Source organism: Sipha flava, unplaced genomic scaffold (assembly GCF_003268045.1).
Source record: "Sipha flava isolate LNK unplaced genomic scaffold, YSA_version1 167_pilon_pilon, whole genome shotgun sequence".
NCBI classification, from domain to species: Eukaryota; Metazoa; Arthropoda; class Insecta; order Hemiptera; family Aphididae; genus Sipha; species Sipha flava.
Genome location: NW_020271856.1, coordinates 578,374 through 722,552, shown reverse-complemented (window position 1 = coordinate 722,552; position 144,179 = coordinate 578,374). Strand labels below are relative to the sequence as shown.

The 144,179-nt window shown below is 27.9% G+C and overlaps 15 protein-coding genes and 2 pseudogenes across 23 annotated transcripts in view; 9 read left to right on the top strand and 8 right to left on the bottom strand.

Annotated features, from left to right (window-relative positions):
- Positions 1–15,498, top strand: part of LOC112679716 — a 69,493-nt gene extending 53,995 nt beyond the window's left edge. Inside the window, exons 2-3 of the mRNA XM_025549604.1 lie at positions 11,674–11,815; positions 14,756–15,498. Coding sequence (XP_025405389.1) covers positions 11,674–11,815; positions 14,756–15,479 — 866 coding nt within the window. The 3' untranslated portion in view covers positions 15,480–15,498. The remainder of the gene's footprint in view (positions 1–11,673; positions 11,816–14,755) is intronic.
- A 14,623-nt stretch (positions 15,499–30,121) lies between these two features.
- Positions 30,122–32,988, bottom strand: LOC112679741 (ras association domain-containing protein 4). The gene is made up of 10 exons (XM_025549648.1): positions 32,601–32,988; positions 32,446–32,540; positions 32,209–32,351; positions 32,069–32,144; positions 31,874–32,005; positions 31,675–31,809; positions 31,205–31,476; positions 30,911–31,143; positions 30,636–30,855; positions 30,122–30,250 (listed from the first exon to the last, which is right to left on the bottom strand). Exons 1-10 carry the CDS (start codon positions 32,638–32,640, stop codon positions 30,190–30,192), a joined length of 1,407 nt encoding a protein of 468 aa, XP_025405433.1. The 5' UTR covers positions 32,641–32,988; the 3' UTR covers positions 30,122–30,189.
- Positions 32,989–43,338: 10,350 nt separating this feature from the next.
- Positions 43,339–47,071, top strand: LOC112679752 (zinc finger MYM-type protein 1-like). Its single transcript, XM_025549663.1, has 3 exons — positions 43,339–43,356; positions 46,634–46,808; positions 46,887–47,071. The coding sequence occupies exons 1-3, from the start codon at positions 43,339–43,341 to the stop codon at positions 47,069–47,071; spliced, it is 378 nt and encodes a 125-aa protein (XP_025405448.1).
- Positions 47,072–49,090: 2,019 nt separating this feature from the next.
- Positions 49,091–50,302, bottom strand: LOC112679751 (craniofacial development protein 2-like). Its single transcript, XM_025549662.1, has 2 exons — positions 50,219–50,302; positions 49,091–50,149 (listed from the first exon to the last, which is right to left on the bottom strand). Exons 1-2 carry the CDS (start codon positions 50,300–50,302, stop codon positions 49,091–49,093), a joined length of 1,143 nt encoding a protein of 380 aa, XP_025405447.1.
- Positions 50,303–52,408: 2,106 nt separating this feature from the next.
- LOC112679765 (spindle and kinetochore-associated protein 1 homolog) lies at positions 52,409–56,826 on the bottom strand. 2 transcript variants are annotated; one of them, XM_025549679.1, is made up of 6 exons: positions 56,596–56,826; positions 55,167–55,269; positions 53,323–53,548; positions 52,915–53,270; positions 52,688–52,857; positions 52,409–52,625 (listed from the first exon to the last, which is right to left on the bottom strand). In XM_025549679.1, exons 3-6 carry the CDS (start codon positions 53,527–53,529, stop codon positions 52,477–52,479), a joined length of 882 nt encoding a protein of 293 aa, XP_025405464.1. In that variant the 5' UTR covers positions 53,530–53,548; positions 55,167–55,269; positions 56,596–56,826; the 3' UTR covers positions 52,409–52,476. The 2 variants fall into 2 exon arrangements, with proteins under 2 accessions (XP_025405464.1, XP_025405463.1); XM_025549678.1 differs by lacking the exon at positions 55,167–55,269.
- A 156-nt stretch (positions 56,827–56,982) lies between these two features.
- On the top strand, positions 56,983–57,767 carry LOC112679766 (cytochrome b-c1 complex subunit 7-like). Its single transcript, XM_025549680.1, has 4 exons — positions 56,983–57,116; positions 57,181–57,228; positions 57,300–57,466; positions 57,548–57,767. The coding sequence occupies exons 1-4, from the start codon at positions 57,086–57,088 to the stop codon at positions 57,629–57,631; spliced, it is 330 nt and encodes a 109-aa protein (XP_025405465.1). The 5' UTR covers positions 56,983–57,085; the 3' UTR covers positions 57,632–57,767.
- Positions 57,768–57,811: 44 nt separating this feature from the next.
- LOC112679763 lies at positions 57,812–59,193 on the top strand (annotated as a pseudogene).
- LOC112679764 lies at positions 59,171–59,689 on the top strand. Its single transcript, XM_025549677.1, has 2 exons — positions 59,171–59,320; positions 59,386–59,689. Exons 1-2 carry the CDS (start codon positions 59,197–59,199, stop codon positions 59,670–59,672), a joined length of 411 nt encoding a protein of 136 aa, XP_025405462.1. The 5' UTR covers positions 59,171–59,196; the 3' UTR covers positions 59,673–59,689.
- Positions 59,690–65,708: 6,019 nt separating this feature from the next.
- On the top strand, positions 65,709–66,816 carry LOC112679762 (ATP-dependent (S)-NAD(P)H-hydrate dehydratase). The gene is made up of 2 exons (XM_025549676.1): positions 65,709–65,741; positions 65,865–66,816. Exon 2 carries the CDS (start codon positions 65,877–65,879, stop codon positions 66,792–66,794), a length of 918 nt encoding a protein of 305 aa, XP_025405461.1. The 5' UTR covers positions 65,709–65,741; positions 65,865–65,876; the 3' UTR covers positions 66,795–66,816.
- Positions 66,817–70,462: 3,646 nt separating this feature from the next.
- Positions 70,463–100,051, bottom strand: LOC112679761 (WD repeat and FYVE domain-containing protein 3). Of its 3 annotated transcripts, XM_025549672.1 has the most exons (48): positions 99,252–99,464; positions 98,941–99,189; positions 98,542–98,887; positions 96,131–96,317; positions 95,874–96,040; positions 95,338–95,799; positions 94,586–94,753; positions 94,173–94,510; positions 93,968–94,116; positions 90,915–91,059; positions 90,692–90,850; positions 90,100–90,631; positions 89,805–90,023; positions 89,559–89,731; positions 89,275–89,503; positions 89,064–89,200; positions 88,698–88,881; positions 88,358–88,626; positions 87,866–88,107; positions 86,054–86,266; positions 85,768–85,985; positions 85,486–85,676; positions 85,264–85,412; positions 84,836–85,196; positions 84,357–84,763; positions 84,197–84,289; positions 83,955–84,111; positions 83,650–83,817; positions 83,264–83,574; positions 83,087–83,207; positions 82,839–83,019; positions 82,526–82,680; positions 78,184–78,428; positions 77,988–78,104; positions 77,721–77,859; positions 76,198–76,409; positions 73,653–73,785; positions 73,426–73,579; positions 73,129–73,363; positions 72,841–73,073; positions 72,509–72,762; positions 72,197–72,430; positions 71,941–72,132; positions 71,525–71,868; positions 71,236–71,453; positions 71,048–71,159; positions 70,776–70,973; positions 70,553–70,655 (listed from the first exon to the last, which is right to left on the bottom strand). In XM_025549672.1, the coding sequence occupies exons 1-48, from the start codon at positions 99,462–99,464 to the stop codon at positions 70,553–70,555; spliced, it is 10,416 nt and encodes a 3,471-aa protein (XP_025405457.1). The 3 variants fall into 3 exon arrangements, with proteins under 3 accessions (XP_025405460.1, XP_025405457.1, XP_025405459.1); XM_025549675.1 differs by lacking the exons at positions 98,542–98,887; positions 98,941–99,189; positions 99,252–99,464 and adding an exon at positions 96,617–96,706 and having other exon boundaries at positions 70,463–70,655; XM_025549674.1 differs by lacking the exons at positions 70,553–70,655; positions 70,776–70,973; positions 71,048–71,159 and adding an exon at positions 99,777–100,051 and having other exon boundaries at positions 71,342–71,455; positions 71,526–71,868; positions 99,252–99,483.
- Positions 100,052–103,411: 3,360 nt separating this feature from the next.
- Positions 103,412–107,495, top strand: LOC112679748 (heme oxygenase). The gene is made up of 2 exons (XM_025549659.1): positions 103,412–103,553; positions 106,843–107,495. The coding sequence occupies exons 1-2, from the start codon at positions 103,412–103,414 to the stop codon at positions 107,466–107,468; spliced, it is 768 nt and encodes a 255-aa protein (XP_025405444.1). The 3' UTR covers positions 107,469–107,495.
- Positions 107,496–108,299: 804 nt separating this feature from the next.
- On the bottom strand, positions 108,300–113,769 carry LOC112679746. Of its 3 annotated transcripts, none has more exons than XM_025549656.1 (6): positions 110,158–110,274; positions 109,692–110,075; positions 108,901–109,179; positions 108,768–108,839; positions 108,617–108,706; positions 108,300–108,550 (listed from the first exon to the last, which is right to left on the bottom strand). In XM_025549656.1, exons 1-6 carry the CDS (start codon positions 110,215–110,217, stop codon positions 108,488–108,490), a joined length of 948 nt encoding a protein of 315 aa, XP_025405441.1. In that variant the 5' UTR covers positions 110,218–110,274; the 3' UTR covers positions 108,300–108,487. The 3 variants fall into 3 exon arrangements, with proteins under 3 accessions (XP_025405441.1, XP_025405443.1, XP_025405442.1); XM_025549658.1 differs by lacking the exon at positions 110,158–110,274 and adding an exon at positions 113,749–113,769 and having other exon boundaries at positions 108,303–108,550; XM_025549657.1 differs by lacking the exon at positions 110,158–110,274 and adding an exon at positions 111,000–111,019 and having other exon boundaries at positions 108,303–108,550.
- Positions 113,518–117,728, bottom strand: LOC112679745 (myelin expression factor 2). 2 transcript variants are annotated; one of them, XM_025549655.1, is made up of 11 exons: positions 117,570–117,728; positions 117,254–117,397; positions 116,966–117,120; positions 116,619–116,897; positions 116,400–116,553; positions 116,161–116,310; positions 115,931–116,065; positions 115,738–115,872; positions 115,407–115,511; positions 114,797–114,988; positions 113,518–113,812 (listed from the first exon to the last, which is right to left on the bottom strand). In XM_025549655.1, exons 2-11 carry the CDS (start codon positions 117,390–117,392, stop codon positions 113,757–113,759), a joined length of 1,500 nt encoding a protein of 499 aa, XP_025405440.1. In that variant the 5' UTR covers positions 117,393–117,397; positions 117,570–117,728; the 3' UTR covers positions 113,518–113,756. The 2 variants fall into 2 exon arrangements, with proteins under 2 accessions (XP_025405440.1, XP_025405439.1); XM_025549654.1 differs by having other exon boundaries at positions 115,407–115,526; positions 117,570–117,727.
- Positions 117,729–121,960: 4,232 nt separating this feature from the next.
- On the top strand, positions 121,961–130,548 carry LOC112679744 (ankyrin-1-like). Of its 3 annotated transcripts, XM_025549653.1 has the most exons (3): positions 125,695–125,928; positions 128,715–128,976; positions 129,055–130,548. In XM_025549653.1, the coding sequence occupies exons 1-3, from the start codon at positions 125,905–125,907 to the stop codon at positions 130,527–130,529; spliced, it is 1,761 nt and encodes a 586-aa protein (XP_025405438.1). In that variant the 5' UTR covers positions 125,695–125,904; the 3' UTR covers positions 130,530–130,548. The 3 variants fall into 3 exon arrangements, with proteins under 3 accessions (XP_025405437.1, XP_025405438.1, XP_025405436.1); XM_025549652.1 differs by lacking the exon at positions 125,695–125,928 and adding an exon at positions 121,961–122,028 and having other exon boundaries at positions 128,715–130,548; XM_025549651.1 differs by having other exon boundaries at positions 128,715–130,548.
- A 5,168-nt stretch (positions 130,549–135,716) lies between these two features.
- LOC112679743 lies at positions 135,717–136,545 on the top strand. The gene has a single exon (XM_025549649.1). The coding sequence runs from the start codon at positions 135,757–135,759 to the stop codon at positions 136,543–136,545; it is 789 nt and encodes a 262-aa protein (XP_025405434.1). The 5' UTR covers positions 135,717–135,756.
- Positions 136,546–137,560: 1,015 nt separating this feature from the next.
- On the bottom strand, positions 137,561–140,153 carry LOC112679742 (annotated as a pseudogene).
- A 381-nt stretch (positions 140,154–140,534) lies between these two features.
- LOC112679750 lies at positions 140,535–141,910 on the bottom strand (the record flags this gene model as incomplete). Its single annotated transcript, XM_025549661.1, has 2 exons — positions 140,535–141,677; positions 141,793–141,910. Coding segments are annotated over 2 exons (1,170 nt in total), but the record flags the coding sequence as incomplete, so codon positions are not given.
- Positions 141,911–144,179: the final 2,269 nt, after the last annotated feature.

Below are 144,179 nucleotides of genomic sequence, written 5' to 3'. Positions count from 1 at the left end.
ATATTACATTATTACTTCAATATATTTTCGAAATAAATTAATTTATATTTACTAAATACATCAAAATATGTGTTTGTAATAGCTAAACAATACGTGTAGGTAGTCTTTATTTAACTTAATGTCACTTTTATAGAACAAATATTCTGGCACATATAAAAGTGATGTGTTATTCCAATTAATTCGCAAATTATTTGGTATCATAGTCGTAAAACGATTTCGCGAGCAACTTATTGAACCTATCATTGCAATAAAAATACCAGTGTTATACTGTTACAGTACGGTGGCGCCGATCATCCTGCGTTCTTAAGCCTTCTTCTATTAATTGTCCTCCAGTAGTTTAGAAACAAAACTAATGTCCTTTTATTATACAATATATACAATATGACATTTCGAGCTACGTTCAAAGTAGGTGGAAAGTTTAGAATTTCAATGCATGTAGTAATGCGTAGATAGGAAGCCCCACATTGTTTTACGAAACATAATTTATAATCGGTTAACGGAATTTATCACCCAACTAAACTCATTGGATGATCGTTATCTTACCTCGATTTTATATACACTATTATGTAGAATTAGTTTTTATGCGTGTATATTTCATTTTCATGTATGTTGATATGAATTTAAAATCAACTATGTTTTGTTCATTCCAGTTATATAATCATATGTTCAATGTCTTCTGATGGGAAGATAAGGGCAAATCTTCATCAAAAATATAAATATTTCAGTTAGATTATAGTTTTATAAGTTTAGTAGGTTATAATATAGGTGTATTAGTTACAGTTTTTACAAAATTACAAAATTAAATAAATTAAATTAAATAATAATTTCAATACCTTAGTATGCAACTATAATGTATGTGCCTCTTATTCAAAATCTTACCAAAAATCGAAAAAATTCTTTACAGTTACAATATTTGATACATCAAATCATTTTTAAACGTTATTAACAGGGCTAGGATTTGTATGCAATAAAAAATTGTAAAATATGCATTTTATTTACCAAAATATGCATTTAAATTTTTATAAGATAAACATAAAAATATAGTTAAAAAAAAAAATTTGTTTATTGAAATACATCAGTGGTTAGATTTTTTTTCTTAACCCTACAATGCATGATTTTTTTTATTTTTCATTATTTAATTTTTTTGGGTTGTTATATTAGTCCTAATGAAGGAGAAATTCCTAAAAAAAAATTGGTATTTTAAGTCTCTAAAAAACCAATTTTTTAGTTTGTTGCCTGTGAGCAACGCTATGTATTTACGTACAACATAATTATTTATTAAATTTATAAAAGTAATTTATTCATATACCTATCTTGAAAAGTTATATCGTTTATTCATTAACTATAAATATAAGAAAATAATTGATTAACTTACCAATAACAAAACAAAGTATACATTTTTAAAAATGTAACTTAATATAATATAATTGAAAAATAAAATAAAACAAAAATAATTTAAAATAAATTTTATGTTTGACAAAAATAACCAAGTCTTATACTTTAATCAGCAGGTCTAAAATTAAATAAGAAGTATTAATATTAAATTATAAATATTAATTACAAAATATACTAAAAACATCAATTTTTCGCATTCTTATAATCGAAATATGTAATAGTATTCATTTTATTCAATATATGCAATAATATGCATTATATCTAAAATATGCAAAAACATGCAAAATAAAAATACCACCATGTATCTCATCATGAGGTGATTCGTGAACATTACTGACAAAATCAATAATCAGAAGTCGCAAAAAAAACATGGTGTTGCATACAAATCCTAGCCCTGGTTATTAATATATTATATTTATAAAATTAATTAGGTGTAGCTTTTTGGGTTTCTACTAAGTATGCTTATAATTTAGTTACTATATTGTGTACAATTACTTATATGTGTATTCTAGACAAATCTGTATTTTCTTATTTACTATTATTATAAGTAAGTACAATAGAATCACAGTATGATTGTATATTCACATATACTCGTATTATGTAGGTAAACTAAGAGTAAACAAAATAAAGGAATATTCCAGGCGTACAGCCTCAAATATTTTAGTAACAGTAAAATTTTAGTCAAAAGTATGCTAGTTAATTACTGTAATATAAATGAAAAAATATTAATATTAATTAAATATTTAAAAACTATTCACTGTGCAAAAATATGCTTTGTGTTGGCAGGTGAACGAATAATAGCACTGGTAAAACATTGTCTCTTGACGCAAAATATCTTAATGTATTACTTTCAAAAGCGAATATGACATTTATATAATGAAAAACGTTAGTAAAATTAATTTGACATTTCCTTATTCCATTTAAAATATTAAATGATTTACATAATATTTTATAATTCCATAGATGATCACAGTAGACATTTTTTTCTAAATCTATAATCATTTTTGTTATTTTATATAAAAATTGTATTTTGCATCAACATTTATTTTCATTATTTTCGCATAAATGCTGATGATTTTTAGATTTTTAGTAAATATTTTTCTGAAGAGCAGTTAACTCGTGTTATTTTTTTGAAAGTAGGCCCTTAATAATCCCGATATTTTTTTGTGGAAAAATGGTTAAACGTTTACAATTGTTCAAAGAATTCAAAATGTTATTTAGTACATTTTCAGTATACTGAAATCCTCGGATAGTGTCGAGTACAACTTGTTGTTTCTGAAAATTAATTTAACCATATTTTAAAACATCTGAAGTACAATTATTAATATATAATTATTTGATTATGATTATTTGATAACTATTACAAACTCGATGAATGGAATGAATCTCATTAAAATAATATTTGGACTATATATTACACCGTACAGTGCATGCAAGTTATTTTGAGACGCGGTTCGATCCACGCAATGTGTAGAAATTGAGTGGTTTTTATTTATTCATATTTTCATTTTATTTCCCGTTTGTTTTGCTGGAACAAGTCAAATCCGACTTCATAATACAACCCAAGGAATGTTAACGTTCTGTAATGGTTTGAAAGTTGTTGGTCGACGCACGCATCTACGACGGACCGCGGAGAAAACGATAAGATCCGAGAAGGAGGATTGGAACGTCGACGAACGAACAGAACGGGATAGAAAAAGAAAAGAAAAAACCAAAAATAAAACAAAATACAAGGCAGTATTACAAACCCAGCTGACAATATCCCACGACCTTTACCGCGACTAATGGCTCCGTTTCGTCGTCGTACATCGGTTTGTTTGCGGTGATCGATAAGTTATCTGCCGGGGCGATAGAGTGGTGTACAGTGGTTGTTATTATTTGTCCACGAAGGACCACGTACAAGGGATTTGTGTGCGTGGTCGTATACAAGAGCAAATAGCGTCTCGTGAGGTGTAGGTATATAAAACGCGAATTAAATTGCTTTTACCAAAGAAAACAAAAATCACCGGAAGTACTGATGCTGGTTGGATGAGGAAAAATGAAGAAATGGTGGAGGAAAAAGTTTTGCTGTTTTTCGAAACGCGATTCAACGCCACCGCTGCCGTGAAATATCATTGTATATTAAATTGTGTTTCTATTTGGTGTACGTGTACACCGTAGTCCGTATTTTGTCGTGTACAGGATGACTATATAATAACATATACAACGTATATTTATACTTAATGTTCTAACTCTGTCGACGTTGCCTACGTTTTTCGTGTGTCGCATCAAATGTTTAAGACGACAACGCATTCGCTTTCTACAACAACAAAAACGATAATAATCAGAGCACTCGTGGAACACTGATGAAAATAGTAAACTAAAAATTTGTCTTACGTAATAAGTAGAGGCGTATTTACATATATCTCACGGGTAGGCCTCTGGAAATTTGTTGCTCTGTAAAACTTAAATAATATACCACACTAACTGAATTATTATTTAATTACCAACTATAAAATATTTATTAATTAGGTAAGTATGCAAAACAAATTTTATTTAAATACTGAAACACAATTAAAATAATTTTTATTAATGATTAATAACAAAATATATTCTTCAAACCTGTCACTGCGGGCACATGTGTATAATGCTTCATATAAATACGCCATTGAATAAAAAGCTTTCAAACCTACGATTTTTAACGGCCTATTTTCCGAATTTTAGATTTATAATATTATTTCTCCCGTTTTATCATTATTTTTTCCTAAAAATTTAAATATTAAGCATTAAATTTGTTTCTATTCATGAATTCGATGATTTCCATTAAAATGATAGAAAAATCCACGAACATGATTTTTCCTGTTTTTTATCTATTCGTTCATAAATAATAATTTAATATACTTATACATTTTTTTTGGATTTTTACATATGAAATAAATTAAAAATATTTAAATTTTTTTTTTTTTTAATTTTTCAAGTTTTAGAGCATTTTATGCTTTTACCGTCTTCACAAGTGTCAAAGAAGACTAATTAAAATATTATACAAATTCCCATTATTTCCAACCACCTAAAGCCATGTCCCCATAAATTTTTTTTTTCATAATCCAATATTGTTTTGACTGCGGTCGGTAAGAAGATTTCGTTAATTGTACATTTATTATTATTTGACACTATATAACTATGTTTTTAAGTTTCTAAGTAATCCACTTTTCTAATAAATTATAATTTAGAAAATATTAGCATAATTTATTTTTCGACTATTTTTTTTATTTCAGACTGAAGAAAATACTATTACTAACTTTACATGTTCACTGCATTATCAATTAATACATTTTGTACTAAAAATGTCAAATTTTTTTAATATTATACTATATTCTTCACATTAATGTTTTTTGTAAAATATATTAACTAAACCCCGTCAATACACGTTACGCTTTAAAATATATTTATTCATATAGTTGTATAACAGTTAGCAGTGGCGTATTTACAAACAATTTGGGGGAGGGGGGTGTCATCATACATTTTTTTATAAATTAATATAAAATGATCAAAATTAAATTTTTATCTGTTTTATTATCTTCTTATTGAAAAATGTAATTTCATTAATTATAACCTATATAATAAATCCTAGCCTCTCTCTTTTATTTTCCAATTCGTCAATAGTTCTATCAGTAGTAATATTTATATCTAGATGAATCGATAACATGGTAAGTTCATTAAGTCTTTTTTGAAACAAAATGCGATCTTCATCCAACATCTTCACAATTAGTAGACAATAATTATCGGCGAACTACAGGCTTCAATATAAGAATTATATTTTATCAATTAAAAATATATGTCAGCAAAGAGCTGCACTGTTAGTATATTGTAAAAAAAAAAAATTTTAAAATAAGATAAAATTTGTAAACTTTCCAATGCTTTCAAAAGTTTCCAGCTACTACTTATCAACAAATGTATTTGATATTTTAATTTAACTACTAATAGGTATGAAGTAATAGGTAATTCTGCGGACGCCGGCGGCCGCATGGCAGTTAAACGTGTTAAAATGATAATATTTTACCTAGCAGCTTACCAAAATTCTGTCTAGACATATAGTCATTATAAATTAAACACACAAATGATAGATAACTCGATTTTAATTAAATTTTAGTAAGAGTAAATATAATATTTAAATATTAAAAAATAAATTTTATATCATATATAATTACATCTAGTCAAATTATGATTTTTAAAATATAATATGTATTAATAAGAATTGTTTACTATTTTGTGTACAAACATGATAATAATATGATCTATCGTAATTTACAATTCACAATGAGTATTCAATCTACATAAAATTATTCAATTAACATTTATCCTACTCGTATTTTTTATCTTATTGCTGTAATTTAATTTTCCCGTTAATATATTGAACAGAAACTGCAGTGAATACATTTTTATTTTCAAAATTCTTACTATCACCACTGTCAAAAATAATAATATACGAGTCAATTGGATGTATGCATGTAACTGCTGGTGGTAGTAACAGGGTGTCGATAAAAATTTTCATAATATAAAAACAATATCAAAACTGACGTGAAAAATAGATTTATATACCTATATACGTATATATATATATATACATATGTGTGTGTGTGTGTGTGTGTGTGTGTGTATACGTACGTACGCACATACGTAAAACTCGAAATGCATGTCGATAGTGATATCTCACTTTATTTTTCGACACACTTTATTTTTTTCCGACAAACAAAAGAGATTGAAATCGGTTCGACCGATTGCCTGAAATAGTATCTTTATGGGACGTATACGCCAGAAACAGTTGTTACCCTGGCCACAAAACTCGAAGCGATTCTGAAAAATTTACATAATATTCTTAACAAATTTGCATATAGTCTGCATATTTTATGGAGGAAAATCAAAAACAGAAACATCTCTTTTCACGAGCTAATTGAAAGAAGAAAGAAGAAAAATAATTTCTCTTAAAGACCCACTGCAATGCGATATATTTCATTGTGTGACTTATTATAAGAAAATAGCCTTCACAGTGGTAACTAATAAACTATAAGCATATATACATTACCAATTCTATTTTATGTGCTTTCTTCGGTTTATGTTTTATCGTAGAGTAAAAGAAGTATTCATTTGTTAACAACTTTTCTTACCAAAAGCATATTTACACTATAAAAATGTAAAACCGGTACAGCACATTATGTTTAAAACTCAGTTTTTTTACATTAGCTGGGCAACTAAATTATTTTCATTTGAAATTAAGTGCAATTAATTATGGTACCTTACCAATTAAAATAGTTGTTTTTAACTATACCATTCATTGGTGGCGATTGTGAAAAACATTTTCAATTGTTCATCCAACAAGGCCACCGCTTTTACAGCGTTAATAAGTGGCTTAACTTTTCAATGTATACAAATTTAACAATCATACGAATAGATAATCAGCTGATATAGCACTAATAATGTATTTGGTTATAATCAAGGTTCGAATCTTTATTAAAAAAACTTTGAACTTTATACGCTAAAAAGTACTTAAATATGCGGTATAATATGCAGTAAAAATTTTAAAAATATACAAAAATTAGCAATTTAAAATAAAATACAATTTACATAAATCAAGCACAGGGAAAAAAATTAAAAGAAAATTAAAAAAAAATAAACACTTGTATTGTTGAGTTTTCCTGTTATACAAACTATACAATCTTAATCAAACTTCAATCTTCTTGAGTATAAATGTATAAATACAGACAACGACCATTTTATATTATGGTACAATAATAATGCCTTAGTAAATTTAGATAAAAAATAATTTAGGCCAGTTGGCGATCACTTTTACAATTTTTCAATACAATATAAATTATAACATAATTGTTAAGTACATTGAGGTCAATACTAAAATAGCTATTATTAATAGAAATTATTTTATTAATTTATTTTGTCAAACGTTATAAAATGTAGAATTTTGGTTGTCATATAATTATTAAAAATATTTTTTCTAAAAATTTTTGATGAACTATCAATTTGTAAAAAAAAAAAAATTATTTCATTAAATCTATGAATTATGCATATAAAATAACCTAAAATTTGCGTACTCCTACGCATAATTATGCAATAACAATTTTAGTATTTGAAATCTGTGTATATGGATCAACTTTATATCGAACTAAAATTTCAATATACGCTTTTTAAAGAAATATGCAAATACTAAAACTTTCAAGCCTTGATTATAATAATTACAACATAGTACTGTGTTCAAAATATCATTTTTTTATAAAATATCGGTAATTATTTATTTTTCTTTCTTTTGTTGAACCTTTTGATTTAGGGCACTTCAACAACTGTTCCCAGTGCCCATTATCAATTATATGCCATGTATTTTTATTTCCTGTATCACGGATAACATTTTTGATTAACATACGGTCCCTATAACCATATTTTATGTTAATTTTAATGAGTTGTTTCTACTAAATTAATTGATTGAAAAAATCAAACAATTAATTAATTAATGTTTCCATACGTAAACCAAACAAACTTATTAAAAGTTAACTTCGAGGTTTAATTTAAATCAAAAAGTCTTATTTGATAAATACAAATAATTTAAATCTAACTATAAAATAAAAAAAAACAATATAAATGTCAGTTTATGTACTTAAAGATATCCAAAAAAAATTTACGAAAATGTATTGATAAAAAGTTATTTTCGTTTTAAATTGATTTAATAAATATACGTCTAATTAATCAATTAAGCACATACATTTGCACCGTTATATAATGTGACGCTTAAAATAAAGTGAACATTTTCCATATAAAGGCTTTAAAAAAACTAATTTTCAAACAAGAGGTATAAAAATAAATTACACATGAAAATGAGACTACAATTTACGATACTTTTAGCAAATACAATCAACTGAAGTATTTTTTCACACATATTCTTAAACTTGCTGTATTATAAATTTTTGATTACACGTATTGGTATTAATAATTTGAAATAAACAAACACCAATGAAAACATTTTTAGAATGATACAATTTGTAATACAATCTGTGATACTTTAGCCGAATAAATAAGAAGAAATATATAAATAATTACTTAGCCTGGAGTATTATTATATTTGTAAAGTACGACTGGTTTCGAATTAAAAATTCATCATCAGGTTGTACAAAGTCAATACAATCGCAACTATATTATTAACTTTGTACATATGACGATGATTTTTTAATTTGAAATCGTTCTAATTTACAAATATGTTAATACTCCAGGCTAAACATTTATTTATTTATTTCTATAAATAAACTTTTTGTCTATTTATGAATATTAAACATTTACTAATTTTTATTTTTATTTTATTAAGTGTTTAATAAAATTTAAATTTAAATGAATTTAAATTAGAAGAATTGATAGTTGCAAAGTATCAACAAAAATAATAAAAAAATTATTTTACAAACCTTATGACGGTATGAAAGAATATTTTACACCGATATACGAGTATACAAGTATTTTTATATGTAACGTACCATATATAATGATCGTATTCAGTCAACAAATTTAGAACACACCTTACAATTATAAGTTATAATTTATAACAATATGTGGATAAATTAACAAATTATTATTTACGAAATTTTATCCCGCATGAAACAGAAAATTTCTGAAGACAGGCGTGTTTATCATAGTCTATAATAATAATTATTATAGACCAACAATTATTTTTGGTTTGTCAAATGAATTTGTATGTATTGACTGAATGGGCTATATGATAACTAATTCTGATACTAGTAATGAACTTTAATACGAACTATAGATGACTTCTATAACAACAAATTACGATAGGCGCGTATAAAAATGTTTAGAATATTTAATAGGAATTCTAAGACCTATACAGAATTGAAAATACATAATACTCTTGATTGCTAAATTCGATTAAATTACTCGAACAACTCGAAAAAAAATTAAATACATGTAGTTCAATAATGTACATGACGAATAAACAGTGTGTTTTCTTAAATACTATCTAAAAAATACAAATAATTTAATTGAATCATTAAAAATTGAAACAATTATTAAACAATAAAAAACAATCATTAAAAATTGTTTGTTGACTTGAATAAGAATCATGACACTCAAAGTCTTGAATTATCGAAAGATCTTAGAAGGTTGTAGAAAAAAACCTAAGATGTTAAACAAAGTTTAACATCTCTAATATTGTTGAGATTGTTTAAAAAATTTTTTTTTTTAGTAATATTAAAATTGTTTTCCTAGAATAAATACTTTTCTTGTGCATAACCTAAAATAATATTACCCTTTGTGAATGTAATATTTTGACAATCCTAAGTCAAATAATATTAAACTCTTGCCATATTTTAAAAATCCATCTGTCATTTATTTTACTTGAACGCCAACTGTTGCAAATAGAAGTTTGAAAAATACTTCTTGAAAATCATTATTATTTACATACAAATTCCAATGAATAACAATACTAATTGATGTACTTACCCATCATTTGGAAATCACAATATAAATATCCAACAGTTTTCTGTCGATAAAATATGATTAGATACCTTCACAGATTTGTGGAATTTTAATGAAAACATAATTCCACCTATTACAATTGGAGGACATCCATTGTATTGGTATAGCTTTAGAATTAAATGTTATGAGTAGAGCTCGGATATTGATGCATTTTGCATTTTTTTTTTTCAAACTTTTTAGAAGATGCTATCCTGGCCACAAATGTGTTTCATTAGCCTGTTAATCCAAAAAACTAATTTTAATTTTGCATTATTTTGCATTTTTTGGTGTTTGTTACTTTTTAAGTCATTTTTTGACATTTTTAGATCACTTTTCCACAGTTTTAGTCATTTTTACTGATTTCACAGTAGTTCATTTCTTATCAACTATTATGCCGATAATTAACTTCCGATTTTATATTGTTGATTACATTCGTCGTTGTCATGTTGTAGTGAATAGTATTATACCTAAATTTAATATTTTTTCCTAATATTCGATTAGCATCCGATATTATCTCGTCGATTACAGCCGTCGCTTCATTGTCATGTTACAGTGAATAATACCTATTAAATTTAAATTTTATTATTTTTTCGTAATATTTTCGAAATGGCAAAAATTAAAACGTCGATTAGGGCTCGTCTGCGTCTCCCAATCACTTCAGTAGACGTGGAGAGAAGTTTTTCCAAACATAAATATTTATTAACAAATAATCATTATTGATTTACTTTTGATAACATAAAATACGCTCTAATCGTACAATGCAATGATTTTGATTTTTGAGTAATTTGTAAGCTTTGATAAATGGCTGTAACACGATTGCGCAATTTTTCCTTTTTGACCCGACTACACCGCGATTGCACAAAAAATTTGCAACACGATTGCGCCCCGATCCCTTTTTACCTGATAAAATCACACCATTGCGCACTAAATTACATGTGTATATACTATGTATAATAATTTATATACAACATAAAATACACATGTAATTTGGTACGCAATCGTGGTGTAATTAGTCGGGTCAAAAAAGGAAAAATTGCGCAATCGTGTTGCACCGTGATAAATTTATAAAACAAATGCTTGTCATTTTTTTATTTCATATTTTAAGAACATTTGTTGTCATTTTTATGTCATATTTTGAGTAATTTGTAAATTTTGATAGATTTAAATAAAATGTTATAATAAAATAGAATAAAATATTTAAAAAAATGTATTTTATTAATTTAAAAAAAATGTTTGTAATTATTTAGGTCATTTTTATGTCATATTTGCATCTTTTTTTAGGTCATTTTTTAATGTTTTTAAAGTCATCGACTTCCGAGCCCTAGTTGTGAGATAACAAAATTTTTATCGTGCCAAATTGAACACCTAGCTGAATAAGTCTTAGTCTCTATTGCCTAACTTATAAAACTATTATAACATAAAATACGTGAAAAAAAAACAATTTCGATCGATGTAGTAACTAAACCAGCATCAAGAATAATTACTCTATGTTATCGGTACAATATAATTTTTAATCGAAAACTTGATACTAGTCGTTTATCCAGGCAGTGTAACCCTGTTTCTGTGTACCTTACTCGTTTGATCGATTATTAATTGCCCATGCATTACAACAGTGATGTATATGCACGTTTTTATTTTTGAACCCGATCAGTTTTTTCTAGTTCTGAATCGAATCGACATATTCGACGATCCGCAGAGACGTTTTTTCGTCTCTGTTTTATCCAGGCGGATGGCACATCAATAATGCATCTATAATACAATATATATTCTTGTTTTCAGGTTACGGAAACATCACTCCGAAAACGGCTATAGGTAAAATGGTAACAATGGTGTACGCATTGATTGGCATCCCATTGATGTTAGTGTACTTGTCGAGCATCGGTGGTTTGTTAGCGTGGTGCGCCCGAGGAATATTTACCAGGTAATTAATATGTCTGTTTATTCAATTTCTGTTGATGGAATTCTGTTCGGATGCAAACGCTAATGAATATACGCATCTAAAGATGGACGTGCAATCAAATTCAAATGTGTAGTCGAAAAAATATTACACATATAATATAAACATATTTCTTAGGTCATATTATTACGAGTGTGTGGAAATAAACTTCCTAGTATTCGAAATAAAATTTAAAAATCAGTTGGTTAACAATTTGTAAAACATCTAAAATGTATAACAAAATTCAATCAACTGTTACATCAGCGAACTAACACAAAATTATTAAAATTAAATATTAACTTTATTAACTTATCTTATCTTTATTGAAGTTACGTGCACTGCACCTCTGCACCAATTTGTTTTCAAAAATTCGATAGAGCAGAAAAAATTTATACTATACGTTTGACGATATTAGAAAGTAGAATTGACTAGAATTTTATTTTATTTCAGTTATCACTTTTTCTTTTTATCGTCTCATGTTTAACGATTTAGGGTCTTAATTTTATTCCTCTACCCTTTTTAGTACATCTGTTTATAGATCATTTGGGTCATTTTTTTTATCTTTATATTCTCCCTTCAATACTTTATGAAACACAAATACCTATACATTTTTTAATATTTTTGGATGACGCAAGTTATGAAAACCATTTGATTTGAACGCACTAAAAGAGGTTTGGTTTAATAAGTTCAAACAAACTATAGGTAGTTTTTATAAAGTATATAATATAATAGAAAAAAAATCAGAAGGTTTAACAATATTTTAATTTAAGTATATCGTGCACTTTCATACAAATAAAAACGAATCAATTTAAATATATATATATATATATATATATATATATATATATATATATATAGTTATATAATCATTGATTGCATACCGATGAGTAGTATTTTAAAATTACCATTTGAGTTTTATCAATGTATCATAATAATATTCACACAAACAATGAATATAATAAATTCAACTTAAGGGCAGCAATATAACTTGTTATAATTATTAGTGTTTCTACTTAAACAACTATTTCATACATTATTTACTTAAATAGATACTTAAAAATAACTTATCATATATTACGTTAATGTAATATAATTTATGATATATCTGATATATTTTTTTTTTAATTTATATAAATACGTCTCTGTTGTATAAAAGGCATTTACATAACTTTCTCAAAAAAGGCCTAAAAAGTTATTAATAGGTTTAGTTGGAACATTTTTTATATTTATCTAGTTATGTTTGACTTGTGCTTTTGAATCTCTGATTTATACTATAGTAATTTTTAATACCCTTACGCCCTGACTCGTGACCGTTCTATGTACGTTTTATATTGTACGCTGTTAAATATCTAAGAAATACAAATGATTTATAAAAATGTTTACGTCCTATTTCAATCGGTTCGTTTCAAAGTTGAAAGTTTATTTTCGAGCAAATCTTTAAAATAATCTAACGCTTTACTTTCATAAATATTATACAACCACTGAATTATTAATTTATTCGGTTTCACTCGAATTTCGTGCGACGTACTACGTGTTTAATAATAATTAACGCGTAAAAACTTATTTCCGAGAATTATGGTCGAACCAATTATGACGATAAAATGTAATTGTTATCGCGAATTAATTGCTGGCATTGTTGCAAATTTCACCAGTTTTGAAATAGCTGCAAACGGCAGCTACAACTGCCACCGCTCGTATCGAACAACGTTCAATTATTGTTATTGTTCTCGGCAAATTCGGCACTCGAGCTCGACACTGGTCGTTTTGCTTGACTATAATATGAAGACGTCTGAGAGGATAGGTCATAACAAAAAATGGTGTGGGTTGCACAGATTTATAATTATTATTTCCTGTTCGAAAATTTTAAAACTTATTAATATATGAGAGTAACTAAGCTTTCGAAACGTTACGTATTTAGTATTTTAGTATTAAATGGAAGGGTGGGATTGAATATATAGTATATTTTTTTTTTCAGGACTAGCTAACAGAGTGGTTAGAATCCTCTCTCTTTTATATACCCTCTACTGAATAATGATGATAACAAATTGCTATATACGCACTCATACCTATATGGAAATCATTAAGGGGTAGCGAAGAATATCACCGTTTTTTATTAGAGTAACAGAGCAATCGTTTTGAAATCCCACAAGAAATTTTTATCGTATTTACACAATAACGTTAACACATAACTGTGATTATAAAATTATGTGATAAATGACAGTTTTCGTATTTAAATTTAACAAATTACTAGTTTATTCGATAAAAAATTATATCTTATGTTACTTATGCAGTATTTGTAAAGTAAATGAATGAATGTAATACGTACGTATATATTTCTAAAATGTCATTTTTTCTGGTTTTTAATAATAATGGCTAGCGATGTGCTCAACCTGTACTCCACGCTATGTAAAATTTCTTGGATCCTTTTCTTAGGGTAAGGTATAATTCCAGATGTTTAACGTCGCTTTAAATGATTCCTATAAAAAATGATACAACTATGTTAATGACCAGTGACGTTATTTGAACAAAGGAGTTGAAAATTGCTCAAAAAAATATGAGGTTTTTTCCAGTGAAACTAGCACATAAATCGCACTATTTCAATTCTAATTTAAACAAAACTTGCTCATCCTCACTCTGCAAGTCCTCGAGCCTCGTCCCATTACAATTAGTTAAGACAACGATAAATTTTAGTAACACTATAGTGCTATTACCTATACTGTCTTCACAGCGTTATTCGAATTCGACCACATCGACCAGGAATTCGCACCATACCTCCGAGTCACGTCGTAGAGTCAATTTCTTTTTTGTTTTTTATTTTTTTTATTTCTCGGTCTCATTATAGTATAATAAAACGAAACCGTTAATGCATCCATAAACGCGTCAAAACGCGGTGCAGACTAATAACTTTTTGGTCGTACGTTGCAGATCGTTATGCTGTTGCCTGTGCTCCAAGTGCGGGTACTGCTGTTACGACGAGAAGCTGATGGAGGAGAAGGAACGGCGGATGAAGCTGAAACGTGAGCGCAAAGAATACGACATGCACATGAAAACGTTCTCGGGACACGCGCTCGAGCCGTACTACGTGCGCCCCGGAGACGCGGACGACGTGTTCCAGCGCGTGTCCGACCGCGCGGCGGCAATGACAGCGTCATCGGCGGCCGCGACGTCGACGGCGCCCGCGGCCACCAGCACATCGCCGTCGATCGCGGCGGCCGAGATGGCCGCGGACAGCGCGAGCTTCGTGCCATTACTGCTGGTCGGGTTTGCATTCATGTCCGCGTACATCGGGTGTGGCGCGGCCGTGCTGCACCGGCTGGACACCGGCGGTAAGACGTACCTGGACTGCGTTTTCTTCTGCTTCATGCTGCTCAGCACCATTGGCTATGGTGGCAGCTCGCGGCCACTGGAAATGACGCTCACCAGCACGGTGACCGTGTGGTTCTGTTCCGTGTACATACTGTCCGGCATGGCGCTGACGGCCATGTGCTTCAACATTGTGCACCACGGCGTGTCCACCAAGCTCAAGACGCTGTACCAGCCATCGTCAGCCAACGGTGTGCCGGGCGCGGGCGTTGGTGAATACCAGCGGCGCGACGGCAGCGGCAGCGTAAGCGATCTAACGTCAGCGCACGGCATCGCCGACTCCTGACACACGCGACGCCGCGGTGGCCGTCACGGTTCTACTGACTGCGACGACGATGGCTGCGGCCGCGGTGGTGACGATGATGACCACTGCAGTACCACCACCACCACCACCACCACCACCACCACTGCCGTAGCCGCCGCGGCCATCGCTAATGGTGGTGGCGGCGGCGTGGCCATGGCCAACTACATAGGCCGCAACGGGTATCCGCAGCCCGAGATCGTGGCCATCGCCACTGGTAAGCCCAACGCCACCACAGCTACCGTTGGCGTCGGGTCCGCCACTATAGCAGCCGACTGTTTCGACATTAAGTTCAGTAGCGTACTGCAGGAGCCACCGTCAATGTCGGTGGTTGACCTAACCAACTTGGATACCATCGCGGAGGCCGACGATTCTGTAGAAATGTAAACAATAAATTTGACAATTTTCTTTTTTGTTTTTCTTGTTTTTTTTTTTTTCGTCTATTGCGTCCGTGATATCATTACCGCACCAACATTGTAACAATATAACAACGCGAACTTTTAACAACAATTTTCCAGAAGAAATGAAACGCAAAAAAAAATACATACTCTAAACAATAACTCTTTGCGACACGATTACAATTTATTTTCGTAAATAATGATTTCGTTTTCATATTATTTTTTTCTTTGGTTATGTTTTTTAATCAAACTTGTAGTATTATACACAAATTCCAGACTATTCTTTGTTTTCAACTATTATATTATACAAAACACCCAATATTATTATACACATTAAAAACAATATTTCAACTAACTTAAATATTTCTTCTTCTTTTTCTTCTTTACCACTAAACCTTCTCTTCCAACTATATGGGATCGATTATTTTCTTTCATCATCTTCATACAGTTCGGTATTCCATTTCTTACTCTCGTATACCAAAACTACCTTCATATGACCCTCAATTCGGTTGGCTCTTCCTTATTCTTCTTCTTTTTCTATCTTTTTTATTCTACAATAATTTTCATGGTACCTCTCACCCTGCCGCATCTTCCACTTAAAATTCCTCTGACCATTTTAACTTATTCTTTAAAATTTTTTCCATGATTGGTAGCACTCCTTAATTGCTGATTAACTGAAATATTCAAATACGTTAAATATAAATGTATGAATAAAATTATCATTATTTTATATGTAAATTTCCACTACACACGATTTATCTTCTTAAAAAAAAATAATATGACTGAAATAATATCAATCATATTTAGTTAGTATTATTACTTAGAAATAACTTCCGTTCATAGATATTAGTTATATTTATTAATATTATTTTTTTGTATTTATTAAAATTGAATTAAAAAGTAAACCTTTATTCTGAGTGTGATGTTTTTTTTTTTATAGTATTAAATTTCAATACATAATTGAATATGTAAATAATAATAATATTGTGTTTAATAAATTAAATAATCAGTTTAATTTACAAAAACGTTAAATATTGTGTTTGGATATACATTCATATGGATTTACACAAAAATAATGTGCAATAATCACCACGTGATTTGTTATTTTGTTAAGATAATTATATTTGTTATATTAAAATTTTATAATACTTTATTATTGATGTATTTTTTTTAAAAAAAATGTAGGTAGCAATAATTAGTATAACACTGGCTTCCTATAAATAAAAAAATGGTCGTCTAATTTGTATGTTTTCATATCGCTCAACATTTTTCTTTACGTTAAATATGTAATTTTATTTAATTTATCAGTTTAAACTTCAAAACTTAAGTACTAATACACTTATGACCTTATTTATTATTAAGGTTTTAATTTGAATGTTGAAAATAGTATTCTATTGTTAGACTTGTAAAATAATATATCATTTGTACAGGTTAGGTTAGGCTAGTGCAACACAAAAAAATAACTACCATAAAACTCCATTTTCTAAAATAAAAAAATATAATAATTAATATAATAGTTAGTATAAAATAGTTTATTTATTGATGACTATAAATTGAACTTTTATTTTCTACTTCCCTGCATACTTCTAATCAGAAAAATTCAAATTACCACCTACGTCCTATTTTGCTCACATAGATGTATTTCTTTAGTTCCTTTAACCTTTTTTTTTTTTAATAAATTATACAATTTTTTTTTATTTTTTTTTTTTGGCATGCTGTTTAAGCACCGCGAAAGTCAATTAATGTTGCTTTTGTTTTAGTTGTACAATAGTTTTGTTATTTTAGTAACTATGTGATCATTATTACCTTTATATTGTATTAGATGTATATATATATCAATCTAATATATGTTACCACTAAATAGTTACATTTATTCTATATTTTAAATTTGTTTTCTGTGAGTTTCTGTATATCTAATGTACATAAATTACTAAAATACATAATATAATATGTAATATAATAATGTTAAAATATTATAATAAAATATTGGTATATTTTTTTTTTTATATGTAATATATATATATAATATGTACAAATATTGTAATAAACAATGTCCATATCTATATTATTAATATCAATCGGTCATAATTGTTTTCAAATATGCATGTAAATAAAGTTTTAAAGTTAAATTGATTAGATGCGTATCGTGTTACAGAATATTATACCATTTATACCGCGCAAACATTGTCAGCGATATTTCGTATGCAAGAGTGATAGTTATTTGTACAACAATTATATTACAATAATACATATCAGCAGTATACTATCGTAAATTTGCAAAGGGTTTTTGGTAGACATTAAGGTTTTTATAGCTCCTAAAGATTTCGTTCGGGACGCTCAGATTAAAGGAACACTACGAATATTCTTACAATGGAAAAAAGAAGACCCCAAAAGTGAATTATACTTACTGCCCATTATTGTGCATCGTTTCAAACCGCGTGAGAACTAACGTTACGACATAAATTTATATTAGATGAATTGTATCTAATTGCATAAATTGCACATTAGTTATAAGTAAAGGCCGGAATTTACATAAGATGCCTGTTGTTATTTTTTATATCATGTACATGCAATCAATGAGTGTCCATAAATCATTAGTTAATTGATTAAATAATAAAAGTCAAAATTCATAGCATATTTTTGTATATTCCAACTTTAGAGCATGTCTTGTATGTCTTTGCATATTTTGCATATTTTTTGCACATTTGGTCGCCAACAATTTCTAAATCTTTCACGTATCGTTTAATACTTCATAAAGTTTAAAATTTTTAATTTATCACTTGAAAACTCATTAAACGCTTTAAAACAGGAAAACCAGGGGAAAATTCTGTGAATGAATATGAATGCGCAAATAGTACAATTATTAAAACTCAATTTGCAAATATTATAAATAAAAGATTAATGGTTATAAAATAAATTTCAAAACTACTTCAAGGTATTATTTTCAATGATTTGTCTGTTAAAATTTGGTTATATTAGTCAATTTTAAACATGCACCAACAACCCATGTTTATTTTGAACATTTTTTATTATTCTACAAGTATATTTTTATAAATCACCATGATAATTGTACAAAATGGAATATTTCTTAAAAACGTATTGTTTTTTAAATTCACAAACTATATTCATTGTACTTTTTACTTTGTTTTTGCAAAGTATAATTCAAAATGTATTAATATTTAAAAATTAAATGCATTCTTATTTATTTTAGTTTACAAGTTTTAAAAACTATTTAGAATTTAAAATGCTCATACTAACTAAAAAAATTATTCAATGTTACATTTTTGTACTAAATATATATGCTATACATTTCAAAATTACGAAAAACAATTAAAAAAAATGTAATAAAAATAAAAATTTTATTTTACATTCTTTATAACATTTTCTTGTAAATGTTTAACAATTATAAATGCACATAAATAATTGATTGTATTGAACAATAATTGAAAATACCATCTAAATATATTTTTTCGTTAGAACAAAGAAATTTTAAATTTTCTATACAAGAAAATATAATAATATGACTATCTTGATAATTTAATAAAACAAATTGTTCAGAACGGTTTGTTTTTATATCCATTAAATTTAAAGTATCGTGAACTTTTTCAATACTTTTAGGCAAAGGTGGCAAAATAGATATATGTGCATTATACACAGTTCGTCTAATATAATTGAGATCAGTTTTATTTAAATTATTTTCGTTATTAAAATTTATGATTTCAGTTAAAATAAACTTGAAAGGCTTTTCTAAAATATATTGTTTTCACTTACTTTCCTTTTCAGTGAATTATTAACTTCTTGGCGATTTAATGTAGTATCTTCATAATGATTGTGCATTAGAACTACATTTTTTTCAATAATTTCATTCTCTGTATTATTTGTATACATTTTACTTTGACACTTATTATTAATACAACGCCAAGTTTTTGGTCACTTTTTGCATTATAGTGTAAAAAAAATTTATATTTATCAACTATTAATAACTTTTTACCATTCTAACTGTACATGAATTCCATTGCAATTTGTAATAATGTACAACTATAAGAGTGACTAACTTTACTGCACAAAACGGTGAAAGACGCAAAAGATTCACTATACTAAATTCAAACAAAACGCAGTTATACAGTTACAAGCGTTACGATATCGGACTGCGATAATAAACGCCAATTTGTTTTGATACAAACGAGATTATCATGTCTTATCATTATTCGACAATATTCAACACCATATCGCTGATCTATTTAAAATATTTTGTACTACAAATACCGATATGAATGTATAATATAGTATATAATATGGATATAACATAACCTTCGAGAATCATCATACAGCGTATAAACACGCTCGATTCAAGCGTTTGTTTGTTAAATATATATTTATTATTTTCAAGCTATGATATTTTTGAGCTTTTCAACTTCAAAATCGAAAATTTAAATACCCAATTTTGTAAAGGGAAAATTCTATGTAGGAGATTACAATATCTTTGATTTTCAGGTAAAAATTGTAAAAGGTTATTAGTGTAGGAGTTTACATTTGGCCCTATGTATGCATTACTAATACACTATTAGCATTAACAAATGTTTTGTTTTGTTTTTATACTCAATTAAAAACGAGAACAACGCATGGTAAAGTTTTCGATAATATGTAACTGGTTCAGTCCAAATGTCGTTATGTACACTAATAAAAATTATTAATGAAAAAAAAGGTTAACACTATTCGCAAGTCCAATATTGACACGTAAAATCATAAGTGCTGAAAATCCAAATTATAAGGTTGCTTATGTAGTAAAAAAATTACAATAAAATCGAAATTGTCAATATTGAATACAAATAACGTTTGAAGTTTTAACTTAAGTACAGCTACATTCGACTGTTCAGTAATAAAATATCATATTGAAAAGTTTCCCGTTTGAACTTTACACGTATGAGTAAATTTAATGTATATAAAATACATAACGTTTGGGTATGTATATCTATGTCAATTGATAACAACATATTTCACTAACAATATTCTTTGACTGTTCCTTCGTGAGAGTTAGCCACTCGTAAATATAGGTCCTGTAAAAATAAAACATACAAGATCCCTAAAACATGTGCGTCAATACAGATACCGGAATGATGTACCTAATCATGACCGAGATTTTTACTAACGCGTTCAATTCCACGCGGTCGCATAGAGTTCTCATGTCATCGCTTACCGTACATAAGTGTTGTGCATCTGTCAAGAGACTTTGAGCCCTAAAATACACTACCGGAGTAAATCGAGTCCCGGGGCGTGAGAAGCCATGGACAAACTTCCCAAGAACTCTACCAAAAGCTAGTTATACGTGTAATAATAATACATGTATTACGCTTAGAAACCGCGAGTTTACTAGTTCAGCACAAAAAACAGTCCGAAACATTTCGCGTTCAAGATGTTCTGCGACCGACCATGAATATACGTACAATAGTTTACACAGTCCTCTGTACTATACAGAATTATTAAGAGTACACAAACAAATCTTACTGCAGTAGTATTATTATGTTAGGTATTTTCGCCTTCTCAGATTCGATAGAATATTTTCCGCTGTTCGATTATTGATATTTTTTTTTATCGTTTCACCACCCTGCTGCCGCCGGTAAGATAGTCGAATTGAAATCGTTTCGAACAAATTATTTCGTATTATTACAATCTATATATTTTATCTTCCCATAAAAAGTCATGATAGTTAATTATTATTCTGTACCGACTTCGATATATATATATATATATATATATATATATATAATAATATACTGATTAGAAATAATTCGTTTGACGCACAACAGAAGTGTCGATTGCCCTCAATAATTGAATCCAAGAGAAGTGTGGATAATTGATTCATATGAATAATTAAACAATAATTAAAAATGCATCGTGTACAATCAATTTGCATATATTAATCGACGCGTATAATATTCACGCGTATATACGTTTATATTATATAGTCTAAGCAGGCGCGGATCCAGAATAGATTTACGGGGGGGGGGGGGGGGAAAAAAAAAAAAAATAAATATTTGGGGGGTTTTTGTGTTTTTTTATTTTGACACTAGCATAATAATGATTGAAATTAAATTTACCTTTAAGTAGACCATAAAATATAAATACAAACATTTTTTTTTTAAATATTTAGGTTTCTCAAGATTTTATTTTATTGCTTATCAAATGTTTAATTACATTACTTTTTCTAAATTTTACTGTAATTTATAATTTATGATAAATTCTAATCAAATATACAACTTAAAATTAGGTTAATTTCTTATTATTTATGGTTTTTAAATTGCAAATGGAATTTTTCTTTTGCTTTTGGAGAAACGTTGAATTAATTCTTCAACATCAATGGCAATGTCTCTGTGAACGTTTAATAATGCAAGTCCAGTCAAACATGTTTCACACATTGTTGATCTTAGCCATGTTTTAAGACGCCGTAGTGAAGAGAATGACCTTTCAGAGCTAGAATTACTAATGGGTAATGTAATTAATAATTTTAATATTTTATTTATTAAAGGAAAAACGTCTTCATCACAATTCTGTAATACTTCAATTGCATGGTTAGAAATAACTGATGAATCATTTTAAAATTCACGTATCCACTTCTCTTTCCAAATATAGTATTTACCAACTAATCGGGAGGATAACTCATTTTTATTAAGCAATTTTTGAAAATCTTTAGCAACTGATTTTATTTTGTCAGTTTCTTCTTTTTGGTCATTTGGTAATTTTAAAAAATTAGATGGAAGAAAAAAAGATAACTGAAATAATTCCAATGTATTTTGGGAAAAACGTGTTTTTAAGTCATCTATAACATTATCCAATAAAGGAATGAATATCTAGATTCTGTAATAGTCTTCTACGTTGTTAGTAAAATAGTTTGATCGATTTTTTTGTTGTCTACATAATCTAGGTATTCGTAATTCTACATCGATAATGTTTGCTAAATTTTCAGATGATTTAAAAATAATTGAAAATTCTGTATCAACATTTTCACAACATTTGGAAAGAATTTGTAATGTATCTTTTATAGTATTTGCTGGTGTATTCAAATCTAAATTTTTTTTGGAAAATTTTGCTTAAACAATAAGTGAAATTGAGCAAATGCGCAAAACTAAAAATAGCAATAATAAATTCACTGTCACATAATGTTGTTACAAGTATTTTTGCTTTTCCAGAAGTTTGGGAATCTTTCCATGTTGTAATTTCAGTTAATGTATTAATAATTTTAGGCATGTCTTGTAAAAACCTAGTAACTCCATCATGTCTCTCAACCCATCTCGTTTCGCATAGTCCTCTTAGCTGATGGCCAACATATTTCTTCAAAATAACTGTACGTTTTGCTGCCACAGAAAAAAACCCAATAACCTCTTTAATAATTCCAACTAAATTTCGTATACTATGAACTTTACTTGATTTTGAAATAAAAATATTAAGAGAATGGTTGTAACATGGACATCTACGGTCATTCGGTGAACTCTTTATAATTTCAGCTACAGCTCCATAAATTTCTGATGTCATAACACTGCAACCATCAGTACCAATACCTGCACATTTGTTAAGATTCAGACCCATTTTTCTCAGTTGATTTAAAATAATTTTCCCTAGCATTTTCCCAGTTATCGATATTTCTTCTAAATTTTTGCAACTTTCATAATTTTCAAAAGAACTGTCTATATTTACTTCTTCATCATCACATAATTTATTATTAGAACTCCTTAGTTGAATAAGTCGAGCTTCGTCAAATGCATCTATAAATGCCACAAAATCTTCTCTAATTGTTATTTCATCAATATATCTTATAACTAAACTAATTTGCGATCGTTTAGACACATCTAAGGTTTCATCAAAAATTATACTGTAAAAAATATCCTTGTCTGTAATTTTTTTTAAAAAACTGTCTAAAATTTCTTTACCACATAAATCGATTAACTCGTTCTGTATTGTCTTGCTAATATATGTTGCTTTTGAAGAAGAATTTTTCAGATGATTTTCAAGCATAGAATCTCCGGCTTTGACTCGAAATTTTAAAAGCTCTTTAAAATTACCTTCGTTTATTGAACTTCTTCCATCTTCAATGGTAGACGATAAATCTAGTTGGCCATCGTCTCTATGCCCTCGAAAAGGGATGTTTTGTCTTCCCAAAAATATAATACTTTCTATAATTGGAATAAGTCTTTCCTGATTTTCTTTTATTTCTTGCATTCGTTTTGTATCTAATAGGTTGTAATACCTATTACTACCTAAGTTTTGTATTTGAAGTTTGGGATTATTGTAATTTTGTAAAAAAAGTTTAACCATTTGGACAGACTCATTGTGATATCTAGTGATTTCATGTCTATGTAAATCCCCTGTATTTCCTTGTAATTTTGTGAACTTTGTCAGTGGTTGAGTAACTAATTTTTGTAATTCTACATTTCGTTGAAAATCACCTTGTTTTTGTACATTAAACAAAGGACAATATTTGCAATATAAACCTTGTTTTGATGGTGAAAATACTAACCATATAAAATTATTTAAATGTTGTTACCCAAGAAATCGACGTATTAATTTACCGCTTTTATTATGCTCAGAGAAAGGAAATATGTAATTTGTTGGTGGTACCCAATGATTCACTAGAAGTTCACGCTTCGTATAATTGTCAATATTTTTTCCAATATAATCTCCTATGTCATTCGAATGAAGATGGAAATCATGACTATAAGTAGCTAATACTGAATCAATGTTCGAATTAAGTTCTTTTACTGAATTATCTGAAATATGTTCTTCAGGTATGCTGCATTTAACTGTGGTTTTTTTTTGAAATTGGTTTGAAAAATGAACTTATTTTTGAAGAAGAACGCTTTTTATCAATACTTGTATCCTATGAAAGTAAAGAAAATGTAATAATTTAAAATCATTTTATGATGACAGTATAAAGTCATCATGGGAAAAAAATTTTCGGCCATAGGAATAAATAAAATATGTAAATAAATAAATTCAAATCTGTTTTCAGAACCCTCATCGCTTCACTGTATCAAATAAGATTATTTAAAATGCACAAAAGTTGGTTTTTAATTCAAATCAGTGTATTAAAATTCAAAATCAAATTACTTACAATTTTTTAAATACTCTTGTTTTCTCACTGCTCGTTGAACGTTGTGTCGTTGTTTGTATTCCGTAGGAAAATGATAATGTTTTATTATATTCAATATTGTAATAATAGAAATAGTCAATGTAGTATGTGTGATTACGACGATAACGTGAACGGTCTACGTCGTCGTTAGCCAACGCTGATGCGATTATAAAAAAATAGAAATTACAGAACTATAAATAGAATCAACCGAAACCAATATGAATTTTACAAATCATTATAATCTAATAAAGAAAATATGTTATAAGAATAATTTTAAATATTGTTTTAATATATTACATAGTATGTATACATATAATTTTTTCCCCGACCTTTTTTTTTAAAAAAATTTGAGGGGGCATTGCCCTCCCTTGTATCCACGCCTGAACACACGTAGACATGGGAATAATGGGTACAATTAAATGATTACATATAGCTTTACACATTTAATATTTTGATTTCAACATGGTATCAGGCACGGATCCAGGGGATTCGTGACTCTTCCCCCCAAGAAAAACATTAAGATTAGGTCCTTTGTGTTTATTTAAAAATTAAAATATGCATAAATTGCGTTTTTCATTTTTTTTCAATTAGATTTTTTCTTGCAATAAAAATGTTATACAACATATTATATTTATATACATTTAAACTACATCACCACTTGTTCATAAAATCATAATTTCTATCCAACTTCTAAGAATATTAATAGTGATTATAAGCTTACTGATACACTATAATATTATTGGCGAATAAATATAAATATAATAATAAATCTGTGGAAATATTTGAGAGTTCTACCTTCGACAGAAAGATAACTTCTCTTAGATAAGATGATTGTCAATCCGTTACCCGCATGTCTATATAATAATATACCATATACTTGCTATGACACCACTAATCGTTAATTTAGGTTCTAATAACTTGTTAAAAAATACTATCGATCCATTCTCTACTTTCAGGTGCCTTAAGACATAGCTTCGTTCAAACATGGGGGAGGAACGCTTCACCGGTCTTTACTTTCGCTTTGCTCAATATTCACAAGAATATACCCATAAATGTTGAAAATATTATTTCTAAATTTGGAAAAATAAAACAAAGAAGATTAAACTTTGTTATACAATTTTAAAAATTAACAATTTCATATATTAATAACTAGAACTCGGATATTTATGAAATTGTATATTTTTTTCTATTTATCCAATTTAATGCTAACCTGGATACAAATTTAATTTATATTTTACTGAATCAAATAATACTATTTTTTATTTACATATTTTTGCATATTTAATGGTTTTGTTTTTTATTTGCACATTTTGGGATTTTAAAAATAAAAATGTATATTTCAGTACATTTTTTTAAAAAAACAATTTAAATTAACGAACTATACAATTAATTCCACAATTTGTATATATGTTTTATAAAACATAGTAACTACAATTTACCACGCATTGACATAAAATATAAATGTTTAATTAAAAATAAATTATTATCGACTTATCGTGTTTGATAGGGACTATGGTGCCTAATATATAGAGTTCGGAAGTTAATGACCTTTATAACATTAAAATGATTTAAAAAAGATGCCAATATGACATAAAAATGTTCTTAAAAAATGACAAAAATTCGTTTTATAAATTTATCAAAGCATAAAAATTACTCACAAATAAAAATCATTGCATTATACAATTATAATTAATAATAAATAATTAATAAAATATAAATTGTAGGTTGACGATCTTACATTCATCAAATATTCTCCATCAGTCAATGAGTGAAGTTTATCATGGTACAATAATTTACTTAGTGATAATAGACGCAGTTACAAATTTGATCAAATTAAAAAAAGCCATAGTAGTACAGTGTAATGCTAATAATGTAAATTAAATTAAATAAAACGCTATGCAAATTTAAAAAAACGTATTTTAATTTTTTTGTTCATAATTTGGTGTTTTTATTGGCTAAAAATGCATATTTTGATTGCATATTTCGTAATTTTTTAGTGCATAAATGCATGCATATTATCATTGATTAATTAATGATATTACAGTAGTTTTAAGTACATAAAGATCCGATCCCTATTAATAACGTTGTAATTTTAAGTAATAATTTACTTCAATTATTTTGTAATTGTGTATTATCTTTTTGTCATTTCGAAAAAAATGACCCCCCTCAATTTGATTTCTAGATTCGCCCTTGCATGGTAATACACCGATCAAGATACACCTATCAATATCTTCGTAGGTTTATTGATAAATGTGGAACACCAGTGTATCATATATTTTATATCTTCATAGGTTTATAAATAAATGTAGAACTCCATTGTATCAGGTATTTCAAACATACGGACTTTTGGAGTTAAAAATATTTTTAGAATGTTGATCTACGGTGCAACGTCTAACGAGTCATCCGTTTCAGGATAACAACATATTTCGTTGTACGCAAATGAGTTAATTTTCAGGTAAAAAATGTTGAATGTGCGCAAACGAATTACTGTTCAGGTTCGGTTACAAGGGAGGTTACCTAACCTTTGGTGACTGAAGCCCCAACACCTTAAACTAAAGATTTTTATGGATACCACGATTTACTGGGGTTATTTATATTAGTGGAATCGCTTTTATGTACTTGAAATAAATGTTATCACTTAGTCCTCCCTCTTTTTTAATTTCTAAATGCACCTCTACACATTACTTATCTGTTGTGATTAAACATTAGTCAAAATCATTGGTGAACCGTAGATATCATAGGTATTCGGTTTGATATTTTTTAATAGGTAGGTAATTCAAAAACAGGTTAGTACACATAACTCATAACTGCGCTAGTCTCACAAATCATACATTCAAATAATGAATTAAGTCTATACTTTTCATACATTTATAATAATAATATTAAAGGTAAATAATTTTTTAAAGTATTTTCTTAAGAACTTTGTCAAAAAAATATTTTAGTAATAAACTAATACCTAATTATTATTTTTATCCTCCACAAAGACTATAATAAAACCCTTTAAAACTATGTTTCTTATACTAAGCTATTAAGAACATAGTTTTATAGATTATAATTTTAGTAGTTTATTTAGATCCCACTTTTGAAATACACAATAAAAAATGAATGTTTTTATCACATTATCTTAAGCCACTATTACATATTATACAAAAATACATATTTAATTTAAAAAAAACATTACGACATAATTTGATTAAAACAGAATATTATTAACAGGAGCGTCATTTCAGTTTTTTTAAGGGGGTGCAAGCAATTAAAGAGGCCAATTTTTTCTCACCACTAGGCCAACATTTATGATTAGCAGTGATTACTGATCAGCCATGGTGCATGCACAACATTAAAGATTAGAAAACTGAAGGCCAAAGTGGCAAGGCCATATATCAGTGACGCCTAGGCCAATAATTGAAGATGAAAAAAATTCAGGGTGGCGAGTGCATACCCTGCTCCCCCCAAATGGCATCCCTAATTATTAATACAGAAAACTAAGGAGTACAATCATTTTTATACTATAAAATTATAATTTGAAAACATTTTATCCTAATGAATTAGATACCCAATAATTTGTTTATCTTTTCATGAGGCTTTAGCTTGGGAATCAGATGTACTAGTTAAAAGTTCTAAATGTTTAATAGAAGAATAAGAAGACTATTTATAAAGTACTGTTGGAAATATTATACCTTCATTTGATCTATACTTTAATTATACTAATATAGTAATAAAATACATTATTAATATCTTATTTCTGGAATAACAAAGCTATGTGTAATGTCAGTGCAAACTCATTGTGTAAAATAAACTTATAAATACTTAAAATTAACACTATTATTTAAAAAACTATTAACTAGTGTCTTAATCGGTCTGTTTTATAGAGGAAATATAGATTTTTATCTAAGTTAACATTTTTTGTAAATTAAATTTCCCCAATTGTTATTTCAATATTAAATAAATTATAAATATAAATAAAAATATATTTAATTAATATTAGAACAATTTGTACTTCAAGTTTTAATTACATCAATAATAAATATATATCAGATAGTCATCATATGAAATATACACATTATGTATAACAGAAATGTGCAACTGGCAGCCTGTATACTTTTTTTATGTGGTTTGTGCTACATATTCAAATCATTTTATAACTTTTGAGCGTTAATCAGTATTTATTTTTATCACATTAATTGTAAAATATAGATATTACATTTTTCTATAGTATTCAAATCTAGCTAAATCATTAGATTTCTAAGTATAATATGCATCCATATTAGCATAGCTAACTTAGATATAGGTATTAGGTACATATTTTATTGTATTAGTTCAGTCATAAAATTAAATTGATTAAAATAAATGCAAATTATCAATTTTAATGACTTATTTTTCATATTTCCTTTCTTTATTATAGTCCAACCAATTTTAAAGTTCTAAAAATTGGCTCTCTAATTATCTTGAGTTGCCTATTCCTAATATATAATATGTATTTAAACAATAATTAACAGACAAAACATGTTTATTTTTTATATTTTTGTATATAACAAACATTTCATTATATGTTAAAAAATTAATTTTTTGTCATAAGAAAGATAAACAGATAAACAGATCAAGATCACGTTTTACATGAAATTTATCTTAAAACTTATAATGAATTCACTATATATCCTTAGTTAAATATACAAAAATGATAAGTAAACCATATAGTTAACTATTCATTTAGATAATAATATTTTGATTTTCTTTTTCTAGTCAAAAAATAATAACTTTTTTTGAATGAAATAAAATAAAATTATTCTAAACAAAATATTTCCATTAACATATTTGTAGTAGTCATTATTTAAATTCTTATAACTTGATAATTGTCAATTGTCACCATATAAATAGTAATAGAATTTATGTAAAAAATAAATTTTAAACTGTCAAATTTTATGGAATGAGTGTTATAAATTTACATCTACTAATATAAATAATACCATTGATTTTATTCATTATATTATTGATAAACTATGTAGAATGTATGATAAAATATATATTGTGTATTTATGTGCAGATATGCTTTTTATGAAAATATAAATAAGTAAATATAAGCACTACATATTATGTTTAATACATATTTCTTATTCACAGAAAAAAAGTGAAATATTACTTTCATTATTAATAAAATAAAATCACAAATTAGTTATTAAAGTCGAACTTTTAACTGTTCCATGCGTTGTTTAATTCTTCTTCTTATTTCTTCATACCTAAAAATACAACATAATTTATCTCAAACATACAGTGTAAATATCACTATGAATTCAAAGATACACACTAGGAAGTATCTGCTGATGATAAGTCACACTATTTAAATTTCTAATTGATTCTTAAAAAATTCAAAAAGTTTGAACAAAACTAGAAACTTTTTAAAACATACAAAAAACTATAATTTTTAATGTGAAATAAAACTATAAATAAATGTTAATAGTCTTATATATTTTATATAAATAGATAATTTTTAAAATGTTTTAATTTTTATATAGAGAATCATCACAAGTTAGAATATGAGTTTGAAGTTAAATTGTTAGATATCAGATTTAATTTAACTACAAAATATATACTATATACAATTTATTATGTAAAATGTTTTACTTTGTTTGTACTGCAACAATATGTTTTTTTTCTTCAGCATCATAACCGGCCAGAATAGCTTTACACTCTGGTATACTAAAATTTAAAAATTGAGCAACATCACAACTAATTTCATCTGTGGTTCGGCTTTCCATTAAATACAATCTTGAAACATCTTCATGTGGTCCTTGTATTAATCTTACAACCAATGGATACTCATCATCCAATAATTTACGGCGTTCTAAAATTGAATTTAAATATGAATGAATTGGTAAATATGAATGTCAATTATTTACCTCCATTATCAAATACAAGAAATATTGAAAACTGATTTGCTTTTCCATCAACTTTGTACTTGTCTAATATCAAATTAATAACTTCAGGTGTTGTGACTAATGAAGTAACCCAAACAGACATTTGACTACCATATGGAGGAGTAAAAAAACTTGTTTCTCGGTTATAAAAATGACCATTTATAGAACATCTACGTTTTAATTTTGTTCTATTCTTTCCACTTAATCTTCCTGTTCTAAAGTATACAAAAAAAAAATATTATACTTAGAAAAATATGGTAATACAATATGTCATGCCTTCTTTTGATTGCTGTTGAACCAGATTTTTGACGCAATACCACATTGTTAATAAACTCATCTGGATGGTCAGAAAGTCCTTCATCATTATAATCATTGTCACTGATATCATCATCCAGCGAACGACTTCTCAGCAAAGTTTTATCAACTGCTTCTTTTTCTATTTGAGATTCAAAATTTTTTGAATATTCATCATTTTTATCTGGAATAATAGCTTCTATATTAGCTATTGTATTAAGTGATTTTTCATCATTATTTTCTTCTCCTTCAACCTAGTACATTTTATGACATTAAAATCAAAATATTCAAACCAAATTTGTTGAATAAATAAATAAATAATGATTTTAAATCTATTTGAATAGAATTAATGAAAAACATTTATATATATATATAGATTTTAACAATGTACAATTCAAATTATTAATCATATTTTAAATGAATTGATTTACTAAAATTATAAATCAAATTACTTTCAATAACTCATCAAGTTCATCCTTAGTATCGTTGTGATATAAATTACTTGGTAATGTATTAAATTTGCTTAGATTGTTACCATTTTGATGACCATTTTTTGAATTATTTGTTACATATTTACTTTGAAGTTTCTGAAAACCCATTAATACAAAACATTACATTGGAAAAATGTTGATTAATAACTATACTTTTTACCATTAATGGCACATCCGTTTCTCTGAGGATTCTATTTTTAATTCTTTGATCATCATCTTCTTTCAAATGAATCATGTCAGTAACAGCCCAATGAATTCGTAATGATCCTTCCAGTATGGGACGACCATTTACCTACAGTTATAAAATATTTAATATAAATTCTATTGTATGAAATAATATTAAAATATAATTTACTTCGCGACTACGAATCTCTCCACTACGCCCCTCGTAGTATTTATTGTACATTTTGAGTTTCTCGTCCAATTCAGACCTATGATAAAACCCAATGCAATAAAAGCATGTAAAAATTCATGCAATGAATTTAATGTTCTAACCTTTCAACATTTGGCCCAAATGGATATTTATTTTCAACTCTACCGAAACTAGTATGAGATTCCACTCTAGTACCATGACCATACAATTGAGGTCCAAAAAGAACACCATAACAGGGAACATGGCAATATGGAACACCTTTATGCTAATTTAAACATAAATTATAGTAAACTAGTAAATGCATAATAATAATAAAAAAAAAACATTAATTACTATAATATAATATACACTATTAATACCTCTGCATGCTGTCCAGGATTTAATCGTTTACTACATTCTTCGCATCGTAGACATTCTGGATGCCAGTCATAGCCCAATGACTGTTTACGTTCCGCTAAACAAACAAAATAAAAATGTATATCCTTAAAATTAACTACTTAATTCAATAGCTTACCAAAATATACTGGTTTGCCACATTTATGGCATTTCCACATGACTCAAAACACTAGATTTTTATTCAATGTTACCTTATATTTAAATTTTGAAAACTTTATTTATTCATCAATTGTTTGATCGTTTAAATGTATTCACACTTTTAAATATTATATTTTATCATAAATGATAACGAAACACTAATCGGTACCGCTTTAGATCAAATAAAATATTGTGATTTGTGATCGCTTAAGAGCAGTGGTCACAAGTATCAAGGTCTAGATTACAAACAATGAATCACGGTTTGTGATTTGAATTATCATATATTAAATACAGTACAATATTACATTATTTAATCTATAATAGGTATTACATTTGTAGACCGTCATTCAAATGGTAACTATAATAATATTATTATCTATTCTGCTTGTGGTCTTGATATCTTCGTGATTAGGGTATTAATGAAAGTTCAGTGTGACCACTAACTAGATAAAATTGTTTATTATGTAGGTAATATTCTATCCCGAGAATAATAATACCATAGGATACATTTTAAAATTAAAGGTACTAGAATACGCAGGGTGGTTCGGGGAGGCAATAGCCCCCCTGAAATAATTAAGGATCTGGCAATATTTGTACGGTGATTCTAAATAAAACCAAATCAGCGTTCTCAACGAAAAATTATTTTTGAATAAATTACAATACATAAAAAATAAATGTTATAGTATAAAATAATTTATATTATTTAGCAGCATACAAAATGTGTAGCTATTTAAGCGTATTTTGTTTGAGATGATATTTTATTGAGATATAAGTATTGGTTTAATCTTGTTTTGTATGGGGATGAAATATTAAAAAAGAAAGGTACTAAACTATTTAATGGCATCTTATAAAAGACAATTTTCTATAACTTTATTTAAATAATTATAACTCAGTTAGTCAGTTAATAATTAGTTCATGGTTTAATAAAAAAACATAATTTTTATATCAAGAAACATGTTTTATTAATATTTATTAGGAAGGTATATATTTTTAACACGTAATATAAAAAAAAACTAATGACAATACTTTAATTAAAAAAAATGTATAATAATACTTAAATATTTCTTAAATTTATTGTAACTTAAAGAAAATTATTTTTTCATTATTTTTTTTTACTGTATTAATCGTCGTTGCTCGTTGGCCATGTTATAATATCATCATACAATTTTCTATACCCATGATCAATGTATGCATACGATTTTTTAATATCATTCATTTTAGACACTTTTATAGGAAGTCTATCGTTTTCATAAGCACTAGAAGTAGGAAGTTGTACATCTGTTCTACGTCTTCCTGGTTGCATTAAACAAAATGTATATTTTAAGATAATTAATGAGAGGATAAGTAAAAATAGTACCTGGGTATTGTGAGTTGTAGATAAATTGAAAAAATGATGAAATTCCGAAAGATATTTTTCGTTTTCTTAAAAATGTACGACTTTCTAAGGATACAGTATCTTTTTTTTATTTATATTTATTTATTTATTTATTTATCAACGGGCGGAGCCCTATACAACAGTTTCACAGTATAGAATTTACAATTTAAATAATTAATACAAAAAACACACATAGATTTAGACAACATAGTAATACAATAATTATTTAAGTATAATGGTAATTATTTAGTAGTACACCTAATTTTACTAATCTTGATAAATGATGCTATCATTGACCAACCTCATTATGCGGTGTAAAGGATTATTATTCCCATAATTTGTAGTTTGTACAGGAACTACAAAAGGAACGTGATGTCTAGTAATGTGAGAAGAAACTTTGAAATTAACCGACGATAGGAATGACGGAGCATCAATTCGATCGTTTATCAGTTTGTTCATAAACTCTATGTTAGCATTAACTCTCATGTCTGCTAGTGAGATAAGACAGAGTTCCCGCATTACTAATGAATAGTCATGGGGGAATGCTTTATTTTTAATATATAACCTGAGCAAGATAAAAATCTTCTCTGAATACATTCTAATTGACAGGAATTCGTTACTGTATAAGGATCCCATAGACATACAATGACATTTATTTACATTAAACTGAAGACCAATACTATCACACCACGAGACCAGATTGTTAAGATCATTTTGGAGCGCAGAGCAGTCAGATCAATTTTCAATTTCACTAAAAAGTTTTACGTCATCGACAAACATGAGTAACTCACAATTTTTGACACCCCCCTTTATGCCATTTATATATAGCGAAAATAATATCGGAGATAAATGTCCTCTCTGAGAAACTCCGGAAGAAACATTAGAAATGGAAGATTTACACCCGGATACTTTAACCCATCGAACTCTATCTGCCAGATAGGATTTGAAGCAAGATAGAAGTGGTTCGCCAAGCCCAGGTTTGTATAGGGACTCAATTAGGCAGTCATGGTCAACTCTATCAAAGGCTTTAGCAAAATCTGTATAAATAACATCAAATTGGATGTGCTTTTCAACAGCCTCCAAAATAAAATTGTTAAAGGCCATTAAATTCAAAGTGGCCAAGCGACCAGGTCTGAACTCATACTGCTCATCAATTAGAATTGAATTAACAGGCGATTGGATACTTCTCAATACTAATTGTTCAAAAGGTTTAGATATGTGGATCAAAATTGACAAAGGTCTATAATTTTTGACATAGGCCTTATCACCAGATTTAAATATAAGAATGACAGAACTAATCTTAACAATGGAAAGGAAAACTCCACTATCGAGGGAACGCCTGAAAAGTAGCCACAGCGGAAAAGATATTGAGGACTTTATACTGTATAAGAAGATACCAGACAAGCCATTAGGGCCTATGGACTTAATGTTTTTTAGAGCATCTAAACCAGAGTCAACATCATCGATGTCGAATGAGCAAGTACAAGGCAGGTCGTAAAACAAACAAGAAGAAGAATGATTAATAGACAAAGGTGGAACATACACCGTATTAAAATAAAGGGAAAATAAATTAGAAACTGACTCAGTTCCCGAACTTTGTAAGTTCTCAAAATGTATAGATTGGGGAATCTCATTGTTGGATTTGTGCTCTCTAAAAAAATCCCAAAAAGACCTAGGATTAGATATTAGCAAAGACTCCATACGGTATAAGAAGTCAGTGCGGCATTTCTTATACTCCGCCTTGTAAGAAGTTCGAAGCGTAGAGAATTCAGCATATTCCAGGGGACAGTGCGAAGCTTTAAACTTAGCATGTGCCTTTTTCTTACTAAAAACAATGCGTTTAAAATTTTTAAAAAATCATTTCGGAAATGTCGAAGGTACATAAGATACTGTAAGATAAAAAGTTCAAAATGCAAAAATTTAAGGCATCATATAATGCCTCAGCAGTCTTATCAACATAGAGAGACATTATAGTGTTCAACCAATAAAATGAATGTAAGAATTCACATATTTTTTTACAGGGAACACGGCGGAAGTCAAAGTTATTATGGGAACGATCAAGAACAGGTTAACTATGGGTCACAAGGCACAGCTTGAGTTACAGATTTTTCAATATAGATCCTCTTTACTTTAGAAAACACAAGATCCAAGATACAGCCAAAGATTTTAGATGCCATTGAGCTGGAAAAAATTAAGAAACACAAAAGCATCAGGGACACATTGAACTCTAGGGTTGGAAACAGAGGAGTATATTAAGCCGAAATCGTCGTTGGACCAGATAATCTCTGGCAAATTAAAGTCACCACAAAAAATGAATACACATTCTGGATGTAGGAGAATAACAGATTGTACAACTGATATAAAAGACTCGTAAACAGATGTTGGGCAATTAGGAGGAAAATACACTGAGCACATTATATAGTTGATACTATTAAAACTAAGTTTAACGAATAGATGTTCCACATTCATAGTTGGGGTGTAAATTAAATTAGATACTATATCTCTGCAAGTAGCTATGAGAGCGCCAACATCTCAAAAAAAACTACTTGTTAAACTACTTCTGTTACATCTGTATATAGTATAGTTGGTAAGACCTAGCTCACTGTCATGGAAACTGTCACATATCCAGGTTTCAATGAGACATATAAACATATAATCAAAAAGAGCAACATTACATTTTAAAATACATAATTTGGTTCTTAGACCGCGATAATTTTGATAAAAATCTAAGATAACCTGGTTACAATTACATAAATCACTACATAGACAATAATCATTACTATTGTTATTATTTACATGTACATCTATAAGAGGAGGACTAATAGACAAACACGAAGATATTAGTTTTTGGAGTACTCCATTGTGCCAGAATGTAGGATCGAGGACAATATCAAACTTCTCCGCAGGCAAGCGTACACGGAATGAAGAGTATGATGAGTGTCTTGTAACCATTTTTTTGATTGTCACTTCTGAGTAACCATTAAACAATTCTGATTCTAGCAGGGTATTCGTAATACATGGATCAAGCTTCGAGACAATATCAACATGTTTACGCACCGGTACTGATGACAAGCTTGGAAGATGAATTCTTTTGAGAACCATAAATTAATTTTAATTTTTTGGACGAAAATAGGCTAGCAGTCAATTAGTTTGCGGGCTGTCTAGAAAGAGTATCTGTATCCGATTTAGGGTGTACAGTAATTGGCAAATTAATGGGTTGAGTATTTGATTTGGGAATTGAAGCATTAGCTGTCATATTGAGACGGTTGATCTTATCATGTAACTTAGAGTTACTAAGTGCCACGGATTTGAACTCCTCAACCACGGATAGGATAATACTGGCAACTTTTATTGACTTTCCAGTCGAAAGCGTTACCGGAGTAGAAGAAGAATTTTTTAAAAACGCTGAAATGTCATCACTCAATTTCACACTAGCAGGCAAAGATTGCGTCACTATGAAGTCGACGAGCATGCTTTTTGCACAATTATTTAACTCAGCAGAAATAAGATCATTATTTTGGGCCATTATGCGTTATCAACTTATTGATGAGAAAAAATGATATGTAATTTTTAATGTAATAATCCAAAAATTAACAAACTTTGTCCGGTTCTCTTTTAGCTTGTCCTTCCTGGTAAAGAAATATTGTCGATTTTCTTATTTTTATAATAATGATATTATCATGTATATATCGAAAACCGATACAGTCAACTGTCTCTAATAAGACATTTCCTGAACGGGAATTTTGGGAAGACTTAAATTTTGCATGTAATCAAAACAGAGAGCTACAACGTTACTTTGATTTGGGCTTTTATTCTCTACTTCAATTTTAAGTTCATTATACAATTTTTTACTTTTTCGTTTATGGACCATTAGCTCAGGGGCTGTTACTTTTTTCGCAGCATCATTTAGATTTGGAATTTTTATTTTAAAATTTAAATTTTCACATGTGCAGCACACATCAACTTGAGGACGGCCAAATTTCAAATTAAAATTTTCTTTAAAAAATTTGAAGTAAGAAATATATCCTATTTTGACATTAGGGTATTTAGTTTTAAATGAATTGTACATGGTTTATTTAATTGTTCATTCAAGTACTTTATTTCTTTCCCACAATAGTGATTAAGTTTAACAGGAAATCAATTAATATGATTTTGCATACGAACTTTAGTTTCTCCTGATTGAAAACTACTAAAAATATGTAAACTTCTTTGATCTTTAGGACTTTCTTCTTTGAATTCTTCTTTGTGCGGTATTGTTGTGGTTTGTAATTTTTCCCATGAATCAGTGAAACCATATGGATACACACATTTTTTAGTCACCAGATGCATGTCGGTATGTGCAAAGACTTTGGCGGTTTCACGAAACTTTGAAAAATTGGTTGTTAAAAGATTTTCTGCTAAAATTGATAATTTAAAAGCCAAGAATCTATACGTGTCTATAAATCTAATTTTAAAATCATTGCTTATATACTTGGAAAATTAAATAAAATTTTCTTTCGTATTAGGAACGACTTTTATTGTATTAGAATCATAACCTAATTCCGTAGCAATAAAGTATGCATCATATTTTGATAAATTGTGGAGAAAACATGGGACAAATTTGGGTGTTTTTAATTTCAAGTTGCATGTGTTGCATAATGTATGCCTGAATTTCCCTGATAAGTGGCAGTAATCTACCACTTTAGGATTTTTTGTTGGAAAAAATACACTTACATAAATCGCAAGTAATTTTCATTACATGTGTTCTTCGTTCTTTTTCAGTCATTATTATAGGATTATTAGTTTTAAGCAAATCTTTAACTTTTCTTGCAATCTCTGCAATTTCTTTCATGAATCTTTTGCTTACGTCTTGGTGTGTATCATTACCACGGAAAATAATTGGTTTTTGTGGTATATTGAACTTTTCTAGCAGATCTATGGGAACGTTTTCTATAGTCTTTGCGAATATTCCATAGCTCAGTGGTTTGTGGTTTTGAATTGCTAATGTATTTTTGCCTTTACTTTCTTTACATTTTACCAGAAGTGCTTCAAAATCTGCATAAATGACTATTGAATGACATTGAGTCTTACTCCATCCATCAAACTCTAGAATTGTACCGAGCGCAGGCATAACAGGTAATATGGGTTTATGTTCACCACATATTCGTGAATGTTCTTCTAATTTATTTTTTTGTCTACTGTCAAAAGTTGAAAAACAACTTTTACAAAATGTAATACTTTCCTTGTGCAGAGTTTTTTGTGCACGAGCAAGCCAGGAAAAGTTTGAAATATAAGCATAGCGTGACATATCATTATCTTTTAATAACAACAAATCAAAGTGATTTGACTTTTCCTCGACTACTCGCATTGGAAAAACATGATGATCATCCTTCTTCTTCTTCTTCTTCTTCAAACCGTATATATTGACCGAAACATTGTTGTTTTTTTCAAATATGTTAACTTCATTGGAGGGGGTTGGGAATGTTAAACCGGAGAAATTGTATTTATCTACTTGAATAAAATAATTTTGACCCACTCGTTATTTGTTTTTCCCAACTACATGCTTTGACAAAATGACCCACTTGAAACATTGATAATCTGTATTATGAGGGTTTATCATGGCCTTTTTAGCTATAATATCTTTGGGTAACTCGATGTACGAGGACCCACCCATAGGTGTATACGTGTATACATCGAGTAACAAACCATCAATCATCTCCAGAGTGAACCCGCTGCCTTTACCTTGGTATTCATCCTCCTCAGTTGAAATTTTAACAAACATTTTATCAATAATTTCCTCTATATAAGTATCATTAAAAATCGCCCTGGCCGAGGTTTTAAAAGCTCTATTCACGGACGAATTCTCCACGGTTAGTTTATTATAACTAGCTTCTAATTTAAGATTAAATTTAATGGGTAATGCTCAGTGGCGTAGTCAGGATTTTTAAATGGGGGGGGCTAACCACTTTTTTGGATAAGTAAGGTAAGAGAGGATATGAGAATTCACCCTTAACCCCCACCCACCATCTACCACCAAGTTTCTAAACGTAATTCAAGTATTTTAGTATAGTTTTAAAAATATTTATTAATATATAATTTATAATAATAATAATAATTTTGGTTTCCGTGTTCAGTCACTTGCTCCACTCTGACAGCTGTATCCTCTTAGGCGAATTTCTGGCAAATTCAGTTATTATTTCACTTTTATCGAATTGCTCTTTTTTATTTATTTAGCCATAGCTAACCCATTCAGTCTGTTTTCCGACATGGTGCTTCTTAAAAAAAATTTTAAGCGATTAAGTGCTGAAAACGTTCTTTCCGGAGTGAAAGAGGTAACTGGTAACGTGGCGAATAATTGTAAAAGTATTTTAATGTTAGGTCGAAGATTGGTGTGATGAGAGAGTGAATCAAGAGCAGAATTCGGTTTTGGAATTTTGACTCCATTGTTGCCTCCATATGAACAGGTCAGCTCTGATTGTAGATGAGGTATCATCATGGAAATCTTGGACATATATTTTAGCAGCTTTTATAATATTTTTATCGTCATACATATTTAAATTGGCCTGAATAAGTCCTTCAAATGTCATAACATCAATAAGCCTTTGATTAAAACGAGCATCCGTTGATTCTATTAAATAGTCAATATACATTATAGATATAAACACGGCCCATGGGGGGGGCTATAGCCCCCTTAGTCCCCCCCTTGGCTACGCCACTGGTAATGCTGTTGATTTTAAAATGTCTATCAGGTCTGATTTTACTGATTTGAGAAAAACCGAATAATTGAGAATATTTGTAGTATTTCTCTTATAATACCACGTTATACGAGTACGGTTGTTAAATGATGATCCTACATTAATAAAACCAATATAATTACCCACCAAACCTAACCGAGATCTTTTAACTCGCCTATTATTATCAGTGTTTTCATTATTACATCGGTTAGAGATCCCTAAGAAATAAAATATTAGTAGTGAGTAACTAAAATAGTAAACTACTTGGCACTTGATATTTTTAAAAAATAATCCTACCTGAATTATCACACGAAACGGCACTCTCAATACCATCCGCCATATGATGAAGCAATTCATCGTAACCATCATTCCCCCCATACCTCGGATGAATGAGTAGCAGGTAGTATATTCGGAGGTGCTACTTCTACCCTTTCTGTATATGTTCGAACAACATTGTACAGAATATATTTAAAAATTTATAAATTATATAAGTACGTACCATGAACAGTTTTAATATATCTTTTAAGGATGTCCTGACGTTTGTATGTTTTTGAACATTGTCCACGCGAAAACTTGATATCTCCGTGTAGCTTAACATGTCTTTGTAAGCTATCTTTACGATTATAAACTCTAGCACATACTGTACAAGAAAACATTTTTTTTTTTTTAAACACAAAAAATACACAGAAATAAAAATGGTCAATCCGTGTACGATGTTCGAGCCAAACTAAGCAACAGTCAAATCGGCATATGTTCTTCTGTGATAATTTAATCAAAATTATAATAATGAAAAAAACCCCTCTCTGATAATAAAAAATCGTGTAGTACACGAAAATTATCGAAATACTGCACTGTAAGTTAAAATAATATCATTGTATAATTCTCGTAATTATTCTTTGCAAGCTATTATTTTGTGAACAAAAAAAAATTACACGTGCTATAAGGTGATCCACTCTTTATACGATTTTGATTAATGCAGACTCAATGTTTTAAATAATTATTATAAAACCACACATGAGAACATTTTATTCCAACCATTTCGATTAACTCATCATTACATTTGATAATTTGTTGTATAATAAAATGTAACCATTATTGTCTGATTAAATATGACAATCTGTATATAATGTACAGAAAAATACTATACCAATATATGCATTATTATTATATATAAAAAGTTGATGTGTGCGATCAGTTTTAATGAAATAAGTGGTTACCATGTATGATAAAAAAAACTTTTTTGTAGTGAGTACACAAAAAAAAATTTATGTTGAAACGTGTATGATTATGATATAAATATTCTGTGTTTTTATAACATTTTATTGTATTCGATTGTTATCCAGATATTTCTTTGATTTTAAATAATCAATTCATAATTGACAATATGTTTACTATTCGTTAATACTACCACAAATATTTAATTTTTTTTTTTTTAAGCGGTCCATATAATTGTTGTCGTATGAGGTTCGATATAAATGATTTAACAACTTATTTCAATGTAATATTATGAATATATTTAGTAAATTAATAATCACATATTTGATGGTCCAGGTGGATAGTTTGGAACAATTATATCTCTTGATAAATGAATATTATTCAACTGTAATGATTGTTCATTATCATCTAACGCCTTGCAGCCATATCATATCATCACTTTCATCGAATTTTGCTTCATTAGTTCCCTCTAAAAATATCCTAAGTGATAAATAGGGGTTATGTACTTTATGAAATTATCTTACCAGAATCGAATGTTTTATTATTATTATTGCGTTGTGCTGAAATGAACATATCAAAAGAACATTCTTGTTGTGGAGAGTAATAAGCAAAGGCTAAATTTATCTCTTCAATAGAAATAAAAGTTGGTGAAGGAAGTGAATCGTATCCATTATCATCATAGTATTCTGTCTATATTAAAAAAAAAAAAAAAAAAAAAAAATACATAACTATATTTTAACAATTACTTGTTTTGTAACTTACCATATCTCCAAATATATTTTCAAGCTGTTCAATGTTCATTCTTAATAATATTCAGGGGTAACACTTAAAATTGAAAAAATATACGATATTATTTTCTTGCGGAAGGATTAAAACAACGATGTGAACGTAAATGCGGTGGCGGTGGTGCTTGAAGCCCCCATTTTATCCTACTAATGACAAAAAATGTCCTTAAAAAATTACCTAAAAAATAGATAAATATTTGTTTTAAATTGATAAAAATACATTTTTTTAAATATTTTACTCTGTATTACTGTAACATTCTATATAAATTTATCAAAACTTACAAATTACTCAACATTTGACTTAAAAATGACAACAAATATCCTTAAAATATAAAATTAAAAAATTACAAATATTTGTTTTGTAAATTTAACGAAGCTTACAAATTACTCAAAAATCAAAATAATTGCATTCTACAATTAAAGCGTATTTGATGTTATCAAAAGTAAATGAATAACGATTATCTGTTTATAAATATTTATATTTGGAAAAACTTCTTTCGACGTCCACTGAAGTGATAAGGAGGCACAAACGAGCCACTAGCCGACGTTATAATTTTCGTCATTTTGAAAATATTACGAAAAAAATAATAAAATGTTGATATAATAGTTCATAAAAATAAATCAGTAAAAATGAATAAAAATGACTTAGTAAGTAATAAACACCAAAAAATACAAAAAATGCAAAATAAAAATTAGTTATTCGGATTCACATGCTTAAGAAACATATTTGTGGCTAGGAGAGTATTGTCTAAAAAGTTCCAAAAAAAAAATGCAAAATGCATAAACTTTCGAGCCATCACTAGATGAGCAAACCAAGACCAAGATAGTCTAACTATCATAGTGGTAGTATTGATCTTGTTCTTGCAGCTTATTCTTAGGATTTTTAGTCGATTATATTCTTGGTCTTGGACTTGGTCTTACACTTCAAGTCTTGGTCTTGTTGAAAGACTCTTGCATTATTTAAAATTTAAAGAAATAAATATATCCCTATCTAGGCTATGAGTTGATAGAATTTGATAATTGTTTATTATCTCCAAGAAAATTAGTTAAACACAATTGAGATATACGCATATACATCATTATATGGGTATGACAATAATATTAGTGAGCACTGTACAGTCTCAAATAACACATCGTCATTTATATCAATTTGTTTTTGCTTCAAAATCGATCGTATTTAATTAATATTTTTTGTAATTTTTTGATAAAAAAGAGTTTATGTTTAGTTAAAAGGAAACTAAATTGTTGATCATTGACAGTAAAAAGTATGGATTTCAAAAGAATCTTGCATGTGATAACTTATAGAGGTGGATATATACAAAACGAAACGTGAAATTGAATGGAGATTGTTTATTTGAAAATCTTTTAACACGTAAACACGAAAGAAAAGGCAATGGTACATTCATGCAACAATAATTAACAAATTTACTAAAAAGAAAATGTGAAGACGTTTTTCACAGAGCCACCACCTAAAATTAAACGGGAATCGGTCAACTTGATAAAATACCTTTTTCAAATAGGAACTAATTAGGCATGCAGGGTTGAGGCTCGGGAACCAATTTAAATTTATTGTAAAATATCTCACTTATTGTGATGCAACATAAATAAATATAATAACATTAAATAATTTTTAATAACTGTATTTTCGCAAAAAACATACAATCGTCAAGCAATAATATATATTAAATTAGGTAAAAGCAGTAAAAGAAGTCGATTTATTAGATTTATTTTATTCAAGAGAATCATCTCGGTCACTTTCGGCACCAGTGGGTCTATTGCAGCGAGTTAAATGATTGCGAACAGCATCTTCACTCAATATAAATACAAAACATATTCTACATACCCATACCGGATTATAACCGGTCGTTGTTTAATCAAACCTCATCATGAAAATGGGGCAAAATAATTGTTCCTCACTTGGTTCTTCATGATTTTCCATCTTTATTTTCATATTAGATTTGAATAATTTTAATTTTTGTAGTACTGTAGATAAAACACATAAATCCAATAAGTTTTGTAACAAAGTACAAATATTGATTTTTATGTAGTATTCTGACTATAACTAATTTCTTCAGAATATTAATATTCAAAAACTCAAAGTTTTTAAATTTTATCCATACAAATGTACAAAATTAATTATGATAAAGATGTCTTATTTTACATATTTCTGGAGTAAATCATACCATCTACAAATATTTTATTTGTCTGACTTTGGTAAATTTATTATTTATGTGTTTGTATACAGTAGTCAAATGAATTTAAATTAAAAAATTAAATAAATTAAAAGGTCTACAGAAATCTCAAAAAATTAATAATTACAGGTATAAATTTAATAGAAAACAGAGGAATTTGATTAAACAATATGAAATATTTTACCTGAGTTTTTGTAATTTTCAAAATCTATTTTTATAAATTTTATTGGCATAGAACCATGGTTTAAATATCTTCTAGTATAGGTTGTTTTAAAACAGTCTTTTTTTAAATGAAAGAATCAATTCCTACGAGATGGTTTATAATATTCCTCAAATAATCCATATAATTTCAGCCATAGAGATCTTTGAAATAAATTGAACTTAAATCTAAAAATAATATCCATTTATGTATTTTGTATTAATTTGAAAAAATTAAACTTACCTGTGTAAAAAAAGGTTTAGAAATTTGATTGAAGTTCTAAATATAATGTACTACTACTAATATAATGCAATGTGCAAATTATAACATTTCAGTAGATATTGTTGCTTTGATGAAAATTGTAACATGTATTCTAAGTAGCGAGTAAGTTTTGTATGATGTACTATGAAGACTGTTAAAATCTTTTTTTATAGATGCGGAATGACGAAAATTCATCCATCACTCAACGCAAATTTATAGGTTAGATTATTGGGGGTTGTAAACATGTGTTTTTTAACTTCAAATCAATAGTCTACGGTGAAGGGAGCAATATAGTTATTTGTACTAATCTGTCTCCTCCAATCAGGGAAGGGACTATTGTAGTACATTAGTACTGGGTGATGGACGCGACACTTTCCCAACGCCATTGACTGTGGTCCGGGGGATTGTCACACCTGTATCAGATAAAAGTCTCTCGCGGGAATATTCATAAACACAATTATGTAAAATTAAATTTTTAATTTGAAGTTTATCTCCTCAAATCCATTAAACAACGATGGAAAATTCTTTTTTTTTTTTGTTAAATCATTTATTAAAACAAATGTTTACAATCTTTATTAAGGAACATAATAAGCAGGGACTAAAACCTCGAGGAATTTTACGGTTCCAGTTCTGGTTCAGTTCCTAGAAAAAAAATCAGTTCTGGTTTTGATGACGATTCTAAAATAACTAAAATTTGGATTTTGGTATCTTTTCAGTTTTAAAAAAAAAACTAAAATTTCGGTTTCGGTTATTAAAATTATAAGCATAGAAACAGGGGGGAGGGGGGTATGGAGATGGATTTTTTTATATATATCTTATATACATTTTATGCATTACACGGAAGAAAGAAAAACTGAAAATCCTATGTTATCAATTTTTATAAATCGTTTTATTTTAATTTGACCGATAGATAACGTTTGATCAGATTGTCGGAGAACTTATTAGTCACTACCATCGATCTCATACTAGTTTAATCAAGTTTAATAGTTTGTAATTATAACTTATGTATAGTATAATATATTACATTTTATATTAATATTTTATGTTTAATTTAGATGATTCTGACGGTAATAATTCTAATTTGAATGACTTGAATGAAGGTAATTTTCGAGCTATTCTAAAATACAAAGCTAAAGACATAGATTATTTAAAAAATCATCTAGATTCTGACTCTCGAAATAAATACATAAGTCCTCAAATACAAAATGAAATTATTACTATATATGGTGACTTAATACTAAGTAAACTAGTAAAGATAGTAAATTCATCTCAGTGCTTTTCTGAATTAAGTGATGAGATAACGAATGTGTCAGTTAAGGAACAGATTACGCTATGTGTACGTTTTGTTAATGGTACTGGAGAAAATGCCAAATTAGGCGAGTTTTTTTTGAAGTATGTTCAAGTACATAATTTAACTGGTGAAAATTTAGCTTCAGCTATACTTGAAGGTATGCACTATTTTATGAATATATTAGGTGATGAGTTTAATAAATAAAATAATTTTTTTTAAATTGTATTTACATAAGGTTTAAATTCTTGCGGAATTGACTGCTCTAAAATTTATGGTCAGGGTTACGATGAGGCAAGTAATATGTCAGAGAAATTTAAAGGAGTACAAACTATAATACGAAATAAGTATCCTAGGGCATTATATGTTCACTGTGCTGCCCATACATTGAATTTGGCAGTGTCTTCATCATATGAACAATAATCTATAAGGAAATGTTTAGGTTTGGTAGAAAAAATGCATTGTTTTTTTAACACACCTAAACACCACAGTATACTACTGGAAGCTATTACTAATAGTGATCTTAATCCATCATCCAAATCATACATTGATTCTTTTATAATTAATTTAAAGCAAGGTTTCTTGTCCACAAAAATATTTTAAAAGATACCTAAGTTACATTAAAATGGTCATTTGTTATTAAATATTATTTACAAAAATCATTAGGTATGGACTTTCTGTCTAGGTTTTCAATATATATTTTCTGGTAACATTGATTTTCAAGACTTTGAAGAACTTGTACATTTTTATTTTGACACTGATGTTCAAACAGTAATTGCAGGGTTAAAAATCTGGCAATCAAAACTAAGTGTAACAAATAAAAATCCTACGATAGCTATAGAAGCCCTGAGACTATATGATTCTTTATTTTGCTGGCATTTATTACTCTTGAAGTGTTTTTGTCGCCATCACGATCTTGTTTCCAATCCTCTCTGTTATGGACTATTGTCCTCCACTCTCGTACTCCTATTTTCTTGAGGTCTTCTTCCACTGTAACTTAACATTTTTTCTAGACTTTCCACGAGGCCTCTTTTCCGTAGGTCTCCATTCCAGCACCATTCTAACCGTCTCTTCCTAATTTCTTCGCATTACGTGACCAAACTATTGTATTCATTGGCCACTTATAAAGCTAGTGACTGGTGCCAGATCCAACTCATCCTATAATTCTCGATTAAATTTTCTTCTCCACGCATCTGTTCTATTATCCTAGACATGATCACAAATAATTCTCCAATTTTTTTTCAAACGTCCTTAGTCTCCTTTCTAAATTACTAGTGGTTGTTCAGGTTTCGCATCCATAAGTTAACGTGGGCTTTATTATAGCCGTGTACAACCCTGTCTTTGTTTTCTTTGAGAATAATTTTGATTTCAAAAACTTACTTAATGCGAATGCTGCCTTTTCAGCTTTTGTTATTCTTATTCTGATCTCTCTTGACCAATCATTTTTGATATTCAACATGGCGCCTAAATATTGAAATTCGTTAACTTTTTCAAAGCCTATTGCTTCACCATCATCGTCATATTCTCTTCATTCTCTAATAGTTTCATTATTTTCGTTTTTTCCTTATTAATTTTAAATACTACTTTACCGGCTGTTCTTTTGGTGTCATTTAACGAGCTTCCCAAAATGTTTAAATCATCCGCAAACCCAAGCACCTGAGTTCTTCACTCCCCTATTGTTATACCAGTTGTCTCCTTCTGCATTTCTTTAATTGTTTTCTCCAATGCCAAATTAAATAACATTGGAGACAGTGCATCTCCTTGTTTTGGACCAGTATTTACCTGAAATGCTTTAGAAAATACACATTTTGGTTAAACCTATTAACTTCTTTGGGATTCCAACTTCATCCATTATATTGTACAAACTATCCCGATGTATACTGTCATAGGCTTTCTTGAAGTCTACTCGTACTATTTCTCTATTATTTGGCCAATTACTGACAGCTGCTCTATCGTTGATCTCCCTTTTCGAAAACCGCACTGGTATTCTCCTAGGTTCTCTTCCACGTAGGACTCTAGACGGTTTAACAATATTTTCGAGAATATTTTGTAAGCTGAATTTAATAATGAGATACCTCTGTAATTTTTGCAAACTGTTTTGTCCCCTTTTTTATATAACGATATAATTATCGCTTCATTCCAACTCATTGGCACATGTTCATCTCTCCAAATCTTCTGGCATATTTTGACCATGGCATAATTTAACTGTTTGCCCCAGTATTTGATTAGCTTTGATGGTGTGCTGTCCGAACCAGGTGCCTTCCAATTTTTTAGGTTAGCTATCACTTTATCAGTTTTCTCTTGAGTTACTTAATTCACCATTGGTTCGACTCTTTGGGAGGTTGTACCTACTGTTGGATTCACTGGTACCTCCGCATTCAAAAGTTCTTTAAAATATTCTTTCCACCTTATAGCTTTTAGCTCTGGTTCCATAATTATTTCTCAATCACGATTTTTAATAGCTTTCAAGCTTGGGTTGAACGACTTATATTGCCTGATGGTTCTGAAGAAGTTCCTTATACTACCTTGTGAACAGTCTTTTTCAGCTTCTTGTAGTATACCGTTTAAGAAGTTTCTTTTTTCTCTTTGTATAATTCTCTTGCAATTTTTTCTCTCTATTCCATAAATTTTTTTTGTGTTAGCGTCATTAAGTTTTACGTAGTTATCCCGAGACATAAGTCGTTTCTCTATCGCTTCTCGGCATTTCTCGCTATACCATTTTTTGTTCCCACTTTTTAGTTTACCAATTACTTGTTCTGCAACTTTTTTAATAGCTTTACTTATCTTGCTCCATTCATTCTCTATATCCTCTTTTTCAATGTTCTCAACATATTCTCTCATCTTAACTGAATATTCTTGTTGGGTTTTGTCATCCTTCAGGCGTTCCAGATTATACGGTATATTATTTATACTCCTCAGTCGTTTCTGACTTAGTAATTTTAGTTTGAATTTCGCTACGACTAGAAAATAGTCCGTGTCACAGTCCGCTCTCCTATAGCTACGTACGTCTCTAATGCATGAGCGGGACCTTTTTTGGATGAGAACGTGATCTATCTGGTTAATTGTAACATCATCTGGTGACTTCCATGTACCCTTATAGATTTTCTTATGTGGGAATGTTGTGCTACTTATTATCATATTTTTTACTGTTGCAAATAATGTTAGCCTAAGCCCATTCCCATTGCTTGTATCATGAAGACTTTCTTTCCCTAATGTATGTGAAAACTGAATTTCTCTTCCGCATTTAGCGTTGAAGTCGCCCAACACTATCTTAATTGTATTCTCTGGTAATTTTTCATATGCTTGGATCAGGTCCTCATTGAAGGTGTCCTTTATATCCTCGTCAGCTGATTCCGTTGTTGCATATGTACATATCAAGGCAATATTTATGGGTTCAGTGTCAATTCTTAATACCGCTAATCTCTCTGATATAGGGTTGAATTCCTTTATATACGGTTCTATGGTTTCATGTACGGCAAATCCACACCCATTATGGTGTCTCTATTCCATTCCTGAAAAGTATATAATATACTTTCCTACTTTTAGCTGTCCTTTTCCAGCCCATCTTACTTCTTGAATACCTGCTACTTTGATTTTATATACGTCCAATACTTCCACTAGGTTTTGACATGCTTCAGTTCTATAAAGAGACATTATATTCCAGGTCGCTATCTTAAACTCCATTGTCCGTTTCCCGTGTCCAAACTGTAATCCATTTCTCTGTGTCCGAGTCCGATTTAGTGATGATATCATAACAATATATATTTTTTTAACAATGTAGGGTTGTTAGCCCTACATTCATACCCCAACCTAAAGGACCAGACTACACCAACCAATTAAGATCAGGGTAGGCCTATTGTAAAGCACTGAACAGAAAGGCTCTGGGTAATGGGGACGCCACTTTCCCGACGCCAATAATAACTTATCAGTATAAAATATAAAATCATAATAATTAGCTATTAGGTAAATATACATTGTTAAATACTACAATACTATTGAAAGTATGGAAATTAAAATTAAAATGACTGAGTTCATATAGTATTAGTATATTATTTAAAAATAACAATATAATAAAATTAAAATAAGCTCCTTTGCATAGTTAAACAAATCATAAATTAGGGAAATATAATGTTCTCATTAATATACTCAAGAAAGTATGAAAATTAAAATTTAGATGGCTGAAGACACTTCAGAAAACTTAACTAGTAACATGTAAATAAATCACAGGCGACTAGAACTATTACTTATTAGACGAATATTATCATAAAAATAGCTGCTATCAATAATAATGCACCGGTTTTGTTGTTACTACATAAATATATTAATATTAAACATATCTGTGGTCGTTACTAATTTATAGGCAGCTGATAGACTATACCACGTTGAATGGGAAAGCCCAAGATTGTACCGAAACGATATCATACAATATTAACTGATTAAATGACATTTGACAGTCACTATCTCAAACGTAAGAAAAAACATTTTTCAATACTTCATTGAAATATTTCATAAAGCATGAAATTTTCAATTGTGAAATATTTCAAATTTACAATCTTACCTATTAATAACAGATATAAATAAAAATAATGCTATTATAACAATACCGAAATTAACCATAAAAAACCTTTATAAAAAATTATCGGTTACGGTGAGGTTCCAATTTTTAAATAAATACAAATAAAGGTTCCGGTTTGGTTCCGATCTTAAAATTTATTTAAATTAAAGTTGCGGTGAGGTTCCGGTTCCCAATATTCAAAGGGTTCCGGTTCCAAAACCAGTTCTTTTAGGTACGGTTCCAGTCCTTGATAATAAGTAACATTTCTTTAACTTAATTATACTGGCGCATATGCAGTACAACTTTTTTGGCAGCCACTTATTTTAACCACTAATTATTTTTTGTCTCATTTTTTAATGCATTTTGGTAACTTAATCAACTTTCCAAGTAGAAAATTGACCAAGTTACAGCAATTTAAAAAAAAAATGATAAATCGCACGGGATTTTCAGTATTTTAACTGTAACTTTGAAAATAATTGTTCTAGGGTTTTTTAAACTGGAAATTTTTACTCCTATTTATTAAACTGAGATTTTCACGTTATTATAATTTTAACTACTGTTCATTTTCACTTTAATTTATGTAAGAATTTTAACTTATAGTCTAAAAACCGTAAATAAGTATATTATTTAATATATTACCTAATAGATGAAATTGGAATGATAAATTGCGAGCGACTTTATGATGATTATATTTACAATATAATCATTCAAACATGTAACCTGTTATTATTTTGCTCTAACTTTTTAGGTGGTGGCATTAACAAATTTTTATACTTTGCCCCAACAAATAAAATACAAGTCAGCGCCACTGCACATACTAAGTATTAACTATAAACTGAATATACATATATGAATTTCATTGTAGTGTAAAAATTACAGTAAAATCTATAATTCAAAAACTAGGTATAAATTTAAACCAGTATTTTAAGTAAAAATATTTAAAACCATTTGGACATATTTATCAAATAAAATAGTTTTCTGATATTTTTATTTGAATAAAAAGTATTTAATAGTTTCATATGAATGACAGTATTCAATAGTTTCATTCAAATGTTTTTTGTTACGAAAATATACAGTTTTACCAAAAACTGAATAAAATATACAATAGTGCCAATAGTTAGAAAACAATTTATTTTTATTTTCATATATAATAATAAAAGTAGTTAAAATAGCAATTTTTCAATTAATAACAAATACTATAAAACAAGATATCAAAAATCCAAGTAAATGTTTAATTAAAATTAAATATTTTCATTCTTTAATTTAAAATTTTTTAGTAAGGTAAATAATAAACAGAACCGCCTACTCGAGATTCTTTTAGCCGTTTTAAATGTCTTAAAATTGGTATAATGTTTAATGTTGTTTTGTCCACTTTTGTTTCACTAAATTTAGTAATATCCACAGCAGTCACAAAATATTGCCCTGAAAGTATTAAAACACAATTTATACTATACATTTTAAAACAATTTTTACTAGATTCATACCTTGGCCAACACTATTTTGTTGAATTTTCCATGTATTATACATATCTAGATCCTTTTTTTTCAAAGCGGTCCTTGACTTTTGTAAGATACCATATTTATTTTCTAATGTAATGTTAATACTATTTATTACAACATTCACATTTGATGAAGTTAAACGACCTTTCATGTATCTAAAAAAATTGTGACAGTAATTTAAATAATATTTTATAGTAATAAAATATGTTTACTTTGGAACAGTATCCATTTCATTGTTGTCAACAGGTTTTAGAAGTGGTATATCTGGTGTTTGTTTATAAACTTGGGATTTTGATGATTGTCCCATCATAGTTGTGCTCATTGAAGTATTATTTGTAAAGATAGAATGATGTATAGAAGTTTCATTTGGAGAGTAAGTATTATTCCAGGTTGATACAGGTGACATTGATATGTTGGTCACATTATGTAAATTATTACCTCTATAATCTTTTATTTCATGTTGATAATTAAGCTCATTGGTATTAGAAGGATTTATTGGAATATTTTCAATCATATAATCACATCTTTCTTCTATTCTCTTTAGTTCTTCAAGTTGTCTTTGACCTGACTACAAAGAATCCAAATAAAAAAATTTTAAATGATAATGTAAGTCAACATACCAGTTTAACAGCATTTCTTTCTTTTGTTAAAGCATTTTCAAGTACATTCATTTGGTCATCAAATGATTTAATCAAATTATCCAATTGATCACAAGATTCTAATATTTCTTGCCCTCCTTCAGCTTCTTTACAACATAGCATTACATCTAAGCAAGTACTAAGGTTATCAACAGTTTCCACCATTTTTTCTAAATCAAAGATACTCATTTTGAAAAAAATATATTATCTGAAACGAATAGAATAAAATTTTAAAATCTAATAAATATATAATTTACTTATATATTTGAATCAGTTTTTACAGAAAAAAATTAATTAAATATAATAATTTAATTTGGCTCAACTTAAAAAAGTACTAAGAGAAAAAATAAATAAATAGCAAATTCAATAAATATAAATTAGTTTGGCCATCACGTTCATCATGAACACACATTGTACACTGCCTTGTATTATATTCGCTCGATTATTGGTATGATAATCATTAGTAATTTTTTTGGCCATTATTGACCATCAATTCCAACTTATAATAACATCATAACAATGAATAATACATAAAATACCAGTCCCACCTCACCAAGTACCTACACCAAAACCCCCTCAAAACAAAATTTATCAGCCTCGTCAATTTCATTAGTTCAAAATGACAAAAATAAAACTAAAGTCTATGTTTCACCAAACCGTTTTATCCCACTCACCACTACTGATAATAACGACGTAGCAACAACTTTGTCTCTAACCAACCTCAAGGATGATCCAGTAAACCTGTTTCACACTAAACGAGATATGGGGCTCACGGCTCCACCTATCCACGTCAAAAACATTTCAAACTATTCCGCCTTCAATAAGGTATTAATCAACATTACCGACCAAAATGGTTTAACATATAGGTCAAAGTCGTCACACATCATTATACAACCAGCAGGTGGCCAAAACTTTAGTAAAATTATTGATCATTTATACAAAACTAATGCTAGTTTTCATTCATACACACTTTGTCACCTTCGCACATATAGGATCATAATCGGGAACCTAGACTTTTCCACTTTAAGTAATAACATTATTAATGCTTAAGCTGATTTGGGACACTCAGTTAAATTTACTTACAACTTAAATTCATTTACAATGTCAAAAATAAAAACAAATGTTCTTTACCCTTATTCTTTGTGGATATTTTAACACAAGACAATAACAGAGACGTTCTTGAAATTAAGTCTCTACTCAATATCAAAGTCTCGATTGAGAAACCACATAAGAAACGTAATCCTCCACAGTGTCACAACTGTCAATCCTACAGACACACACGAAATAATTGCCATCACAAACTTAAATGCATAAAGTCTGGTGATAATCACCCCACGAAATAGTGTTCTAAAGACCATCACAGTTCTGCCAAATGTGCTCTTTGCAATGAGGAACACACAGCTAACTACAAAGGATGCCCAATTTACAAAGCTACTCTCAAAAAAACAGTTCCAAAAGTCACTCCGACCAAAAACTCTGATTTCAATGCCCAGTCGTAAAACCAAATCGTATATGGAAACCACCAAAATTCAAAACTTTTACACAGAACACAAAATTTCCGATACTTTTACAAGTTTTATACCTAATTTAAAATCACTAATTAATCCCCTAATCTCTCTTTTGTCTACAGTATTAAAATCTCTTACAACTAATGCCAGTTCCACACAGAGATGACACAGAAACAAAACAAAAACAAAATACAAACACAATTTTTTTTTTCTAACTTAAAAAAAATATGTGTCCATGATGAGTAAAAATTAAACAAAAAATGAAGAAAATTTCAAACATTTTGTTTGTGTTTTATTTTTGTTTTCTCTTGACCATACCCAACAAATTTATTTCAAAATGACATCTTATTTTCAGCGATCAGATATCTATTCAGTCAGTTACTGAAGTTCAAGCATTTCAGATGTTCAGTATTCGGTATTTCTAAATAAAAATAAATAAAATAGTGAACATTTATCTTTAGTAAATCGACATAAATTAAAATGTGGAAAATGAAAAAAAATATTGAAAACTAAGAAGATTTACTTATGCTAGGTACTGGTTTTTTTATTTACAACAACTGTACTACACTATGCAATAAACCAATTGGTACTAAATGCCTAAACCGCACTATCACATTATTAACTACTGTCAAAATATTATTATCGAACTATTATTTTTGACTGTTGGTTATTTTTAAAACTTTGTCCACACACGCACAATAATGTTTTCCAAAACAAAAACCTTTTGATATTTACCGACATCGCTCGGGACACGATTTTGTTTTTAAAAACATGAACAATTTATTGGAAAAAACACAATTGTTTAGAAAATGTTGTCGAAAAACACAGAGTTTCTGTTTTGTTTTACTTTTGTTGTCTGTGTGGATCCGGCAGTAACAGCAGTATATAAATTAAAAATAACCCAACTATATCCATTAAAAATGTCAATTATAAAATAAAATATCAATACTACAAATGTTATAAATATGTATTAATACAAATAACAAATAAACATGTGGACATCCAGAGTTGAGCAAAAACAAACAAAATTATGAATAACTAATTATTTTGTGAATAAAGAATAATATTTTATTTTAAATAATTTTATTTGTGAAAAAAAAATTCAAATTAGGTACTGTGAATAATTTAACTTGTGAATAAATAAATAAAATAAATAGTGAATACTCAATTTTCGTGTAACAAAATTATGATAAAAATATAATACTCATATGGAAAGTTTGTTTAGTTAGATTAGTCCCAAATAAATAAAAATATTATTTATGATTTTTAGTTTTAAAATTTTCGATAGCAGATAATATAACAATAAAAAAAAAACACCAGTTTCAATTTTCAATAAAGTTAAAGTTTTAAATTATCTACGAATCATTTGAGATAAAATTGACTATAAAGAATAATTGTAAAAATTAAAATAATGAATAAAAATAATCTAGAATAATCAAATGAAAAACAAATGAATAAAGAATAAATTTTTATTTAAATAATTAATATATTAATTTTTTATTTGACTAACACCCTACTCTTTAGACATTATTATATAATTATAAGACTCTTAAACTTGTAATACCACTCAGTGTGCTAAAATATTTAATTTGCATTATAAAAAAAAAAAAAAACAAATATATTGAGACTAATGATAAATTGCATGTGCATTACTGCATAAAAAATAAGTACAAATAATAACTAGGTATGGTTATGTTTAATAAAAAGATTGATTACAGCATTAACAGAACAATGATTGCATACTTACATCAATTTTAGATCTGAGATCAAGCAACAATTTTAGACGGATCGACAGAATACAATTCACAGAGTTAGGTGCTAACCTTTTTGTAGTCAGCAGATTATTTCTAATATGACTTTTCTGTAGCTATAACTAACATAAATGATAAAAAAAAAAGTAAAAATAGAAAAATTTATCGAAATTATCTTGTATTAGTAGAGTTCCCTCCAAATCTTTGTTTTGTTTTTCATTATTTCTGATAACTTCCCAATTACAAATTATTTTATCACTTCAAAAGAACATCTGATACGAACAACAGATCCTTCAAATCACGGATGAAAATAAGGTTGTATCCACTGGTGTATTTCGAACGGCTACACTGAATGCATACTTTGATAAAGGTCATTTCAGTAATCCAATGAGATAAAAAGAATTTTCAGAATTTTCTTTTATCGTTAATTTAATTTTTTCAGCAACACATATTGTTTCAAAGGGTTGATTACTTTCTATTATAAATATGTCTATTTCGAAAGCTTTAACTTCCAATGGTAAGTAGACAACAATTTGATATGTATCCAAGTTCCAACATTGTAGTACTTCTTATTATTTTAGCGGCTATTAAACGATGGGCCTACAATCTTTCTGGTTTCAATAGATATGGTATGTTACAAATTTTCACAATTCATGCTACTTTTGAATTTTAGTCGTTACTAATTGTTTTTCTTTAATAGGATTACACCATGATGATGTTTTGCAAGAAAATGATGATGTTAAAGAAGCATTAAGACGATTGCCAGCACATAAAGTAGATGAGAGGTCATTCAGAATTATACGTGCAATGCAACTCTCTATACAAAAAATTGAACTACCAAAAGAACAATGGACTAAGTTTGAAGAAGTAATATTAAAATACAAAAATATTATGTAACTAGTACCTTTTATTATAAATCTTTTTTTAATTAAATTTTTATTTTTGTAGGATGATCGTTATCTACAACCATACCTTGAGGAAGTCATTAAAGAAAGAGAAGAAAAAGAATTCTGGGAAAAAAATTACTATTAGACTACTTACATGTAATTTGATATATAATAAATCATATAGATAGTCATTATTTGTCAACAGTTATTATTCAGAGTAAAATGTTATGAATTTGTTTTTTTTCAATGAAATACATGTTTAGCCTTGTGTGATAAAATAATAACATTTTTTATAAAATATTGGTAAATAATAGTTGTGCTGAAATCAAGAAAAATATTTATTTTATATCTATAATTTACCTATGTTAAATTAAAAAAAAAAAGTAATTAATATAAAGACTATTCTATTCTGAGTATTCACATCCAAGGTATCTAGTTGAAAAAGTCAGTGGTACTTTTGTTTAGAGTATATATGTTACGGGCAAAGTATACAATTTTGTCATTTTACATAATGGCCGGGCATTATATAAAATGCCCGGCCATTATGTAAAATGACCTTCATATATTGGGCAATATAGATAATACTATGTAATTGTAAAATATAAAGCATTTTATTCATTATATTTTAACTTTATAAACATGATGAATATTAACTAGGAGGTACCTATACTAATATTATATTTTATTACTATTTAATTTTAAAGTATAGTCAAAATACCAATGTTGGATTTGGTATTTTGGTTTTATCATTTGTCATTTATCAATTGGACACGGTGGCTGAAACAGAATGGGACACGAGTTAAATACAAAGTACAAAAATATCACTAGAGATATTATTATGCTATACTTAAATAGTTGCGAATCATGTCAATGAAAAGAAAGCACAGCCAAGAAAGGGCTGTTGGTAAAACCAATTATATCTTCTGAGATGAATTCTCGCTGTCAAATTGACCTAATAGATATGCAAGCACAATCGGATGGTGAGTATAAGTTTCTATTGGTTTACCAGGACCACCTCACAAAATACGTACTACTTCGACCGTTAAAACACAAACGTGCTGAAAACGTAGCGTATGTATTATTAGATATTTTCACAACATTCGAAGCACCGTCAATTTTACAATCGGATAATGGTCGAGAATTTGCAAATAAAGTTGTAACTGAAATATGTGCGATGTGGCCAGAACTTAAAATAGTTCATGGTAAACCTCGTCACTCACAGAGCCAGGGTTCAGTTGAACGAGCTAACCAGGACATTGAAAATATGCTTGCTACTTGGTTGACAGATAACCGTACTAAAAAATGGAGTGAGGGGTTAAAATTTATCCAGTTTATAAAAAACCGTTCATTCAACTTAGGAATAAAATGTTCACCTTACAATGTTCGGTACAAAAGCAAAAATTGGATTAAAGAGTACACTTCTGCCAATAAATATAATAAGCGATTTAAGAACCGAAGAAGACCTCGAAACAGCTCTGAATTCTATTTCCACTACTTCGAACAGTAACAACGATATCGAAAATACCGAAGGTATAAAATAAAATAATAGTAATAATATTTCTTATTGAGTAGGTAATATTATTAAAATTACTCTATGTGTTTGTTTTATTTTAGCTGTACCTTTAAGAATAAAATCTATTTGTGAGAGTAGAAATGAATCACTTAAAAATCATTTAATCATTTAAAAATTTAAAAGTTCAAGCGACAAAAATGAAGCAAGCTTCCGAAAATCGTTTCCGTCCCGGCGAAGTTGGTCAGTCAGTAACGGTTAAGATTCCAGACGTCGATAGGGCCCGTAGTGATTTTAGAAATATTATTGGAGTTATTCTTTCGAGTACCTATAAATACTATACTTTTATTATTAAGATTCCAGATAAACTAATAAAATTTGTTTTACAGTTAACAATAACATGTACGAAATAGGGACTAAGGAAGGTCGCCTTTCAACTTTGTATAGTAGAAACCAATTTGTAATTTACAAGGAAAGATTTCTGAAAGTCGATGATGTGCCACAAACCAAGATTTCACTCCGAGAGACAGCACGGACATTTTCTAATTTGGGTGGTCAGGGCTACGACCGATGTACGTGTGTACAAAAATATAAAACACGGAAGTGCAAGTGCAAAGCTGCGGAGAGACTATGCACATCAAAATGCCACGGGAGTAGTGCATGCGATAATAAGTAATAAATTGATAATATTGAGTATAAATATTATCATTACTTAATGGTAATAAATAATTACTACTAATAAGTAATGAAATATAATTAAATAGTAATAAAATATAATATTAGTATAGGTACCTCCTAGTTAATATTTATCATGTTTATAAAGTTAAAATAAAATGAATAAAATGCTTTATACTTTACCATTACATAGTATTATCTTTATTGTCCAATATATGAAGGTCATTTTACATAATGGCCGGGCACTTTATATAATGCCCGGCCATTATGTAAAATGACCAAATTGTATACTTTGCCCGTAACATATACATAACAATTAAATTAGAAAATATTTAGTTCACTATAAATAATCAAAATATAGTCATGGTTAGATAAAATTCTAAGTTAACATTTTGAAAATTATATAATAATGAACTGAAACTAGTGTTTAGAAAGAATGTCGTTCGTCAACACACAATCACATGTTCATATTCATATATTTTGTATGATATAGGAAAATATTTCTCTTTTTTCAAATAGAATGTGAATGATATTTATATTTTTGATGAATTTGAACAATTTTTGAGGCATTAAATTTAAAAATATAAGTATAAATAATAAATATTGATTATAATATACTAAGTATAGGGTTTTAAACAAAAATAAAATATACCTACCTAATAAATTTTTTAAAGTTTCTATTTTTACCGAAAGCAAGTAGTGATTCATAAAAATTAAATAAATAAATTTAAAGGAACAGCCAAATTAACATGTTCATTTTTTCATAGAACTTGAATGTTTACATAATTATTTTTAAAAGAATGAATTAATTAAATATTTAAGTAAATATTTCAAACACTGAAATACAATTTTCTAATTATACTTTATACACTTTATGATAACATTTTTAAATATTTTGCTGAATTTGAGAAAATAATTAGATTCTAAAATAACTTTCTAAACGTTACTCAAAAGAACTAAAAAAATTAACTACTAACATTTATTTTTTTTTTTTTTTTAATTTCAAGCCTATCAACTTTTAAAGACATTTAACAATGGCCTACAGAAGAACTTTATGTTGTTACTAAAATTTATTGTCTCTATTTGCATTAAATTTTATTATTTTTGAATTATTGCGAAATAAATTTAAAAGATACTGCAAAATATTGTGTTCTGTGTACCAATGAAATGTATACTAAACCTGATCTTTTTTATATTTTGTTTATAAGGTTATACAGTAGGATCAAATAGGTGAAAACGTATGAACCAGCAAACTCTGTATATACTAAATGTTAAGGTCCGCGCACACTGCCGTGGTGCGTTAGGTTATTTCCAATCACTTACCAATTACTGTTTTGATTATATTCAAGCGTGTACTATAGTAATGAAACTAAATAACATACCCATTACTGTAGGTGCTTTTTATTCCCCTCCACGTTAAAATATCTCGAATGCTATATTTGCAGATTACTTTAATACAATTAAAAACAATTTTATCATAGGTGGCGACTTTAATGCTAAACACAATGCTTGGGGCTGTCGCTCAAACAACCCCCGTGGCATTGTCTTATACAATTTTGTCAACGCAAATAATTTCAATGTACTAGCTCCGCCAAATCCTACCTACTGGCCATCCTCCCCTGCAAAAAACCCTAACATCCTAGATATATTTCTCACAAAAATCCCTAGCAATCTACATTGCCTAATTAATAATATTTTAGATCTAAACTCTGATCACTCATCTGCTATACTCCATGTGTCCGCAACTACTTTAGCACGAACAGAACTGCCTAAACTCTTTCCCCCCCAACTGACCGCCTTGAATTTCAAAATATCCTTTACCAACGAATCAATCTGAATGTTAAACTTAGGTCAAATCTTAATATCGATGAAGCGGTAAATAACTTGACTATGCAAATACAATCAGGTGCCTGGGAAAGTACCAAGCATAATAAGACACAACCATAAAAATAATTACCCAATGTTACCTGAACAAATACGCTGCCTAATAGTTAACTAGAGTTAAATATCAAACCACTAGGCTACCATCTCATAAAACAGCCTATAATAGACTTGCCAACTCACTAAACAAGGCATTAGCAAAACACAAATCATACGAGTGAGAAAAAAAATTACACTCTCTAGATGTAAATGATGGGTATATATGGCGAGAAACCAAGCGATTACTTAAATATAAAACATTTTCACCTCCACTGCAAAATACTAATAACTCGCTTGCCGTTTCGGATGCTGAAAAAGCAGAAGTATTCCAAGCTCAACTTTCCAAAGCGTTTATCCCCACAAGGACATTATCATCCCACAACATTTCATAGATGTCAAAAATGACTTAGAGTCTTCATTACCAAATACTAGCCCAAAAAAATACTTTACATCTAAGGAAGTACATATTTACATCCGCACATAATATCAAACAATCAACACATATTTAATGGGTGTGTAACGGAGCGAGTCGTTTCACATCTATTAGTATGGCATCGCTTAAATCATCACCGGCTGCAAATTCTAAACGACATTTGTCTTCGCGCTCCAGCTCTCCCAAGTATGAGAAAAAAACCAAATCTTTCACCTCGCCAAATCGATTCGCTGTTTTGTCAACGGCCTGGAGCTGGTATCGAACGTATTTACATCTACTCCAATGCTACAGAGCGCGAGCAACAACCACCAAGTCAAAACGTACTGAAGTCCATTCATATGCCGGCGATTCACGTAAAGAACATCAGAAACTTTTCTGAGTTTCATAAAAAATTAATACACCTTACGGGTATTAATGATTTTTCGTGTAATTCCACACCATCTTATTTAATAATTCGGGCCAACAGTCACCCTGCCTTCGCCACCATTTCGATCTAATAAGTACTAACGCGGAATTTCATACCTTCCGTCCCCATTACATGCGCCACTTTAAGGTTGTAATTCGCAATTTACATCATACCACTATTCTATCCGATATCTCCGATGCCCTGGCGGAGCATGGACACTCTGTGATACGCGTGGTAAATATAAGAAAGAACCAACGTCCGTTACCTTTTTTCCACGTCGAATTGGCACTTAAGAATAATAACCACAATATCTTCAACATATCAACATTGCTTCATTCCATTGTAGTCATCGAAAAACCACACTCTACAATTAATGACCCACCTCAGTGTTTTAAATGTCAAGCATATGGTCATACCCGCAATTACTGTTGCCACTCCCTAGATGCGTCAAATGTGGTGACGACCATCTCACAGCGAATTGTACCAAAGACCGGTCATTCCCGACTAAATGCGCTCTGTGTTTTAGTGATCATACAGCCTCGTACAAAGAATGCCCAATTCGCAAGAAATTGGTACTATCAAATAAATTTTAAGCGCAATTGGTAAACTCCCGTCGTACTGATTATATGTATAAAATTATAATAATAATAAAAAAAACCATAATATTACAAAATAATTAAAAGCACATATTTTCGTAAGCCCAAAATGCTCATAGGCCCTAAGTGCCTGTAGAGCCTATGCGCATCAGTGGTGGATCCAGTGCTTAATTTTTTTTTTTTTTGGGAGGGACAAAAGTTGAAAAAAATGTACAGCATTAGTTTAGTTCAATATTAGCCTAAAACTAGTAACTTCTTGGAGTTTGCATGTTTTTCAATAATCATTCAAAACATAGCTAAGTTATATAAACATTTGGTTTGCGCTTAAGCCGACGCAGCAAAACGCCTGCGTATTTGCCATACGCAACTAAATATATGTGGTCCTGAAATCGCACGTCCTATTTTCAGAAGGTATCGGGACTAATTTTCTTAATAATAATAATAATGAACAAAATGGAAACAATTCAAACCATTATATGGTATATTACAAGTAACCCTGGGTTTGGTGCCTTTCGGCTACAACTACGGACCGTGTATAAGCGCTTAGGCGCTTCTTACGGGCCGCAAAGGATTCAGTGGCGGGACCGCGCTACGTCGGCTGCGCCATCGTGTCGTCTAAGGACCACCAGCACCGAACTGCCGACTTTTGTACCGTTAAGTCTTGGGAGACCCCAGGCGCCCGGTCCTCGCCTGGTTGACCTAGCGACGCCACAATCCCGTCGAGTCTAACCTCAGATCTACAATATAATAATAATTTGTAATTGGGCGCCCTTACACCAATATAACAATAATTTAATAATTAATAACAATAATAATTCAAGCATTACAATCGGAATAATAAAAAGGGAGGCACAGCTCCCATTACCTCGGTATATTTGAGTTCCGTTGGATTATATCCCACGCGACCGTGGATAATACACGTGCGACGAAAACTCAGATATATACGGACGATCTGCAATGGCAGGGACAAACAGGAATAGGTCCCGGGTACAACCTCGTGGTCGATGGCGGATCACAAAAAAAAGAGACACTAAATAAATATAAATAAAGAGCACTGTTCACACACCACAATCGTACGCCAAACGCGCAAGGCACACGCAAAGGCTCACACCACGGGAGTCACTCGACGACAAACCGCCGATCTCGAGAATATTCTCTACGGCCCCGGTGACATACCAATCCGATAAGATATGAGACCGGTTCCGGGCCCGCAGAGTGTAAGCTGCGAGTCTCGAACACATTTGTTTCATAGTCATACAAGATTATTTACAATTTTTAGTTGCATATTTTGCATATTTAACTTTTTTTTAATTTTTAAATGCATATTAGACCAATTTTGATACAAATATGCAAGTTTTAAAAATATTTAATAAAAAATTATACGGACAATTATGTTACTACAGGTTTTTTTTTTACTATAAATTAAAATATATATATATGAGACCTGGTTTAATTTTTTAAATAAAAACCATTTAGCAAAAACTAATATGTATTAAATAATTCATAGTTTAAAGTTTAAACAAGAAATTCTAAACGTCGCTTCTTCTTATTTGCGAAGCAGTCTATCACTAACTGTATTATATTATTTACATCTCTGTGAACATATATTTTCATAATGTTTACATTTTACACAACAAACGCGCGTATAGAAATCAATGAAACTCTGGGAAAATAAAAAAAAATATCTGGCGGCAACAACAAATTTTGGGCTTCCCCCCCCCATTGCCCTCCTCCTGGATCCGCCACTGATGCGCATAGATTAAATATACATTGATTAATATTAATTATTTAATATATGCTATGTGCTATAGTATAGTGGCTATACGACGGCCTGTTTATAGAAAGAAACTCAAAATCATATGATGTACATTAAATATTACATTTAAATACAATGTACCTGGCTTAATAATACCTGGAATGGGAATGTGTATTATCTAAAATTAGACAATTATATTTTTTTATCGGAATTTCAATATTGTATGTACACTCCCATAGGTGAATGATGTCTGCTTTGACGAAGTCTTCGTAAAATATATATGTTCTTTGGGATAAATAATGATAAATAACAATTATTATTATGATATAACAGTTACTGTTATATTATTACATTTTTTTATTATAAAACCATGAACATTAGAATAAAACGAACGAAGCAGTTTGGAAACCGCTGCATTAAGGCGTTACATTACACCTAGAGCGTATTTGAGGGGGTCGAAGGGGACATTCGCCCTCCCCCATGGATCGTATTTTTTTAATATAATACATTGATTTATTTAAAAAATGTATTGTATAAATAATTAAGAATATAAATTACTAGTCTATCATTATAACAGGAACATGAGCTATAGGTAATGAACTGTAAATTATTTTTAAGTTTGTATTGAAGAAAAATTAGTTCCCCCCCTATCACCTTAACACGAATACGCCCTTGTATTACACTTAAGTGCTCCGGTGTGTACCCGGCTATAGAAGATCGTGTTCGCCACTATGCTTCACATATAAACTGTTATCAGTGTCCATTCCATTGTAATATTATCTGTAATATTATTTTTTATATCTTAAAAATGATAACAATTGTTAATGGAAATGTAAAGTAAGCAATGGTTTTTGTCATTTTTTAATTAATCTTTTATTTTGTATTTGAATTGTTCATATATTTTTGAAGTGTTGAACTCTGTAATATTATATTTTAAGTTATTTTATAACTTGTATTCTGTAAGTACTTAGTTGTATTCCATGCTATCTATATCTAGTAAAACTTAAAATTGAATTACTATGATTTTTTACAATTAACTTATAATGCAATAAATATTTATATCAAAGTTATTTTAAATTTAGACTATATCCACTATGACTTCACACATAAATATGTTATGCAAATGCAAAACTCTGTTACCAATTTTGTCACATAACTTGCATAAAGGACAATCGGGAAGAATTGGTGTTATTGGAGGCTGTGAAGAATATACTGGAGCCCCTTATTATGCAGCCATTAGTGCATTACGTACGGGAGCTGATCTTGTATATGTGTTTTGTTTCAAATCTGCTGCACCAGTGATTAAGTCGTTTTCTCCAGAACTTATTGTTTTACCATATTTGGATAGTCCAGACTGTATTGATCTTTTAAAACCTTGGTTAGAAAAACTCCACTCTCTGGTTGTTGGACCAGGACTTGGTATGAGCTGTATTGCTCAAGATGCTGTTAGGCGTATCTTTGAACACATTAGTAGAGAATCAAATTTTAACAATAAAAGAATGCCCATAATTGCTGATGCAGATTCTCTTAATGTAATAGAACCAGAAACATTTCGGAACTATAATGGTTGCATTTATCTTACTCCAAATGTTCACGAATTGACCAAACTATCTAGTAGACTGATAGGACGTCAAACTTATGAACCAACGGTGACTGATGTTCAGGCTCTAATTAATAAATTAGGAGGTAATTTTGTTATTGTATTGAAAGGAGCTGAAGATGTAATAGCAAATAAAAGAGGAACTTTAGTTTGTAATGAACAAGGTTCGAATAGACGATGTGGTGGCCAAGGAGATATATTAGCCGGAAGTATGGGTACTTTTGCTTATTGGGCTTCCAAACAAACCCACTATTGTGACGAATTGGATCCAGAAGTGCTTGCTGCTTATGCAGCTAGTGCACTTACTAGACATACAAACAAAATTGCATTTCAAGCAAAGGGACAAAATATGATTACTACAGATATTGTTGATTTATTACCAAATGCATTTCAAAATCTATTTGGCAATTAAAACAATTTTTGTTCGCATTTCATTTATTATTCATTTATTAAGATTTATTGGATTATATTATTTTCAAATTTTAAATGTTACATTTTATAACTAGTTATTACTATTGTTATTATTAGTTGAAAATACATTTTGTTTTCAATGATTATTTTATTTCTATTAATGATATCTTTGAAGCACAACATACTTACAACAATAAACTTGTTTGGAGCTATTCTTAGTGCATATATATATAGCTAAACTAACATTTAATTCTTATGATACTACTTCAAGAAATCTGAACAGTAAAAAATTCTGTCAAACCAAGGTTGTACGACAAGATTATCCCTGTAGATAACATTCTGACATTTCTAAGAAGAAAAAAGTATAGCATTTTAGTTTTTTATGCTATTTTATTATTCATTCTATTGTAACTTTTTCGTTAAATATTTTACCAAAAGGGTTAGGGGTAAAGGGTAATTTTGAAAATATTCTTTTTAAATTTGGTAATAAGTTTAATCATTGATCAACATTTTGTTTATAACCAATTTTAAGAGACAGTCCATATTTGCAAATCATTTAATACCAGTGGCGCATGCAGAGGGGATAAGGGGTTGTAACCCTCCTCCTAAATTTTCTCCGATGTCTAGGTTAAAATTTACAAATTTTACTAGTTTGAAATATGAAGAGCTAGTATTGAATACCAAGTATCATTGATTATAGAATAGTCTATTCTATTATCAATGCTATTATTTAAGTCGAAATATATTAAAGATTTGCATAATTTTGTTAATTGTATAATGTGTTATATTTTTACCTTGACCCCCCCCCTGAAAAAAAATCCTGTGTACGCCACTGTTTAATACTGATAAACTGATCATGTACCATATAATGATCATGTTACTATGAATATCATCTGGATCACAGTATATTTGTAATTATTTGTAATCAATAGAAGCTGGAATAATATTTTCTCAAGGAAAAAACTAAAATAATTGTTATTACAATACTCATAAACAAAAAACAGTACTAGATCAAATGATGAAACGACTATGAGCTTAATTAAGTATGTTTCAATGTCTATGTCATTGTATATCATATGTTATAAAATTATTGATTGACTTTAAAGTAGATTATTAGCAGTACAAATAAAATTAATGACATCACACAATAATTATTTTATTCAAACACATAAATGTTTCATAATTCTTAATATATGTTTAGCTATAGAATTATATTTATTAACCTAAATACAAGCAAACCATTCTTTACCTACTGTATAATTGATTATATATACTTTTTCATTTATAAATTATAATTATTTTCTATCTAAATATTGTATATACTCAGTGTTTCATATACATGAGAATATTAGTAAAAAAATGAATATTTATAAAAGCAAATAATAAAACATATTATAATTCATATATTAATAAACAAATATAACTTGATGAATCTTTAACAATAAAATAGGTTATTCCAAAAATAATACCTGTGTTAAACACACAACACATGTGATAACTTTAAAAGTATTACATTTAATGATTTATTGGCTCAACATTTTAGTAAAGAGCATATATTCTAGGCAGTGAAGTCCATTGGTTAACTTTCATACACCATTCAGTGAGAATTTAGTCTCCATGTTAATAAAAAAATATTCTTCCAACAGACTGAAACGTTCATTATAATCTGACAAATATCATGTTCAACAGTTCCTTGTATGAGTTGTACATCTATTTATAGCTTACCATTATGAATTTTGTCATTGATAAAAAAAAAAAAAATTAGGTAAATATTTAATTTATTAAAGTAGTACGAACTTTAATTAATGTTTGAAATAATTAAATTTGACTGACGAGATAGACATTATGAAGTTGAACTTGTTTACAAAAAAGCAATGAAGCACATGTTACAATCAGCAAACCATTTAAGGAACATACAAAAATCTAATAACTTCTTATCAGGTATATTAAATCGCATTGAATTCGTAAAATCGTTAAAACGAATAATGTCACAATAAAAACATTTTAAATTGTTAATAAATTATAAGATTTTAATGATTAATATAAAAATTAGGTAGTAGAAATTTTCAAGGACTGTTACATTGATTTTCACAAGGCTCAATATTTCAATACATGTAACTGAATCAATAAAAGCGTTAAATGAAAAATTTCTATAACCAATAAGTTATAATGGTAATTTTTACTATAAAATTCCTAAATACCAATCATCCCACTTAATAATTCAATCTACATAGCACTACAAATCTACTTGATTACATAAATTATTTCTATTGTTTATCACAGATTAATTTCATTAAAAACTACACAAGTAAATGAAATAAATTCCTTCATTTTTTGGAACTAGAATATCAGAAAATAGTGTTTTAAATTAAAAATGTTATCACTTTAAGAGTGTTATAAATTGAATACGCAATACTTTGTATGTGTTATTTCAATTTCTAAAAAAATATGTCTATTTTTAAGAATAATGTTATAATTCATCATTATACCTAGTGTCTATATTTAATTAATGTTATTTAAATATTTTCTTAAACTTTATATTCATTTCCTAAGTGAATATAAAAATAACAATTACACATTACAAAAGATTGAAAAAAAATCTAAATAAGATTCATCAAAGTCATAATGTTTGCATTTGTGCTCAGTTTATGAACCTATATTATACAAATTAATTACAAGTTCATACACAAATAAAATAATTTTGATCAAATAATGATGCATGCAAAAAACAAGTAAATGATACTGAATTAAATAAATAAAATTAGGAAAAATGTATTCAACATCAGGTGATATTATAGATATAATATTTTTTAAAAGAGAATACCTTAAACATATGTAGGAAACAATTCTAACCTATTTAATTTCTAATTCATTAGATTAAAATACAAGGAAATGGAAAATTGAGATATTATTTTATCGATATAAAATTGTTTGGACGGAAACTAATAGATAAAACTTGCACTAGTCATATATTTTAAAAAAACATAAAAAATAAATAAATAACAAATTTATAAAAAATAATAAAACCTACTGACAATAATAAATAATAATAAATAATAATAAATAATAATAATAATAATAATAATAGTAATAGCAATAATTTAACTTAATACAATTTTCAAAAATTATTTTTTGATTCAATGTAACTCAATAATTGATTAAACAATTAAACTATTTGCTTTTCACAATTTATAGTCAATAGGGAATTATTTGCTTTTATAAATCTATTCCCAGGGTCTATATTAAATAGACTTAATGGATTCTTTATATAAAATTATTGTCCAACTGCTATAAGTTAATATAAGGTAACAATTTTAAACAATACACTTGTAAAAATGTCAATAAAGACTAGAAATTTGGTGGGTTAGTAAATATACAATTATTTTTTTGTCAGCATGGAATATTATGTACAAATGACAGAACCTTGATTACATTTTTAAGCCAATCAATATTTTGATTTAAACATTTTTATCAATATAATTATTAGCTTTTTATAATTATGAGGTTTGGATTTTTAAAAATGAGTTTTTACTTAATTAAATGTAATTTTTAGGAATACATTCATTTAACATTATGAGTTTAAATAAAACAAGAAAATTTTGATTTTTCTTAGTTGTTATGATAAAAATAAATAATTTAAAAATATGCAATTTTATGCATTTAAACTTTAAAATTCCATTTTAAATGTTTTTTTTTTTTAATTTAATTCATTTTTGACTATTTTTTTTGGTTTAAAATCCAAATGCTCCTAATTAAGAATTAAGTATGTTTGGCTGACTGCAATGATGTATGGCATGGCTTACACACCCGTACTGGTTTCAGTATTCGTAATCTTGATATTTCAGATTCATACTTGCTACACCTAAGAGCAAATACAATTTAACTATAGTAAATAATTTATCTATAAAATAAGAAAAAATTAAAGTAAAAGAATGTATCTAACAATTAGTGAAATTCAAGAAAGAAGAATAACAACAATTACTTTGAGCAAAATAATTGTCCACAATTACGACAATGGTGACGTCTTTCATATAATGAAAATCGGACATCACACAAATTGCACTGCTCTGCTCCTTCATCTTTTAACCAATGATCAGCTACACCTTTTCCAGGCTGTTCAGCTACATTCCATGTAAAAACTCGTCCTCTGGCATCACCAATGTATACTGTTCGATGGTCCCTACAATAAAATACCAAACAAAATATATTATACTGTATAATTTTATATTATAAATAATTAAATGTAATACTTACTTAGAAATTGATATACATGTTATGGAAGCTGGTTCAGTGTTATCTTTACGATCATAAGCTGTATGCATAGTTAATTTACTGCGAAATACTAACTGACGTTGCCACTGAAAACCTATAATGCAATATTTACATATTTAAACACTGATATGAAAATGAAAATTTTAATTAAATATGTTATATGTTTATACCATCTCTTAATCTGTGCAAAGGACTGACAGGTTTCATCTTTGGACTTAAATCTTCTCGGTCAACAACAACAAATGATTCTATAAGATTAGTTTCACTTTTACTTAACCTTAATGCTGATTCAATAACTGATAAAGATTCTTGTTGAATATTTGGCTCATCAGTTGAACTTGATGTATTACATTCAGATTTCCTAAGTAATGTATTAGGTTTCATTGATCTGAAAATTATTTTAAAATAATCCAGAATAATCAGGATAATTTTCACCATCTAAAAACTTATCCAAAATACCTTTTTTTTCTCATTACTGGAACTGGAGGGGTTGAATCATTTTCATCAGAAAAAGTTTTTTTATCAATACCTCCAATGTTTTTTACAGGAGTTTTAGGCTCTTGTTCTGATAGACTGCTTTCAGACCCACTTTTCATTACCAATCCTTGCTCATTAACAGTTTCAGAAGATACACTCAATTGTTTAACTAGTCTTTGAACAGCAATTGGTCGTGTTTTTAATATACTACAACTCTCTCCAACATCTTTACTTTTTTCAATACTGTTATCTTTAGAAACTAAAGATTCTTTCGACAAGGCATTTAATGGAACTTTAGGAACTTGAACATATTCCATAGACCACATCTATAAATAAATAATAGCTATACATAATATACAAAATTAAACAATATTACATTAATAACCATAAGAACGTACTCTAACAACTCCATCTGACGATCCTGTAATAATAACATTCTGAGGATCCCAATCAATAGCTTGTGAAAATGCTACACATAATATTTGTTGCATTCTATCAGCACGTCCAACACTTGTATCTACATTTGCTAATTCTTCGCCATTTATAGTATAAATGTGTAACATAGTACCAGCACATGAAGCTATTTGGCCCTGATAATTTCCATAATATAACAATTAAATTTAAAACCAAAATCTTATTTATACTTTTACTTACAGTTGAATTATTAATTGCTAAAGCTGCAACTGGAGCATAATGTTTTTTTAACTGCCTCACAAAAGCTTTTGTGCACAAATCCCAAACTATAGCTGTACAATCTCTGCTACCAGAAACAACAATATTATATGTGTCACTAGCAGCCAAACAAGTTACTGCTTCTGTATGTCCATACAAGTTATCAACAATTTTTAAAGACTTGTTATTTAAATCTAACTCCCATACAGTCAAAACCTGAAACAAATTTTAAATGTAATACTAAACCTATGCTTATATGTATATATATATATATATATATATATATTATATTACAGTGCTAGTTCCAGCAGTAATAACAGTCTTAGATGTAGGGCATACGCAAGTTACAATTTCACCAGGTGATTGACTCGAGCTTTCACAGATTACAATTGGTTTATCAGTTTCATATTGTGCTAATCTTAAGCTATGATCAGCAAAACCCCAAGTAATGGTCTTATTAAAACTGGGTGGCATTAATGCTTTATTCTGTTCAACAGCTAATACATTTTTATCCACTTGAAGAATTTGTCCAACAGGACCTTTAAGTTCTAACACAACATAAAATATAACATTAGTAAAATAAAGTATTGTACTATATAATTGCAATATAATATATATTAATTAACCTTTAATTGGTTGTAAAGATGGTTTAAGGTTATCCAAATGATAAAAGAATAGTTTGTCACCAAATGATAAATTGGTATTTGAACTTAAAATCGGGTTTGCAGCATCAAGCATTGAAGTTCTATTATTTGGTTGTTTTTTACTTGGATGAGGTTTCTTAAAAAGTTGTTTTGGTATCTGTCCAAAATTGTTTATAAATCCAATTGTTGCATTTTTCTTCAATGGATCATCAATACTAATAAAAAATGTAATTAAACATATGATTAATATAAAAAAATTAAAATATTTACCTGTAAATATCAACATTTCCTTCATAAAATAAATGATGAAAAAGATTGCAAGCTTGTACAGCAGGTTGACCTAATTGTTTGTAACCAAATATTAAATCAATCCATTCATGAAGATGTTGTGATACATATTCAGATTCAAGTGCTGCTCTATGTACTCGGATAAACTCATGTGGATCATCTTTGGCCCATGGAGGTAAGACTACATCATTTAACTGTACTCCATTTTGTTTGCATCCTAAAGGTTATCATATTGAAAATAATAATAAATTAATAATTACTTAATTTTGGATTAAGTACCCAAATCAAAGTTGTTAGAGTTAATTAAAAACTCTGGTAAATAAAAAAATTCTGGTACAAGTTCTTTAACATCAGCCATGTTGGTTTTAGAAGCTGATAACCATGCTTCTCGGATACTATTAAACATACGATCAGCTAAATCAAAATGTCCACCCTAAAAAAATTAATAAAATATACATAGTATTAATTTATATTTGTAAAAATTATAAATTATTTAAATAACTAACCTGTAATCTGAGAAAATGTTGAGTAAATGGTTCCATCCTAACTAAATATGAACATACTATCATCGCTGAAGAGTAATGAGTACCGAAATGATATGGAGGAGTTTCACCATGAGGATCATCCCACTCCCGATACCTAAGATAAACAAACATTGCATTTTAACAATCATTTTTAATTTTTCTGAACATAAAAATGTAAAATTTGGTGGAACGAGAATATTTAATTTTACCATTTTTAACCTAGTTCATTAATATTGAAGATAAATTCTACATTATTTATAACAATTATTTCTGAACAATGCACTACCACCCATAATGTGTCACAAAATATCATGATAATTATTAATTGCTGTCAAAGTTGCTAAAATTAAAAGTAAACATTTTAAATTAAGATTATTTAATAATTTGTATTATTCTATAAATAGTGAATACATCCAGCTTTTGTTTCACATAGAAGACAGTTATTCTATAGACGTGTCCTATAAATATTCCATGAATCTAGAGAGGAATTATTGTTGTTTTTTTACTTCTGAAGAATCCCAGTAGGCTGCTTTTTTAAGTGAACACTCCTGGTGTACTAAATTAACTTTTTTAGTAGACATATTTGAAAAACTATATTACTTAAACAAGAGCATACAAGGAAAACAAGTGAACAATTTCATATCTATAGATAAAATTAATTCTTTCCAGTAGAATTTTTTGTTATAGATTATTAAAATTGAAAAACAATATACTTAGGATGTGTTTGATTTTACCAAGAACTGCTTTATTGATTAAGATATTTCAAATTTAATTTGAAAAAGTTTACACTATCTTGAAAAAATATTAAAACATATTTTCCATTATTATATTTGTCTTTAATAGATTGGGTAAGAAATCCTTTTATTAGTTTTGCTTATGAGACTGCATTGTTTACCACAAATTAAAAGTGAAATTATTTATATTAAAAATGACAATGATCTAAGCTACAGCATTCTAAATTATTTGAAGATACTAAGACAAACTCGAAGTTAAAAAAAAATCAAAAAAATCTAAACGTCTCATAATTTTTTAGAACAACTATTAAATGGGTATCTCAAAATTTTAAGGAAAGCTATGAACAGAATACTGCTATTTTTCTCATCATATATTTTTGAATCATCTGTTACAGACATACATAAATGTAGGTCCTTACAACTACCAATACATAAGGGGATCACATAAATCATAAATAGTAGAAATCGGGTGAACAATATAGAAAGGAATGATTAAAACCCGAGGGTAACCCGAACACATACTATATATGAGCTGTCAGCTACACTTCAAAGTATTATAATAAAATGCAATTAATAGTAGCGTATAACAAAATATGGGAAATGTGCGAACAGTAATATTGTCGAGGTCAACCATTAAAATATCAATTTAGCACCTCAAAATAGTAACAATAATTGGAAATAACTTATTCCATAGAAATGCGCGACTGATTCCACGAACCTGAATAAATTAGCACCTCAGGGTAATAACAATAATTGGAAATAACTTAGAAATGCGCGGCCAATTCCACGAGACCTGAGTATATAAAGGGGTTGAGAATAAACCAATGTTCAGATGTGTTTAAGACGTGTATTAGAGAGCACCTTCACGCCAGTTTATTTGTTAAATTAATTAAATAAATTGTACTTAAAAATTACGGTTTAACTGCCGCACGCAATACATCATTCTCCTCAATGAACGCCATCAAAACCCAAAATCAATCACAACTGAAGAACTTGAAAGACAACATACTGGTGTGCTTGTCAATCATTATACTCCAGAAGAAACTTAAAAAGAAGGAGAAATAGGACCATATTTCTCACCAAATTGTTTATAATGTAATCATAATGTATTTGTTTTTCCATATTAATAAATTTAATATTTGTCATAAAATATGATTTTACATGAGTTTTTTAACCTAAATAAATACACAATTTTATATAATTCACTAGGTAGTTATTTACTGTTATACAAATAATTATTAATTAATATTAATATTAATATTATTATTAATATAATAGAAGCCTAATATAAAAAAAATTTAAGTCACTGGCAAGAGTGCTATGGCTAAATATAGGTTAGATATAAATTAGGGTTATTGTGCTGTAAGAGCAAATATGTTGGGAAATGCTGATTTATACATTTAATAGATAATAAATAATAATGTAACCTATTCTATATATTATAACTTCTGTTACCAGTATAACATACATTTATTTATTTACATTGATTTAGAAAATCAACTTCAGTAATAATAGTATAGGGTTTCTGATCATGATTTTTCAATTTTTATACTTCAAGGGGACACAAGATGAATTTATGAAAATTTACTTCTTATGTTTATTCTAGCTCTTTTATATTTTTTTAAAAATAAATTAGTTTAACATTTCACATTATTTTTTTAATTTAACATTTTTATATTTTGTAAAGTACTTACATAGGTTTATTAATTTCATTTTAAATATCTTATGATTTAAGAGTTATGACTTGAACGATACTATTCTTAAATATAAATTAAAATTATACTGCATTATACCTTTTTAAAAACTGTTCAAGTCGTAATGGACATTGAGCACCCATTGGTTTAGAAAAATCTCTGAAGATAGCAGGATTTGAAAAGTCTAGTACATCAGATTCATAATCATTTAGAATCCAAGGAAATACCGGATACTGCATTAGATCATTATAACTCCGTCCAGCCAATGTATTCAAATGCATTAAATACTGGAAATTAGATATTTCACCTCTCTGAAAATTTAATACATTTGTTAAAATATTTTCATTCAAACAATATTTTGGAAATACATTTTATGAAGATAATAAAATTAAGTATTAGTTCTGTTATGATGCTATACATCAATACATGATATAATAAATACAATACATGATAAAATAAATAAATAAAAAAAATTGGAGGTTTTTAAAAAATAGGGTAAAATACCTAAGTGAGATGAAACACCACAGTGGGGTAAGTTATAGAGATGGGTGAATAGTATTGCTGTATTGGCCTTTTTAACTTGAAACCACTGTACGATTGCTTTCAAAAAACGATCCTACATTTAAGAGGTTATATGGATCAGTTTATATTTCTAAAAATTGTTGTCTAAAATAGTGCCAATCACACTGAAGTGGCCTTAAAATTCAAATAAAAAATAATATTTACACATATATATACGTACTCAGTAAATATTTTGAGTTGCTACAATTAATGTTTATGATTACAACTAAATACTTATATCACTTAATGAGAATTTTTTGAAATATCTGATTTTGTCAATATTTTTTATAGAAACATTTATAAACACTTTTTAGACTTTCCATTATTTTATGTATTTTAATTTATAAAAAAATATTTTATAAAATCATGTATTTAATATTCAAACCAAAATTATAAAATTTTTAAATTTTACTATAAAAATATTATGGATTATCGTGATTTCTATCATATCAAATTTAAAATTCATACCATAGTATTTTTTTTATTATTTATCAATAAAGATATGTATAAGGAACTTTGGGTTACATTTTCAAGACTTTTTAACAAACTAAAATTATTTTATAAACATTTTTGAAAAAATTCTAAAAAAATATGAAATTGTCAATTATAAATATCTATAAATTTTGAAAAAAATCTTTTGAAGATTATACCACTCATAGCAAAAGGTAGTATAAGCATTAAGTGAATTAATTTTGTATTTTTTTTATAAATTTTATCAGTTTTTCAAAATTATTAAAAAATTCCCAATTAAAAACTACTTTTTTTTTTTATTAGAGATGCAATACTTCCAGGCAAAAATTGTGTATATAGACAAAAAAAAAATTTAAATTGAACAAAACACACATCATCAGAAAAACCAGTACATAACTAGTTTTACTCAGAATATAAAAAAGTTTAAAATCATTTATGATGCAAAGAAAAATACATTTCAAAATCCCATTTTAAATCAAAAGTATTTAATTTAGCTACCTTATAAAAGTATTATTAATTTATAATTAATTTATCATCATGATAAAATATAAACTATTTTAAAAAATATTAATAAAAATAAATCTACTTACCACCCATCTAGTAGTTACTGTTGTTTCACCCATTAGATTTGAAAGAAGACTTGTGCTTTGTTCAACATTTGCTGTTCTTTTTTGCCCAGCTACTGATTGATGAGCATTATCTGCTATTGATGTTGAATAAGCCATAAATCTAGAAAAAAACAAATATTTAATTATTCACTGAAATATTATAACTTAAATAGCCTAAATAATAAGCCTTAATAGCATGTTACACAATAACACATAAATAATTTTATCAGAAATCTTTAAGTAAATTACCTATTAAAAACCTTATTTCTAAGTTTTTTTGGAAGTGCCAATAAATGATTACGCCCATCGGCAGAAAATAATTCTACAGCAATGGGTTGTAGTAAATATCGCCGTTTATGTACTTCCCTATAATTTAATAAAATATTTAAATCATATATATATATATTTTTAAATATAAAAACAGTATTATTAAACTAATAAATACCTTATATCATCATACGAAAACTTTGAACTTAGTTTTTTAATGCGTACTCGATTTGGACTTCCATTCCCAGGACTTGGTAATAATGGTTCATATGAATTTGGTAATAAAGTATCAATGTCTCTAATTTCTCTAGTCTTAAGTAATGTAAAACCATCTACAATATATACATGATCTTTACCAAATAAAAGTAAACCCTCATATGTATCCAGACCTTGAATTCTTGCACACCGAAACATATGACTTATCTGTAAGAATAAAAAGCTGTAAAGTAAACTACTGGTGCCATTAGTTACTAATTTTGACTCAAAAGCTTAAATATATAGCATTAATCAGCCAAATTATAAAGCAATGATAATTAATGGCAACAAATAAAGGTAATTTTAATATATAAATAGGTTTAAAATATCTTATCTAACATTATAACTTAAAAACACAATTAAATTATTTTAAATACGGATTTTAAAATCACAATTGAAAGGTATTAAAACACAATATTTAGCATTTTTAATACACTATATATATATTTAAAAGAAAACCAAACTGAAAGATTAAAAAAGTCAAAACTCCTAGGTCGAGTAATATAAGGATAAGAGAACAGTATTTCTATATTGATCTTTTAAATTTGAAACCTATGTACCATTATTCTCGAAAAACGATTCTGATTTAAAGAGGTAGGATGATATATTTCTAAAAAGATTTTAACTATTTTCACAAAAAAAAGTATAAAATTTGGGCAAATCTTTGAACAATTTAATTTCCAATAAACAGTACAAATAAAATTTATTCAATAAAATAATTCAAAACTACAAAATATATTTTACTAAATAAGTAACTATTATTTAATGAAAATGCATAGAAATATCTGACGTTATTAAGTATTTATTTTATAATGCTTCTAATAATTTTTGTGACTGCCCAATGAATTTAAAATTCAGAGTGAAATGAGACTGTATTAGTTTTACTACGATATATGTTATCTTAAGGAATACTCCGAATCATTATCAAATAAAAAGTAAAAGATTGGAATTCATTCTAGATGGTACTTTCATGGGGTACTTTTGTTGGGTAATTTCTTTAATTTCTCAACAATTTTAATTAAATGAGATATAGCTGAAAACTATTTGCAGATTTTTCAAACCAAAATATGATTATAAAATTATAAAATTATCATTGTACATTTATAATCCAATATTGGGGGGGGGGTGTATACTGTACCTTCTCGTGGTCCCCCCTGTCTAGTAGTATTGTGAATGACAGAAAATCTAAATGCCTATGCATTAAGATATTGCAAGTATATCAACAACACGAAGCCAAACAGCACAAACCAGGCGGCCGAACGTCGAAAGACCTCCCGGCCTTATTGGTGAAAACAGCCCTTCTCAAGGCTACCCAACTGACAAACGTGTACAACACGTAATAAAACATAAAAACAAAAACTCCAAAAAAAAAACAAAAAAAATTCACAAAAAATCCAAAAAACATAAAAAAATACATGACGAGCAACCTATATATATACTAGAACTGTGGAGAAAAATTTCAAGATAGCTCAGATTAATGTGGAGGGCCTGACTAGAGCCAAGGCTGACAATTTGGGAAAAATATTTGGTGACATGGACGTATTGGTACTACAAGAGATCCGCATTCCCGACGCAGAAATAAACCGCCTAAAAATAAATGGTTTCAATTTAGTGCATTACACTGGTCACAAAAAACATGACTTGGCGACAAATGTAAAACAAAATAAGTCGTTCCCGAACATTGAGCAAGTGGCAGGTAACGAATATACGATTGGTATCCGTATTGACAACTCAACCGTTTTTAACGTATACAAATCCCCACCCAGAAAGTGAACTGCTTCCGTTTTGCCAGTCAGTCAACATCTAGCAATATACATTGGAGATTTTAACTCCCACAATACTGAGTGGGGATACTCCGTCGATAATGAAGAAGGCGTAACATTTTCGAACTGGGCAGCAATTAACTACCTTAAACTGATTTATGATGCCAAACAAGGAGGTACCTTTATATCGGGTAGATGGGACACGGCGACATCACCAGATCTTTGTTTTGTGACGGAAGATTCTAATAGCCTTCCCTTAAGCGTAAATAGAGAAATCAATAACCTTTTCCCAAGAAGCCAACACATGCCAACCACCGTGAATATCGGTCTGATAATTCCAACCTTATACAAACCTTTTATGCCTCGTTGGAACCTGCGTAAAGCAGCTTAGCCAGAATTTACTAAATACGTTGACGATAACATCCACCGAATTAAACCTATACCGGACAACTACGGCAGATTCATCAACCTCATAAAGACAGCAGCGAAAAAATCGATACCCAGAGGCCATAAAAATAACTATACCCCTTGCTGGACTAAGAAATGTGAAGAATTACTAAAAGAATACGAAAGGGACGGTAACGAAATCAATGCCGATAAACTCATCTCCCTACTTGATGAGAAACGTTGGAATAGATGGACACAGGCTATGGATGAAATGGACTTCACTCACTCCAGTAGGGAAAGTTGGTCTCTCCTAAGAAAACTGGAGGCAGCTCAATCCTCATGGAAAGCTTGCAAAGTCTCACTAAACTCTATCTCAACCATACTTCACAAGACTACGAATATAAAACCCAAGAAGTCCGATAAGATGAAGGTGAAAGCCGATTACAAGGAAGAACTCAATATGTGTAGAAAAGTCCGAAAACATGAATGATTTCGACGTGGAGGAAGTGGAGGCCGCCCTAAAGCTCCTTAAAAACGGCAAAGCTGCAGGCGTAGATGGTATGCTACCAGAATTTCTGAAACATTTGGGAACTAAAGGGAAATTTTTGTTAACAAGACTCTTTACATCGGTAAAAAATAACAATACATTGCCAAAACAATGGCGAGAAGCTAAAGTAATTGCAATTCTAAAACCAGGTAAGCCTGATGATGACCCAAAAAGCTATAGACCTATTTCGTTGCTATCCGTTGTCTACAAGTCATTTGAGAGAGTACTCTTGGCAAGAATTCAAACGCAAATCGATGAGCACCTACCAGTAGAACAGGTGGGCTTCAGATATGGAAATGTTGTAATGAACAAGTACTGTCTCTGACGACGTTTGTAGAAAATTAGTTTCAAAGAAAATTGAAAACGGGAGCTGTTTTCCTAGATCTATCCTGGGCCTATGACACTGTATGGAAACAAGGCCTACTTTTGAAGTTAGCCAAAATCCTAAAATATAAAACGTCATTACGTCTAATTGACAACTTATTGTCAGATAGAAAATTTAAAGTCCATCTAAACGGGAAAGAAAGCAAGTACAAGTTCCTTCAAAATGGTCTACTACCCCAGGGCTCAGTGCTCACCCCAATCTTATTTAACGTATAAAAATCAGACTTCATAAATACCTCGTCACGTAAATTTATGTACGCGGATGACGTGGGGTTAGTAGCCCAAGCAGAATCAATCGAAGAAATGACTGATATATTAAATGAAGATCTAGCAAGAGCCCAAAAATATTTCAAATCTTGGTTTCTCATTTTTAACCCCAACAAAAGGACAGCCATAGTTTTCCACCTGAACAACAGAAGCTAGTAGAAAACTTAATTTGACAGTCCAGGGCATCAAAATAATGAGTGTAGATGCCCCAAAGTATCTAGGAATCAAATTGGATAGAGCTTTAAACTTTAAGCAACACTTAGAAGATGTAAAGAATAAATTGAAAACCAGAAATAATATCATAAGTAAACTAGCGGGAACAAGTTGGGGTTATCAAGAAGATGGCAATGTAAAAAATAGACATCTAATAAGTGATCCCACTCAAAGAGTCCCAGGTTTTGAATATCCAAGAACCATGTGGACCAATCTAAACAGAATACGAACGGAGCATGGCAAGTGTAAATACCTATTACACCAATGGAAAATAAGGATTTCGCCTCATTGCGACTGCGGGCAAATACAATCCATCAGATACATCGTGGAGGAATGCCCTCAAACTAGATACAAGAATGGAATTGAGGCACTTCAAAAAATTTGATGACAAAGCAATGAATTGGCTATCAAACACTTTCGTTCGCCTTTAGATAAATTACGTATTATAATTGTTGTTATTGTTAAACTTATAATCATATAAGTATATTTTTAATTTTTTCTATGCCATTATCTATATTTAAGTTCTTATAAAATATTTATATTTTGTTATCTTAATGTAGCATAAGGTTTGTTTTTCACCAATATACAAACGCCATATGCAATAAAAAAAATCCAATATTTTACTCACTTCATTAAAATTTTAAAATATACTGTATTTTATTTAATTGTACTTAATATATAATGTTGATAAGTCATAATTTCACCTTTTCATTTGGTTCCAAAAGCCTGATTATTGTATGATTATCATCTGGGGGAGCTTGGTCTTCAATTCCACTTTCAATATCATTATCATCCATTCCATCATCTGGTTCAGATGTAGATCTTCTAACAACACGTTTTAAGCCTTTGAATGGTAATTCTAAAAATATATGCTATATTTAATGTAGAATTTCAAATACATGTTTATCTATTAATTTTGGATATTTAAAATAATTTTTAGGTATTTAATTTGAATTATTTCAAGCAGTTATTATTAAACTACATATAAAATAAATGAAAATAAAAATAAATGTTTACCACTGTCATCTAGGTTTTTATCAAAATCAAAAGTATCATGGCCATCAATTACTGTCATAAATTTAGTATTTTCATTAGATTGTGGTGCTAAATTTTCCATATCAATAAGTGTGGGTAATTTATATTTCTGACAAAATTCTTTGCTATCATAACTTGTTGCAACACGATACTTTAATCCTTTCTAAAATCAAATTAATTATACTGTAATAAAACTATAAATATAAATTAGTTTAAAAGAAAATAATTACATTGTCTCCAGACTCAAGTTCTGGTCGATATGGGTATTGAGTATAGAACTGATGATTTTTTACCATTTTTTTGCGCATTCTGCATGGACCTTCAGTCATATCTAATATCCACTTATCTAATCTAAAACCAATAAAATATTAACTATGAACAAATAAGTAAATAATATTTAAACATACTTGCAAGGAGTAAAAGGACCCCAAAGTCCCCTCTCTCTTGTTAATTCCTGTTCAATTAAATACCATTGATCCAGAACATATCGCACAGTAAATGATTGGTGCTGTGCTTGTCTAGACATTTGCATAGAAACAAGTTCACATACAGCATTTAAACCATGGTTAGCCCATGTAGACCATTCACTTTTGGTAATTCTTGATAAAGGTAAAGAAATACTAGAAAGACTTCCACTTTGCCAACGGCTTTCATCACGCCTAAGGACTTTTCCCCGAGATGCTAGTCTTGTTAAGCCTCCAGTTACTTTTTGTATTTTCTAATAGACACAATTTAAAATATATCAACAACTACTTATCTATAAAATATATGTATTAATATCTATAATAATTACTGATTGAATTTGAGTTTGTAATTCCCAAGGCATTTTATACAAAGATTTTTTCTCCATATCAATGTAAGTTAACCAATGTTTTTGGGCAGTTTCATAAATAAGTTCACGGACGGAATGTAAGTCTGGAGCTTTATTATTAGATGACATTGGTAATGGAATTTTGAAAACCTAAATTTATTATTTATATTAAGACATTAATATGTACTACAAATAAAAATTGTTTTTAAGCTTAAAACAATAACATTTTAATTTTAATAAATGAAAAAATAAAAAATTACAAATTTATTTATTAAAATAAAACTAGCCTCTTCAATAGCTGGTTTTTTAGATATATACAATTCTTCCCAAACACGTTTTGCTGCAACTGCCATTAAATTTTGTCCTTGCTTAGCTGTTTGTTCTTCAACTTCAGCAGTTTGGTTTGGATTTATATGCCATGTAGTTTTTGCATTAGTATCCAATCTATGGAACACATAAGTTTTAATGAAAATATAATTTTCAAACATTAAATAATATAATAAAATAAATTTCAGTTATAAAATATTACATTATTTTCATATCAGAAGTCAATTGCAATAAACAATAAATTAGACAGCCAATGAAATCCAATTCATGATTACCAGATCCAAACACCAATGTTCTAAATTTAAATATATAAAAAAATTATCTTTGTTAAATATATTTCAAAATAATTAATTTTTATTTACCTATTAGTGGTAAGCTTATGTAATGCTTCCAAAACTGGCATCTGTGAAGCTATTGAATCTGTACTCCTTGACAACAAAAATAAAGTTGTTCTATTAAGACAATGATAAAATCCTTCCATAGGTACAGAACAAGGTCTTCGTTTTGCTTGAACAATTAATTTCAAAATAAAATCAAACACTTCATGAGCATCTTTTATTAAAACACCCTGCCAAAGTTTGTCCACAACACGGCATGTTAAATAACAAACATTTTGAGGAATATTTTGAGCACTGCCACCAGGAACAGATGATACAGCTGCTTGTTCGCCAATCATAATATCAACAGCTAATAAGTGATCCATTAATGTTGACAATAATTCAGTTTGATATTTTGATACTTGAGATGAAGTTGCACCTTCTGGTGAAGCCTAAAAAATATACATAAACTTTTTCATTGAATACGTTAAATAATATATATTATAAATAAAAAGAAGATTTACATCAAGAACCAAGTCTAAAGGTGGTAATGACTTGCTATTTATAGGTAATAATAATGAATCAACAACAATAACTCTTAAGAAATCAACAACAAATTTTCTAGACGGATGTAAAGTTAATGATTGTTCTTTTTGAACAGTTGGAGGTGGAGTTCCATCTGGTGTTTTAATAAAACAATCATCATTTGGTGTGGACGGTTCACTCAAATTTAAGTTTGTAAATGGAAAGAGTGTTGCACTTAAGGAATGTAAGATATCAGATGTCATAAATGCTGGCATCCAATCTGGAAGATTATGGTATAGATAAAAAAGAAACTGAATTATAGTAACTGGGTGATCTTCTAACCAATCTTCATATTTAGTCCTGAAATTATATGAAAAAAAATTTGATGAAATAAAACAACAAATTGAAAAATACTACTAAATATTACTCTCTATTATCTTGATTCAGAATTAATCTCACAGACAATAAAAGGGCTGTAACAGCTTCAGGGCATAAGACAATACGGTCACTAACAGCTGAAAGTGATTGACTTATGGGAACACCAAACACAAAAATCCAAATTCCATCAAGATTTAACTAGATAAAAATAATTATATAATATTTCATAAAGTTAATTTTAAACATTGAAAAATAGTTTAAAAATATGTACTTTTTTTTCATTAGGAATTGTTTTAGCTGGTTGCCCCAACATCAAAGCCATGAGAAAATAATACAGTTCAGGAAGTTCAGTATGAAAAGATAGAAACCAAGAGAGATGTTGAAACCCAGGAATATTTAAAGCTTCAATTTTGTTAAGTACATCTTTACTATTCTTTTGTAAACTTGGAGAAAGTTGATAATCTAAAAAAATATGCAGGTAACATAAGATAAAAATATTTATTTATACAAATGAATAAAAATTATATTAGTTGAGAATTTATTAGAAACTTACTAAGCATCAAATTTGCTTTATTATTTTGCAAAAGTTCTGTATTGAGTAGCCATCCGCCATTACTGGATGCTTCTCTAAATTTAACCAATAATGTAGGTACAGAACATAAAGTGGTAAGAATTTTATAGGCCCAAATTACTGAAGAATTATGTATATTTGATTGCATAAATAGCAGTACCCAATCAAATCCTAATATTCGTACAAAATCATCACAAAACCTACACAAGTACATGTACTTTAATATAATACTTAAAAAAATACATAAGTGTAATACATTTATAATTACCCAGTGCAAATTAAGTTTTTATTTGTAAACAATAGACAATGCATAAGTTGAAGACAGCGGTTACGCAATAATATAGTACAAATAGTTTTTTCTTCATTTGTCAACTCATTACAACTATCCATGGTCTTTGTTTTTGATTCAAATTCTTCTAATTTAAGATTAGTTTCTGTATTAAGACCCGTATTTAATGTATACACTATGTACTGACCAAAACTTGAAAACAAAAATAAAATATTTAAGATTTACAAAAAATTGTGCAAGTACAAAATAAAAAATATTTTCACTCTATTTAATACAAAAATGTTAAACATTTAAATAATTTAATGATTATTACACAGAAAAACTTATTTTACTTTTCTTTTCATAGAGTATAATAGTGTTAAATATTTTTTCTAACTTTAAAAGATTGACCAGAAGAAAAGGCTAACTTCAATCATCATCTGTTGTTTTTTCTTATATCAAATTTTATTTATCTGGTACTTTTGAAAAGTCATTTTTTGAATTTCCTAGCAGTGTAATAATTCAGATATTATAACGGTTTTCTAAATAATTGAGAAAGAAAAAATACAAAAACCAATAACATTTATGAGATACCGAATTTCAATGAACTTCATTGAGTTATTAGTATGATAATAGGTTTGTTGTTGTCTAAAAATATTAACTGTAGGAACTTAAAACCAGTAGTGTAGTAAGAGCATGGCAAACTGATATACAAATTGTGAAGGGACACAAAACTTTATTTCAAATCTATTATTACAGATAAAAAAGTGAATTATTTCGAAATTTAGTATGAGTACTAGCAAAGTCTTTGCCACTGCTTAAAACACATTAATCTGGATACTTTAATTAACATTATGCAACAAATAGATTACAAAGATGTTCATATATATTATTTTCTTAGGATTTCGAGATAAATTATACACAATTTTAAAATAATATAGCCGATTTCCTATGACAAAGAAAAACTACCTAATTAGTTATAAACAATAGCAACAAAAAATATATCCATATAAAATTAATTTTTAAACATTAGCTATTTAAATTCAATTAGTCAAAAATAAAAATTGAAACTAGCAAGGACAAATACTTTTGAGTTTAAATCATCCAATTCACATAAAACCAAAATGTCAGTCGAACAATTTTGTTTTTTATGGGGCCATGGCAAAATTAAACAAACTAAATTTTGTAAGTTCCATAAAAAAAACATAATAAAATATAATAAACTTTTTTTTTCGTGAACTTCATTCATATAACATAGATACTTCAAGTATAAAAAGCTGAGTGATATATTATACTTTTGGAGTCTTTCGATGAACAAAGAAATTTAAATATACAAAATTGTAATATGGGCAAAAGTAATGTGATCACACACCAGGCACCTAGCACCCAAATTCATATACAAATTTATTTTACTAATTATCAAAAACATGCTATGTTTATAGTTTATGCATACTAAATAAATCTTTTATGATAACTATTCGATGATACAATTTATTACAATTTTTATTATTATATAACTTATATATAGATATATTATTATAACTTTAAATTTTATATTCATAGAAAACGTTATCATAAAGTTAAATACTGGGTTATGAATAGTAGACATAACGTTAAATAAGAACTAGTGTCAAATAGTGCTTTTTATAAGTTCTACAAGTTTCTCATAGAAAATAAATTATGAAAAATTATACAATGACCCAAAATTGTTAGCCCTCTTAATAGAAATATTTTGGCTACGTAACTGTCACAAGGAATTATTCATTATAATAAATAAAATTTGTATTTTTAGAAAAATAAATTGTTATTTACCAAATTAAATCTTCAATTAATGGATGTTTTGCTAAAAGTGCTCCAAGTAATGAAAATAACACTTCTATTGTTGATGGTGTAGAAGTATTAAAAACAATTGGCAAGAAATTTACCATTTTGCGAACCATTTCCATATTTCTCAATATAATTAGATTGTTCCTCTTTTCATTTGAGTCTGATACTAATTCATATAACTGTTCTAACAGTGACCGTAACAGACTAGCTGGAACTTCTTGCCAAAGCTAAACAATGTTTAAATGAAAAATAATACATTAATTTAAGTATGTTTTTAAATAGTTATATATATAACTTATATAATATATAAATACTATCAATAAATGAATGATATATATATATTCTCTCTCTCTACAACAATATTGTACAAAAAACAGTTTTAAACATAATTAATATAAAAAGTATTACGAATTGTGAAATCATGAGCCTCTACACAAACATGTTTAGTTTCTTTTTTGAAGAATAAAATACACATACATTTAACTCGCATATCAAATCGTTGAATGCAACTGGATCTGGAATACTTGGAGCTTCAACACTTCTAGTTGTGATTACTAAATCAAGTATAATGTGTAAAATATGAGCATTGAGCATATGTTTATGCCTACGTAAGCATAGTGCTAAGAGTTGATATCCACGTTTACGTTCCATTTCTCGTTTTGCTGTCATATTTAAATGTAGTACTCCACTTAAAGCTTTAACAGCTGCATACAAACTTTCCATGTCTCTTGCCATAGCAATTAGTCCTATGTATAGGAAAATAATTAAAATTGTTATTAATTACATGTATATATTTGTGAATATTTTTCTTTTTTACCTAATAATACAGAACAGCCACCAATATTATCAATTAATTTTAAAACTGGACGAGGATAAAATGTACGAACCCCTAAATAACCTAATATAACACCACCCAAACTTCTAGCTGAACCAGCTAAATGTCCAGCAGTGTTGTGCATTATACGAATAGGTGTAGCATTTTCATGAGTTGACATTCCAAGCTAATAAAACATTAAATTTTGATTAAACAATTATCCCTTATACATAAAAATTATGGTTTTAATATAATAATCAGTAATAGTCTAGTTTTAATCAACAAAAATAAATATATAAAAGTTTATTTTTTAAATATAAATATAAATTAACTATAAATATAATAGTAAATATATCTATCTAAATTTACCTGTTTTGCAATTGATTTACTATCCACTTTGCTATATATTTTTCGTATTTTTGCTAAAGTTAATTGAGAAACTGCCCTTGCATTCAGCCCAAATATAACTTTCTCTTCAGATATTAAAGGGCCAATATGTTCTAAATCTTAAAATATTGAAAATAAAAACTCATTTAGTTATATAATTAAAAATATAAATTTAACTATGAAAACTAAATACCTTTAATATCAGGTGCCTGTAAACTTCCAAAATAATGAGGACCCAGTTGATACAAAATTTTTATAGCATGAGGATTTAAAACCTCTTCTAATAAACAGCAAGGTCCTTGTTTCCATGTTAATTTAGAATATTTTCTCCAAATTGGAGGTGTTCCTATATATCCATACACAGAAGATGCAATAGTCAAATTAGCTGCTCCTCCACCAGGATTTTGAGATATATAATGTAACTAAAAATAATTTATAAAAATAATATTCATTTTAGATAATGTTAAAAAATTTTACTTTTTGTGTATGCACATGTTGACCATCCATATACAATGAAAAAGATGAATTTTTTAATACAGCTCTATTCAAAACTAGTACAATATGATGCCATTGGCCTTCTTGTACAAGATCTGGATACCATATTCTAGCACAAGAATCTCCAATAACTTCTGGCTCCCAATCAGCATTGGCTAAAATGTAAATAAATATATAGTTTAACTGTGTAAGCTAAAGTTAATGAATGTAATGAATTAAACAATATACTCATTGATATTGGCGTTTCTTGAGTAGATATAGTAAGTGCTCGGTCTCGAGCAGATAATACTACTGCTAAACAAACTAAATGGTCTCTAGAACTTTGAACATTTCTTATTAAAGTCAGAAGTCGAACTGGATGTGGATCAGTTCTTGGTTCAGAAAACTTTTCAATACATAACCAAGTTGAATAACTAAGGCCACTTTGTGGAGGGAACATTCGATCACCTTTAAAGAAATAGATGTTTTAAAAAACAAAAATTAAAAAAATTCTCATAGAATATTAAAAATAAAATTTACCAACCAGTTCCTATTCCTCCAATTACGTTCATATCAGGTGTAGTTAATGTGGCAACATTAACAACTGAAGGTCCACTAATTGGAGATTGTGGAGCAATACTAGGTAAAAATAAGCATCCAAAACCCTCAGTAGATAAATCCATTTCAAAAAATGGTGGTAGTGAAAGCATACAAGGATCTCTAGGTGTAGTCATAGATACAAGTGTTTTTACACGACTTAATGGTACTGTTCCACCAGGTTTTTTACTACTGTGACTTATCCAACAGTCCAGTAAATCTAAGGGAACACAACAAAGAGGTTCTCCGAGTCTCAAAAATTCACGCAAATCTTTTGGTTCTAATAGCTGAATAGCTAATCGTTCTAACATGTACTGAAACACTGTATGTAGTGGATGTGTTTCTTCCAACAATGCTATTCGTCCTACTTTTAAGACAATAGTTGGAAATCCAGAATCACAGAGTAGTTGTTGATTTTTTTCTCCGCGGACTAAAGATCTGATTACTTCGCCTATATAAACTTGCAATGTTAGTGATAGCTAAAAGAAATAATAATAAGAACTTTAATTCTATCAAAAAATTATAATATTATAGTATACTTTAGGAGCTGATGGATTATAAATTGATGGTAAAAGTTGTAACATAGCCATAACAACACCAGCATGGACAATAATTGGATCTGGAGCTGGAGGACTTAAATTAAAAGGTTTAAGTGTATGGCGGTTATTGTTCTGAGAATCTAATGGTTTTGTAGCTACCTAAATATAATTTAAATTAGTAATTTAATTCAAACTAAACTAAATATTCAATAACAAAACCGACTTCACTGTATCGTCTGTGAGCAGGTGAATTAAATGATACAACAGTTGTATTGTTTTGTTTATCATATAAATCAAGAGCAACATCATATAACATTCGCATTATCACACAAGCATAAGACAAAAATTTAGGAACATTATCTGTAATTCTGAAATCAACAGAATCATACAAATATGTTAAATATTGTATAAATTATCTAATCTAAATATTATTGTGGTTAAAAAACACTGATAAACATTATTTACCAAACACACTTGTTAAATACATATAAAATAATATTATGCAGCAAATGTTCATTGTTTTTAAGATATTTTAATAATAAATATTTTACAAAATAGTATGTTTATGAGAATATAGCTATTTTTTCTAGTAAAATATTGATTAATTACTATCAATAAAATTTTGTTTTAAATGTAAGTACTAAATATAATATTAATACTAAATAAGTCTTAAAAATTTAATCTTTAACTTTTGTTAATTATTAATGTTGTTATATTATGTTAATTGTGGGTTAATATTGTTATAAAAATAGTTACACATACTAACTAATAAAAATAGGAACTGGAAACATTACAAAACATCAAATATTTCAAATATAAATCAAATTATTTAAAAATATTCTAAATATTCAACTTGTATTGCAAACCAAAGAAATTAAATTAATATTAATATTTTTTGACTGTTCATTAAAAAAAAAATTAAAATAACATATTGATATTAAATGTACATTGTATAATATAGAGCTGGTAAAATAATGGTACAAGTACTCAAAGTTCTACAATGATTACATTTTAATAACATACATACAATAAATAAATTTTTTTTAAAAATATAACCTATGATGGTTAGCAACACTTTCCATTTGATTAATTAGTAAACTTAATTTAAAATATTTTAAACAAATAAAAATAATAAACACAAAATATTAGATTAAAATATTATATACCTCATATTATAGTATTTTTTTTAATAAATTTATAGCAAATATATTTTAACATAAATTCAAATATTGAGATGAGAAGGATTAATTTACTACATTCCCAAAAAATTTCTTTTTTCTCTCTAATGACGAAAAATTTATGAAAAGTTATAAAAAAAATGGCAAAATATATGGCATACTTGTTTTACACTAAATCAAATTTTTGTTTTCATAGCATCTAATTAAATAAAAATTGTAGACAATTGAAATATTCACTCATAATAGTTATAACTAAGGCTCGTATGTTAATATACTTTAAATAACTGTAAAGTGTATACATTTATGCATTGAAAAATTAACAAATATGCATTAAAAATATAAAAAACATAAAATATACATTTTAGTTATAAAAAAAAACCAAAATATGCAGCATCAAATGTATTTTACCTTAGTATTGAAAATTAAAATTAAATTATATTTTATAAGTATTTAATTTTTAATAGATTTTATTTTAATATTTCATATTTTTTTGTTATTACATACTAATTTAGTATATGAGTGTTACACTGTAATACAATATTTTTTTAGTTTGCTTAAATTTGAATCTATAAATATTTGGGACAAACATAATTTTACGGGTCAATAATTTATCTGAATAAAAATCGATAGAGTCTTGACATTTAAAAAACATCAAGAAAGGTTGAAAAATAAACTAAAGATGAGGAATAATATTATTTCAAAACTAGCTGGGTCGACATGGGGAAGCGATGCAACTGTTCTACATATATCAGCATTAACCCTGGTATACAGTGTAGCTGAGTACTATGCTCCAGTTTGGTTCAAAAGTTGACATAGCAAAAAGGTGGATACGGAGTTAAATCAAACGAAGCAAATTATAACAAGCACAATAAGAACGACTGAAGTACAATAATTACTGATGTTGGCAAATATAGCTCCACCTGACCTGTGCAGATTGATGCATACAGAACGCATAGTAGGCAAGATTAAAAGAAACCCTTAACTACCATTAAATGAAGATATTATTACACACCCTCGTAAAAGGCTTAAGTAGAAACATCCAATATCGGACCTCACATTTTCATTAGAAACTCTATCGATAACATGGAAAACACAATGGAAGACTCAGGTGTGCGAGGATTTACCTTGATCGAAAACTCAAAAACAAGAACTCTGGGTTCTGGTCTTCCATGGAAGTTATGGTCAACCTTAAATAGAATAAGAACTGAGCAAGGCAGAAGTAAAATTTTACTAGATAAATGAGGAATGGAACATTCTCCTCTTTGCTCTTGTGGAATTGAACAAACTATCAAGCATATTTGAAAGAATGTCCAATTACTAAATTTGAAGGAAGAATAGTAAAATTATATAAAGCTAAAACAGAGGCAATTAATTGGTTAAATAATCTAGAAATACCATTCTAATAATCAACAAAGTTTCTGGCCCAGTTACCTTTAAATTTAGGATAGTTTTGTCACAGCTTAAAAGTTGTTATGTTATTGTAATTTTAAGTTTAAATTTATCTAATATCTATTTATTGTTATAATTTCTTACTAATTTATCATAGTTTAACATATATCTGTCTAACTTATTGTATTTAACTAAAAAAAAAAAACAAAACATTTAATATTTTATAATTAAGCAGATATATTATATGCAAAATAAAAAATAAAATACAAAAAATATGCATTTTCATTAACATCTGAGCCCTAATTTTACCATTCATTATAAATGGTATAATTTTCAAAAAATATTTGCAAGATATTTATAGATAATTGAAAATGTCATGTTTTCTTAGTTTTTGCTATATTATTGTTTTGGTTTGAGTAAAAGAATTAAAAATGTAATATCATTTTTTTCATATATATTAATACAAATTAATGAAAAATGGTTGAGCTTAATTTTAAAAAAATAATATATGCATTTAAGAATTACATTTTGACGAAAAGATAAAAATCACAAAAATCTGCAAAACTTTTACTATCAAAAATTCTTACAGCAATACCATTCATCTGTATATTTATCCCTGTATCTCACTTAAACATGAAGCCTTATACGACCAAGGAGTTTCGCCCTTTTTAATTAATTTAATCCATTATATAATATAATCCAAACTTACATAGGATTATTGATGTTGTTAGTGAATATGGTGTGGAAAACATTTTCCTCTAATGATGTAGTCATTATATCAATATAGTCATCTAATTGATTTTCATTTGAAAAACAACCCAATAATCGTAATGTGTCACATAAACTTGTCAAACAAATCTAAAAAAATATATTTTTATAAAATAATTTAATACTAGTTAATTGGATTTACTTACTTCTTGGTGAAAATACTTAGCATTTGCTGGTTCAAAGCGCATAGCAATAGTAATTGTATTAAAAATTGTATAGGCAAATCTCAAAGCTTCTTGGTCTACTAGTTTTTCATCTGAAAACCAACCTTCCATAGATACTAATGCGCTTACAACATAGACAAATCCATCAACTTTACGAAACATAGTTCTAGTACGATGGCTCTCTTTCATACAACTCAAAAATAATTTCAGAATACTAGACTTTAATGGTATACAAGTATGATCAGTTGTATGAAGAATGCCTAAAAGAGTAGACATTTCATCTTCACCACCAGTACTCAATATCATTTCTCGTAATATAGCTGAAAAGTACAATCAAACATTTCAATATTAATAATTTAATTCAAATATTTTTTTAAATACAAAAAAATAATCACCTGTAGCATACTGACGAGTTGATGGATATTCAAGTATAATATACAATACTTGAGCACCTCCACATTCTTTAAAAACTTTACAATTTTTTGGTGAAGACATCATAAGATTAACTAGGCATTCAGCAGTTAAATTTATGACACGTTTTAAGTCACCATCATGTTTTTCATCTTAAATTAAATAATAATTCAATAAAAAATAGTATAGTAATAAATAAACAATAATAATATAGTATATGATTTATCTCCTAATTCAAAATTACCAAATTTCAAACTTGGTGTCTCAAATTTTTTACAGTTTGATTGCAACTAATTTAAGAATATTAAATAAATAAATTAAATTTTGATAGTTTATTTGTTAATGATTTTAAAACTACAAAAATTATAATTTTACAAGCTAGCTAATTTTCCTAAATATAAATTTTAAAATGTTTAAAAGCCATGTAAAATGTAAATAAAAACAATTATTAAATATTTACCTTTAGTAGTATAATAAAGGAACTAATAAATAATATCCTATAAAATATAAGGTCCAAAAGACTGACAATCTTACTAAAGTATCTTATAAGTAAACTGTGAATATATAGATTTGAAAATAAAATTGATTCAAATTTCTAAATAAATATTAAATATTTTTATATGGTTATTTTTTATGAATATAATATTTATTTTGAACCATTGGAATTATTATTCTTATTTACTGATGAAAAACCTTTTCCAAAGGATTTACAAATTCAAATAATTTTAAAACTTACCTTTTGATTCACAATCAGAGAGATAGTCTTGAGTATAGTTCCTTAAATTATTTGACAATCCTTCAAGTATGCCAACGTCTCTAAATACATCTTTGAATGTATTATTATATTTTAATATATCTAGTAATGTTTGCAAGCAAATTTTAATACATTCAGTAGAACTATAAGTTTTTAATAACTGAGAAATTGACACTAGTTCTTTTACTGGCACAAAGTTAAGTTGAAAAACAATGAACTCTAAGAGTTTGAAAAATTTTTCTTGAATCTGTTGATTTTTTAAATGAATAGTTTCAGCAAACTGTGGCAATGTATTCTGTGGCTCTAGTATAAAATAATTAGCATTATCAGAGTGATAAACATTTGATATTGCATCAAGAATTGTACAGCATAATGCACTAGAATCGGAACGAATAAATGTAGTTTGGAGGACATTGAATGCACATATGTTTCGTACACTTTGACCTAAAATAAATTATTTATTTATCAAAATATATAATAATATTATAAAACTCTAAAAAAATATGCCTTATACTAACCACGGCCAGTGGGTTGAGGAATAGTGAATCCTAAGACTTGAAACAAAGAATTTGCCTGATCTGGATTGGGTTTTAACTCAATATAACCACTCATTGAAAGAGATGCAATTATCAAAACAAGATTCCTCATTGCTTCAAGGGCTTCACTAGATTCATCATTTTCTAGACTGAAAATTAATTGATTGTAATAGTACATAATATATTTTACTTCCATTAAAATAAGTTAGTAAATCAATTAATGCATTTATTCATTTTACCTCAAAAGAAAGTCAGAGAGAAATGTATATCCTTGAGTAGTATTGAAATCATCAAGTAATATCTGTGATACATCAGATGAATCTTTTAAAAAATAAGAAACAGTAACAAACATATCCACTACTTCTAATGGGCTTAAATCTGCACTTTGTCGCATATTTTCAATGCACAATTCAATACAATTTTTACCTATCAAAAATTAGTTATAATAAATTAATAATATTAAATAATAGTATTTTCTATTATATTAACATCCGTTAAAATTTTATTTTTACTTTTACTAATAGAGTATAAAATCTATAATTATCACAATAATTATATATGCAGAATATATTTGATAATATTGATGCATGTGAATAAAACCAGCTATTTAATAATTACACTTCATACATTTATTAGGTTAAATTTGATTTTTTTTCTTCGCTATTCTAATTTTCATACTTGGTTAATTAAGATCTTAACACCATTTAAACTACAAGGATGATTACCAGAATTGGTATAGGACAGCATTTCCCAAACTGTACTCCGCGGACCCCTAGGGATCCGAACGTAAATTAAAAATACACTAAGTACCCATCTATATAAACGAAAATACTGATGTAATATTCACTTTACATGGGAATTACTATTGATAGTTAATGCATTAAAAAAATAGTTATCATTGAAAAGCAATTAATATTAGAAACAGACTGATTGCGTTGGTTAGGTTATTCTATTTTATCTTATTTTATTTTATTTTATTTTAATTTGTCATTTTATCTATACTCTCGTTAATGTTGTTGTTATGCGGTACTGTGTTATGTATGTCATGTGAATAAATAAATATATAAATCACGTTGGTTTTTTATTTATCATAAACATATATGTATTTAGTTCAAAAAATAAAGCAATCAAATTAGTATTAATAATTACTATTGTTTTTAATATTTATACGTATTAAGGGGACCGCGATCATTTTTATTATCTCTAAGGGTTCTAACAGAGAAAAAGTTTGGGAAATGCTGATATAGGGAACTAGAGATTAATAATATTAGTGGATTTGAGTAATTTGTCAGTTGTGAATGAAATTGTTTATAAAGGATTTTAGTAGTTTCTTTTATACAATAGATTCTTAATATGACGAACGTCGCTATCTCGAATTTTTCATTATCTCGAACTACTTTAAATTTCCCTTGAAACTACTATTACACTTAATAGTGTTTTGCTCTCGATAACTCGATAAAAAATTAATTGTTTTTCGTTATCTCGAGTTCATAAATAATATTTTTATCACGGTTAAAATAGGAACTGTGCAATACATTAGTGCAGTACATTGCATACATTTTGCAGTATAGCGATTGTGATTTAGCGCGTTGGTAGTCACGTTTGTAGTCTTTCATAGTTCGTTTGTTCGTTTATAGTAAAATAGAAAATAAGCGTAAATTAAATGTTCTTTCACTTTCGAACAAAGTTAGTTTAATACAGTTAGTTGAAAAAGGTGACCATAAAAATTGTAAAATCGCCTATAAATTCAATATTCCTCCAAATACATTATCGTCAATTATTAAACAGAAAGAGAAAATAATGAAGTTCAATTGTGGAAATATAAAAAAAATGAGGATGACTTCTTATTTGGATATTGATAAACGTTTGCTAAAATGGTTAACTCTGTGTCGAGATAAAAACATATCATTAAACTAGAAAATTTTAATAAAATTCGATATTCCGAAGTCTTCGATATTTCGAACTTTTTTCTATTCCCCTTGAGATTCAACATAAGGAGAATCTACTGTAGTTGATATTGTTACATTCATTTAAAATTTGTAAGAAGAATATGATGAAAAATACAGAATGGAATATTTGTGATTATTCAGAGGTTGTATTTTGTTAGTTTAGTTTGTATTTTGATGTATTTAATTTTTATTACTACACCTTCTAATTGAATCCTATATTTACCAATGATACTTTTTTCTTTCTTTGTATTTGTCCCAAGTTATGTATTGATCCAGAAACAAGTTCATATTATGAATGCTGGAGGACTTAAGAATATTTAAATTATTTAAACTTATAGATGGTTCAACATTATAAAGTAAAAGTTAGATGAGTAAATTTTTCATGGTTTTATTTTTATTTTCCACTTGCTGTACCAGGAAGACATGATTTCTAAATAGTTCTATAGATGTATACTAGCAGTTATTAGGTCTTTATGTAAAGAGTACATAATTTAATTAATTACAATGGAGGTATAAGCATGGGCGCCCAGAAACTTTTTTAGTAGGAGGGATAAAATTAATTTTAAAAAAAAGATTTTTTTATACATTTTATTTATATATTTTTTTCCTCAATTATAAGATATACTGTTGATATTTGGGCTAAGGGTGAAATTTTAGATTCAATTCAATAAAAATTTAAATATATTTACAAGCATACATACCATGAATATATTGTATAACTTTTGGTGTAAGCCCGTGTTGAGAAATTGTTATTAAAACTTCAGCAGAAGATTTTCTCCAGACAGAATTATAAGATGGACAAGAACTTGTAATAGCAGAAAATAATAAAGATAAATCATCTTTGACAACTAATTCTTCAGCTGGAAGATGATTACTGCACAATCTAACTAATATTTGCACAAATATTTTTTGTAATAAAATGCGACGTTCCTTTGGTGTAAAATCACTTTGATCAGTCTTTTCATCTTCATTCTCCAAAGGAGGTAAATCGAAAAAAAGATATAAACATTTAACTAATGTTGATGGAAGAGATGCTGATACCATTATCTAAAAATAGTGAATTTAAGAATAAAAAATAATCTATTAAAAAAATAACATACTTTTATAAGAGATGGTTGGTTAGTTGCAGCTAACAAATTTAATGTTGATAAAAGCATCCATCCATTACTAGATTCCTCGCAGTTTTCTATTTCTAAAAAACAAGCAATAGCTTTACTAGCAGTTTCTGTTGATTGATTAGATGCCCGAAGTCGAATTTCTGCAACCATGAGAGCTGACATTTCAGAGCACCAACTATTGATATCACAAAATTTTTCAATAATCTCTGCACAAGGACTTCTACCAAAAACCTAATAAAATAATATAAGTATTTTATTAACATTTACTTTTATTAGATCATTAAAATGATTACTTTGCAAAATAAAGGAATCATTGTGTACAGTTTTGTACTACGTTCTTTGTCATTAAGCATGTGTGATGTATGAATATAGTCTGTAAACAGTTTTTTTAAATGCATCAAACCAAGAGCAGTATGTTGACTAGAATCAACTTCAAAAGGACGAGCACTTTCACCACTTGTGGATGTGGTAGTATTACTACCACGCAATTTTCGCATGATGTTCATTGTATGTTAATAAAAATATCTAAAACAAATAATTATAGTAGGTAATAATTTTAACAGTCAAAAAATAAAAAATAATTTAATACAAGAACTAAATCAAATGTTCAGTCATATTTAGTTGTTTGTAAAATTAGTTTTAATGTATAAGTCTCAATATAAGTATTTTAATAATTTTGAAAGATTTTCTAAATTTAACTATTAATTTAAGACTGTTATTCGAATAATTGAATTTAATAAACTTCTATCATACCCAAATCTATACTTTTAAATATAATCAAAAAAAGATACATTTAATAATAAGTTAAACACTCTTACCTCTAAACTATTAATGTTGAAAGTTAGAGATACTCTTGTATTGCACTTACATTTTCCTTTTCTTGTACCCAATATTGGTGGTAATTATTTTTAAATGCCCAAAAAACATGCCTCCATCTCAAAAACATACATTATAACACTTAACTAGTGTAATATTCTTATGAATGCAAGTAAAAATGGATGGAACATTTAAAAATAAAGGTGTTTTTTTTTCATTTTGAAATTAAATTATTCATTTATGTATTATTGTGTAGTGCATATAAACTTCTCAAAGAAAAAAAATTTTCCCTTATCAGAACGCCTTTATCGGATTGTCAACAAAATAATCAATATTATCAAGGTCAGTATGAAGTTAGATACGGACATGATCGCCGAATACGTAACCTAAACACTTAAAATTTAAAACATAATCCCATCAAAGCTCGAGTCAATAGAAATTTTTAAAATATTTCATATATATTTGTATAAAAGGTCTAGGCTGACTTGTATGTGTGTTATAAGGCAAGAACGGCGACCGGATTTTTGTCCCATTCAGTTTCCCGGTTATAGATCGCACGAAAAGTATTTTTTACCAATCACCCGACGGGTACGCTGTGCTACAAGTTTAATATTGATCACGCTTTCGCTACAATGTTCTGTGCTGCAGGCGTACTATCGCTGGCCGGTCTATGCTACAGTTAGCCACATTTTCGTTTATTCCGTGACCACCAATATTTTATCTAACACATCCATGGCGACACTGAGGTTGTGAAATTATGTTGTTCATCGCGATGATCGAGAGCGCACATTATTGAATAGAGTATATAATTCTCTAAATCTATGTTCACACCTAGCAAACATTTTACAAACGTTTGTCGAACGTTCGCCAAACGTTCGTCGAACACCAAAAATATCTAGAAAATGTTTTTACTAACGACGAATGTTTTTCGAACGTTTGATGTAGACGTGTTTCCAAATAAATTTGTTTGTCTATAATCCAAACAAAAAGTTCGCACATTAAGCGAACATTTTGAATGTATGTTTGTACTTGTATGCTGATGTATCTCTGATTGAATAATTATAAAAGTTAATAATGCTTCGCATGTGTGTACATCAGGTACAATCTATATTATTATTTATTTCAATTATATATATGATAAATAATAATATGATAATAATGTAATATAATAATATGTTATACAATACGTATCAATACGTAACAGACTATTTAAACAGTACACTATTTTATTTTTAAATTATATGTGATATTTCAGACGACTTGTTCTATATCTGACATGGTCACGACTGTTGGCAAACATATAGCGAACAACAAATTATAAACAAACGTTTGTAGTCATTAATAAAATGTTTTACAAACTTTGACGAATGTTCGATAAACGTTCGACAAATGTTCGGCAAACGTTTGACAAACAATGTTTCCCTAAACGTTTATTAGGTGTGGACGCAGCTTTATAGAGATAACCATTCTCATCTGGTTGTCGCAGTACCTACCGCTGACCGTGGTCGAGTTAAATCGTAACTCGACGGCTACCATTGCAATGGTTGCACGACGACGTTTGATGAATACCAAATAAAATTTAATCGGATTCCATACACATGACGAAACCGGTTTCTTAGCTCCATAGGCAATTTTATGAAACAATGTACACAATATACCTATTGTATTTTTTTAAATCAAATTTGAAATTTCTAAATTTTTATAAAATAAAACAACCTTTAAATTTTCTCCATACAATCTATAAATAGAATCATTTTGAAAGAAAACAAAAACAATTGTTTTGAATGTAATAAATTTACCCCTTCGTGGTCCACCCTATTAATGCTAAATGCATATGATGGCTTAATGAAACAATTATTTTTGTTTCGAGACACAAATAGTGTGTGATATTATTTAATCAACATTATTATTATCATTATCAATATTATTACCAATTTGTTTAAAAATAAGAGTATATATTATTAATTATATCATTAATTATATCATCAAAGAATTATTATACAATTTATATGTGCTCCCCCTATCAAAATATCAAAGATACGCCCCTGCTTATTTAAGTATATTATGTTTATCATTATGTTAATTGTAACACAGGGTAAAATAGTAAAACCCAGAAAGTTTAAAAAAAAATTATTTTAAAATTCCTAACACTTCCCGAGATATTAACGGGTTCACAATAAAAAAAATTACCTAGTATTTTGTGATATTATAACGATTAACGTAATTTATTATACTTTTAGTAATATACAGCGTATATAGGTTGAATTAATATTATGAGCTAATTTTTATAATTTAATATTTAAGCTAATATTTTCAGAAAATTTAGGTTTTTTTATGATTAAACAATTTGATATTTGAGATAGTTGTATTAAAAAGTAATGTACTAATTTTCGGAAAAACGAATAAATTTGGATATTTTGTTCTTGGATATTTTGATCTAGATTCAGCTCTAATATTTGCCAAGCCGACCATACAACAATCATTAAAGTATGAAATGTTGTTTTCCAGGTTGTCTGAGAAAACGGAAGATGGGGAATTTCTTACGAATAGCTCTTTCAACACGGCCTTTCTAACATTTCAATATTTTTGGCAGTCTTAAGCGCCCGTGTATTTCCTTATAAGTTTTCATTCCATTTCTCATGTTATCAAGGTATATTGATCAATACATCTTGGATAATACCTTAGATCCAGGGCCATCCCGAAGGTGGGTCTAGGGGGGGGCGTCTCACCCCCCCCAACGAAAATACCAGTCGGCAGTCGGACTTATTTCATTATAGCCTAGAAGGACCTAATTTTATTTACGGAAAACATATATAACATGTTTCGTAATACAGTGTATACACGAATAAAATGTATGTAACTACTTATTATACAATATAAAATATTATATACATATAATTAAATTGTTAATTTTAAAAAGGTGCGACACTGAAACATATATACATGTTAAAAAGTAAAAATACGACTACATATAGTTAATTATACTACATACATTGAGTAAAAAAATTGTAGTCGGTATTTTTCATATTATTCACCCTCCCTTGATTTTCATATTCGGAACGGCCCTGCTTAGATCATTTACTATGGATGGAGCTATTCCCATTTAATCAATGGAATAAAGTTGTTAATGTAAACGACGGTTTTTTTAATTAGATGCGCGATATGTGCATGCGCAGTCACTTTTCGCATGTTTATCAGATGAGTAATCAGTTATTGAATTTTGATTGGTCGGCGTCCATCCGGCTGGCACAGGCGCGGCCAAACAGTTCAGATACAAGGAATCATACGCATGCGCACCTTAAACATATGATCAAGAGACTCGTCGCTAACATCTGTAGTAAAAAAAAATTGTGGCTCTACTCATAATATATTATCTAAGGATAATATACAATTAGTGATAATATATTTATCAATATTAGTTATCTATATATTATATTGCTTATTTTTTAATAAATTATTTTAAATACTAATGATTCAATTAAGTAAATTAAACAGTTTAACTAATAACCCAGTAGACATAAATAAAATACTAATTATATCAAATTGTATTGTTTACAATTTAAATTAAAGTTCTTCTATTTTAACTGTCCAATATATTCCTTTTTTTTTTTTATTAGTTATTTAATAATTACTAGTTATGTCTACTAAAGTGGAAAATCATGACAGTAAAAATGAATTATCTCCTATCGAAGAAATCAAATTCACTGAGCGAATGAGAAAAGCTACTAGAAAAGAACACAGAATTAGTGATTCATTAATTAATGCAAAAATGACTATTGGTAATTTATTCAATTAATCATTTCACTGGATATTAACTTTAAATCTATTTTTATATGTCTGTTACTTCATCTTTAATTTAATAATACAACCATATTATTGTGAATTGCCTGTTATAAATATGTTATTGTAAATTGTTGCCTATATCATTCTCTACTATTAATAGATGTAAAAAAAAAAAAAAAGTCTTCCTTAAAATTAATAAATTAAACAGTAATGAATCTATGATGTCAATATAATTTTTTCTTAACATGTTTACTTGTCAATATTTAACACAAAATTATTGGAATGTTACTGCTAAATTTTTTACCATAAAAAGTCATATTTTATTTCTTATCTAGGTTAGTTGTCTAGAGCTTACTTATATATAGTATAATTTGGTTAAATCTGTTGTATATTTAAATATTTAATAATGCAGCTTCTTTTAATATATAACAAGTATCAAAAAATAAAAATATAATGTATCATAATTAGGGCTCAGATGCATTGAAAATCATACAAATATGCTTTAAAAAATAGCCAAAAATGTCCTTAAAAAATGCATTTACCACAAAAACGAACTTAAAAAAAAGGCATATTTTTTTTATTTTGGGCATTATTAAACACACTATTTAATACATTAAAATCACATTCACACGTAATACGAGCAACGTATGCAAGGTAATACGAACCATAGCGGATTATTTGTTATTTGACCGAATACTGGTGACGTTCCATAATCAATAATAAATTAAGATAAGATAAAAACTGAATCGAAAAATAAAGATTGACAATGTGTATAGAAAAACCCGATAAACCTACTTAAATATCAAGAAAATAATTTGTCTTTTGATTATATTTTGAATAGGCTAAATTTGTATAGTACATTGAATAAAAATGTATTAAAAACCAACAAAATGACCCAATAATACCAAAAATGCTCAAAAAGTGCAAAATAAAATTTGTAGTTTTGAAACCCTCGTTATATGAAACGAATTATGTTCTTAGAGAGCATTGGGTATGATGATATGGGTATATAATATGATCAACCAAAAAAATATGCACTTTGCACTGAAATCCGGGCCCTAATCATAATCAAACATATGTTTATATGAATTATATTAAGAGTAACAATTTTAATCTACTTATTAATTAATTTTTTATCATAATTCATTAGAGTTAGAAGTATGATATTTTAAATTATAAAATATATGCGGTATTTTGTAGTTTATATTTACCTCACTTTATTTAATGCATTTGGTTCTGCAAAAATGTAAAAGAAAACTTTTCCCCTTGTGAATACTATCTATACATAATTTTAATTAAATTATTGTTATTGATACTGCTATACTTCTTGTTTAATAAAAACTTAGTTATATTACTTCAGTTATTAAAGTTGGTGATACTTGTCTAATAATAAATTATCATCCTATCTATTATTTCAATCATCCCAAAAATGTTTGAAAGTATTCTTATTAAATATATAGTTATATTAAATATAAATATTCTTATTATGTCATGAATTATCTTCAATGTAAAGTTTTCTAAGTAAAACCTGTTCTGATTTCAATAATCCAATGACTCTAAAATATTTTTATTGTTCACTAGTTTTCTCAGTAATTGATTATAATTCTATTGTTTGGTCTATTTATGTCTGGATCAGCTGGAGCTATTGAAGCGATTCAGAATCATTTCTTACATTTAAATGTGGTATCCAACATCTACGATACTTATATTATTTATTCACCATTACTATTAATAATGCTCATAATGTCCCTGTAACTAGACTAATGGGTCTTGTGAGCTGGTTTAATATAGATTTGTTCTATTTTAATAATTTTATATCTATTTTAATGTATATTTTAAATGATGTTATACGTATTTTGATTACTATTTGTGTATCACGTTATATCAATATTATACCTATTAACTTATACGATCATTATAATGTATTATATTGGGCATAGCTTGTTTCAATTTATAGTAAATAAATAAAATTATAAACCATTTATAGTGTCAGTCAATGTTTACCTTCAATTATATATATTTTTTTTAACTTAACTATTTAATAAAAAGAATTATACTTTTATAACTTTATATTTTTATATAAAAAACTTATCGATATCATTAACTATACCAAGACAATAGCATATAACATTTTAATTATAATTCTCCATCTAAAATAAATCAATCTCAATTCATAATTCTATAATGAAATCCCATATTTACTAAATGAGTTTAGATTTAATTGTGTTGCCAATTTTGATTTGAACTTGAAGCTATTATTTCTAATAATTTTTATTAAGTGTTGAAACCCGTCTTTTAATATATTTGAATACTTTTTTTTGTATTTTTTATTCACTATAAAAATACTTTTATCTGAACTTATAAAATTGTTTCAAATTTGAGACAATATTTCAATTTTTAAAATTTTAAATCGTAGATTTTATACAGTATATAAATTATGAACATTAGTTTTTCTCTTCAGTCATTTCAATGGAAATATAAATGAATAATTAATATGATTATTTTTAAATTATGTAGGTATATAAAAGATTACATTGAAATTATAGTATACTGTATGTATTTACTTAATATAATATGCGGTGCATTTTAATATTTTATTAATAAAAATATTAAAATCAAGGGGAATTTAAATGAAAACGTGCATTTTTTAATACAATTGGTATTCACTATTCAATAATAACTATATTTGAATATTTGGTATATTAAATATTGATAAAAAATATGTAATATTTAGTATTTATTTGTTCATTTACTTTATGCGTTATATAGTAAAATTTGCCATCAATCTATTACTTCCAAACTATTTCAAGATTAACATAAATTGGCGAAAAAAAAAATATTTTAAAAGTATTCGAATACATTTTTAAGTATCCAAATACGTATTCTGAATACATTTTCATCCAATTTATTCGAATATGTATTCTGAATACAAAATAAAAATATTCTTTACCAGACTGGTTGAAACTTAACTGTGAAATTATTAATCTTAATGATTTTTGAGTATAATACCATTATTTTGTCTGTATTTTTTACTATAGGAAACAAAACATTCCTGACAATATTAATTAAGTTCATTAAATTGTTCACAATTCATAAGAAATTGTATATAATTTATTTTGTAGGATGTTTATATAAAGAATGTTATGAATAATTAAAAAAAAAATATTACACAGTTTTATAATATTGAACTGAACTCTCTTAATTTAACCTTTATATTGAATATTTATATTTATTTTGCTCAATTACATTTTATTAATTATTAATTATAAATATTTTTAATTTCAGGTATGACAGATAGTAAAGTATGGGTAGAAGGTCTACGTCGTTTTTATGTAGTTTTTCAATATTTAGAAATAGCCATGAAGAAAGAAGAAAATAATAATTTACATAAATTTGCACAAATTAATGGATTGTTCCGTACACAAAATTTTGAAAGCAGTTTACGGCACTATTTAGGAGATAAATGGTCATCTGAATTAACTAAAGCTATGGCTGAATATTCTAACTATTTAATAAATCTAGAAAAAGAAAATCATGTATTGTTAACACCATTTATATATCATATGTATATGGGTATTTTATCTGGAGGTCAAATATTGATGGCTAAACAAAGGATGGCTTTCTCAGATGGAAAAGGATCTGAAGCATTTTATTTTGATGTAAATGTAAGGGAGGCAAAAAATCAATTGAGAAATGAAATGAATGAATTGGCAGAAAAGCTAGATGACGAAACAAAACTTAGATTATTAAAAGAAAGTAAAATGGTATATTTGTTGAATAATAAGTTAGTAAAAGAAGTTAAGGTTCCTACAGAAGTTTTGTTAATTAAGTTAATATTTATAGTTGGAATTTTTATTTTTGTAATTATATTATGGAAGGTGTCGAAAAAATTTCTTATGGTATTATTTTAGTGTATACATTTATTCATTACTACTATAATTTTTAAAAAATTCAATTTTAAAAATTAACTTCATTTATATTATTAATTTGTAGTTATACTCTTGTATAGTTTTTATTGTATAGTGTATATTGTTTATGGGGTAAAAAAAAAGAAAGAAAAAAGTAAAATGTGTAAAAAAATAATTGAAATACTATAAAATTAATATATAGATAATTAATATTCATGTATTCTTATCTATTTATCATATAATTAGTGTTATTATTTATTTTATAAAAATATAATAAAACTTCAAATTCTAAACTTCTAACTTTATTTTCTCTGAAACGGTATTTAATTATTTGAATTTGTCATAATTTTTGATATTTCAACTTTTATGATTGCTATTTCTCAAAATTTACAAAATAAAATTAATTAAATTGGCAAAATAAAAATTATTTCTCTGGCTTATTAATTACAATAGTAAAAAAAAAAAAAAAAAGTAAATTTAAAGTGGACTTGTGGGCTTCACAAATATTTCATAAGTTTTCAAAATCCTTATCACATGAATTGATTAGTATGTTGTAAATAGAAAATGTCAAATCCTATATTGCACATGTGATAGATAAAAACAGATAATAAGAGGATTGCAAGATAACTTGTATCCTCTTATTTGTGTCAATGATACATTGTACAAATTTGTTAATCGTTATAGCTTCTTAAGCATACTAGATGAAGATAAAACTACTAGTTCAGTAAAAATAATTACTTAACTCAAACAAAAATTATTAACTGTTCAATCATAATTTGTTATATTTTTAATAATATTTTTATTTAATTACATAATAAGTCCGACAATTCTTTAATGTTATGATAATTTTCATAAATAGTTGAAAAATCAATATTGTATTTAAATTATTGAAATACGGTAATATAACTTTAAAGTACTTTAATTGGGTGAAAAAGTAAAACAGAAAATTATTTTACAATGTGTATATCATATATAGTTTAAATATATCAATCAGTAAAAGAAAAATTAAAAATTAAATAATTTCACTGAAAGTCTAAATTTAACTGGCTAAACAAGAGAAGATAACTGGCAGTAGTAATTATAATCTAAAACAAATCATATAAAGTAATTTATAGTATATTTACATTTTTTTTTATTACAAAATCACTTACAGACAAAAGTGTTTCTAAATTAATAGAAAACATTTCATAAGCATCCAAATCAAACTTCAATTTTTCCACTTGATGATTAAATAGAAGCCTCTATTAAATTACAAAAGTACATTTAAAATGTATTCCAATTCAATATAAATTATACACTTGCTTGTTGTTTATAATTTTCTCCTGGTAGTAAATTTATATCCATTTCATTAATCATGCTTTTAATAGTATTTTCCTAAAAAATACATAACTTAAATTATTATATGGCTTAAAAATATAAATAAAAACAAACTAACATTTCGCTTGATCAGTTCACTGCAATAGCATAGTAATGCAACTCTTTGAAATGTTATTATACTCTCTATGAGTTCCTTTATTGCATAATTTGTAATACATGAATACAAATTAATAGCAAACAAAATTCTTGATTGAATGATTATGGTAAGAGCATCTAGCCCAAATATTTTGTTAACTTTAACCATAATGTCAAATATCTCCATATGTAGTAATCTAGTATCTTCTAAACAATTTGCAAAGTAATCCGGCAAAAGAAGTTTTGTACTAATTTGATTTTCCTGTGAGTTACACAAGTACAAAATAAGTTTAGGGTTAGTTCAATTATACTTAAAACTGCACAACAAAAATATAAGTTATACTTTAAAATAGTAAATATAAATTATTCAACAAGACAAAACTATAAAAACTTAAAAATAAAACATAAAATTAAAAAATAAATTCAATAGAGAAATTAGACAATTAAAAAATAAACATTATTCACTGACTTAGATAACCATATTTTTCATAATAATCGAAGAAACTTGTTCACCATTTGAAGAAAATTATGAAAATATAGCATGATTTTTTATCCATTTCATTCCATTAAAACATATTACCAATACAATTTAAATCACCAAATAAATGAATATAACCAATTTTAATAATTTGATTTTTCATCAATTACGATTAATTTCAACACTATTTTCTAGTATCATCCGATTTCTTAATTGAATTGAACATTTTTTAACAAACGAACTATGTGTAACTAACAACATATATTAAACAATAATCTTTGATTATATAATTCTACCTTGATTATATGAAAAAAGTTGGATATCCTATGAGTGATTATTTCAAGTGATGATTTCACCAGCAATAGGAGCACGTAAAATTGCATTTCAAACATGAAGCAGACAAAATCTTGAGCCTGAAGAACTAAATTGATGGCAGGCTCATGGGTCGTGACTGAATTGACAAAAAACACAACCAAACAAAACATATGCATACCACTAATGATAAATACAGATGACATTTTTAAGCATGTGTTTTTTTTGTAGGACAAAATGTCCAAACATTTTACATAACATACACTTATGTTATGCCTGTTGTAAGCACAAGACAAAAAATACAACATCAAACTGACAGTTGTCAAAACGGCTTTGATTGTTGTCAATAAGTCTTCTATAAAATTGCTCTGAAAATAAACTTATTTATATACATATACAAGTAAATGAACTATGAGACAAAAAAAAATATATATAAAAATATTAACTTACTTGTTTCAAACTCCAAATTATTAATAAACAACTAAAAGACAGTGAAAGAAGGCCTAACATAAAAAAAAACTTGAACTCTATTAAAAAATTTAAATTCAATGATCGAGTAAAAAAAACATTAAAATTCGACCACAATAATCGGAACATTATACATTTTTAAAAACTACAATTCGGCAAAAATATTTTGTCTATCAATAAAGAAAAATTGAATAATTTTCTAACAACATACTCTTTCCTTAAACAATAATTATAACAATGCATTTTACACATAATATATATCAGTCAATAATGAATACTGATTCTACCTCATAATAGAATATTAAATGAATACTAAAAGGATAATTAAAGAAGAAAATTTATTATTCATTAGTATGGTAAATACAATTCTAAAGAAATCAAAAATACTGTCTTTTTTTTATTTATTTAGATATTTAGTTTTTATTTAAATGACCAAAAATGAACAACTAAACTCTTCATATAACTAAAAAATTAATGTATTTTAAAATACCCCAAATACAAAACAAAAAATATGTCAACATTCTAAAGCATATAATTTAGAATCAAGAACAAACAGAAAGTTAAATTATAATTAATATACAGAATGAAAATACTTTAATATAGAATGTAATCAAAATATTTTTTCAAAAATCTGCAATAAGGTCTCAAATAATGTTATGATATAATATTTATGCAAAACTAAAAAAATGTACTTTATTTTCATAGATTATTGATTTATTATATATTCAATAATAAAAGAAAAAAAATGATATAAATAGAAATAATTAACAATTATTCCCAATTTCACAATTTGTAATGTAGGGTGTAATAAAACAACTACTTACATTTTTAATCCGAATTAATATCCGTTTTTAATTATTTTAAATTATATTTTATGAAAATTCAAAAATATACACATTGCATCATAAATAAATTTAGATTTTATGATATGTGATATTAAACTAAAATGTACAACTTTAATTAAATTAACTTAAAACTTAAAATATTTAAATATTGAGTAAAAAAAAATATTGTTGCAAGTAATACATTATATAGAACAGCAGTTATCATCTTGTGATGTGAACAATTTATAGATATTACATGAAGACATTTACAGATATAATTTCATTGTATTATTATTATTATTATTATTATTATTATTAACAATATTAATTGTTTATTTGACATTGATTTCATCATTAATTCACTACATTAATAATTTAATTTAATTATTTATCATAATTCACTATCATTATTAATAATAATAAAATAATAAATATATATATATATTAAATTAAATTGTCATGCATAAATGCTCATATTTTAATAATTATGTAGTTTAATAATAAAAAGCTCTATAATAAATAACTGGTAAAATAACTGTATACGTTTTATTTTTGAATAGGAAAACATTTTTTTGGTCAAGTAATTTACATGACAACTTTCAAAATGTATAACACACTGATAAATGTTGATATCCACTGATCTAGAATATTAATTTGTAAAATGTAGATGAAATCAAAATTAAGGATCTAATAAAATAAAAGAAACACTAATGATTTCTTTTTGCATTGATTGCTATGATATACATTATGATTCTAAATTTAATTTAAATATATATTTTAAATAAATCAATAATAATATTATAAGTGTACATATAAATGTATATAAATACCAATTGAGAAAAAACCCAAATATTTCTGACAAAAAGTTATTTGTTAAAATTTATAGTTAAAAATATTTCTTTTAAACATATGAAATAATAATGATTTAACCACAATGGACTAAATCCTTTTTTTTTTAACTAATTTTTTTTATACTTTTATAATTTTCATGAGTTTAAAGAATAATAAACCTATAGGGTTTCATAAAAATAATTTGTTTTTTTTTAAGTAAAATCATTATAAAAAAAATGTTTATGTAATATCAATACCACTAAATTCAGTGGCAATATATATTTATATTAAATAAATTTTAAACGAATAATTCATTAATAAACATACGTACAGTGAACTTGATATATAACTGTTTAAAATAACATGTATAAATAGGTATTAAAATATACTGAAATAAAAGTATATTTTTACAATTATTAATGTTTTCATTTGTTTTATCCAATATACTAACTTCTGTTTTTACTGTTCAAAATTTTACACTTTCAATATTTTAGATATCGTTAAATTCTATTTTAAAATTTTAGGAAATTCAATTGATTTTTTTTTTTTTGTGATTAAACTTTTGGTAAGCATAATTCACGAAGTGTTTCGTATAACTTGATTGGATAGTAAATTAGTAATTATAAATATCCAAATGGGAGAGAGGCTAATTAGAATTTCTAACACGAAAAAAAAAATAAAATAAAACATTTAGAAGGAATGATGTATTAAATTATTTACGAGTATTTAAATTATTTAAGAGTAGTTTACCTCAATTTTTTTTAAAAAATAAAAAACAATTATAATCACGAGGTAGGTCGCCAATTTATATTTATTGAGGTTTTAGTTTAAAACTTGTAGAAATGTATTAGTTTAACAAATATAGTAGCTTCCATTTTAAATTTATTAACTTAAATTATAAATTAATTTTATACACACTATATTAAATTCCAAATTGTTTTTCAAAAACAATTGTTCATCAATACTAACAAATTTATATTAGTTTAAAAAAAGAACTTGTATTTACAACCAGAGAAATAACCAGCTACCTTACTAGCTTTTTAAATTAAGATTTTATATAATTTAATATGAAGAACATAAAAAAAACTTTTAATGAGTTGTATATTTACAAAACAAATTTTTATTTTATACATAAATCTATTAGTCAATACAAAACTTACAGGTACAAATTTCAAACTTTAAGAATATATTTTAAAGGAAAAATCAAGTACTATTATTTATTTATAAATAAAAATTTAATAAATGTAAATAAATTTAGATTTCTAATACCTACTACTTGACACCAAATAACCCAAGTATATAAAATGTTTCAAAAGGTTAAAATAGTCACATTTCGAATGTTTACATAGACATTAGATAAAAGGTAAAATATAAAATAAATAAAATGCAATGACAAAGAGGATTCTATGTTTAAAATCATTAGGCTAAGGAAAACTAATTCAAATGATAAAAATAACAAACAAATTAAGATCATTAAATTCATTCAGATTAAATCTGATCTTGTCATTTATTCTCACACCGCTAAAGAATACAAACTATGAAAAAAAAAAAAAAAAAAATTGACAAAAATGTTATAAACTAATTCAATTAATCTCAAATTATGAGAGCAGAATAAGAAAATATTGAATCACAATTGAACACAATAAAATCAAAAATATAAAAATAGACCAAGAATAAAATGACAATGTCTTTTCTCAAAGAAAGTTTTTATTAAAAATAGTACTGATGTCTAAGATAAACACACAATCATAAGCCTATTGGAAAATTATTATCCTAAAATGTCAACATCTGGCTATAGGAAAATTATGTTACAATAAATATTGAATTAACATAGCCTACATACATCATGTTTCACACCATTTTTTTTAGTTTATTAATATTTAAAATAAGTTTTGAAATTATAATAATAATTACTTACACATGGAGTTAGAAATATATTACTTCAATAATATGACCATCAAATCTTGATAAATGTTTCAAAGCTGAAATTTTTATAGTTAAAGAAAATTAAAACTATATATCACAATTAAATTAAACACTAGGTACAAATATTATCCAACTGCATCTATAATTTTATTCTGTCTTTTCCATTCTATCATATGGTTGAGGATACATAGAATAGCAATGAACATGATGAGAAGATAACTGAAGCTGAAGTAAAAGTCAATCTAGGGATAGCCATCCAGACCAACTAAGCTAACCCCAGACAAGCAGTAATATGGAAACACAGTCCACTGGATGACTAACCGGGCCGGGAATAGAAACAATAAGACAAGACTGGTGGATAATAATTTTTAATTATCATTTATGTATATTAAATTCTGTAAGATGATGCAGCATAACCGGAAACAGACATAAGTGATCTTCTTATTAGATTTAGTTTTGCAAAAAAGAAGTTTTTTTAACTACTATAGTCTGTGCAGATTAAGAATGCCCAAACTTGCACACGTCTACCAAGAAGCCGATAACGGTCAGACACCTGTCGATATCTAGACGCTCTATGATTCGTTGCCATTGTTCGATCGCTGCCGTTGTTTATCAAAGTCAGTGACTGCCTTGTATACAGATTATTATTAAAAAAAAAAACCTTGTTATTCAAAATAGAACTGTAGCTTGGCGTTACGAAAAGAGTGTGGTAATACAGTTCACTATGTATAACAGTGTCGTAACGCATACTACAATGTTCCTGGTGGAAGACATGTGCAGTAAAAACCAGTTTTTGTCCAAGTGACTGAGCACTCTTATTCTGAATAAACTATAATTATTTTTTATATGAATAAATTGAATAACTATTTTGACTACAAAATTTAAAAGAGGGAATAAAAATAAAAATTTAACTAATTAATAATATTACATATAAAAAAATAATATGATGGCCTCATGCAATTTTCTCTTTGTACCTAATATATACTAAATCATTTAAATAACATATATTAAATTGTTTAAATTTCAAATAAAAAGGATACTTATTGCCCTTTCAGCATCCCATTCAGAGGCAAATCTGATAATTCCAAAACCTTTGCTACCAACTTCAGAAAATTTGATATCTCCACAATCACGGAAGTAATCCTTTAAGCTTTGCCATGTTGTATTGGGTGGCAAATTTTTAACCATTATCGTGTCAGATTTTTTTGGACCCATGCCCATGTCACCTCCGCCTAAAAAATAATAAATTAATAAGTGGCAAACTCAAGAATTTTGTTGGGATAGTAGATGGCTCAGATAAATTGTATATTTACACATTATAATATATATAAAAAATATTGAGTAATATAACATCTAGCAATAATCAAACTAAATACCCTAGTACTTTTGAAATAAAAAATTAATTTAATACAAAGCAGTATTAATTTATGATTATTTAAATATATATATATATATATATATATTTCTATACAATTTTAATTTAATTTTAATATATTATAATTCTAAAATTGTACCTATTTAAGTATTAAATGATTAAATATAAATCTTTTCTAATTCTTCAATATAACAGTGGTAATTCATGACTACTAGCATTTAAACTAATTTTAAACATTTGACCGATATACAAAAATAAAAAAATAAGATAATTACCCAATCCAGATCTAAAATCTGCACCAAAAGAACCACCACCACTATTTGAGTTTCGGACTCCAATTGATGCTGATAAGGAATTAAAATCTCGACCACCTAGTGAGCCTAAAAATGGTTTATCTAAATAACATAGATTTGTATGATTATAAATTAATAAAACATGATTAATATATCTAAATAAAATATTAATGACATTAAAATTTAATAGATGCATAGCATTTAATTTTATATTTAGTTAAATTTTACATTAATATTTGTAAAATAATTATACTTTAAGTCATATTGTTTAGACATCATAAACAATAAATAATTTATATTAAAAAAAAATTACTTTGATGCATTGAAGAACTATTCATTGGTCCAGCTCCTCCAGTGTTCAAACCAGATCCAAAAGGAGCTCCTAGACCTCCTGTTCCAATGCCTAAATCACTAGCACTCAAATTTCCAAGTCCATTAACTCCACCAACTTGATAAAAAAAATATATATAAAAATCAATAACTTTCATATATTATGAATAACTTACGAGATCGTCGATTCTGTGTTTCAATAGCTAACCGATCAGCACTCAAGCCACTTAAAACAGCTAATGCAGATGTGTTAACTGGTGTACTAAGAGGCTGAGATTGAATGGGTGAAGTATTATTTGAAGGAAGATTTCCTAATGAAAATAAATGAGTTTATTCTTTACAAGTTCAAAATAAAGTTAGATTTTTGAACTTAAAAATATATCATTACATTCTATACTCAACATACTTTCAACATCATGCAACGGTGTTCCACCAGCACCTAAGCCCATTCCAATTGATTTTAAACCTTCTGGAAGTCTAGCCAAAGGATCTTTATCGGTTCGATCAAGACGTATAGACATAGGACGGTCATATAAAAATTGATTGTTAAACATGGCTTTAGATTAATGTTAAGAAAAATGTATACAATTATATAACAAAAAAAAAAAAAAAAAGAAAGTTTTGTAGAAATTTATCAAAGGATACAAATGGCTTGAACAGCTTCTACAGGATGGTTATATTCAACTACACCATAACCTTTACTTTTTCCTTCTTTGTCTGAAAATATTTCAACTTCTAATACCCGACCGGCTAGTTTAAATACTTCTTTTAGTTTTTTTTCATCAACTTTGTAGTCAAGCTAAAAAATATTTCACATAGTAAACATTAATTCATAATTTTTTTAGATTTAGCTTTAAGGTTTACATTAGCAACAAAAATTCGATTGATAAGTGGACCACGAATATTAAGTGATTCTAGAAATTGAGGAGAAAGTCCATATGTATTGTCCCATTGAAAATCATCTGCTACTGGCATTCTGCTATTGTTTCTTAAGTCCACACCACTTACACCACCACCACCACCACCAACACCACCACTACCGCCAATACTGCCTGTAACAGTGTGGGGGCCACCTCCACTACCAACATTACCACGTGGGATGTTTGACATGGGACGTCCACTCTTATCTCTATCAATGTCATCCTGCAATAGATTAAAAAAATTATTTATAAAGTAATAATATCAAACTGATCCAACACAAATATATATACCTCCTTAACTACTAATTTTCTTCCATTTATATCAAAACGATGCATTTTGTCAATTGCTTTTTGAGCAGACTCAGCTCTGTCAAATTCAACAGTACCACAACCTCGGGATTTATCTTTTTCATCTGTATAAACAACAACAAAAGACACATCGCCAACTAAAACCAAAAAATATACATGTAAACAAACATAAATTAGGAAATAAACAATTGAAAAATCATTAAATATTTATTCTACAGTATCATAGTAAATATTAACTAACTATACTATTTAATTGAAAAATATTAATACCTTCTTTTTTGAATAATTCCTTTAACTCCTTCCATTTAAATTCATATGGTATATTAGACACAAATACTTTTTTACATCCACTTTTTCTAGACCTCAGTGGACTTCGGCTTCTATCTCGATTCCTATCACCCAATCTCATAGTAACTGCAATAATTTCTACATTTATAATACTTGCAAATTTTATATTATTATTAAATAAATCAACATATTAATAATAAGATAAATTAATAGCTAATAATTATCCAACTAAAATAAATATAATATGTTTTACAACTTATCGTAAACTACTATAATATACATTTGATTCCCAAAATACCTGAATTATTATCAGTTATATTCTTAAACGTTAACTGTAAAACACTTCACGAAAAAAAAAATCAGCGAGTTAAGTACAGAATAATGAAAAGTAAAAAATGACCACAAAACGCATAATATCTAGACGGCGACGTCTTAAATATGAACATAAAACACAAAAAGTTAAAAGTAAAAAATGCAGTGTTGACTGATTGGATGGAAAATATTAAAGAAATAGTAATACCAACCGTCGCATTAAGTTTCAAATTTGGTATTAAACTTACTCTTCCATGGTATTTAAAAGCGGAATAATCAATTTAATTTGAAAATGTCTTATTAGTTGCTTTAGTCTATAATGTAGTTACATTATTTGATAATTTTAAACAATGAATTAATATTGATAACTGATAATAGTATTTCATACATTCCACTGTCAAACTACAATATTATTATTATTATAATATTTTATAATATTGCAAACATCAAGAATAATATTTTAAGGACATATTAATTTTCACTTGTTTTCTATGAATTATGAAATTATACCAATTTAAAAATAAAATTCCACTTGATACTATTATTTTTTAATAAAAATAACAAAATAGATTAATAAAACCAGTGCCGGCGCTAGGTATTGTGGGACCCAGGACAGTGACGTAATTGTGGGGGGGGGGCAAGTGCCCCCCTGACAATTTTTTGAATGATAAAGGTATAATTTTTTCCCCCAGAAAATCCAACAGTTCGCGTATAGCTAACCTATAAATTACCTTATAACTTAAATAACTTTTCTGAATAACTTCATAGTAGTTCAATCTATCGTTAAATATAGATGTACCTATATGAGAATAGGTAATACTTAATTATTAAATATTTTAATTGTTTTAATTAAATTAATAATAATATATAAATATTATATATATAAAATTAAATATTCTATATGTTATAAATAATGACTATGCTGCAAGGGCTGTAGGCAGTTAACTAATCTTAAATACTGATTATAAATAATAATAGTTTAATTTTGTGTCCTCGTGAAAATGTTCGAAGAAGCGTCCATACCTGTCGTAACATGTTCGTGTAACATCCTTTGATGTTACGTCGAAATACCGACAACTGACATATCGCCGATTTGTTCGATAGAATGTTGTAAGTTCGACCATTTGTTACACACAAATCTTGTTTACGAACACATGTTCGTCGTTTATTTACCTAGTGTGTATGCGGCTTAACAGATGAAAACCTACAACATCAATTACGATGTGCAAACACAAACATTTCTGTTTGATATACAAAACCTTACAGTGACGTATACATAACTTTGGTATGGAGAGGGGATCAGTTGCAAAAAATTATTATGGAAGGAAAATTCCTAAATCTTAGTACCTGCACATTTAAATAATAAATAATAAAAGATATATATATATTGAATGTATCAAAATAATAATTTATAATAAATCTTTACAATATTTTATTGTTTCTTTATAGTTTCCTTACATTTAGTACACTATCTTATACAATTTTAAAAATAACTATGGGGGATCAGACCCCACATCCCCCCTTTCAATGCGTATTTGTATATTCAAGGCGAAATTAAAAACATCATTGTTAAAGATTGTTATTTTTAACATGGATATGTTTTAATGCTAGGGGTTTCCAAAAATTTGTCGCGACACCGAGAATGTTGCTTATGCAGTAATTTAAAATTTTATATTTATAAAATTTGTTTATTCCTTTAAGAAAATATATGGTGAATTTTGAGTGACTAATAAAAAAAATTGTTTATTGCAATATAGTTTTTATACTTATGAAAAATAATTAATCATTAAAAAAATTGAGTTTCTTAATTCTCTGATGGTGTAAAGACAGTCGAGAAGTCTTATAGTGTTAAAGTAATTTTTATCGTAATAATGTGCTTCCTCCTTCCCTTCCTCCCAAAAATTAGGTACATAATCGGCCCTTGCGAAATGAAAACCTATATACGCCATTGCTCCCTTGTATACACCCTTGGAAGCTTAGTGAACGGGTTGAGAAACAAATATTTTACTAAATGGTGAAATAAATAAATTAAAACTATAAAATAGATTATCTATGTTAATAAATTATGAGTCATAGTAAAAGCAATAATAATTTTATTTATTTCAAATAATTAATGCACCAAAACTTAAATTATAATAATAATTAATTTTGTTTAAAATGTTTACTCCAAATTTTTTTTGTATTTTGACAAAATACTAATATAATTTTATATGTGGTCCGTGGGATTGTAATGTATTTTCGAAGTGGTCCGCAAAATCATTTAGGTTGGCCGCCCCTGATATAGAGATAGGTTTTCTGAAGGGAAAGGGCATCCAGGTGAAAGTAGGCTGATATTATTAAAGTAGGTTAGGTTAGTTGCATGTTATGGTTTGATCTAGGAGAAAAAGGTGAGTGGGAAGTTTTGGAAGAAATTAATAGAGCGACACCAGTATGTGCAGAGTTGTCGAGGTGATTTGCTTGGAGACAGTCGTAACCATATATTTTAAATTTTAAGTTGGTGGTGAGATGCATTTCAGAAAAGAGAGCTATGTTTACATTTTTTTCTTTTAGGGCAATTTGAAGAATATTTGTATTATTGGAGATTCTGTTAGCATCCCATAGAAGAATGGTTAAAAAGGACAATTTATTTACGACCATTAGTATTTATGAGCTTATCGGTGACTGGTGTGATTAGTTGATATTAATGAATTGATTAATAATTTGAATTAATTTATAAAAGAGGTAAGTTGATTTATTGCTTGGGGCAATTTGAATGAAGAGGGTTTTGTTCTGCGGGTTATTCGTGTGCTCGGCATTGATTTGTGAGAGGGAGAAAATTCCGCCTGGTTTGGTTTTTGGTGGTTTGGCTGTCTGCGAGTGATAATTTGTGAATCATTGTCAGGGAAGGCTGTAGGAGAGAAAAGATTCGCGGAGATTTAAATATTTGTTTTTTTTTCTAAGTGAAGAAGTGGCGTTATGGAGATATTATGCGTTTGGTTGTCTCAGGTGGGACTTTTTGCCAGTCGTTTTCATTTTCTGAGAAATCTCTGAGGGGGAGTTTGCTCCCCATTGATTTAATAATAATTTTGGTATTATTAACGGTGGTAACGTTTTATTTGCTGTATATTTATTTTTATAATTTGAACTCGTGGATTTATGATTATTAGAATTCAAAATGATGTAAGATTAGGTGACAATGTAGATAAAGAAATTAATAATAATAATGGGCTTTGGAGAATAAAGTAATTTATACATTACCAGTTATTAGAAATCCCACGACGTGCACTGGACACCGCACCGTGTACTAATGACTTGCTATCGAGAGCTGATAAAAGCGAAGTGATTTAAGATTAATATACGTGTCTCTACACCAGCGGTTCCCAACCTTTTCAAGACTATTACCGACTGGAACCCAATAGATCACGATCGATCTTTTTTGTAACCCAATTGAGCACGGTTGCAATCAAACAATAGGAACCAAAAAAGAACCCAAAAACCACATGATTGAGCACGAAAATGGGTACGACGTTGCTCCCTTGTACCGTAGAATATTATTCGGTGCACCACATAACTGTGCATTCAAGATTTTTTTATAATTATTATGTAATTCAATTTTAGATTTGTAATAATTATTTCATAATATAAAATTTTTATGACTCAAGTTTCCTAAAAGAAATAGGTAACTCTCCAATAGAAAAACGACAAGACACCTTTTTTTTCACATTTTTTATATTGTTGGTGTATAGAGCTCGGTGCGTCCATATTATTATTACAAAATAAAATAAATTTGAGTATAATTATTTATAATTAAAAATCTTTTATTGGATTTTAATCACATGTTATAATTACATTTTTTTTTTTTGCTAAAAATAGCACTCGTACACTTGTCATGAAAAAGGTAAAAATTTGAATTTTTTCCCCTAAATACTTATTTCCAATTTTCAATAAGTATTTTAGTAGATTGTCAGCATTTTTAAATTCAAAGTACTCACGATAGCCTTTTTTTTTTTTTTTTTATTTAGCTGCTGATTTAGAACCATTTTAGCTCGACAATTACTAAACTAAGGATTTACAACTTATAAATACTTATAAATAATACTTATAAATACAACTTATAAATATATAATAAATATATATATCATTTAAACACGATAGCCTTTATAGCGGTATTTTTAATGCACGGTAAAGTCAAGGTGCACGCGACAGTTTTCGAAATATCGCGTCATAATTTTACCACGCGATACTCGTGTGTTGTGCTCTATATTTATTTTAATGTAATTTAACAAAACGCGCAGTAAAATTACGGCGCGGTAAAATAACGCTAGTGTGTTACCAGCCTAATAGTTTTCAATTTGATAACGTTGTACACAATATTTTTTTTTTTACCGTGCTCATGGGGTCGTCAAAAAGGTCGGCCGATAACGACCGTGCTCGAACGGGTATCACCGCTATTACCCGCAAACCAGGTAAGATAATTGCACAGACTATATGAATTATATCATTTTATATACATTATATATTATATTCATATAATCTGTGATAATATTAAATACCCCTACCCGCTAAAAAAGCACGTGTGCCTGACCTAACATAAAACCCGCTTTATCGGATTATCGGTTATCGCAACCGAATTAGATTGATTTATAGAACCGCAATGTTATATATATATATATTATCTAAAGAAATATTTTATTTTTTATTTGTACCAATGTGAAAATGGTTCGTTTCGCAGAAGATAATCGAGAGTATACTGTACAAATCACCAGTGTGTTGGTGACTTGCAGCCAGATCCCTAAATTAAGTACGAGTTGCGGCAACATTTTATTTATCACTTCATATCAGCCTATCAGCTGTTACCCAGAAAACGCCACTAGAAAGTTGGCTGAGTCATCTCCCAAAATTTTTTATTTTTTTATTTTTTATTATTATTTATGTAAAAATGGCAAAATATATGGTAATTTGTGGTAAAATTAATTTTTTTAGATTATTGGTTGGGCAAAAACTTAAAACTTAATCATTTAACGAAAACAAACTGCTCTATTTCTTTTTGTGCTATCTTTGTCATCTGTTGTCTTATAAATTCTTCTTTTTTACATACTTTCTTTGTTTTTATTCCATTGCTTCTACATTTGATATATGTTTCTGATTGAATTTCTACTAACACATCTATAAAATTATAGATGTTAGGATGATTAGAAAAGAACGATGAATTTAGGTGTGAATGAAAACTTTCACAGCCGTTAGTGGTTCGGTTATAGCTAGTAGAGAACTATGCCCAAATATTTGGGTGAAACATGGCGTCCGAGGATTTAAAGTTTTTGAAAACATAGTTGGTAAATTATACAATCCCATCATCTTTAGCGGGCAGTATTCATTTGAACTTTCGTTTTATTTAATTTATAAACAACAATTACATCATACTTGGCTGTAAATAGTGTAAGGTAATATCCATTAATAGTTATGTCTCAGCTAGTGATACAGTCCTTAATAAGTATACGGGTACACATCTGAATTACTGTAAAAAAATATATGTACAATATTGTGAACGTTACCAAATGGTTTAATAATAGATCGTGTATATGGTAAACGGTATCTGTACAAGTCACGATTAAAGTTAGTAATATCTATAGCCGTGGTATAAGTAAACCACGGACTTTTAAATATATTTTTTTTTGACAGTGTATTAAACAAATTACGTTTATTTTTTTTTACTCATTCGATATCAAATGTAATAAATATTAACATGATTAGGTTAGTTAGCTTAGTCAGATTAGTTAGCTAACCTAACTTGCAGGGCTGGACTGGGTCAAAAACTTCTACCGGAAAAATAAAACGACCCACTTAAATTTACCAAAGGTTTAAAAACAACTTTAAAAAAACATATTTTCATATAAAATGATTGTATATTATTTGAACACTTAATATTATTATTAAAAATTAAAACCATTTATTTAATTTTTGACAGTTTCTAAAGCAACCGCATTAGAAAATGCTTCTATATCTGTAAACATAATGATCCTACACCGAAAAACCTAAAAAAAAAAATTTCCAACGAGTATAAGTGCCCCCATTTAAACAAGCGGCCCACCAGGAAACTCCCGATAACCCGCCTGCTCAGTCCGATCTTAAATATTACCCAATATAAGTATTATTTAATGGGTAATATTAATACGTCTTATTCATCTCCAAAAAACCGCCACTGCATAGACAATGTCTATGTCTATTAGACATGTGTACGAGGAGTGACAGGTGTGTCTGGGCACGCCCCGAAATATTGTAAATTGAGTTCTAAAATGTAGTAGTAATTATTAAAGTTTTATTAATGTTTATTAAAGTATTAAAGTCTAAGAGTAAGGAGCCCGTATTGAACTGATGTTGCTCAAATTAAATGTAATTATGTAATTCTAAAATATTTGGTAAAAACAAATGCCCTTTTATAATAGAAAAAATAAAACTAAATTTTTTAAATTTTCGTGAAAAATCTTATTGTTAGGGTTCAGAATTTAATGCTCTTAAAAAATATTAAATATGCATGCACTTATGCATTTAAAAAAGTACAAATATGCTTTAAAACAATGCACTTAATAAATACATTTTACTAAATATACTCGTACCTAACAACAGTACAAATGTTATTAGTATAGGCGTGTCCAGACCTCCGTGAGTCACTGGCTGGGGAGGCCAGTTATAAAATTTTTATTTACTACAGAGATCTATACCTAATCTATATCTATATTTGTGACTTATTTTTAATGTATGGAAATTATATAGCACCTGGAATTTTTTCATCTCACCAAATTAAAGATTTTCTTGATCTTAAAATTGGTTCCTTATGCTATTACAACTATGAACTAATAAATAAGGCTTATTAACTAATGTGCTACATACTTATTTTTTATAAATATTTTATCAAATATATATCAATCTTTTCTACACATATGATTACAGTTATTATACAATAAACAGTTTTTTATCAGTTTGGTTAAAGAAGTAATTTATTAAAATATTACAAATAACAAAATGTAATAAGCTTAAGATTTAAATTTACCTTCCTAAAATTACTAAAGAATTACCTAAAGTTACTGTTTCAGCCACGGATATAGATACTATATATATATATATATATATATATATATATATATTTTATTATTGCTAACATTTTTAAATATTACTATTAATTCATCAGTAATTATAAAATATGCGTTTAAAATTGCTAAACCACTAAATATACAAAAATGTGCACTATAAACTTTTAATATGTTTTTCGTAGTGTGATGAAAATAATTTCAAGCTTACTTGGCAATAAATTGAATAGCCCAATAAAAACATGTAAATGTAACATCTTCCGAGCCTTACTTCTTATGATAATATAATGGCTAAAATTTACTATAAAAGTACAAATCATAAATAATTGAAGCTATCTGAGAAAAATATATGAAATTCGAGGAAAAAATATTAATTTGGACTTACCACAATATTAAATAAAAAGTTATATTTATTTAAGAATTTATACATTATAATGTATTAAATATACCTACACGTTATGTTAAGATAGGGCTCAAAAGTAATGTAGGCACTCTTAGATACAGGTCTGCGCACGCCTATAAGTTCTATGCATACATAGATTAGGAAAATATTATAAAATTAAATAGTCCAGATAATTAGGTAGTTGATGTATTACCAGAGATTTTAAACATTACCGAGTAAAACACAAAATGTAGCAAATATCAACGTTATTATAATGTAAGAAATGTATTAAATAACTACCATGGTTAGTAATTAGTATTTACTGCTATAATGCCCAGTAACCAGTGCTGTGCCTAATAGGATTTCAAATACAATTTAGGGTCTAGGATCAAATATATCAGTAAGAAATTTAATTTTTAATTTAACTATAAATAGTAATTAATACATATTATGTAATATAATATATTATTATATATTTTTGTGTAAACATGTACTATACATATTAGAATTATTATTTGCCATTTATGTCTGATGACTGATAGTTTAAACTTCGGTAGACGTAAACCGTTGGTTGATTATATCACACGGTCGAATAAAATATGGAAATTCCCAAATTGTTTATAATACAATTTTCGTTCGTGATAAAGTTATATTTATTTGTTTCGTTAGTATTATTAACTATATTAAAACAAAACTTGACGACGGCAGTGGCCAGTAAGTGGTCTTAACAGCCAATATTAATCATATATTTTTAAACACGTTTCATACTAATAAATTATGTTATGTTAAATTAAATTTTATAACTCTCATAGTAGTATTTAAAGAATTAAAAAATATTATTTTTTCATTGCATTATTGTATTGTTGACTACTGAAATGTCTCATTTTAACTGTGCAAAAGTAAGTGTATAAATCTTAAAACTACATACAACTGATTTATATCTCATCTAAACCATAATTTAGTTTTACTAATATATAGTAAGTATTGTAGTACGAATATTATAATTAAGTATTAACTGTAAACAGAAGTAATTGTACTTAAATTAAGTATAATAATTTTCTAATCATCTTAATTATGTTATTATTTCTTATTTGCACTTGTGTTTTTATTTATTCGATTAAAAGTTTTCAACCTCCAAATTAGTGGATTAGTCATTAGATCAAATTTCATATAGATTTATAAGGCAACAATATAATATCACTTAATTACCATAGCCCAGTGGTTCCCAACCCATGGGCCGTGGGCCCCGAGCAGCATGATACTGGGCCGTGAACCATATAATATTCATATTACTAATCTATATATTTAAAATATTAAATATCAGAAAGTAAATAAGATTTGCCAATTGGATTTTCATGTGATCAGAATCTGCAATAATTTTTTTTTTAAAATCACACCATTAGTGCCATTTTGGATAAATTTTCGGTAAGACTATCCAGCAATCTGTAAAATTGCTTTTAGAAATTCGATAGGCTATTCTGTGTGAACGAGCTTTTTCTACTTAAATTTTTTTTTTTTAAATAAATATTGGAATAAACTAAATGTTGAGAGTGATTTAAGGCTAAAACCATTCAGTTTTTATCCAGATAAACAATGGACAACCAATTTCAAAAATCACATTAAATTGTTTAACTCATGAACAATCAGGTTCACTAAAGTTTTTTTCTTGATTAACAATTAATTTTTAATTATTTTTTTTAATAACTGGCATATATATAAATTATAATATCTGTGTATATATATATTTAAACTTAGTGGGCTTCATAGATTTTTTTACAAAATTGGTGGTTAGCACTACGAAAAAGGTAGGGAATTGCTACCATAGACATTTAACTAATTTTTTTTAATTTATACGTTTTTAATATAGGTATTTTAATAAATTGTAGTAATTGATTATTAATATTTTTAATTAAAAAACAGTTTTAATTGTGAAGTATTTGGCTTTAGTTGTTATTAGTTTAAATAATAAAAAAATGTTAAATTTTCGAAGAAAAGAAGGAAATTGATTATATTATGAGAATGCAAAAGAAATTATATGGGTGTGATTTTAATTATTAATTAAAGTGTTTGGCAATTGTTTAGAAGAGCTGTATGTGATTCTAATTATAGGAAACATTTTATAGGGAATTAAGGAGAGTTATAATAATAAAAAATCAGAATAGATCATAAATTGATTTTTGCCAATTGTAAACAAATAAAGAATTTTTTTTCTTGAGAAAAGAACTCTTGTTTTTTATATAAAGCTAATATTTAATTAATTTACAGTGCTAATTCTAAATATTCTAAAAATCCAACATAACACTTAAAATATTAAGTATACAGACATTTCCAAATTATTAATAGCTTTTACTAATATATAATTCCAAATTACTTTTTTGTTATTAATTTTGATTCTTCTTTATTGAATTTTTTTTGATTATAATTATTGTTTTGCTTAGTTTTCTACAATATCTTAGGTTATATATTTGATGATGTATCGACATATTGTACTTTTAGATATTAAATGGTTTAAAATGAAATAGACTATGAATATGTATCAAGTCTCAAATAAAAACTAATAATTTTATCAAATATTATAAACAACATAAATTTATTTCTATTGATTAAATTACGTTCCTATTTTCAATCTTAAATATTTATATACACATGTAATATTGGATGTATTTGCACCGTCTGTTAATGTAAATATGTATTTTTAACATATTAAAGCAGCAACATTGAAATACTAATTATAAAGCTTTTATTATGTTTTCAATAAAAATATTCTTATGTAGATATTATTAAAACCATGTGTAATATTAAACATTTTTTGAATTAAAAAAGTATTTTGTACATTTTACGTTCCTAGAAATATGGGTTTCTGTTGAGTCTGAGTATTATTTTACTTTTTATACATTTATTATACTATTATTTATTTAATTAAAATACATTTAATTTTTACACTTAAAGTCATGTCACTAGGTGAAAATTCTTTGTTATTCTGTTTTATTAGGATATTTGTAGGTATCTAAATGTATTAATTTTTCCCGTATGATATATAATTATTATTTGTATTTTATTAAATTAAAGTGTAATACTATTTATAAATTTTGTTATAACAGTTTAACTTAAACAACTATTATTGATGTTATGTACACTACCTACTATAAATTAAAATTTTAGTAAAAAAAAAAAAATTATTTTTGTAATTTAGTAGGTGATTTATTGATGTATATAATTTCGATATCAAATCAATACCTGTTAGTTGTCTTTTACACTAATATATAAAATAAAAATTTTAAACTCGTGTTAAAATTTGCCAAGAAATTTTAAATGAACTACAAGTATTTTGTTAAATGTTTGTATTTAATTAAAAAGAAAAAGAAAAACACTTTTTGTGACATGAATTTTATTTTTCACTCTTTAAATTTTTTATTAAAAATGATTGTTTGATAGTTTAAAAATAACATATTATATAATACTATGGTAGAAGTTACATTTAAATTTGTATATCAAGTTGATATATAATAATATTATTATAATATAATATTGGTTCTTATTATTCTAGTTATAAAATTATTTTGTCAAAAATAAAGTCAAAGATAATATTAGTGTTGCTCATTGTTGTATAGTTTTAGACCTGAACAAAATTATAATATATATACGATATAAACATGTTATTTATTTTTTTATTATTTTTTTTTAGGTAAATATGCTAAATATGACTGTATTCAAATCTGAATGTTTTGAAATGGCATTATCAAACAGCAAGACTAAACACAAACATTTGAAACTTACTCAAAAACGTTTTAATGAAAAAAAATCACCAGTATTAGATTCTATGTTTCAAATTAGTTACAATAAAGATATTTGCACTACAAGTACTGTAAATAATTTTATGTCTTTATATAATAAAGTGAGTAAATTACAAAAAGATTATACGCCTTTGCACTTAGCTATCGAAATGGGTAATTTTCATTTAATACAATTTTTATTAAAACTTCCTACTATAAATGTCAATGCTTTTACAAGTACTGGTTTCACAGGATTGCATATGGCCATTAAAGCAGACAATTTAAGCATTGTTAAATATTTATGTGAGTATTCTCACATTGATTTAGAAGCAACATCAAATTGTGTTGGTACACCATTGATTTATGCCACATTAATTTCAACTCCAATAGTTTTGAAAACATTGATTGATCATGGTGCTAATGTAAATAAGACTTTTACTGTAGATTGTTTGAATCCATTGATGTTGGCTATTCATCATAATAAAAAAGAACAGAGTTGGATATTGGCTGATAATGGTACTTGTCCTTTACATACAGATGTAAAAAAATGGAATGCCTTACATTATGCTGCTTTATTTAAAGGTTCTGATGAATTACTTAAAAAATTAGTTGAAATAGGTTGTGACAAAAATGGTATTACTTGTGAGGGTATGACACCTTTGCATCATGCAGTTATTTCCGGAAGTACTGATGCTGTTAAATTATTAGTTTCAGTAAACGCAGATATTCATAAAACTGATGAAAATGGTCTTACAGCTTTACATTATGCTGCTTATCAAGGTCATTGGGAAATTGTGAAAATATTATTAGTTGCTGGTTCTAGACCAAACAAAAAAACAAATAGCAAAGTGACACCTTTGCATTTTGCAGCCAAACATGATCGTTATTTAGTGGTAGTGGAACTATTAAAATGCTATGTTGATGTGAATGCTATTACTATACAATGTAATACTCCATTGCATTATGCAGCTTGTAATGGAAATGAAGAAATGGTTGATATTCTATTGAAAAACGGAGCTGATTTAAATATTCCAAACAAAGACAACGATTTACCTATTCATCTTGCTTGTTTACGTGGAGCTATTGATGTTGTTAAATTATTATGTTCAAAAAGTTCAAATGGATCAAATATGGATTGTCGAAATAAGAATAATATGTTGCCACTACACAATGCTATTTTAAGTGCTAATGAAGAGTTAGTAAAGTTTTTATTGAACAAGTATAAATTGAATGTTGATACTGATTTGTATCAAGTGGCATTACGTTCTGGAAACATTCATATAATTAAAATTTTAATTGATAAAACTAATGATTTAGTATTTAAAAATGAGTTATTTTGGTATAAAATCATTAGTTTTTCTGAATCTCTAGAAGTATTTAAGTTAGTTGCTGATCATGTTCAACCACCAACATCAGCCTTATCAGGCTTAGTGGAATATGCAATACATTTAGGGTATTGTGACATTGCTCAATATTTACTAAAATATATTAAAACGTGGAAGGATCTTATTGATGGAGAAGGAAATACAGCATTACACCATGCAATATGTAAAAATGATTTAGAATTAGTTCGTTCGCTTATAGAAAAAGGAGCAAATTTGAAACACATTTGTGATTCAGGTATTACATTATTACAATTTGCGTCAAGGAATGGTAATGCAGAAATTGTGGAGTTGTTGAAGAATTATACTAATTATTATAATTTGAACAAAAAGACTAATATATAAAATTATCCATTCTATAACAAATTTTAACATATTAATTATTTTGACTAAAAACAGTAATATTTTATTTTAAAATTATTAAACTTAAGTTATTTTATATCTACACTATTATTAGACTAGAAGCAAACAACTATTTATCAATAAAACATTTATTTTAATGTGATCTTCTTTAGATTACATAAGAAAATCATATTTATTTGTAGCTAAGCTAGTATGTATGTGGTACAATTGTTGTATTTATTATTTTAAACATTTTGTTTGCTGATTGTCTTATTATAGGGTATTAATTTTTATTAACATTTTTTTAAACATTCTAATAATTGCATCTGTATGAACTATTTTTTAATTAAAAATGTATTCATCATAGTTCTTATTTTATTACTTAACATCTGTATTATTAAAAAAAAATATTTTGTGTTTTTTCTTAACCTTTTTAAGACTTAATGTACTGATTTATTTAATTATTTGTTTTTATTATTTCTAAGGTATTTATGTACGATATTCAAATAAATTATAAAATTTAGGTGTAAAAATTTTTTTCTTCAAACTTGCAGTATTAAATAATATAAATTGTATTCTTTTACTCCTCTTTATAAGAATTAAATACTTATAGTTGGAAATAAAAAAAGTAATATAACTTTATATATTATTTTGTTTTTTCTTAATTTCTATTATTATGATATTTTTTTATAATATATTATTTGCAATATTTATATTTCTTTTATACAAAATAAGTTATTATTGATTAATAATTAATTTATAGTTTATTTGATTATTACTCAATTTAGAAATTTTTATTAATGATAATCATCAATAAACAGTCAAATTTAAAGTATATGCAATTGTAAAAATTATATATTTTTATGAATTACATATGTTCAAAATGTTTCAAAATTAATGAATAAAATACTTTTTCATTAAATGTTTTGTAATATGAAATAGTTTAATAAAATATTATTAAGATTAAACTAGATATAATATATTTACAGTTAAATCAATGTAATATTATTTTATTTAATATATTTTATAATATATATTAAACAGTAGAAAAAAAAAATGCAAAGCACAATGTACAGTATATGCCAAATGTTAAAAATAATTCCTATTGTAGGTAATACTATAAGTATATTTATATTACTTATTATAATACTATAATTAGGAATAATAATAAAATAAATATAAAGGGTATTTCAATAGAAATGCTGGAATTATATCGAGAATGTCATTAAAACCTTATTTGCCAAATTGTTGTGAATTCTTCAGTATTTGAACATTCTGCATAATCGATTTGAAGGCATGATAATATCACGCAACGGCGACATAAGCTGACCTCTGATATTGTGTGTTTTAACGCTTTTAGACATTTTTCTTTGGGGCTATCTTAAATTGCAAATCTATGCAAATAAACCGCAAGCAATTGATGCCCTCAAAGTCAACATAACAATCGCCATCCAGCAAATTCAGCCGGATTTATGCCATAAAGTCATAAAAATTGGACCCCCGAATACGTGATACCAAGCAAAGCCGTGGAGGAAATTTAAACGATGTTATATTCCATAAATAATGTTCTTTAAAATATAAAAAAATTGAGTGGATATCTCACAAACAACTTGTTTTATACACATTTAAAAATCTAACTTCCTATTTGAAATACCATTTATAATGAAAATTAAATAATCGGTATTTCTTAATTATTAATAACAATTTTATATTATTTCTTTTATTCAAATATTGTGTTCATTGATGATATAATATACCAAAAAAATAATTATAATGAATATATGAAAAAATAAAAGTTCAGTCTATTTTTTTTTTCATATTTATTCTCGTTTTTATACCTGATGATCAGGGGCATATTTAGACTTATTTCTAGGGGGGGGGAGGTCGATTCAAATTTTTTTTTAATTCAGGCTTAAAATGTACAAGTAAAATTGTTGGTAATATTTAAATCAGACGAATATTTAATATTTGTGTTTTTTTATTTTTTAATCTAATGCCGGAGCCACTTAGAATCGACTTTAGTGTAGTTCTTTTTTAACACCTGTCTATGTTTAGAAAATTACGCTTGTGTTTTATTTGATTTTTCACTAAGTATGGACCCGAAAAAAAGCCCAATTCAGTATTCACTGTCATGCGTAATTTGATTTCGTTATAAAATGATCCACATTGAAAAAATTTGGAATTTGTATCTCACATATAATCAATTCCGTAAATACGGATTCAGGTGAGGGCGATCGCCCCTTTGTCACCTCCTAAAATACGCTCATGCTGATGATAAACTTTTAATTCAAAACCAGTGGTACTTTACAAACATGTTAATAATATAAAATCGTATATTAATACTCCAGGCTTATTTTTTATTTATTTATATTTATAAATTATTATTCATACGTTAATGGAACCATGAGATTGTATGCATAGGCGCAATTTGGGGGGGGGGCTTGGATGTGCTTAGCATCACAAAAATGTTTTCATGTTAATTTACATACTAATTACTCATTATGTATAAAAAAAAACAATTTTTATTGTATAAATATATAAATTTATTATTTAACACGTTGATGGACAGTTGATTTAATTATTTTTCAAAAACACCACCCTTGAAACGTCACTTTTCATTACTGCTATAGCAGTAATATTTTTAGTACTGCTATAGCAGTACTGACCCCCGACATCACATTTTTGATTACAAAATTACTGCTATACCAGTATTACATTTTATTGGTTAATTATTTTATAATTATTATGTTGAAAGCTACGATTTATTTTAAGGAATGCATAAAAAGATGTTATTTTTATTTAATGAAATGAAACAAAATGCAATATAAAAACTTTATTATATTATTGAAAAATTATACTTATACTATACTTAGATCATTATTTTAAACTTATTTTTTACTAATTAATTAATTTTAACTTTATATTCATCCTTCTGGTTGAGCAGCATGGTAATCTTTAAAACATAGTGGACACAGAGGTACTTTACATTTTTGACATAGAATGGAAGTTTGTTTTCTGGTTTTGTGTTTATAACACTGTACACAATTTTTAAATTATTTTTGTCTTTTATAATTTGGTGGTAACGGTATGGGTTCTTCTAAATGACAATCATACTTCAATGGCGATCGTGTACGTCAGACAGAATCTGAAAACTTTAAAATCAAAATGCAAATAAATAAAAAAATTTAATTAATTTTAATTCGATATCAATGTTCAACCAGTATTATGCTTCAGAAAGCGATTTGATACGTCATATAAATCAACTAAATGTTCTTCTATAAATGCAAACAACTAACAAACTAAATCACCAATAGTTACAAATATGCAAAATATAATTTTATATCGATTAATAACGACTAATAATGCAATGTTTTTAAGTCTGTATTATCAAACGATAAACGATTGAAAAATAAAATGTTCATATAAAAATCAAAAATGTATTTAAATATTAAGAATGCATGTTCTATATAGAGCTCTTAATACACGTGAATTCACGTGTCACGTGTCACATGTAAAATCCAAAATAAGAACGTATAACCTTAATACTGTACTAATAATATTTTATTAAAAATTCAAGTGCATAATATAAAATTACTAATTTTCATCATTATAAAAATGGATATGTATTTGGATAAACATGTATTTCACGTTACACGTGAATTCCGTGACACGTGTAATAAAAGTTCTATTCATATATATGTTTGTATAATTTTAGTCTTGTATGTATATCGTGTAATGATTAAGTTAGAGCTCTTGCACATATATTTATACGAAAATGCGTTTTTTAGATCAAGAAGTAAAACTAACAGTCGGAAATGTTGATACGCATACAAGTACTCAATCATCGAGGCATGGAGTACTATTACCGAATACCATACGTGCGTTAATCGTTGGTCCTTCTGGATGTGGTAAGACTAATTTGGTATATACTTTATTGACTGATGTCAACGGTATAAGATTTCATAATGTATAACATTTATTCGAAATCATTGGATCAACCTAAATATAAAATTTTGTGCGATATTTTAAAAGATATAGATGGTATTCAATTATTCACGTTTTACGAAAACGATGAGGTTATTACACCTGAAAAAGCTTTACCAAATTCAGTATTTATCTTTGATGATATTATTTGCGAAAGTCAAACTATCGTACGATCATATTTTTCACGTGGTCGACATAATAAAATCGATGTATGCTATACTTAGCACAATCTTACGCCCGTGTACCGAAACAACTTATACGCGATTACAGTAATTTTATAATATTATTCAAACAAGACGAGACTAATTTAAAACATGTGTACATGGAACACTGTTCGGGTGATATGAAGTATTCAGATTTCAAGGATTTTTGTACAACTTGTTGGGGAAAAGGACGATTTGATTTTATCGTTATAAGTAAGGACTGCGAACGTAATAACGGGCGGTATAGAAATGGGTTCGACACATTTGTTGTTATATAAAGCGATGTAACATACATATTGAAACAGTCGAAGACATGACTTCCGAAGGCATGCTTATAGTTGAATTAGCTAAAGCAAAAGAAAATATCAGACAAAAATACTCTGCGTTAAAACTCGGAGACGCTGAAGCTACAACAATTGTATCAAGAACGTTAAAACCTATAATTGACCCTCTAGAAAATATATCAACTATACAGTTAACAAACCAACAAGTTTCAACCGAGCTAAAATATGAGGATGTAGAATTTTTAGAAAATCCAGACATTGAGAACTGGTTTCATTTTCAAGCTAAAGATAAAACATATGGTCCGAAAAAACTGCCAAATGGTATCATTCAACTAGGTAATAAAATAATAAAATTCATTGGAAATACATTAGTTATTGATGGGGTGACACATATTCTTACACCAGGACTTGTGAGTTTATTGTTTTCAAAATATCCATATCATTATACACAGCAAGAATAAGAAAAATATAAATCGATATTAATACAAACTTCAGCGCATTTAACCTTAGATAGTGCAAAGATTAAAAGTGGTGGGGATAAATATAAAAACATTATTATCAAATTGTTTTCATCTGGCAATGGACTGGCTATGAAGTTATAAAAACATAATTTAGTATATTGGAACGATCCTAACGAGATTGTCGATCGATTGCGATTACTCTTAACATCTCAAGCTGTTGATTATACAGGCGTTTCCAACGAAATAATATCTATTTACGAGGAATTATACGAAGCCGGAATAATAAAACGTATTCCAAATGTCTAAACGGGATATCGCCATAGAATTACACAAACCTGCTAGAAAAAATTACACAAGGCGTAGAGTTAATGTTTATGACAAAAACGATCTTTGGCAAGCCGACTTGGTCGAAATGATACCATATTTAAAGCAAAACAAGGGATACAAGTATATTCTATGCGTTATAGACTGTTTTACAAAATTTGCATGGGCAATAGCATTAAAATCTATAACTGCCAAAGAAGTTCCCAGTGCAATGTCGAAAATACTGCTTAAACGCGCACCAAAATTATTACAGCTCGATAACGGTAAAGAATTTTATAATTCTACATTCGACGCATTGATGAAGAAGTATAACATACACAAGTATTCAACTTTTAGCATCACGAAAGCATGCATTGTTGAACGTTTTAACCACACATTGAAAGAAAAAATGTTTAGAGAATTTACGGCGCAGGGCTCGCACAAGTGGTTTTCTATTTTACCGAAACTGATTAACGAGTACAATAACTCAAAACACAGAACTATAGGCATGACACCAGTGCAAGCTGATGCAGATCCAATGACCGTTCGTGTAAGCACGTATAAAGGGTTATTTACGAAAGGTTATTTACCCAGCTGGTCTACAGAAATATTTAAAATTGTGAAAAATGAAACTTTACCTATTACTTATCAACTACAAGATTATATGGGAAGACCTATCGCCGGTTGCTTTTATTCAGAAGAATTATTGAAAACAAATTATCCGAATGACTACTTAGTAGAGAAAATTATCCGTAGGAAAGGGGACAAAATTTTTGTTAAATAACTTGGGTTTGATAATACGCATAATAGTTGAATAAATACGATTGATGTTAAAAAATAGTATCACTCTAACTACAGACATGAATGTGTTCGGAACCTCTCAGGCTAGCGAAACAAATAAATTTATAATAAATCTCGAAAAGACGATAAAATCATTTTCGTCTAAATTGGATAAAATCGAATATTTACTCGAAGAAAATCATAAATCCCTTCGAGTTCAAGAAGAACAAGTAGATGTGATACAATTGACATGGGTACAATTAGCTGAGCATATGACAAGAGGTGAAGTGTCATTACAATTAATCAAAGAAAGTACAGAAGGGCTAAAAACAAAATACCAGCTATACTTAGTCAACTCAATACTATTGAAACTTATTATAAAGACAAACCATAATGCCTTGAGCCATCTTGGACATGCAATGAGTACTTGGTTTAAACAATAAATATATGATTAAAGAAATGTCTGTGGTAGACACAGAAACTTGGGCGACTCAACATTGGATTTTTAAACATTCAAAATCTATGCAGGATAATAAAAGTCGTAAAACCAACAAGTGGCTGGAACGTAATTATCATCAACTATCAATAGAATACGGTGACATCAAGTATGAAGAAGTCGGAAGAATATTGAATTCATTAAAGTTCACCTGCATTTACGTCAAAGGTGAACAAAAAAAACAAGTTCTCGTGGAGTATATACCTCGCGTGGCACTCATCAACATTGAAGCTTGGGCTGTCCTCGTTTGGATCAAATATGTGATGACGAAACTTTACCTTGTTGTATTTTTCATATGGAATTTAATCCTAAACAATGTACATTTTATAAAGTATTTGCTATAAGGAAATGGTTTATAAATAATTCTTAAAAATGTAATTGTATTTAATAAACTTAATAATATTTTAACATTGGTTTTTTTTTCACGCTAACTTAGGTATCCTAAAATTGTCAATACATGGTTATAGGTTGCAAGTGATATTATTTATATACATAGAATTGATTACATGAATATACACAAATATATTAAAATTAACTAAATTTTATTACATTTCCATTACATGAATATATACAAAGTGTTTTTACAAATCTTAATATTCAGTATCAGCCATCATATCAGCCAACTCTTCGTCCCTATAAAATTATAAATATTATAAGTATAATAATTTAAAATTATAATAATTTCAAAACTTACTCTATTCGATAGTGGCCGTGAGCTAAGGTGTGGATTTTATCTTCTAGTATAACTCTCTTATCATCAAAGTTATTCAGTGTTAATTTATTTATTCTGATTGTCATTAGCTTGTGTTTAAACGATCGTATGGTCTCTACATTCTCTCTACTGACATCCTTCTCATCCACACCGAACAAACACTTTTTATGATCGTTGAATGTCATGTGGTTATCAACGATATGCTTCCTGATTCCCTTCGCTTTGATTTTTTCCTTTCTGGACAAAATATAAGAGTATAATTTAGCTCTCAACGCGCAGAAATCAGTCATTATGTCACCCTCGGTCTCGTCGGAAAAAAGACCGGGAATTTTTTTACGATCGTTTATATAGCACGGATGATCCTTTGGCAAGTCAGACGTATCCATTCGATCTAGCAAATTAGGGTTGATGGTCAAGTCTCCGTAAAAATCTTTCGTATTGATGTGATACACAAGAGAATCTAAAATAATAATAATATGTATTAATTAGTATTTTTATACTCACATATTGATTTTTATATGTATATTTATTTACCTGTATCAGTGAACATAAGCTTAATATTATCTCCATAGTGTCTTTTCATTACGTTATAGTGGTAGTCATACATTAATGTTTTGCTGATGTCTAATACTGAAAAACCTATAGAAATGAAAAAATAAAACTATGTAAAATAAAAGTGTGCTAAGACAAAATTTGATGTTTACCGATATAGATAGGTTTGTTGAATTTAATAATCTTATTTTCCAATGTTACAGCGTTCAAATTTTCGGTATACGTTGTAGAATGTTTAAAGGTGCTCTTATAAGTTTTTGTAAACGTTTGTCATTGGATACCAATTTCATTTGTATTCTTTTTCTCACGCTCTCCATTGTTTTCCCTACACGAATAGATAAATGTTTAAAGTTTATAAAGGTTTATCAATATATTAACATACCAAATACAGCGTTATTCATGAGTTTGAAAAAATATCTTTCAAAGTCATTCGTAGCGTTCTTCCTCATCGCAGTATTTAAATTAATATAATCGGCTAACCAAGGAGATTAATCGAATTGCACGACTCTATATACCTATAATATATTTATGTTATAAATGTTAAATAAATTAAAAAAATATATACATTTACTTTTTCTACTATCAACCCGTTTGCTATAGCCTGCTGAAGATTACGATAGTGTATTATATAATTGTTTTTCCTCTCGAATGTCGCCATTAGTTTCTTTACCTTCGAGCCCATAGGTATACCGTTTTGAGGGAGAAATGGTAAGTCATTATGCTTATCATGTAGGTGTTCAGGATAAGACACATCTACCTCGTATATTCGTCCTATGGGCGAAGTCTCATTCAAATCGTTGAGCCCATCCAACGTCGGCTTAACCCATTTAAACTTACCATAGGGCATGTACTGTGACATCGCCCAACCGTACAGATTGTTACCTAAAAATAATTACAGAGCATATTATAATATTTTTGAGAAAAATAAATAGATGTATACTTACAACCCTGATAATCCAGCCACGAATGTGACTTCATATCATCATAATCGGGTACCTTCTCATTGTTAACTTTAGCATAACGCATGCTAGTCTGCACCAGCCCACCTCGTATACCTATAAAAAATTTAATTCGATAATTTGTTTATTTAATAATAATAAAATAATTTCTAATACTAACCATTTTCAAACATCAACAACATATTATAATCTGACAGCAGTTCCAGCTTCATTGAGGTGTATTTAAGCATACAGTCAAATGAAAACCTTGGAGCGGTGTAATAGTATGCAGGATCTAAGTTGTAAGCCTTCATACACACATCGCGGAAATTTTCGAAAATGTCTGCCAGCAGCAATACATCAATTTTTAAATATAGATCCGAGTATTCGCCAATCGTTTTTCATACAAAATGTCTCCACACTTTCATCGCGTACTCGTACTCTTTATCATCTAGACTCGACTCAGTCAGGATACTGTAGAATTCGGCTTTATCCGGTAACGCATTTTCATCAAGTTTATTCCACGCGTCCATATATTCATAAGGGTAGACACCCTTACGGGTTACAAGGATCATATCATCAGTGGAAAAATGTTTCCCGGTCTCGCAAAATTTAGAAAAGTCAGGAGTTAGCAAATTTTTAGCGAGCTTTGAAAGTTTCGAAGCCATGAATCTATAAGTGTCTATGAATCTGATTGTGAACGTATTTGATACGTATTTGAAAAAGGAAATAAACTTCTCCTCACTGTTTGATAAAACCGTAATATAATGCGTATCATATCCTAATTCTATCACTATAAAATGAGCATCATAATTCGAGAGATTATGTAGGAAATACGGAACAAAAACAGGTGTTTGAAGTTTTTGGTTACACATATTGCATAGAGCTTGACGATATTTTCCGGAAAGGTGTCAGTGGTCGGCCGTTTTTCGATGTTGTGTCTCATGAGGTGGTGTAAATTTTATACAACACAGATTACAGTGAGTTGCAACCTCGTGATCCACTCTATTACGTGCGCTCATATTTATCTTTACGCTTGTTTTTAACAATTTCTCTATCTTTAAAGATATTTCAGTCACCATCTCCACGAAACGTTTCGCTACATCACCACGTTCCTCACTACCACGATAAATAATCATTTTAGTCGGTATATCATATTCCTTAAGCAGACTTAATGGAACGTCATTGGACGGCTTGACGAAAAGCCCGAAACTCATAGGCTCGTGTTTGTGAGTAATTTGTGTGTTTTTCCCCTTCTTCTCACCATCAGTCTTCAACAGAAGTGCTTCGAAGTCCACATATATAACGATGGGATGTCGTTGTGTGTTTCTCCACGCATCAAACTTTATAAAATCCCCTTCTGCCGGCATAACTGGTAATATCAGTTTATGTAATCCACATATCCACATGTTCCTCTAACGCAGCCTGTCCACTCAATTGATATTTTCGAGGTATATTGTCAAAACTTGTAAAACATCGCTTACAAAATAATAATTTGCTTTCATATCTAGTTTTTTGTGGCCGAACGAGTCTCGAAAAATTAGATATATATATGTAATGTGTATTATCATTTTCCGTCACTAATAATAGATCAAAGTGATCTCGTTTTTCTTCATCTACAACTCGGAGTGGGAAAACCTCATATGTTGAGAACTTTTTCGGTGGTTGGAAATGCTTTTTAATACCATAAATATTTATGGAGACGAGTGGATTATTGTTTTCAAATATTTTTATATCAGATAATGGAGTTGGAAATGAGATAAGATCGAAAATATATTTCCCCTCGTGTCTGCGATAATTTTCACCAATACGACATTTCGGTTCCTCCGTTACATGCTTAGCTAATATAACCCACTTGAAGCAATATTTATCAGTATTTTGTGGATTGATTGTACCCTTTTTTCTATCGATACTATCTGGTAAGGCTATATAAGATGAAACAGACATTGGTGTATATTTATACACCCCTAATAACAATCCATCTACAGCTTCTAGCGCGAATCCACTTCCTCTCTCCGAATAAGTCTCTTCTTTCGTTAATAATTTTATAAAAGATTCTTCAACAAGTGCTGATATATCCGACTCTCTAAACAACTCGACTGCAGATGTTTTGAATGCACGATTTTCTGAGGAATTTTCCACACACGGGATATTATAAGTGGCCTTTAGTTTTAAATTAAATTTAATGGCGTTTTTCTTAAGAAGTGTTTCCAGTATATGTATTAAATTGGATTTCAATGAGTGTAAAAATATATTATAATTTTGAACATTATCATTATTTTTAGCGTAATACCATACGATTTTACAGTTTGCTGATGTTAAAATTTCTACAAGACCTGGGGATCTAACCAGTTCCATACGCACTTTTTTCACCTTAATAGCTGAAGTAGAATTAGCGTTAGAAATGCGTTTACCATTGACTATAGTCGTATAAGAATCTTTAAAAAAAAAAATATATTATCTCATACTTTATCGATGATATTAACTGTAATATGCATATATTACTAAGAAATAATAATACGCATATTCCTGAGTCAATAAGGAAAAACGTACCAAGAATAACTTTGCACACATAAACTTTAATGAGTGCCACGTGCGAATTACAAATCACAAAAACATCCGCAAACAACACCACATTCGAATAAGACAATAAAGGCCAAGGGTAACCACGGACGAAACATCATTTGAATATGACGATCAAGACCAAGGACAACCACGTGCCGAAAACAACACAATTAAACCAGAATCAAACAGAGTATACAAAGGCTCCGTTTCACCACCAACGGCAGACGTGTCTAGCTATCAGTACAAGCCCTTCTGAGTTTCGTCTTTGATATTGTTAGCGCGCAAATTTATAATTTGTATCTGTATCTGTATCTGTATCTGTAATTGTATTTGTATTTATTAAAAGTGTTTACAAGTGTTTAAATTAATTATTGAATCAATTTATCCTGATCCAACAACATCATTACGATAGGTACCTGTTTTTATTGGGTACCACGTAACATAACATTACACTAATTTATAATCCTATAGTATTAAAATCAAGCTATCATCATATAACAATCTATACATTTTGGAAACTGATTAACTTATACTCTGTTCATGTTATTAAAATATAGCTTGGACTGTATAAAAATATTTAAATTTTAAAAACTAACATTTACATGTTATTAAAACAAATTTATACTCTACAACAATAGAAAAAAAAACCTATATTCTACCTATATCTTTAAGTTAATATTATTTCTATGATATTAAAAATAAAACTAACCTTGTATATTTTCGTTTTCAAATTCCATAAGTACCTCCTTACACACATTATCGTTATCCCGTAGATTGCATACATTTTGAATAGTTTGATACTGGTTTGAAGGTCCTGCCTGCGTGTTTGATACCATGGTTAGTGGAGAAGACTTTATAATACTATTGTGAGGTGGATGATTGCGAGTAATACCTTATAAAAATAAATAATTATTTGTTTTAATTTATAATAAAACAATATAATATACATACCATGGAATTTTTTATATGTCTATTGAGATTTGATTTCTTAACGAATGATTTGGTACATATAGTACATGATAAACGCACACCATTATGTTTATTTTGGTGGACAACCAAATTGTCTTTACGTGTAAAGGTAGACACGCACTGATCGCATTTAAACATTATTAAATGTATAAAGTATACATGAAATACAGGGGAAAAAAAGTATAATAAACACTTTGAAAAAAAAATACTAAGTATATTCTTAATATAATAAACACTTGGAAATATTTAAAGACGGTGTGATACTTGTACGTTAACTAGAGCATAAGACTGGAGATGTATTGACTGGCTAGTGACACTTGTAGGTATAGGTTGTTATCGATTTGTATTAGTACATGCTTAATGTATAATTTAACGAATCAAACACGATCACGCTAATCAATATGCCCATAAGTTAATGGCATTTAAGATTTTTCAGAACATAATCGTTAAAATGCGACATCCTGGCGGCTAAAGACAATTATAATGTTTTATTCACTAATAGGCAATATCTTTAACTAAATGTCTGCGAAACTCTGAAGACCAGTTGGACACATTAAGCAGAGCGTTAAAATAGGAATTAATTATAAATGTGTAAGCATAAGATCACATTTTAATATATTTTTTTTTTAAGCATTGGTCGGCTAATATTCATGGGAACGCTGCGTCGCTGCCGGTGCGGTGGGTAGCGGCGTCTGCAGTAGTGGTACGCGACCGGGTGATGGCGAAAGTGGTGGGGGTGGACCATTCACATATACGATATGCATGGAGGGGAGAAATATACATAGGTTACGTGGTCGATCAGTGGTGCGTAGGGTGTAGGGAGTAGGGAGTAGGTTATACCGTAGGTTAGTAGGTAGTACCGCTATATTTATCCTACTATTATTAAATATAATTTTCAAATTTAAAAATTTTCAAATCATCGAATTTATTTCATAATATCTTATTTGTGTTGTGTGTGAATAAATTGACATTTGGGGGTACTTAAAGCAGTAGTGAAAGGTCAAGGGGTACGTAAATGAAAAAAGGTTGAGAAATGCTGCACTATTTCCATAGGCAGATATTTGGTTGAATTTTTGGAGAGGCTATAATAATTCAATGTAAAATAACCCGCAGGGGCTTCGCCCCTACACCCCCTTCATATACACGAGTAAAACTTATTACTATTAAAAATATAGATATGTTTAAATTGTATTAAAAAAATACTAAATAACGTATATTTAAAAATAATTAATATTTTATTTTAATGACAAATAAACTATTTGTATTAGCAAAGATACTCAAAATATCATTGCTTTTAATATTTTTCAATATATAGTATTGAAAGATTGCTAAACCTATCATAAAACAACAATGTCCTTAACCAAGTTTTTATATTTTTCATTACACTGAAACTTCTTTCGCAAGTA

Bases quoted from the DNA above. Each gene is read 5' to 3' on its own strand.
- LOC112679746 (XM_025549656.1), bottom strand. From the start codon at position 110,217: ATGTTAGGCCTTCTTTCACTGTCTTTTAGTTGTTTATTAATAATTTGG. The intron at 108,840-108,900 runs GTTAGTTTGTTT...TGTATTTTTTAG, and splicing joins GTGAACTGATCAAGCGAAAT to GAAAATACTATTAAAAGCAT. The intron at 108,551-108,616 runs GTAAGTGATTTT...GATTTGTTTTAG, and splicing joins ATTTAGAAACACTTTTGTCT to ATTATAATTACTACTGCCAG.
- LOC112679748 (XM_025549659.1), top strand. From the start codon at position 103,412: ATGTCTACTAAAGTGGAAAATCATGACAGTAAAAATGAATTATCTCCT. The intron at 103,554-106,842 runs GTAATTTATTCA...TTTTAATTTCAG, and splicing joins TAATGCAAAAATGACTATTG to GTATGACAGATAGTAAAGTA.
- LOC112679765 (XM_025549679.1), bottom strand. From the start codon at position 53,529: ATGAGTATCTTTGATTTAGAAAAAATGGTGGAAACTGTTGATAACCTT. The intron at 53,271-53,322 runs GTATGTTGACTT...GATTCTTTGTAG, and splicing joins AAAGAAATGCTGTTAAACTG to TCAGGTCAAAGACAACTTGA. The intron at 52,858-52,914 runs GTAAACATATTT...CAATTTTTTTAG, and splicing joins GAAATGGATACTGTTCCAAA to ATACATGAAAGGTCGTTTAA.
- LOC112679761 (XM_025549672.1), bottom strand. From the start codon at position 99,464: ATGAACATCATGCGAAAATTGCGTGGTAGTAATACTACCACATCCACA. The intron at 89,504-89,558 runs GTAAAATTTTTT...AATTATTTTTAG, and splicing joins AACATGTGCATACACAAAAA to TTACATTATATATCTCAAAA. The intron at 82,681-82,838 runs GTAAACATTTAT...ATATATTTTTAG, and splicing joins TAAAAACCTAGATGACAGTG to AATTACCATTCAAAGGCTTA.
- LOC112679751 (XM_025549662.1), bottom strand. From the start codon at position 50,302: ATGTCTCTTTATAGAACTGAAGCATGTCAAAACCTAGTGGAAGTATTG. The intron at 50,150-50,218 runs GTAAGATGGGCT...GGAATGGAATAG, and splicing joins AAGTAGCAGGTATTCAAGAA to AGACACCATAATGGGTGTGG.
- LOC112679741 (XM_025549648.1), bottom strand. From the start codon at position 32,640: ATGTGGAAATGCCATAAATGTGGCAAACCAGTATATTTTG. The intron at 32,541-32,600 runs GTAAGCTATTGA...TTGTTTGTTTAG, and splicing joins TGGCAAACCAGTATATTTTG to CGGAACGTAAACAGTCATTG. The intron at 30,251-30,635 runs GTAAAACATTTT...TTGTATTTTTAG, and splicing joins ATTGTTGCAGTACAAACAAA to GTATGAAGAAATAAGAAGAA.
- LOC112679744 (XM_025549651.1), top strand. From the start codon at position 125,905: ATGTCTCATTTTAACTGTGCAAAA. The intron at 125,929-128,714 runs GTAAGTGTATAA...ATTTTTTTTTAG, and splicing joins CTCATTTTAACTGTGCAAAA to GTAAATATGCTAAATATGAC.
- LOC112679766 (XM_025549680.1), top strand. From the start codon at position 57,086: ATGTCTATTTCGAAAGCTTTAACTTCCAATG. The intron at 57,117-57,180 runs GTAAGTAGACAA...TTATTATTTTAG, and splicing joins GAAAGCTTTAACTTCCAATG to CGGCTATTAAACGATGGGCC. The intron at 57,467-57,547 runs GTAATATTAAAA...TTATTTTTGTAG, and splicing joins AATGGACTAAGTTTGAAGAA to GATGATCGTTATCTACAACC.
- LOC112679762 (XM_025549676.1), top strand. From the start codon at position 65,877: ATGACTTCACACATAAATATGTTATGCAAATGCAAAACTCTGTTACCA.
- LOC112679752 (XM_025549663.1), top strand. The intron at 46,809-46,886 runs GTATGCACTATT...TATTTACATAAG, and splicing joins AGCTTCAGCTATACTTGAAG to GTTTAAATTCTTGCGGAATT.
- LOC112679745 (XM_025549654.1), bottom strand. From the start codon at position 117,392: ATGAGATTGGGTGATAGGAATCGAGATAGAAGCCGAAGTCCACTGAGG. The intron at 115,527-115,737 runs GTAATTTTTTTT...TATGTTATTTAG, and splicing joins TAGTTCTTCAATGCATCAAA to ATAAACCATTTTTAGGCTCA. The intron at 113,813-114,796 runs GTATCCTTTTTA...TAAAAATTTCAG, and splicing joins GGATGCTGAAAGGGCAATAA to CTTTGAAACATTTATCAAGA.
- LOC112679764 (XM_025549677.1), top strand. From the start codon at position 59,197: ATGAAGCAAGCTTCCGAAAATCGTTTCCGTCCCGGCGAAGTTGGTCAG. The intron at 59,321-59,385 runs GTACCTATAAAT...TTTGTTTTACAG, and splicing joins TATTGGAGTTATTCTTTCGA to TTAACAATAACATGTACGAA.
- LOC112679743 (XM_025549649.1), top strand. From the start codon at position 135,757: ATGTCTAAACGGGATATCGCCATAGAATTACACAAACCTGCTAGAAAA.